General features: G+C 37.1%; 1 long non-coding RNA gene across 1 annotated transcript; it reads left to right on the top strand.

Annotated features, from left to right (window-relative positions):
- The first annotated feature begins 48,624 nt into the window (after positions 1-48,624).
- LOC134478025 (uncharacterized) lies at positions 48,625-110,237 on the top strand. The gene is made up of 2 exons (XR_010050367.1): positions 48,625-48,706; positions 109,891-110,237. It is a non-coding gene; the product is annotated as an uncharacterized LOC134478025 (long non-coding RNA).
- The last annotated feature ends 33,942 nt before the right edge of the window (positions 110,238-144,179 follow it).

The following is a 144,179-nucleotide window of genomic DNA, read 5'->3' as shown; positions in this document are numbered from 1 at the left end:
TATAGTCAGCTATTCAACATCCCTATACACACTTGCTGTTATATCCGTTAGAGCTCTTTTTTCCCCTTCCTCTCTTTTTACAACAAAATTTACACATTTTAGATTTTATTACTCCTTAGTTCTTATTACTTTTTTGGGGGGGGGAGAATAAAGTCAAATATGGCAGTGTTCTGTCAAATTTTAATATGTCTGAAAGTATCTGCAGCTATTTTGAAGACAACAAAAGGCATTGTGGTAACTATTGTTGGTTTTGTAAGGTTTTGAAGTCCTGTACCACTTATACTGGTTTATTTTTGATTGGTTTTATTCTGCTTTGTTTTCTTTGGTTTATCTTCTTTAAAATACAATAATATAAAATAAACAGTGCTGGAAAAACTGGCTCTCGGTAGCTGAAGAATAAAATTAAACTCATGTCTATCACTGTGTGTTAAACTAAAGTCAAAATGGATCAATAATCTAAATATTAAAATAGAAAACTAAGTCTACTGGAAGAAAAATTAGATAGAAATCTTGATGACATAGATGTAGGCAGAGACTTCATGAGCAAAATCCAAACTAAATGAGAAGTATTTCAAAGAATCACCAACCAGGACATCATCACTTCAGAAAGATTTTGCACAGGAAAAGAAATCATCAACAAAGTGAAAAGTTACCCACAGACTAGGAAAAATCTTTAAACAATTGTCTCTCAGACAAAGGACTTTTGTCTAGACCATATAAAGAATTTACCCCCAAGTTCAAAGACTCATTCTAAAAATGGGTATGAGATAAATACATGCTTCTCAGATGAAGAAATACAAACATAAAATATATGAAAAAATGTTCAACATCACTGGTTATTTGAGAAATGCAAATTAAAACAACACTGAAATGTCATCTCACCCCAGAAAGAATGGCTGCCATCAAGAAATCAACGAATAACAAATGCTGGAGGGGTTGTGGGGAAAAGGAACCCTTCTCCTCTTTGGGTGGGAGTGTAAACTGGTGCAACTACTGTGGAAATCAATGTGGAGATTCCTAAAAAAATAGAATTAGAGGTTCTATTTTACCCAGACTTTCCCCTTCTAGCTATCTTCCTGGAGAAATTAAAAACATCCTACCACAGCGATATATGTGCACCCTTATTTATAGTAGCACAGTTTGTAAAAATGAAATCTTGGAAAGAGCTCCAATGCTCATCAACTGAGCAATGGATAAAAAAGATGTGGTATTTTTATACAATGTAATACTACTCATTATAAGGAAGGATAAACGTAAGACTTTTACAGGTACATGGATGCAGCTGAGACCATACTTACAAGTGAAATAAATCAGAAACATATGTATAAATGTTACATTGTCTCTCTAGTCTAAGAATTTGGAAGAATTAATAAGATGCAAAATATGCAACAGATATTGTGCAACGGGAAGAAACTACTCATAAATAAAGAGAAAATGGAATGGAAGATTAGAGAAAATAAGGGAAAAGGATATATATACATATATATTTCAAGGTATAGTTATACTACTAATTTATATTAGTTCACTGAAAAGAAAGGTTTGTGTTTACGTTGTTTGATCAGTTTTCATGCCCATATCTTATAGTCTGAACAACCACTTTGAAGATAACAATATTCAGTGTATTAACTACTGTTTACTCCCTTACAGTCTTGTTTTGAAATTTTGTACCATTGTTTTTATTATGCTTTCTTTTTAAAATAAGTTAAAAAGGATAATCTGATAAGGTAACTTTTTGAGGAAGATGTAGTGTAGCTCAGTAACATATGTGCTTAGCATATGTGGGGGTCCTGAGTTCAAGCCCCAGCACCAATAAATAAACAAATTAGGCAAAGTTTGTAAAATCCTTACTCTGATGTCTGACCCTCACAAGCTCGCACTCATAGGGACCCATTAGGCAACTGCTCTACTTCTAGGATAACAGAAGTTCATTCACCCTCTAAGGTGCAAACCTGACATTAAAACACCGCTCCCCTCAGAAAATAAAGGAAGCTCTTTTTTTCCAAAACCAAAAATACTTAGCTATTTACTTTTTGCATGTTATCCAATTTAATAGTTACTAAGCACTATTCTTCGACATCTATAATTAAAATATTTAATAATTTAAATTTAGCTTTGTGTCAAAGTAAATACTGATAATAACAATACAATAAGTAACTACTATACTTTGGTTCACCACTTAGTTTTAAGGGATGTTAGTGTGATAGGACCTTACTATAAATTATTATCACTCCGTGTGCCAGTCTGGCACCTGTCAGAGGAGGCATCGCCTAGAAATGTGAGCAGCGAATGTGGAGAAAGGGTTATTAATCATGGCAGGGCGTTAGAGTAGCGAGAGGCTGACCGATTAAAAGCAAAGAACAGCGATAGTATGGAAGGGAAGAGCGGCTCTAGGAACAGTCGCAGGTTTCCAGGGAAAGGCTGAGAGCCAAACTTCAGGAGGAGGGCACAGCCCCGTCACTGGATGGTTGATGATCAACCGTGATGCCTTCTGGATCTGCTGTGTCTGCGAAGCCACTGAACCTCTGCCGCCAACCTGTCTGAGAGGGACAGCTGGGGAATCTGCTGGGTGCTGTGCAGCCCCGCAGGAGCTGGTCTTTCCTGGAGAAGTTTCCAGCCTCCTTGAAGCCTGGCAGAACATACATTTTGTCACTGAGTACGCAGTAGTCTTTACTGACAAAGTTTAATATCTTCATGTTTGGCAAAGAAAAACTATAAATGGTTCAAACCCATTTTCATAGATTACGGGAAAAAGGCTAGTTTAAAGCTAAGCACCAATAACTGAATAATTTCTAGTAATTAGCTTCTCAGAAAATGCTTTTGTAGAGATCCATGTGGAATGCACATGGCAAGGCATGAGATGGCAGCAGACCAACACCGCAAAGCACAGGAGGCTTCACTGTGGTCCGAACAGGGAGCGCTGGACGCTTTCCAGTTGGCTGTTGGGGGGTGAAGCCTGACCTGAAGGACCCAGTTAAGAAACTACTACATAAACTTCGGTTCATGGCTATAAAAACTCTGATAAATGCGTTCTCATCGTGCTACACAGAGTGCCGAACAGGGCTGGAAAATCTTCTCTATGTCCCACTCCTGGTGAGCAGCAAGTGTAGTTTCTTTTAGGACGAGAAAGGCACCAGGACAGCAGCACTGGTTATTGACTTCTGCAGTTAATGAGATTAAGAGGGCATCTAAAAAGAAAATAATCCAGAGTAAAGGTGTTTTTAAGGAAGGAAAGATAAATGAAATCAGTGCCAACCTTGATGATATAAATACACATTTACAAGCTTGCCTTCTGTTAGCTTTATAAATTGTTTGATTCATTACTAAATTTCAATTAGTAAATAAATTGAATAAATTGAGCAGTAATGTCTACATAACTTGCTCAGAATTAGAGACCAAATTTAGTAAAATCAACTAAAAAAGGCATTAGAGTCACTTCTTTTGTTTTAATAATTGGCTCCTTTAAATAATTGTTATTTATATATCTAAGAAATTGAATCTTCTTTGATCTAATGATGCCTTTAGCTGAAAGCAACAAATGTCACTAAAACTGGAGAAAAAAATAATCTTTGAAAGGTTGTTTTTATGTTTACGTTTCTTTGATTTATCTGAGTCTGAGGAGGAAGCTTTAATACCATACAGACATTTCATATATTGCTTTAAATTGTTTATAGGTATTTCATATTTGTATCTCTTCTCTCTTCATTTAAGATCTGTCTAGTTTCTTACAGGGAGAAACTATATAAAAACATCCTGCAAAATGCTTCTTGAGTAGGTTACGTCTAGTCTGTAGGGAGTACCCGGAGCTCCATACCAATAAATTTAAATGTGATGGAATTCCATTCCTGTCAAACAATTTCATATAGCAGTCAATAAAAAGTAACTTATACCTGTACTGTCATAACAATTCAGTGTTGTTTGACAGTTAAAAATGTTACAAATATTTCCTAGTTTATCTTTTTGGTGATTTTTATCAGTTATTAAGTCAATTTCTTTTTCTAACTTAAATTATCACTTGAGAAATTTGTTTCAAGATACTTCTCAGTAGCCAGATTCCATTCTCTTTATTCAGAGAGTCTGGATAAATTTTCCCCATTCAACTCATGTGTGCTTAGTTGAATTGGAGCCATTATCTGTCAAATAAATATGAATTTCTAATTAGGCAGGAACAAGAGTCCTCACAATAGCTTACCATCGTGACCATCCCCAAAGCTTGCTAGGTTATATTGGGAGGCATTTCCTACCATTTATAATCAACCAGGCAAACACATTCATCCTCTGAGTCTGAGAAATTGCTTTCTGAAAATACCTTCAAATAGTTTTTCTTAAATCAAAATAAAATTCCAATTAATTCTGAAATAGATGATCATTGAAATGGTCTTTTAGAAAAGTGAAACAATACTATTCCTCTCAAACAAGAAGACTGAAACTATAATTAGACAGCATTGAGTTAAAAACCATTTATTCCAACCTTCTGTACAATTATTCTTAATCATGAGTGGGCATTGGACTTATTTTAATGGCTTTCCTGTGTCTATTGGGATAATTACATGATTTTTGTCTTTGGCTCTGTTAATATGATGTATTACATTTATTGATTTCCATATGTTGAACCATCCTGTATCCCTGATTTGAATCCTACTTGGTCATAGCGTATAATCTTCTTGATGATTTGCTGCATTCTGTTTGCCAGTATGTTACTGAGGATTTTTGCATTTATGTTCATTAGGGAGATTGGCCTCGAGTTTTCTTTTTAGATTGGGTTCTTCTCTAGTTTGCTATTAAGGTAATACTTGACTCCAGAAATGTTTCTAGGAGTCTTGTTTCCCTTTCAATTTCATTAAGGAGTTGGAGGAGCAGTGGTACTAGATCTTTAAGTTCTTGTAGAATTCAGTATTGAATCCATCAAGACCTGGACTTCTTTTGTTGATAAGTTTTAAATTTCATTGCCTGATATTGGTATTTAGAATTTTTATTCTTCTTGTTTCAGCTTTGGTGATTTATATGTACCTAATAAACGTCTGCCCATTTCTTGTTTTCTATCCTATGAGAGTAAGATTTTAAAGTAGTTTTTGATGATCTTCTAGATTTCCCCAGGATCTATAGCCGTTTTACCCTTTTCATTTTAATTGTGTGCATTTGAGTCTTTTTCTCCTGTTTTTGATAAGAGTAGCTAACTTTTTATCAATTTTATTTAATATTTCAAAAGACCAAGACTTTGATTCATAGATTCTTTGTGTTGTTTTCTTAGTCTCAATTGTATTAATTTCTGTTCTGATCTTTATAATTTCCTCCCTCATATATATTTGGGTTTGATTTGTTCTTTTTCTAGAAGTTTGAGGTTCAATGTTAAGTTGTTTATTTGAACTCATTCTGTTTTCCAGATGTGAGAATTCACCACTATAAGTTTCCCTTTGGGGGCTGCTTTCATTGTGTCCCGTAAGTTCTAGTACCTTGAATCAGCATTATCATTTAATTGTAGATAATGTTTAATTTCTTACTTAATATCATCTGTAATCCACTTGTTGATCAGAGGGTGTTATTTAAACTCCATGTATATATGGAGGTTTTGTGGTTTCTTTTGTTACTGAATTTCATTTTCACTGCATAGTGGTCAGATATCATCTGTGACAAACCAGCAGCAACATCATACAAAATGGTAAAAAATAGAAAGCTCTCATTCTAAAATCAAGAATAAGACCAGAATGTCCTTATCACCATTCCTATTCAATACAGTTCTGGAAATATTAGCCAGAGAAATAAGAAAAGAAAAAGAAATAAAAAAATAAAGATAGGAAAGTAAGAAGTTAAATTAGCATTATTTGTAGATGAAATAGCACTCTAAATAGAAGACCCCAAAAGCTCCAACAAAACACTTGTAGATTTAATAGCGAAGTTCAGTAGCATGGCTGGATACAAAGTCAACACTCAAAAATCAACAGTATTCCTGTTCACAAACACCAAAGACACTGAAAAAGAAATGTTCACAGTAGAATCAAAAAATGAGATACTCAGGAATCAATATAACAAAGAAAGCAAAAGACCTATACATTAAAAATTGCAGTACTCTGAAAAAGGAAATTGAAGAGGATATCAGAAAATGGAAAGGTATCCCTTAATGATGCATAAGAACAATCAACATAGTGAAAATTATCATACTCCCAAAATTTTTAAATAGATCTAATGCAATACCAATTAAAATGCCATTAACATACCTCACAGTACTCAAGACATTCCTAAACATTCCTAAAGTTCATTTGGAACCAGAAGCGATCTAGAAGAGCAAAGGCAATCCTAACCATTAAAGACAAGGCAAGAGATATCACAATGCCTGATTTGAAATTATGCTACAAAGCTACAGTATAAAAGACAGCAAAGGACCAACACAAACACCAGATCTTAGGATCAGTGGAACAGGTTAGAAGGTGTAGAAACAACTCCAACACATTCAACCTCCTTATCCTTCACAAAGGGTCCAAAAGTTCACTGGAAGAAAAATAGACTATAATAAATGGTGCTGAAGAAATTGGCTTTCCCCATGTCAAAAACTGAAACTAGTCCTTTGTATCTCACCATGCACTAAACTAAATTTTAAATACATTAAAGATCTAAATATTAAAACAGAAACACCAGATTTACTGGGAGAGAGAATAGGCAGAACTCTTGAAGACTTAGGTGTAGGCAAAGCTTTCAAGAACAAAATCCCAATTGCATGGAAAATAGTACAAAGAATCAACAACTGAGATCTCATTTTATTAAAAAGATTTTTCACAATAAAAGAAATCACTACCAAGTGAAAAGAAAATTCATAGGGTGGGAAAAATTTTAGTCAGTTGTTCCTCAAACAAAGAACTAATATCTACAACAGAGCTGAGGATTTACCTCAGTCACATAAGTGCCTGCCTGGCAAGTGTGAAGTCATGAGTGTACCTCACAGAACTAAAGAAAACATTCCTAAAATTCTAGAACATATAAAGAATTGAAAAAAAAAATCAGGACCCCTCCCACAATTTAAAGACCAAGTCCAAAAATGGGCATCTGAGAGGAATATACACCTGTCAGATGAAAAAATACAAACAGAAAATAAATATATGAAAAAATATTCAACTTCACTGGTTATTCAATACAAATTAAAAGAACAGTGAACTATCATCTCATCCCAGAAAGAATGGTTGCTATCAAGAAATCAACCAATAACAAATGTTGGAGGGGCTGCGGGGAAAAGGAACCCTCCTCTTCTTTGGGTGGGAGTGTAAACTGGTGCAACTACTGTAGGAATCAGTGTGGAGATTCCTAAAAAAATATAACTAGAGATTCTATTTGGCCCAGATTTTCCCCTTTAGCTATCTTCCTGGAAGAACTAAAAACATCATACCACAGCAATATATGTGCACCCTTGTTTATAGTAGCACAGTTTGAAAAAACTAGATCTTAGAAAATCAAAAACAAATGTCCATCAACTGAGGAATGGATAAAGATGTGAGGTTTTTTTTTTTTTTTAATTTAAGAGGAAAAAGAGAAAAACACAAAACAAACCAAAGCGGCGTAAGGGTACACGCAATACAGAACTACAAAACAAAACAAAACAAAACAAAACAAAAAACCATAACAGTAAGAAATTACCTGCTAGTACATTACACACTATTTTCTTGAAAATAGTTCCTCAAATCACAGTATCAAAGAACACAAGGTGGACATTCAAACAGGGAGACTGCAAACAGCTGTGTTCAATGTTCCAAAAACATTGATAAAGTCAGCTATTTAACACCCCCAAACACACTTGCTGTTATATCCGTTAGAGCTCCTTTTCTTTTTTTTTTTTCCCCTCTCTTTTTTACAACAAAATTTACACATCTTGGATTTTATTACTCCTTAGTGCTTATTACTTTCTTGGGGGGGGGGGAGAATACAGTCAAATATGGCAAAACAAAGCTGTCAGTCAATACCAAGGATAGACGTAGCACATGGTGTAGAACAGAGTACAAGTTTATCAACAATGGTTATCAACGTTGTCCCTTGTTTCCTTAAAAAGAATTGTCTATCTTATTAGATATTATAAAGTTGGACAAAACAGTAGAGAACAAGACCAATAAAACTTAGGCGTTGTAAACATTACAGGACTTCCAAAGAAGACAATAGTCAAACCAGAATGGGTATCTTAGTGAATCTTATTGTCTTCAAAGTAGTTGCCTATGTCTTCAAACTTGATACTATCATATAGAATGGAACAGAGTCTAATCAGTCAAAACAAGATAGTGGGAGTACTACAGGACTTCAAAACAAGTTAATAGGAAATCGAAAAGAGTTACTATTTATATATCCTAATTTTTTTGAATTTTTTCTTTAATTAAGACAAACATAAGAAATGACTAAATAATTTTTTTTTGAAACAATAAGGGGGAGATTGAGATAAAACAGGACATAACAATATAACAATAGAGGTCACAGCATGACTGTTTCAATAACCTAGTACTTCACCACCTTATAACCTGACTTAATAGTAGTTACCATAGTGTCTTTTTCCTTGAAATATTTGGGTAAAACTTCATATACTCTAGCTTCAAATATTTTCATATCAAGAAGCCCAGAATAAAGCCTTTCTAATTAATGAGTGAAAACTTTATAAGGCTTCAAGGCCACCTAATGGGGAATCATGATTACCACATATTTTTATATATTTGAATCATTACTTACATTAGGGAAACTATTCGGTATTCACACATGCGAGATTGATTTATTTCACTTATGAGTATGGTCTCAAGCTGTGCCCATTTATTGATAAATATCTCAATGTGATCCTTCTTTATAGCTGAATAATACTCCATTGTATAGAAATACCACAACTTTTTTATCCATTCCTCAGTTGATGGGCACTTGGGTTGTTTCCAAGATCTGGCGATTACAAATTGTGCTGCTATAAACATAGGTGCACATATATCACAGTGGTATGATGCTTTCAGTTCTTCTGGGAATATGCCTAGAAGTGGAATAGCTGGAATAAATGGGATTTCCAGTCCCAACTTTTTGAGAAATCTCCAGACAGATCTCCACAAAGGCTGTACCAGTCTACACTCCCACCAGCAGTGCAGGAGAGTTCCTTTTTCCCCACAGCCTCTCCAGCATTTGTTGTCGGTTTTCTTGATCCTGGCCATTCTTTCAGGAGTGAGATGGTATCTCAGTGTGGTTTTAATTTGCATTTCTCTAATGACCAATGATGATGAGCATTTTTTCATGTATTTATTTGCCATTTGCATTTCTTCATCTGAGAATTGCATATTCATCTCAGATGCCCATTTTTGAATTGGATCTTTGAATTTCGGAGGTCTGAGTTTCTTTAATTCTTTATATGTTTTAGACAAGAGGCCCTTGTCTGAGAGAGAGTTCACTAAAATCTTTTCCCAGTGTGGGGGTTTTCTTTTCACTATGCTGGAGATTTCTTTTGACATGCAGAAACTTTTTAATAAGAAGTGGTCCCAGTTATTGATTCTGGGAAGTATTTCCCGTGCGGTTTGAGTCCTGTTCATGAATTCTTTACCTACTCCTAATGTCTCCAAGGTTTCTACCCACTTTGTCTTCCAATAGATTTAGTGTTTCTGTTTTAATATTCAGATCTTTGACCCATTTACATTTTAATTTAGTACATGGTGATAGACATGGGTCTAGCTTTAGTTTTCGGCAAATGGAGAGCCAGTTTTTCCAGCACCATTTATTAAAGAGACTGTCGTTCTTCCAGTGAACCTGCTTGGCTCCTTTATCAAAAATAAGGTGGTTGAGTGTGTTCGTAGTTGTGGTTGTATCTTCTAATCTATTCCACTGATCTTCAGCTCTGTTTTTATTCCAATACCATGTTGATTTTACTACTGTTGCTTTGTAGTATAACCTCAAGTCAGGGATTGTGATGCCTCCTGCTTTGTCTTTGCTGCTTAGAATTGCCTTTGCGATTCTAGGTCTCTTCTGGTTCCAGATAAAATTTAGGAGTGATTTCTCTAGATCTATAAGGTATGTTGATGGTATTTCTATTGGGATTGCATTGAATCTGTATAACAGTTTTGGGAGAATGGCCATTTTCACAATGTTTGTTCTTCCTATCCATGAGCAAGGGATGTCTTTCCATTTTCTGAGATCATCTTCAATTTCCTTTTTCAGTGTATTATAATTTTCACTGTATAAGTCTTTCACTTCTTTCGTAAGAGTAATTCCTAAATATTTCATTTTTTTGCTTGCTAATGTGAATAGTCCAGTTTCTCTTATTTCCCTCTCTGTAATTTTGTTGTTCGTGTATAGGAATGCTATTGATTTCTGAGTATTGATTTTGTATCCAGCCACATTACTGAATTTATTTATTGTATCTAAGAGTATTTCAATGGAGTTTAGGGGGTCTTCTATGTAGAGTATCATGTCATCTGCAAACAATGATAATTTAACTTCTTCTTTTCCTATCTTTACCCCTTTTATTTCTCTTTCTTGCCTAATTGCTCTGGCTAGTACTTCCAGTACTATATTAAATAGGAGTGGTGATAAAGGACATCCTTGTCTTGTACCCGATTTTAAAGTAAAGGCTTTCAATTTTTGACCATTTAGTATGATGCTGGCTGTTGGTTTGTCATAAATGGCCTTTATTATATTGAGGTAAAGACCATTTATTCCAATTTTCTGTAAAGTTCTTATCATGAATAAGTGTTGGACCTTATCGAAGGCTTTTTCTGCATCTATAGAGATGATCATGTGATTCTTATTTTTGGCTTTATTGATATGGTGGATTACATTTATTGATTTGCGTATGTTGAACCATCCTTGCATTCCTGGGATGAATCCCACCTGGTCATGGTGTATAATCTTCTTGATGATTTGCTGGATCCTATTTGCCAATATTTTATTGAGGATTTTTGCATCTGTGTTCATTAGGGAGATCGGTCTATAGTTCTCTTTTATAGTTGGGTCTTTCTCAGGTTTTGGTACTAGAGTAATATTTGCTTCCAGGAATGACTTAGGAAGGATTGCTTCCCTTTCAATTTCATTGAATAGTTTGAGGAGTGTCGGCATTAGGTCTTCTTTATATTTCTTGTAGAATTCTGCAGTGAATCCATCTGGGCCTGGGCTCTTCTTGGTGGGCAAGGACCCAATTACATTCTCAATTTCATTAGCAGAGATTGGGTTATTCAACAGTTTTATATCCTCTTGATCTAGCTTTGGTACTTCATATGCTTCTAAGAATCTGTCTATTTCTTCTGTGTTATCAAACTTTTGAGAGTAGAGGTTTTCGAAATAGGTGTTGATGATCCTCTGTATTTCTATTGGGTCTGTAGTGATTTCTCCTTTTTCATTTCTTATTGCATGAATTTGAGCTTTTTCTTTCCTTTTTTTAATAAGGTTGGCTAGGGGCTTATCGATTTTATTTATTCTTTCAAAGAACCAACTCTTTGATTCGTTGATTCTTTGGATTGTTTTCTTAGTCTCTATTGCATTGATTTCTGCTCTGATTCTTATAATTTCCTCTCTTCTTTTGGCTTTGGGCTTGACTTGCTCTTCTTTTTCTAGCTGTTTGAGGTGTAGCATCAAGTTATTTACTTGTATTCGTTCTGTTTTCCTGATGTGGGAACTCAGTGCAATAAATTTTCCTCTCAGAACGGCTTTCATTGCATCCCACAGATTCCGGTAAGTTGTATCTGCATTTTCATTTTCTTTTAGGTATTGTTTTATTTCTTCTTTAATTTCTTCTGTGACCCACTGATTACTCAAGAGTGTGTTATTTAGTTTCCATGTGTTTGCGGAATTTTTGCAGTATCCTTTGTCATTAATTTCTAATTTCAGAGCGCTATGATCCGATAATATGCAAGGGATGATTTCAACTCTTTTGCATTTGCTTAAATATGTTCTGTGAGCTAATATATGGTCTATTTTAGAAAATGATCCATGTACTGCTGAGAAGAATGTGTATTCTGATGTTGTTGGGTGGAACATTCTGTATATGTCTATCAAACCCATTTGTTCACAGGTGTGATTCAGTTCTGTTATTTCTTTGCTCATTTTCTGTCTGGTTGATCTGTCCCTTGGTGTCAGTGGTGTATTAAGGTCTCCTGTTACAATTGTGTTACTGATAATTTGAGTTTTCATTTCTGTTAATAATTGTTTTATATAACTGGGTGCTCTGGAGTTTGGTGCGTATATATTTAAGATAGTTATCTCTTCCTCTTGGAGTTTTCCCCTTACGAGTATGTAGTGACCTTCTTTGTCCTTTATGGTCATTGTTGGTTTAAAGTTCACATTGTCTGCAAACAGAATGGCTACTCCTGCCCTTTTTTGGATTCCTGCTGCATGAAGAATTGTTTTCCATCCTTTGACTTTCAGTCTGTGAGTATCTTTCTGGGTTAGATGGGCTTCCTGTAAACAGCATATGGTTGGATTTTGTTTCTTGATCCATTCTGCTAGTCTGTTTCTTTTGATTGGTGCATTGAGACCATTTACATTAATGGTTATTACTGTTAAATGCTGGTTAATTGTAGGAATGTTATCTATCTGCTGTTGCATCTTTATCTTTCTGTTCTGTTTAATTATTTGCTTTGCTTAGTGGTTTTTTCCTTTGTGTATCTAAACTGTCTTTCAATATTTTTTGCAGGGTTGGTTTGGTGTTCATGAAGTTCTTCAGCTGTTCTTTGTCATGGAAGTATCGTATTGCACCATCTATTTTGAATGATAGTTTTGCAGGATATATCAGTCTTGGTTGGAAATCATTTTGCTTTAGGATCTGGAATACTTCACTCCATGCTCTTCTTGACTTTATCGTTTGTGCTGAGAAGTCTGCTGTGATTCTGATAGGTTTTCCTTTATAAGTGATTTGTCTTTTCTCTCTGACAGCTTTTAATAATCTATTCTTGTTTGGATTTCTGGGATGGTGACTATTATATGTCTGGGTGTAGTTTTATTTTGGTTATGACTGTTTGGAGTTCTATATGCTTCACTGATCCTGATGTCAGTTTCTGATCTCATGCTTGGGAAATTTTCAGCTATTACTTCTCTAAATATCCTCCTGACATCCTTCATGTTGTCTCCCTCTCTTTCATTAATCCCTATCATTCTTATGTTATTCTTCTTTGCATCGTCTTGCAGTTGTTGAATTGTTGTTTCCTGGTTCCTTGTTATTTTCAAAAGATCTTTCCTTTCCTGTTCACTAGCTGCAATCCTGTCTTCAAGGTCTGAAATTCTATCTTCACTTTCATTAAGGCGGTTTTTACAACTTTCAGTGGAGTTTTTTATTTCCTGTATATCTCTGTGCATCTGCATTATGTATTCTGTTTGTTTCTTATATTGCTCGTCTAGGGATTCTATCTTTTTGTTTAGTTCCTCCAATTTTTTATCTGTGTTTTCTTTAGATATATTTAGAATCTCTTTCATTTCTTTTATCATTTCTTCTTTTATCTGGGAGATTATTTCGAGTTTGAATTTCTTTAAAGCTTCCTGGAGTTGCTTGTCAATTTCAGTGGCTATTGTGTCCGATATATGAGGTGGATGGGATATATTTTCTTCTATATACATCGCTCCTAGGGTTTCTTGAGATGGGCTGGAGGTTTGAGGTTGTAATTTGGTCTTTCGTTTTGTCATTTTCCTATATTTCTGTGTTTCAAGTGTTACTTGAAAGCTTCCTCAGGATCTGTTGAAAATCCCCTTCTATGTTTGGAGCTACTGGGACTCTGGCGCCGCGCTACTCCAAGCCATTAGGCCTACAGAACCAGTGGCCCTCCTCTGCCTGCTCAGAACTCCGCAGTTCCAGACAAGCTGGGCCTCAGGGACACTGTGCGCCCACCTGCCCCTTGGAAGCTCCACAGTTCTTCAATCGCAGCCGGGTTAGGGTACTCACCACAGGCCGCAGTGCTTCAGGAACCTGTGGACTCTCCCTGTTTGCAGAGATATCCACAGTCCTCCAGACACGCAGAGAGGCCAGTGAGGGCACCCCAGATCTGCCTAGCTCCTCCTCTGCAGACCTGTGGCCAGGCGCGGCAGCTAAACAGGCTGGGCTAGGCTGGTAGTGTGGGCCAGCCCACCTATTGGGAGCTCAGCAGGTCTCTAAATGAAGCCGGGAATGGGGAGGCTGATGTGGAAGCCTTAAACCCACTTCTCTCCTTCACTGCACCTGGAAGCCTGAGGGAACTCCAGCAGTCTGGGCGCAGAAATCCAGAGTCCTCCAGACACGCAGAGAGGCCAGTGAGGGCACCCCAGATCTGCCCAGCTCCTCCTCTGCAGACCTGTGGCCAGGCGCGGCAGCTAAACAGGCTGGGCTAGGCTGGTAGTGTGGGCCAGCCCACCTATCGGGAGCTCAGCAGGTCTCTAAATGAAGCCGGGAATGGGGAGGCTGATGTGGAAGCCTTAAACCCACCTCTCTCCTTCACTGCACCTGGAAGCCTGAGGGAACTCCAGCAGTCTGGGTGCAGAAATCCAGAGTCCTCCAGACACGCAGAGAGGCCAGTGAGGGCACCCCAGATCTGCCCAGCTCCTCCTCTGCAGACCTATCAAGATGTGAGTTTTTTATACAGTAGATTATTACCCAAGGATAAAAAAGGATAAAATTGAGACATTTATAGCTAAATAGACGGACTTCTATGGTTTCAGGTCTTGCTTTTAAAATCTTTAATCTGTTTTTTGGGGTGTGTATAATACAAGATAAGTTCCTACATGTGGCTCACTAGTTTCCCTGCAACTATTTACTGAGGAGGCCATTCTTTTCCCCTTGTATACTCATGGCATCTTTCTTATCCGGAGCATTTTGTCTAAAAACATGCACAAATTGGAATGGCTTACTCTAGCACAGTTCACATGACACTAGAGAAGCTGTGAAACGTGCATACTCCAGAGAAGTAAAGAAGAGCAAATATATTGCTTGTCCAAAGGAAAACCCATCATGAGCTGTTGATTGAGAGTTCAACTAGGGCAACTTCATCAACTCTGAAAGGAGCAATCAGGGAGAACCTAGAAGAGCAAGAACTGATTTTGGGGAGTCAGCACAGTTTTCTCAGGAAAAGACTCTTCAGAACGAATTTATTTTTGAATATATAGTTTTGTACCACATCATGACATTTTGATTAATGACCACATACACAACAGGTCCATAAGATTAATCATCTAATGATGCCTGTGTAATTATATTCTACGATGTTCTCACAATGACAAAATGGCATGCTTTTCAGCACATATTCTCACTGTCAAGTGAAGTGTTTCTGTAATTGTGTACCAGTTTAGGTGAGGGCTTCATGTCCCTTTTAATGCTTTGTGAATAAAGTGATAAACATGGGTAATGTAATCACACAGGTAGGCCAGCTAAATGAGTGGTCAAAAATTCCTTGTGTGGGATGCTGAATAGTGGTGATGACAGCATAAAAAGAGGAGCTCCCAGCGCCTTGGGTGGTGGTGAACCAGGTTATATTTAATGCTGAACAAATCTGCAGAGGCAACGGAAAAGTTATTCTGTGGGCCTATGACATTAATGTTTTGACACTTTCATACAATTCGTGATTCTTTTTGGAGAATTTGTCAACTTAATTTAACAAATGTCATTTAGTAAATGTTAAAAGTCACTAGAAGAAAGGAAAATGATAAATCTCTAATATTCAGTGATGAAAACTTTAAGGCAAATATCACATACTTAGAATTATCTCCAAAGTAAGAATAAAACTCTCTTAACCTTTTACTAAAATTTTAACTATTCAGGGCCAACATTTTATCAATATTTTATACTTTGATCCCATTCTGCTTCACTGCAGGTCCCTGTTTAAGGAATTGAATTGCTAAAAACAAAATTATAATTGTATTTCTGAGAAATTAACCATAATTTTTGATTGCTTGACAGCTGTCATCTGAAAAACCCAAATCTCCCTTTTGAATAGTGGAAGGTGACCTGGTACTGATGAATTAGCGGAAATAAGAACTCTGTTGGGGATTCGGGGGGGGGGTGTTATTTCTCACCTATAGAGAGAAAGTGGGGCAAGGAGGCTCCTTTTGCCTTCATCCTTCCTTCCTTTGAATATGATTGTGTAAGCACATGATGATAACAAAGAAACAGCCCTGTGGGTTAAGGGCCAAATGCTGGGAATCCGGGGTGAAAGATAGACAGTATTCAGCTCTTCCTGGCATTGTTGGCCAACTTGATCAAACTTAGGACTGTCAGCCTCTGAATGCAGCTATTATGTTTAAAGCCTTGTTATGTGCAGTTTCTGTTACTTTCTGAAGAAGAGAGTCTAAGTGATGAATGATTACTATAAGTTTTGGTAGACTAGAACTAGAATAGTTCCTTCTACTAATTTTAGTATACATTTGCATTAAAGATCAGAAAGTTCTGAGATAGGGCATTGATTCTCCAAAGAAATTTGTGTAGCAGAATTGTGGACAGGAATATCTGCAGAGGTTCCTCTGAGAAATAAAAAATACAGTTGAGCTGCTGAGAGCATATTTTGTTGCTTTGTTCAGTGCATTCTTGATAGGGAAATTAAATTAATTTGAAAGTTCTCATTTGAATGGATGAGTTGAAAATTATATTTAAACATAAAAAAGATATATGTGTGCTGAACAAGTAAAATTAGAAATAAATGAGATTTGATATTCTCTTTTAGTACATTTTTCACTTCCAGTCTCTGTACCAGTTGATTTATTAAGGTTTGGGGCTGTGAGCTTATCACTTTGCAGTCTTCTCCAGGAAAAAGCAATTGGAAGGTGGCTATGACTGACGGTGCATTATGATAGTAGGAAATCAAATAGAACACTGACTTTCATTTAAGATCCTCAGTGTGGTGAATAGAATGATGTTGCTTGATAAAGATGCGTTATTCCCAACGGGCAGGAAGCGTGTGAAATGAGAGCTAAAGAGACCATAATTTACCACTGTCTCCTGCAAGTTAGTCATTTTGCTGCTTTTTTGCAGCATGGAGAAATAAAGCAAATTAAGGCCTACAATCTTCCAAATCAAATGATCTTTAAGTAATGTCTGTTTTGAATAATTTCAAGATTGCATACATATTTATACTTTTTTTGGTTGAAATTTTAATTCTTTACTTTTTTACTGGTTATCAAAAAACAATATGCCTCTTTTGTTAACCAATTTCATATTCTAATTTAGAATAAAAGCCCAATCTTTAATCTTTACTCTGATATATGTATATATGTATATATATATATATATATATATATATAAATACCATATTTATACATACATGTATACATTCATCTGTCGTGAGCATTTGGGATGTTTCTATGCTTTGGCTATTGTGAATAGCATTGCTTTAAATGTGAGTGTCACAGCTGTGTGTGATGGCATATGTCTGTAATCCCAGTACTCAGGAGGCTGAGGCAGAAAGATTGCTGGGAGTTCAAGGCCAGACTGGGCTACATAAACAAGTTCAAGGCCAGTATCCTTTGCTCAGCAAGACCCTGTCTCAAAACAAACAAAAACAAAACAAAACAGAAAAAGAAGATGTCACGGGCTAAATTATATGTTAAAGTTCAAATTCAAATTTATATGCTGAAATTCACATCTGAATGAGGATGTATTCTTGAGATAGTGTTTTTAAAGAGGTAATGAAATTGGAATTAGGTCATTGCTCTGAGCTCCAACCCAGTGAATCACACAGAAAGAGAGTAAAACAGACAGATTATACAGGGAAGGCTGCGTGGAGACTCAGGGAGAAACCGTCCAGCCACAAGATGAGCACAGAGTGATTTCAGGATAAATCAACCCTTGTAGCACTTTAGCTAGGAAATCTAAGATCCAGAATTATGAGAAACACACTTGTTATTTATGCTACTTGGTTATAACACTCATAGAAAACTAATAATTTCACGTTTTTATTTACTTTTACTCAAAAATTGGAATGCTTGATCATATAGTAATTCTGTATTTGTTTTGAGGAATTGCCATATTATTTTCTGCCAAAGCTGCACTATTTTACATTCCCAGCAATAAAACACAAAGGCTCCACTTCCCTCCACTTATTTCTACTCTTAAATTAATTATTTAGTTAATTAATTAGTTTTTTGTTTGTCTTGGTACCGTGGTTCAAACTTACGACTCTGTGCTTTCCAGGCAGGCACTTGTGCCACTGAGCTAAATCCCCAGCCCTCAAAATTTTACTAGGATGATAAACATCTTAATGAAAACTGGGCTTGTTTTCCTAATGAGTAATGATATGCAGCATCTTTTTGTTTACTTATTTGCATATTTTCTTCGGTGAAATGACTTCACATATTTCGCTCAGAGCTGAGGAGATAGCTTCGGAAGGGAGCACTTGCTTCAGACGTGTGAGACTTTAGGTCCTATTTCCAATACAGCAAAAAGCAACAACAACAACAAACAAAAACAAAACAGCCAATAAAGTCCGCTTATTTTTAAGTTGCATTGTTTATTTTATTCTTGAGTTGTACAGGTTCTTTATAGGTCCTGAATATCAACCCTTACCAGATGATTTGTGAATACTGTTTTACAGTCTGTACATTGTTTTTCCTTTGGCTGATGATGTCTTTGAGACATAAAAGTTTAAATGTTAAACTCTAATTTCTATAGATTTTCTCTTTTTGCTATTGCTTTTATTGTTATATCCAGAAATCAATGGCAAATCAATAGTCTTTGATTTTTTTGAGTTAGTTTTTCCAAGTGGTACAGGTAAAGGTCTCTTATGATTTATATCTAGACTTCCCTCCAAAGCCTCATGTGCTCAGAGGTGGGTATTCGGGGACCTGATTGGATCATGGGAGCAGCAATCATTGGCAGATTAGCCCACTAATGGGTTTATAGCTAAGTGTGGTGGTGAGAGCTGAAGTCTGTTCCAAGCGTTAGATCCCTAAGAGCATGGACCAGGCTGCGTCTCTATTCTTCCTCCCTTGATGTCTCTCTGTGTTCACTACCACATCATGAGCTGTTTCTCTTAGTCATCACATGTGATGCCCCTTAGAGCCAGCAACCATGAATGGGAACCCCTACAAATTGTAAGTGAAACTTTTCTCCTTAAGAGTTATGGGTATCAGGGATTGTGTCTTAGTGCTGGGAATGTAACTCAAGCAATGTTCAACTTCAGCTGTTTGCATGGGTCTTTACATTATTAAGGAGAGTATTATATCAGTGTTTTGTTCCCCTTATGAGTTGCCATTTCTTTATCTGCAACGGTTTTTTATCTTTTCTCTTTTCAATTCCATTAAAAGTAATATTTAGTAGTTATTTGTTACTTTTAATAGACTGCTTCACAGATGAACTTCATACAATTTATTTCTCTTCTGTTTACATCAACATATTGTCAGAGGGCTTTTCTTTTACTACTTAGAAAGTCCCCCTATATTGATTATGTCTGTCAATAACAGGTAATTTTACCCACTTAGTCATCAAATATTCATAGACAGAAGTATCAAATCAGCAGAACAAGGTGGTCTGAATGAAAATGAAACTCTAAAGATCTCTCAAAGCCAAACTGCATGCCAATGACTATTGGTTTTCTTTTCAAAACAGCTTCCTTTTAGACAAAGGTCATATTCAAGATAGTCATTTGCACCACGTTCTCAGAAGAGGCCACCTTTGTTTCCTCTTTTCACTTCGTGAACTCCCCATGATAAAGTTTATCTAGACCGTGAGCTTAGACTTGGGGCCTGGTAGGCTTTATTTCCAGCACATCCTGCTCTCTGAGTGCCAGCTGCTTTTTAGCTGCTTCCACATGACTTTTCCACGTGAACTCAACCATTGCCTTTTTAGCATTCCTATCTGAAACAATGGCTCCATAATTCAGGTGGCAAAGCATCCAGGAGCTCTGGAGACTTCACATCTTTAGCCTTCTATTGCAATCATTTGCAGGTCTGTTGATGCCACATCCCAAATGTTGCCTGTTCTTGTCCTTTATCCTCTGTCCTCAAAACCTAGACATAGCTAGCTGTACTGCAGGATCATGTTACCTCATTACCGTGGCAGTTTCACTTTCTCATAGGACCATCTGCCATCCCCCCAGTTATCTATGTCATTTTTTGTTTATCTGTTTACATTTATTTTCACTCATTTACAAGTTATAATTGAAACTGTACCACACTGCATGTTTTATGATCCAGATTTTCAATAGCTGCCAAGACACACACACACACACACACACACACACACACACACACACACGCGCGCGCGCTCGCGTACTTTATTGAAACATTATCTGTATTTAGAGGAATATATGTGCCCTATGGAGCCTCTCCAAGTAATTGTGTGGATCTCTACAGGCAGGATACCTATGCTGGCCACTGGAAGTTGTTTAGGTTATAACTCTTTTTTTTTTTTTTTTTGTCTTTTTCTTTCTTTTCTTTTCTTTTTTCTTTTTTTTTTTAATCGGTACCAGGGATCGAACTCACGACTGCCTGCTTGCAAGGCAGGCACTTATGCCGCTGAGCTAAATCCCCAGCCCCTAGGTTATAACTCTTAATGGTACAATATTTTCTTTTAAATTCAGCCTGGCCTCCATGCTCTTATTGTCTCTCCTTTCACAGCACTTGGCATACACATTCACTGAGATTATAGCTCAAAAAAATTATAATGGTTCTTTATTTGTTGAGTTCTTCCTTGGCTGTAAGCTCTCTTAAAACAGGGACCATGCCTTTTATCTCTGTATCCACGTGCTTAGCACAAGTCTTGGTTAAGTGACAAACTTTAATAAATGCTTGCTAAGCAAGCAAGAATATTATCCTTCTCATTTTCTTACAAATTCCATATTTCAATCTTCTGTTTTCATTTTTTGAATCTTGTTTTCTTTTTATGGATGTCTTCTGCCTTCTTTTAGGCCTATTTCTTCTGCATAGTGAAAAATCGCAGCCTCCTTCTCTGTATTATAGCACAGTGTTTAATAGTTAGGCACCCAAAGGTGCACAAATTTCTAATGGCACCCTAGGATTATATTTTATTGCAAGAACCACTACCTTGTTGTTAGATAGCAGTAAATGCAACATTTCCTTGGGCTGAAGTTTCCGTAAAATCTATGAGTTACTTAAGGTTTCTGACTATTTTCATTTCTGATGCCTAGATCAAGGCATAGAAAAATAATTGTTCTCACAATTAAAAATGTTAATTATGTCTCTCACTGCAAGGAGATCACTTGTAGGTGCCAGCTTTGAATTTTTAAAAATCTGGATGTAAGTGTGCTGGGGCAGGAGAAAGTCTTATTTCAGTTACGCTATGTAACTAATTTGAAAAGTATTTAGTGAGTTCTGGGCACCGGGAGGAGCTAGGAGTAAAGTAGAAGCATAGTGGGGCAGCCCACTTCACTAATGAGGAAGCCGATATTATCACCATCGGTCAGAGAAGCGTGAAAAATGGAAGCGTGTGCTGCGAAGGAAGGAATACTTCTGAAGTGGAGCACAGAGGCACATTCCCTGGACCCCAGGTAAGTTCCAGGTCACTTAAACTTTTTGTTGCTTGTTTGAGACAGGGTCTTGCTGCATTCTCCAGGCTGGCCTTACACTCCTAGAGCCCAGACTGGCCTTGAACTCATGGCAATTCTTCTGCTTCAGATTCTGAAGTGCTAGAGTTAAGGACATCAGCTACCACGCCTGGAAAGCTCACTTGAATTTGGACTTGACTCATGACAGTTCAGTCGTTGCCCCACAATTCTGGGAAACTTCACAGGGTGAAAGCGTAGTCTTCCACAAGACTGATCTGAAGTGATGCCAGCCACAAACTCAGATGTTCCTGCATGTTGGATTATCTGGCTATAACTCAAGAGTTGCCATTTCCATTTTCCCCTTTAAAATTTTCTAGACTCAGAATTTAGGAAAACATAATTTGATGATTAAAATTTTATCACAGTAAAAATGAATATGAATCAGTGGCAGCTAAAATAAGAGACACATTGGATGAGGTCTTGAAAGATTTCAGATAGGAGGCCATGGTGTCCTCTCTGAGGTCAGTGCACTGCATCGCCCTGGCACATCTGTATGTAACAATACTTACAGAATAGTTAATCAAAGAAGCATACCTGAGCGTAGAGTTCAGAGTTTTTGTCTATATTTCATTGTATAGCCATCATCAGTGGACTCATTGGCCATCAGTTTATACTTAATCTCCAGCCTTCTGTCATGGCTTATGTCAGTGGCCCCCAAGCCTCATGCATTTGCATTGTGCATTTGTGATTGGTGCATTGTGTAGTGCTTGGATTGGGGGTGTCAGTGCTACACCAGCCTAAGGGTGGAGCCAGGATGTGATATAATGGCAGGAAGAAGGTGTGGCTCGCTCTCTTTTGCCTGTTTCCTCCTTGCTGTTTGCAGCTGACATAAACTGAAGTCCTGCCATGCCACCCTGCCTTGGAGCCAACTGAGTATGGACCAAAACCTACAAAATCTGTAAGAAATAAACTTTTCCTTCCCAATTTTGGTCATCAGGTATTTTGTCTCAGGGATGAGTGAAAAGTAACTAAGACACCTTCTTTCTCTCTTTGCATTTGCTTGGTCTTGCCTTCATCCTGAGTCATCTTATTTGCATAAATGCAAGTGTTATCTGACCATGAATACCAGAGACTCCCCTTTCACTTGAGACAGATCAAGAATTTAGCTGCTTTGGTAAGGGAAGGGGCAAAGGCCAGACAACAGTACTTTATTTCCTCAACATCAGCCATAGATAATATCTAGATGATAGATAAATAAATAGAGATAGACAGGTGATACATAGATAGATAGATAGATAGATAGATAGATAGATAGATAGATAATGGACATATCAGCTCTAGTCACATGCAGGATGAGAGTCATGTTTTAAGACTGAGGAAATTTTGTGGTTGGAAAGCCAGCAGTCTACAAGTGTATGATAAGAGGCAAAGACATTTTCACAACACTTTCTCAAAACCAGGTGGAATCCTTAGTCCACTGCAAATATTAGCTCTCTGAGGATCTCTCATTAGCATCCCTATCTAACAGTTGATGAAAGCACAGGTGTGTCCTCAAATGATCACCCCTGAATGATTCCTAGCTGATGTACTTGGGATCCAGTCAGTCAGGCAGGGGCCAGAGACACACACAGACCACTGCATTTGGATAGCAAGTGCTGAGCCAAGTTTATCAATTTGTGCTCTCTTTGATTGTTTGAGCATTGTTATGCCTAAATCTTATAACCTGAACAAATACATCTAAGATAACAATATGCAATACATTAACTAGTGCTAATTTCTTTTTTTTTTTTTTTGAAATTCTATATCATTTCTATTTTTTATTTTGCTTTGTTTTTAAAATTAAAAAAGAATCAGATGGACTGGGTAAAGGCTTTGAATTGTGGTCAAAACAGCAACTACAGAAACATGTTCAGTTGTATTAGGATAGTGGAAATGAGATAGTATTTTATCCATTAATTCCCTCACCAACCCCCATGAAAATAGTCTTGCTAGAATGAATTGCCTCTAGCCATAAGCCCATAGAATAAGTTCCCATTTCTTTTAAAAACTCTACACATAGTTTATCTTTGCTGTGAATCAAAAGATGTCTGGAAAACTTTAGTTAATGCTACATGTTTGACTCCTTGGCTGCTCCTCTGCAAATAAGATCCTTGTCCTTCTTTCTTTTCCATTGCTAGTTGTGCTTTGTCCGAAAAAACAGAAATTGACTCTATCTATCTGTTTAATTTAAAAATTAGCTTCTCAGGAGCTCTATTTCTGATGTGAACTATTTTCATTTAGCGGTAAGAACAAAAATCATCAAGGCAACTTTTCCAATATGCATATGCATAGGAAACCTTAAATAGCTGGCATCCATTGAGTTCCTAAGATCATAATTTGCACATATAGGTGCTGTTTGATGATCTGTTGACTAATGTATTGATCTTTAAACAATTGTTTATTAAATATTATACTAAGAAATCTCTGGAGAATTAATTTTGAGGGAGTTAAGGTGATGTAGTTGGTGAGAGAAAACATTCAACAACTTAAAAGTTTACTAAAAATATGGGCTCAGATATACAGGTTTAAGTATTGCATTGTTTATTTTATGTTTCCAAGCTTTGTCAATTAACAACAAAATCACTATAAACACATGTGCAAGTTTCTATATGGATGTATTTTTCGATACCCTTGTGTAACCACCACAGAACATGATTGCCAGGCTGAACAATGAGAGTGTACTTACTATTCTAAGAAACTGTCAAACTGTGCTCCAGAATGGATAGAATGAGTGAGAGATCCTGTTGGCTCCCATCTTCACATTTGTTTGCTGGTATTCTGGATTTTGACCATTTTAATATGCGTCAGGTGGTACCTCACTGATGTTTTAATTTGCAGTTCCATAATGACATACGATACTTTTCCAAATGTTTGCTGTCACTTTATCTGCCTTCCTGAGATGGTAAGTCGTTTGACACATCTTTTTTAAAATTTTATTTAAAGAAAGACTAAACAAAACAGAAAATGGGTAGAAATAATACATACTTTCAAAGAAAAAAATAAACAGTAAAAAATCACTAGTTAATAAATACAGATTGTCCTCTTACAAATAGTTATTCAAGATACTAAAGTGTAACATATAAAGTGAGGATTCAAACAGTGAGACTGCAACCAGTTCTGTTCAACTATCTAACAAAAACTTAGAAATATGGTTATCAATCCTATACACTTAAACATACATGCAACTATCCATATCTTCAATTATGTTGAGATTGAATAAACGCAAGCAGGCTAATATCACTCTGAACAAAGAAAAATACTATTGCTGGGTTTCACCTTATGACACTCTGGGAACAGCACTGGGCACTTTAATGACTCTTTTTCTTCAAAGTATTTGTTCATTTCTTCATGTGTCATTAGATCAGTTCTTGTAAACTGTTTATAGGTTCTACACGTGCATGAGTCTTAACATGTATTTCTATCCTTTTTATATTAGAGGGAGAAACAAAAACAAAGAAGGACAAAACAGAACATATTCCTATAAACACATAAAATGAAAAATACATATAAAACCACTGTACAAGGAGTTCTAGCATGGTTACTGTGTTGTCTCTTGTTATCTTCAATAGAATTGGCTATATCATCAGATATAGTATAATTGAATATATCAGTACATAACCCTCTGGATTAGTCAAGTTGCTGAGTCATTCACTGTATTACTGTGCGCCACTTCCCCTCTGGGTCAGTCAAACTTCTGAGGCCTTCTCTAAATTAGTGTGTGATGCCACCATAAGGAATTGATTTCGGATAACCTATTGGGTCTCAACCAGGCCACATGACCCAGGCCAAGCTCACTCCACCAACCCCATTCAGGAAGGGAACAACTGACTGAAGTCACTGCTATACCTTGTACCTGCCAGTTCTGCCCGGTCCCAGAACATCGTCCGCCGGAGCCCCCCTTTCTGTGGAATGGCTCCACTCCTGCCACTCATCACAGGTTGATGCAGGCTCCCCGACAGCTCAGCTCTGTTTGGCTGGCTGACCCCCGACCTCAGTGTGACTGCGCCTCCAGTGAGTTGAAGCGGCGGGACCTTGGATGGCTCGGCAAGTTACCCACTGTGGCAGGATCACTGAACCTTTAGCTGTTCCAATAATAGCGCGAGGACTGTGTGCTTGCTTGGTTCTTCTCACCAAGTTTCTTCTTGGAATGAGAGAATCTATCTCCCTCTGTTTGGGACTCCCCATGCTGTATTATGTTGAATTCTAACTTGACTATCTCAGGGAGCCTCTGTAGCCAGCTATTATCTATCCACCATCTTTGCTCAAATGTCCTCTGTTTGGCAAATCTTAAAATCTGTTTTCTAATTTTGTAGTTTTCAATATTCTTTACATATATTTTATCTTATTTTCATGCCTTAATGAGATATACTTGACAAAAATTTTGTACATTTACGATATATAAGTATTATTATGTGTTTATATACAAGGATACCTTGAATAATAGTCCCACAGACAAAATAATTAAAATATCTATCACCTGGTATAGTTAGGTTTGTGTATGCATCTGATGAGAACACTATAGATCCATTCTCTTAGCAAGTTTAAAGTACATAATATGTTATTAAATGTAGTTGCCATGACGTACATTACAGCTCTTAGTCATCTAGCATTTAAAGCTTTGTACCCTTTGACCAACATTTCCTCATTTTCCCAATCCCCTGTAACCCCAAATCCACCATTCAACAGGTTTGACTTGTTTTTCATCCCACAAAAGTATATGCCTTTCCATCTTTGTATATCTTGGATGATAGTCCTATATCAGATACGTCTTTTACAAATATTTTTCCCAGACTCCTCTCATAAAATTTCCTTTTTCAGAGCAGAAGTTTTTAGTTTTAATGAATTTACCACTTATTTCTTTTACAATTATACCTTTGGTATTGTAGCTAGAAGACTGTCATCCTGTCCAAGATCATATAGACTGTCTCCCATGGTATCATATAGGAATTTTATTGCTTGTGTTTTAAATTTAGATCAATGTTGAATTAGTTGTCATGAAAGGAATAAGGACTATGGTCAGATTCATTTTTCACTGGCTGTGATGTCAGTGGTTGCAGTACCATTTGTTGAAGAAACTACACTCTCTCTACGGAATTGCCTTTGCCCCTTGGTAGAAGATGAGTTGAAAATACTTACTTAATTCCCACAGCCAGGCTCTCTATTCTGTTCCACTGATTTATTTGCTTATTCTTTTTTCCAAAAGTCACTGTTTTGATGACTTTAACTTTAGTATGTCTTGAAATTGAGTATTAATCTTCCAACTTTCTCTTCTCAATATTGTGGTGACATATTAGGTATTTTGTCTATCTATGCAATTTAGAGCTGAACTATTGATATGCCCAAATGAACTTGCTGGGATAATATTGAATCTACAGACTAAACCAGGAAAACCCGAAAACTTGAGTAGAATGAGTTTCGCTATTCAGACATAAACTACCTCTCCATTTATTTTGTCCTTTACAATTTTGCAGCTTTCCTTATATGGATTTTGTATAATTTGTTAAGATTATATGTATTTCACTTCTGGGAGAACATGGCGGACAAATAACAGCAGCCACAGAGGCTCTCTGAGACAACCAGCTTAGAATCCAGGAATGCTGCGGTATGAGGAGTCCTAAGCAAGGGGAGATATACCCTGGTGATCCAAGAATGAACTAAGCTGAGAGAAACCAACTGGAAATGCAATCCTGGTGCTATAACATGAACAGATAAAATCTCAACGCTGAAGCTGGAACTCGCGCCTCTGGAAGCTGCAATTTGAATTTCCTGCTGCCGCTGCTGTGTCCAAATCGGCACAGCAGGGAGGTGCGTGAAACCTCTGAGAGCGGGAATCAGTGAACCAAACAGAGTTGAGAGCGGGACTGACAGGGAGTCTTGCATCGACCTGTGGTGAGAGAAACGGGACCTTTTCATAGACTAGGAGGCTCCAACAGAGGACATTCTGGGAGCAGGCAGACTAGCTGGAATAGGATGCTGCAGTGACTTTAGTTGCATATTCCCCTCTCAAGCGGGATTGGTGGGGAGCACTTGGCCTGGGTGATGCCACGGACTAAGATCCAGTAGGCTAGCCCAAACCAGGTCCCAGCACCTGGTGGTGCACCCTAGCAGTGAAGCCTTCAGTAGGTTGACCTGGAGGGGCGGGCCCAGCAGATGCTACCCAGGTCTGTTTCTACCTAGTACACTGCAGTGGGTGGGAATACCTAGCCAGCGGATTCAAACAAACTGTAACAACAGGCAAAGAGAAAAAAAACTGGGCCTCCTATATACACTTGTATGGAAGGAACAAAAAGTATGGGAAGAGGTCCTCAGTCCCAGTCCTGAGAACGCTGATCCAGGAAAGGTAAATGCAAAGGAGAATGAGGACAGAAAACATGGCATCAGACATGGTATCAGACATGGCACCAATAGACATAAAGCGATATCTCTGGAGCCTCGTAGATGAGTTCAAAAATGAAGTCTTTAATGAAATAAAGCAAGATATAAGTAGAATAGTTAGAGAAATGCTAAGCACTGCCCAAGAAAAAACAGATGATGGAATGGAAGAACAGAAAAAAAAGGGAGAATTATTTGATGGAGAAAATAGAGAAAACATAGAATATGTGAAGCAGGTTCAAAGAGATTACCAGAAAACTAAAAACTCTGTTGAAAGCTGGCGTAACAGTTTGAAAGAAACTAAGGATAGATTATCTGAGCTGGAGGACAGATTTGTAAGGTGGGGGCATGAAATGAAAAACTTCTTAAAAATAACAGGAAAACAAACAGCAATAATACAAAGGCTAGAAGATGATAAGAGGATCTATAACTTAAGAATTAAGAACATAAAAGAAGAAGTAGGGACACAAACAAATGACCTACAAAAGCTATTCACAGAAATAACCCAGGAGAATTTCCCTAATTTAGCAAAAGGTAAAGATACTCAGATGTATGAGGTATACAGGACCCCAGCCACCTACAACCCAAACAGAGCTACACTCAGGCATATAATAATCAAAATTCCAGAAATACAATATAAGAACAGAACATTAAAAGCCACCAGAGACAAGAAACAGATCACTTACAAGGGAACACCTATCCGAATTACAGCAGACTTCTCAGCACAAACCATCAAATCATGAAGAGCGTGGGGGGAAATAATTCAAGCTTTGAAAGATAATAACCGTAAGCTTCTGCAATGCGGGCCAGGAGGAGAACGGAGCTCCAGAGCTCCTGCCATGGAGGGATTCAGGCAGTATATTCACCCACCCTCTTGGTAAGTGTCTGCAATGTGGGCCAGGAGGAGAACAGAGCTCCAGAGTTCTGGCCATGGAGGGATTCAGGCAGCTTATTCACCCGCCCTCTTGATAAGCATCTGCAATGCGGGCTAGGAGGAGAACAGAGTTCCAGAGTTCCAGCCATGAAGGGACTTAGGCAGCTTATTCACCTGCCCTCTTGATAAGCACCTGCAGCTTGGGCCTAGAGAAGAACCATTACCTGTGAGCCAACTTCCACGTGAGGTAAAAATCAAGCACCCTCTCCCACCTGCCCCCTCTCCCCTTATCTACTTGGGATAGATATTTCAACATCTCTTGAGAGGATGACCATATGCAGTATAGCAAATATGGGGGATTTCCTTCTATCTTCTGTTTGAAGGCATAGGTTGTTTTCACTTTTTGTTACATTTCTTTTGCTCTATTCAGTATTCTCAATTGGTTTTACAATGTTCTATTTTTGGCTTGATTTTATAATACGTAATTGACTGGTTAGCTATTGTGAAATTAAAGAGATATACCATAGTACTTAGTACTACTATCCCAGTATCCTGCTGTGAAATCCTGTATCAATTTCACTGCATTGTCTCAATTGGCTTTGTTCTGTCTTGCGCTGTTGCATATTTGCTACTTTCAAAATTTTTTAAAAAATACATGTTAAGACCCATGCATTTGTAGAATCTATAAACAGTTTATGAGAACTGATCTTATGACAATTGATGAAATGAACAGATACTTTGAAGAAAAGGTGACACTAAAATACCCTGTGCTGATCCTGGAGTGTCATAATGTGAAACCCAGCAACAGTGTTATTCTTTGTTCAGAGTGATATTAGCCTGCTTGGGTTTATTGAAAGTCAACATAATTGAGGATATGGGTAACTGCATATATGTTTAAGTGTAGAGGATTGATAACCATATTTCTAAGTTTTTTTGGATAGTTGAACAGTACTGGTTGCAATCTCACTGTTTGAATCCCCACTTTATGTGCTCCAATTTATATCTTGAATAACTATTTGTAAGAAGACAATCTGTAATCATCAACTAATGATTTCTTACTATTTATTTTTCTTTGAAATTATGTATTATTTCTACCCGTTTTCTGTTTTTTAATCTTTCTTTAAATTCAGTTTTAAAAAGAAAACACTACAGTACCCAGTGCTGATCATGGAGTGTCATGAAGTGAAATCCAGCAATACTATTTTTCTTTGTTCAAATGATTTTAACCTGCTTTAGTTTGTTTAATCTAAACATAAATGAAGATATAGATAACTGCATGTATGTTTAAATGTATAGGATTGACAACCATGTTATGAAGTTTTTGTTGGACAGTTGATTAGAACTGTTTGCAGTCTCTCTGTTTGAATTCCCACTTTACATGTTCCATTTTTGTACCTTGAACAACTATTTGTAAAATGACAACATCAACTAATGATTTCTTACTCTTTTTTTTCTCTGAATGTATGTACTATTTCTACCTATTTTCTGTTTTGTTAAATCTTTATTTAAATAAAAAAAAGAAAGATAATAAACTCCAGCCAAGATTGATATATCCTGCATAACTGTCCCTTGAAATTGATGGAAAAACAAGGTGCTTTCAGGATAAAGAGGAACTAGGGGAATCTGCAACCACCAATTCAACTCTACAGAGAATACTTCAGGATAGTCTAAAAAAGAAAAATACCAAAATTCCAGAAACAGTGGCAGAGAGGCCACAATGAATGGAGCAGAAAGCAAAATGAAGACAAACTGACAACTAATGACAGAAAAAGAGCTCAACAGAAATGAGGCAGAGAAGGTTGGATGGTAGGTACAGCTATTTTGGAGAAAAGAAGACATCATAATAGCTAGTGCTGATTTAATATCATCTTGTTTTGAAGTCCCATCAAGCTTTTGCTGTTCTGTCTCCATCGGTCTTAACATGTTGTATCTTATTGGATTTTATTATGTGTGATAATATAAACAAAAACTTTTATAGACAAGGAGATTATACAGAAACCACTGTTCATTTTCTGTTAGTTGATTCTAAATACCCTGTAATACTGTCATTCTCTTGAATGGTTTTACATTATCTTGACATGTTTGATGTTTCAGTATACAAAATTATACTCAAAGATTTCAAGGAAAGAGACACTATGTCAGGATTATCTTGTGGTGAAACACTATTTTGCTTAAATGCCCTCTTTTATTTCAATCTCCTTTTTTATTATTTACTTTTTCATTTTTATCCTTTTAATTAAGGGAAAAATAAAAAATATCAGGATATATTATAGTAATCCACTTTGATTTCCTATTAACTTGATTTGAAACCCTGTATTACTCTCACCATCTGGTTTTGACTGATTTTCCTCTGTTCTGCTTTGCTTAATAGTACCAAGTTCGAAAGTATAGGCAACAACTGTGAAGACAATAAGATTCATTATGACGCCCATTCTGGTTGACTATTATCTTCTTTTAAAGTCCTGTAATGTCTGCAATGTTTTGGTTGTATTCTTTACTGTTTTGCTCAATTTTATTATAACTGATGATATAGGCAATTCTTTTTAAGATAGCAAGAGGCATTATGGTAACCATTGTTGATCATCTTGTATTTTGTTTTTACATTATGTATTATGTCCATCTTATCTTGGCTTATTTATTTTTGTTTATTTAGTGCCACTATTTCCCTTAACTCCCAGCAAAGTTTTAGACCTTTTAATTTGGAACACCAAGCAGTATGATTGGCTAGTGCTTTTTGGCATGCTTAAATCCATTCCACATCATAGATCATAGACTGTGGTGTTAGACACTGAATTTGAATCACAATTCATTGTTCCTTGATGACTTTGGCTGACTTACTTAACTTCTCTGTGTGTCATTTGTCTCATCTATAAAATGGGAATAGTATTTCTTAGGATTTCTATGAAGATTTGAGCTTAGATATGACTGGTGTTATGTAAATGTTTGCTAGTTTTCATCATATTTTTAAAAGAATAGATCACAGCCAGACTAAGACTTGAAAACATAAGGTGAAAACCATGTAAACAACCGGTGAGAACTGAATGAAGGGACTGAATTGGAAGTAAGACTCTGACCTTTGAACTTCACTCATCTTCTTTGAAAGTATAATGATATTTGGTTAAAAAGGAAAGAAATGTTTATAAGCTTAGATTCTGTCCTGTCCCTCAACTTGTATTCAGTAAGATAATAATTGTCTCAAGTTTGTCTGAAATCTAAGAGTGAAGTATTTAGCAAAATGGAAAGAGAACATTTTCTTCCCAATAGCTCTTGTTTTCTTCTGAAAACTTCCCAGATGAACTTGAATACTACCCCTTGTGCCCCAGACAACTCATGAGGACAATGTGAGCCCATCAACCTTGAGCAAGCTCTGGGAAGGCAATGCCAGGTTTGGTCACAGCAACCTCTCAGAGCCCTGCAGCAAGGTATTTTATGTTTGTGATGCATCTGGAGAAGTTTTGTGAATCTAAAACTTGGCCTATGAGTGGTGGTGAAAACTATGAATCTTCTCGTGGTTATGGGGACAGAAGGGGGCATCAACTGTGTAGAGAAAGAGATGACCATGTCTTCCCTTCTGACTCCATTGATACCATAGAGTTAGGGCAAAGCCACTGTTAGTGCCTCATGAGGGCAATTCACTCCTTCATCTTTCAGATAAATGGCTAGTGAACATCTTCCCTGGGAACCCCGGGAAATCTCTGAAGAGTCAACAGGGGAGGACTGTCCTCACAAATATTGTAAAAACAAACTTGATTGTGTTCAGCAGGTTACTGAGGAAACTGACATGCTGGGCAGGATGGGGGAGAAACTGAGGTCCTGGGTACTGGAAGGTAACTGAGGTTGTGTACCCAGGGTCTTGCTAGAGGAGGTGTGGAGAAGCACAGAAAGATCTTATCATATTCAAAGAGGGACAAACTACTCCAAGACTGTCTCTGATCATCAATCTTGATATGGCAGTTTGACTGGAATGAGCATGCCTAGCCTATTAGCAAAACACCCCTTTGCATGCGGTGGGTCTTGGAGACACATCTGAGGTACTGTTTATGGCCCCTGAGCCTTTTTCTCTTTGGAAGATTTCCCTGCTCTGTTTCCGGCTATCATGTGCTGAACTTCTGCCTTTATGTTTTGCCTTACAGCCACAAAACCATGGATTGAATTACCTGAAATGAGGAGTCAAATTAAACCTCTTGTTTAAATTGTGGGTATTCGGTAATGTGTCTCAGCAGCAGGTAATTTGACTGATATAGCCCATTTATGTAAACAGAGGATGTACCATTCTGCCGTCGGAGCTGAGCAGTGATGGTTTTCACCAGGAAAGGGAAACAGAGGAGTAAATTAGAGTGCTGTGGTCAACTGATGAGAGGAAGATAGAGCTGAGGGCAGCGGAATGATCTGTTCCTGCTCTGCTGGGATGGGTACTGTGGTGTAGACAGAGAAAGTCCATGTATATGTGTCCTACAGAAGAATTAAGGAGGAGGCATCAGGGACAACATTTCCGAGGGGTAGATCAGTATTAAAGTACAGGTAGCCACAGGGCTCTGGTTCTACTCGGACCCCTGCAGGGTTGATCCTTGTGTTTTATTTAAGGCTCCTTCTGGTGTCTCTAAGGATCACTGGTTCTAGTGTAAATTGCCTAATTGAAATTGCAGCTCATTCTGATGTTCTTCCTCCTTCACCATCTGAACCAAGAACGCTGAGAGGGGCTGTGAGAAGAGCTGTGGCGGAGCTCCCCATGTGTTATTCAAGGACGGTTTCTAGTTCTTGTTTTAGTCCCTAGAGAAGATCTGAAGATCTTCCCATGTTTGCCCATAGCACACTTGCACAAGGGATGGATTCCTTATACATTCCTGCCTTTCGCTCTGCAGTATTACTCCTGTGACCTGTAATTAGACACCCTCTGTGATCTCATTATAGTTCTTTTGAACTTTATTTGCCAGACAAGGCTGTCTGCCCATGGCTGCTAGGATCCCCCAGGAACTCTTTTTCTATTGAGATCCTTTGTCTTTTGATTTTTGGAGAGAGGCAACTGAAACAGAACTGTTTCTGCCTCTAAAAACTCAGAACAGAAGTTGCAAAAAACATACAATAAAAGATACATGAGTCCTTCAATAAGAAAATATTAAAAATTCTGAAGTTGTTTATTTATTGGTCCTGCCATTATTGTCTTGAATTGGGTATCTTTTTCTATTTTTTCTTTTAAAGATAAAAAAGCAACAGAAATATTAAGAAGCAAACACAAAAGCAAAACGGCAACAACAACAACATGGCAATAGGGGATTTCAAAACAAAATGATAGGAATCTAACAATAGTTGTTATATTGCATATTGTTATCTTCAAAACAGTTGTTCAGGTTACCTGACGGGGTATGCAAATTTGACCACACAATATGATTTTCCTTTGAACAGTTTCTTGTCCTTTCGCTATTGTAATTTTTGGATCTCATCTACTTTTTCAGTTTCTTACATTAATGAGATAATACTGTGTTTACACATGTGATCTGATTTATTTCACTTATGAGTATGGTTTCTAGTTGCATCCATTTACCTATAAAAGCCTCTGGGTTGTCCTTCCTTATAGTTAAGTGGTACCACTTTATATAAAAGTACATTTTTTAATCCATTCTTCAGTTGATGAGTATTTGGCTTGCTTCTGAGATCTGTGACTGTTACAAATTGGGCAGCTTTGGCCATGGGTGCACATATATCACTGTGGCATAATGTTTTCAGTTCTGGGAAAATATCCAGGAGGGGAAGAGCTATGTCAAATGGAACCTCTAATCCTAATTTTTAACAATATCTTTTTTTTTTTTTTTTTTGTCTTTTTCATTTTTATCGGTACCAGGGATCGAACTCACGACTGCCTGCTTGCAAGGCAGGTGCTTATGCCGCTGAGCTAAATCCCCAACTAATCCTAATTTTTAAAAGAGTCTTCACACTGATTTCCACAATGGTTGGACCAGTCTACACTCCCACCAACAATGGAGAAGAGTTCCTTTTCCCCCACAGCCTCATCACCTTTTGTTGTTGGTTGATTTCTTGATATTATCCATTCTTTCTGGAGTGAATTGATATCGCAATGTTGGTTTAATTTGAATCTCTCAAATGATGAATGATGTTGAAATTTTTTTCATATATTTATTTTCCATTTGTATACCATTTCCATTCTTTATACATTCTAGATAAAAGTCCTTTGTCTGGGGAACAGCTTACAGAAATCTTTTTCCAATCTGTGAGTTTTCTTTTCACTTTGTTGGTGATTTCTTTTGACATGCAAACACTTTTTAATAAGACAAGATCCCAGTTGTTGATTGTTTGAAGTACTTCCCATGCAGTTTGGTTTTCATTCATGAATTCTCAGCCTACTCCTGTGTCACTGAGATTTCTACCTACTTTGTCTTCCAGTTAGTTTAGATTTTCTGTCTTAATATTTAGATCTTTGATCAATTTTGACTTCAGTTTAATGCATGGTAGTATGGCTCTAGTTAAAATCTTCAGTATGTAGAAAGCCTGTTTTTTCAATACCACTTTTTAAAGAGGTTGTTTTTCCTCAGTGAACTTGTTTGACCCCTTTGTGTGGCTGAGTCTGTGTGTAGTTGTGTCTATATCATTCTGTTTCATTCATCCTCAGGTCTGTATTTTTGTTAGTACCATGCTGATTTTATTATAGCAGCTTTGTAGTATAATTCCAAGTCTGGGATTATGATGCCTCCTGACTTGCCATTGTTGCCTAGGATTGCCTTTGCTATTTTAGGTCTCATATGGTTCCACATGAATTTTGGGAATATTTTCTCTAGATCTGTGAGGTATGCTAATGGTGTTTTGTTCATGATTATAATAAATCCATATAACAGTTTTGGGAATATGACCATTTTCACAATGTTAGTTCTTCTTATTCATGATGAAGGGATATCTTTCTATTTTCTGAATTCCTCTACTATTTCTTTTTTTAGAGTACTGTAATTTTCCATGTACAAATCTTTTACTTCCTTTATTATACTGATTCTTAAGTATTTCATTTTTTTATCATATTGTGAAGGGTGTGATTTCCCTAATTTCTTTCTCAGTGAGTTTGTTGTTTGTGAACAGGAATGCTATTGAATTTTGAGTATTGACTTTATACTCATGCTGCTGAATTTGCTTATTAGTTGTAGAAGCCTGTTGATGGAAGTTTTCAGGTCTTTTGTGTAGACTATCATGTCATCTGTGAATAATGATAATTTAAATTCTTTCTTTCCTATTTTATTCCTTTTATTCATCTCTCTTGTCTAATTGGTCTAGCTAATGTTTCTGGAACTATATTGAATAGGAGTGGTGAGAGTGGACAACTATGTCTTATTCCTGATTTTAGAGTGAAAAATTTCAGTTTTGACCATTTAGTATGATGTTGGCTATTGGTTTGTCATAGATGGATTCCATCAAATTGAGGTAAATACTATCTATTCTGATTTTTTCTAAGGTTTTTACTGTGAATGCATGTTGAACTTTATCAAAATTTTTTTCTGCATCTATTGAAATGATCAGGTGATTGTTGTCTTTCACTCTGTTAACATGGTATATTACATTAATTGATTAGTATGTGTTGAACCATTCCTGAATTTCTGGGATGAATCCCACTTGGTCATGGTGTATAATTTTGATTTGCTGCATTCTGTTTGCTGGTTTTTAAATTAAAAATGTTTACACCTATGTTCATTAGAGAGATTGGCCTGTATTTTTCTTTTTTGATTGAGTCTTTCTCTGGTTTTAGTATCAGGATAATTTACTCCCTGAATGAATTAGGGAGAACTGCTTCCCTTTCAATTTCATTAGAGTTTGAGGAGTATTGATATGAAATCAACTTTAAATTGCTTGTAGAATTTAGCTGTGAATCCATCAGAACTTGGACTTTTCTTTTTTTCTGTTGGTAAGTTTTTAATTACATTTTCAATTTCATCAGCTGATATTGGGTTTTTCAGAAGTTTTATATCTTCTTGATCCAGCTTTGCTAATTCATATGTTTCTAGGAATCTGTCCATTTCTCCTGTGTTTTGGATCCTATGAGAGCAAAGTTTTTCAAAGTAGGCCTCAGTGAGCTTCTGCATTTCTATAGGCTCTGTAGTGCTTTCAACTTCTTCATTCCTTGTTGCATGAATTTGAGTTTTTTCTTTCTTTTTTTTAAGACTGGCTATGAATTTATTAATTTTATTTATTCTTTCAAAGAACTAAATTTTCCATTCATTAATTCTTTGCATTGTTTTCTTAGTCTGAAGTGCATTAACTGCTGCTCTGATCATTATAATTTGCTCTCTTCTTTGAGCACTGAGTTTTACTTGTTTTTCTTTCTCTAGAAGTTTGAGGTGCAACACTAGGTTGTTTATTTGTACTTGTTCTGTTTTCCCGGTAAGAATTCATCAGTATAAGTTTCTCTCTGAGGACTTCTCCCACTGCATCCTACAGGTTCCAGCAAGTTGTATTTGCATTTTTGTTCAATTGTAGATATTGTTTAACTTCTTCTTTAATTTCCTCTGTGACCCATTGGTTGTTTAGTAGGGTACTATTTAATTTGCATGTGTTTATGGAGCTTTTACAGTTTCTTTTGTCATTAATTTCCAATTTTAGCACACTATGGTCAGACAATAAGCATGGGATAATTTCAGTTATTTTGCATTTACTTACACATGTTCTATGAGTCAGTATATGGTCTCTTTGGGAGAATGTCCCATGTGCATCTGAGAAGAATGTGCATTCTGATGTGGTGTGCAACACTCTATACATCTACTAAGCCAATGTATCCACAGATTTGATTCAGTTCTGTTATTTCTTTGCTGATTGTTTTTGTCTAGATGATCTATCTCTCTGTGTTAATGAAGTGTTAAGGTCCCCTGTTATAAGTGTATTATTGATTATTTGATTTTTCATGTCTATTAATACTGTCTTATGTAGTTGGGAATTCCCATATTTGGTGCATATATATTTGATTGTTATCTTTTCCATTTGAGGTTTTTCCCCGACAAGTATGTAGTGTCCTTCTTTATCTCTTTTGAGTATAGCTACCCTGCTTTTCTTCTGTGTTGCAATCACACAAAGTATTGTTTTCCACCATTTGAAATTCAGTCTATGAATTTCCTTCTGAGTGAAATGTGTTTCTGGTACACAGCACATTGTTGGATTTTGTCCTTGGGGCTAAATGCAGTCATTAACAACAGTACCCGGACCTCACTCTCTGCTTCTTTGTTTCTACTTCTGAGCCCTTTTCATGACCAAACTGGCTCTAGTGAGCTCTGTGCATGTCACCATTGGCTCAGTTTAATGCCTTCCCAGGACGCTAATAAGGTGCATTTAGAAGAGAGAGCAAGGGCATTTTCTGGGTGCACAAAGCCCACATTTGATTGATTAGAAGACTGATGATGAAGTCTCCTATGAGGGGAAGACCTGGAGGCAGCTGGCACCCAGCCAGAGGGGACTGAGCTGGTGAGAATCCAGGCGAAACCTTGCTGCAGGAAAGCAGCTCAGAGGGAAACACTAGCAGGATGGTGAATGAATACAGGCCCTCGAGGTATCCAGGGCTCACCCTAATGGGAAATTTTCATCAGTGAGTTATTTTCAGAGTTCCAAAGGCAAGTTCTTATTTACACTGTACTTCTGGGGTCTTAAAAGACCCTAGGCATACATTTTTCTGTTTCTCATTTTACCGCTATCTAGGAAGCTGAGAGCTACATTGTGAAGACGTAGTACTTCCCTGAGATTGAGAAGTTTATCCCTTCTCTCTGGTGGAAAAAGCTCCCGGGAGAAAGCTTTGGAGCTACTGAGGCATCCAGGATACCAGGGGACTGCTTTGTTTACTTCCCTCTCTGGTTATGTTTGCTGAATTCCAGTCCCCATGGAACTAATGTATCTCCGGGCACAGAAAGTTCATTTATTTCCTTTGATAAGTTTATATATTTGTAGAAAAAATAAACTCCTTTGAGCATTGAAAGAACAGTCATGCAGCTGCTTAAAATGTTTTAATTATGATGAAAACAACTCTTTATTTTAAATCAGGAAAAAAAGTTGGTTGGAAAACTGAAAGCCCATGCCTTACAACTGTGTTTTCCCAGATTAAATCCTGCTAGGTCTCAATGTTCACTAGCGGTTTTAATTCCGAGACTGAGAAAATGCTGATCTTAGTACATATTTTTTTTAGAAGCATAAAATTTTTCCCATTCGGGGACTTCAATAATCAAGAGAGGCTTTTCAAAGTTAAAAATTATTACAAATAAAAATGCAAAATCAGGACCCAAAAGAAATACATTTAATTGAATAATTAAACTTAAATGAACAATCTAATTTATAGTCTTATTCTCATATTAGCTTACATAAAGAATGTTTGCAAGAAAATGCTTGGTACAGTTAGATTGATAGGAAGCATCTTACACTTAAGTTTTGTTTCTCTAGTTAATAGATTTGAAATTAGGCAAAAAAAAAAAAAAAGTTTGAAAGTTTATTTTCTCATTACTCCAAAAAGATTTATTTGTGGTTTCATGTAGTTCTTATTAGGTTCATTTAACTATTTTGAATTCCCAATTTTCTAATTAGAAAATGTTGGTTAGATTTACTTGAAATTTCTCTATATTAATGCCAAAGATTAGTTTTAAGTTCAAAATCCAAATATATTTTAAATTTCAGGGTAGGTAGCTCAAAAAGAAAGGAAAATCAAAAGAAATAAAGAAACAAGAAAGAAGGGAGGGAGAAGAAAGAAACAAAGTAAGTCCCAGGAATCAACTCGATTGAAAAGAAAATAAAGTTTTGAGTTTAATAGCTATACACTGAGAGTCTCTGATCTTTGGTGTTCCTTTCATATTTCTGAGCCTGTTTATACTTTGGTACCCTCGCAACTAAAATTGTTAGAAGAGGGCCTAGACTTTTGTAAATTATTTGAAAAAATTTTAAACAAAAAAGAATAGAGTAGCACTCTTTAAGAAAAAAAAAAAACGAACTTCTGAAATAAAAATTCAAAGAAAATATTTAATCTCAGTATTTATTTATAAATCTTAACTTGCTATTTATAGAGCAGATTTCCCTCACTAAAATATTTTATTATCCTTATAATGAGTCTTGGCCTTATTCCAGGAATCAGAAAACATTTTAGTTGTACTTAGATAAAATTATTTTCTTCCTAACTTTGGAAGAGCACAAGACTGAACACTGAAGGATGTTTCAAAAATTTTAATTCATGGCACTTTGATATGTTATTACATAACATAATTAACATCAGCCAAATGACTATAAATTTTTTTTAATATTGTTGCATCTGCATTATTTCAAATGACAGCCATGAAATGGTTCAGGGCTATAGCCACAACCTTTTTTTTTTTTTTTTTTGGTCTTTTTTTTTCGTTTTTTATCGGTACCAGGGATCGAACTCACGACTGCCTGCTTGCAAGGCAGGCGCTTATGCCGCTGAGCTAAATCCCCAGCCCCGTCAACCTTTAATTGTGATAATACAAAGTGAACTTATTTATATCCACTATGAACAAGCAGGTTGTAAATTGAGCTCACTATTGATTTACTGGGCTCACATGTCTATTACTTATTCATTCATATATTCCACTAAGATTTCTCTAACAACTAGTATTTGTCAAGCATCTGATTCTGTGTTGCCAACAGGTTGCTGAAAAACACGCAAACATTCCCTCAAGGGAGTTTCTGGGGGAGATTTCAGGGTGCCCTCTTCCGGAGAACACCGGGGAGTACAGCCTCCTCTCATCCGCAGGACAGCAATCCTTCTCTGGATTTTAGGCAATTAGGTGGACCCATATCACTTGGTATATAGTTGGAGAACTATAGAATAATTCAAGGGTTTAACCTGTCTATGAGCCACAATGAACCTGGATACTATGAAATTAGAGGTGCCAATGTGGGAAAAGTATGCTTCTGTGGGGAATAAGTGGTACAAAAGCCAGGAACATGTACTTAACCTTCATCCTTCTCTTGAGTCTGGTTGGACATTGGCAGAACAGTAAGTATAGAAACTCTATTGATGAGTTGGAGCAAAGCCTGGGGTTCCTGGTGCCTGTTGAGAAGAAGCCTATGCCATCTGCCTCTAAGTGCAAGATGGGAGCAGCGAGTAAATAGAATCACAGGATGCATATGGCGGAGCTGCGTGCCCCTCTGCCTAGACATTCATAGCCAGAAACTTCTGGGCATTACTAAAGATATGCCTACACTTCTACTCAATCAGGTTTTGCACCTCTAACTGGAATCTAATAGAGGATTAATAAATGAACTGGTAATGAATGAACTGGTACTGAGTTCCTCGGTTTCCACTTTGCTACACATATGATATACTAGTGCAGAAGAATATAAAGTCTTTTCTTAGTCATTACAGATTTCTTGGGATTGTAAATTTCTAGAAATTAAGACAACCTTTTTTTAATGCAAAGCTATTTATTCCTTTTCAGCCACTGTTCTTTCCCTTTGAACTCTGGCTGATATCTGTAACCTGGGATGAGAATATTTTGATCTACACCTCCCTCCTCTCTTTGACCTTTTTCTTCCTCCTTTCTCATCATCTCAAAGTCAAATAATCACAGAGAAAAGAATTCAAAATGGAGTTGTAGAGTCCTATTGTCACTAGCCATCGATTGCAAGAAAATGTGGACTTGCTTTCTATAATGGCCCACGGATTTTGCAGAATAGACACTTTGGGTTCTTTTTCTTTTTTAAACCTGGCTGAGAATTGAAGTCTACATTGTTTTCCATTGGTAAAGCTCTGAAAAATACCTGAGCCTAATTGTAATTCTAATCACGACACTTCTGTTTAATTTAGATAAAATGAAAAACAAAATCTTATTTAGAAATTTCCTCATCATATACAGAAGTGAGGACATGCAAAAACAAGTGTGGAGTACTTCCACACACAACCCATGCTGATTAATTTGAAACAAATCTCTGTGCAATATATAAAAGCATCATAATTATACCTAAAAGTGGATAACAGTTCATTAATATCATCAGACACATTTGGTGTTCACATTTCTCCAATAAGCTTCAAATTATTTCCTACACTGTGTTTGCAAAGGAATGAAATAAATTCCATATGTTAAGATTGGTGAAATCCATCTCTTAATTTCTTTCACTAATCTGTAGGTTTTCCCTTTATCCTTCCTTGCAATTATTTTTATTGTGGTAACAAATTTCTTAACCCTGTGGATTCTTACAGAGTCCATGTGACTGTGGAATTCACTCTTGAAACATGTTTGTCTGCCTTTTGTATTTTCTGTAAATTGGTAGTTAAATCTATTTTGATGAAACTCAGATTTAGTTTTTTCTTTGAACAAGAAAGGGTGTTTTGCTCTTATTAGGAGAATCGAAGCCTCCGGTTTGTGTCTTTTCTAATCAAAGTACAATTCTCTGAAGAGAATCCCCAGATCTATGACTTTCTTAGATGTTGCAAAATGAGAAAATTCAAAGTTTTCATTTATGTTTCATTTAGTAGCTTGAAAACTTATTATTTAAAAACTTCTAAGTAAAGAAACCCTGGCCAAATCTTGAGTTACCCTTGATATAGGGGAAACAAACTCCCAACTTACTAGATAACTGGTATGAGTTTGTAGTCTCTAAAATCAAAGGATGAATTTTAGGAACAATGGAGGTTGAGAGCAGAATATATTGAGAGAAAGCAAGCTTCTGTCTGAGACAGAGACAGAAGGGGTCTTGAGTGGGTTGCCAAAAACTTTGTCTTTTCTAGGCACTTTCATAGAATAAAACCACAAAGTGAGGCAGATCTAAGGTGGGGAAACATGGGAACTCACAAGGTGGGCGTGAGATGTGATAGAACTACAGCCAACCAATCAGAGTAATTGCTCAAGTAAAACTGATTAAATCAGGGACATGGGGAAGTGAGCCTCAGAGAGCGACAGAAGTGTCCCTGAGTGGGTTGCCAAAGATTCTGTCTTTTCTAGGCACTTTTATAGAGTAAAACCACAAAATGGAGCAGGTCAAAGGTGAGGAAAACATGGGAACTCACAAGGTGGGCGTGAGATGGGACAAAACTGTGGTCAATCAATAAGATTAATTGCACAGGTAAAATTGATTAAATTGGGGACAAATGGGGAAGTGAGTCATGTAGCAAGCAGTTATGCACATAGATCAGTGGCTGTCCCCATAGAGGGCTGGGTTGGTGACTCCCGGCTTCCTCAAGGTGACACAGACCTATTTGTTATATTTGTTTTATCTTTTGCTTTGAGGTCTGGCCCTTAGTGGAGGTGTCTGTTTCCCCTACATTTACAAGGTATCTAGTCTTCTGCACTGGCTCCCTCAAGGGCCCAGCCCCGCCTGACTGCCTAGAATATTTTTATCTACTCAACTGCCTGTAACACTAGTACTGTATTGCTTCTAAATCATATTTCTGTACTTAAATGTCATGCTTATTATATTTATTTTATATTAATAGCTTATGTATGTGACCTCTGAATAGCACAATTGAACATAATTATGGTATTATTCTGCATCAAACAATTTTAAAACTAAGAGTCTTGCATACGTAAAGCTGAGCAGTCCTCTTCCCAAATGCTTTAAGTCCTTCTGCCTCATGCTGACAACAGCATAACATTTCAGTAGATTAAAAGTTGCTCTTTAATACTGTTACAGGCAGCTGAGTAAGATAAAAATATTGTAAGCAGTAGATGGGGCTGGGCCCTTGAAGAAGCCAGTGCAGAAGACCTTGGAACTATGGAGGAGACAGACACCTCTGCTGTCGGCCAGACCTCAAGACAAAAGATAAAACGAATTTACTCACATACTTCCTAAGGATAAACATCAGGATTGATGTGCCAAACAGATTTCTGTCACACTGAGGAAGTCAGGAGCCACTAACCCAAACCCCTAGGGAAGTCCCTGCTCTGTAAGCATCACCTCATGACTCACTTTCCCTTTGTCCTCAAATTAATCAATTTTACCTGAGCAATTCATCTTAGTGGTTGACCACAGTTGTGTTCCACCTCATGCCTATCTTGTAAGTTCCCATTTTTTTCCCCATCATGGACCCATCACACTTTGGGGTTATGCTGTATAAAATCCCTAGAAAAGACAAGGTCCTTGGCAAGCCACTCGGGATCCCTTCTGTCTCTCTCTCTCTCTCTCAGACAAAAGCTTTGTTTTTCTCAATGAATGTATTTTACTTTTAATCTCTGTTGTTTCTAAAATTCATTCTTGAAGTTTAGAGAACACAAACTTGTATGAGACATCTGGTAGGTCGAGTGTTTCTTCCTCCTGTATCCATAACATGCTCCTTTGAGTCGCTATTTCCAACATACTTAAGTTTCTCAATATCTACCAAACTGTAGTTTCTGAGGTGCTCTTTACTTTGAGTCCTGTCTCAGAAGGCAGTGGCAATGTACAGTTTTCATGCCCTCACAAATGTCACTCAACACTCAAGCAAAGCTGCCTTTTTTGTAAGATTTGCAGTAATAATTGATGTCGAGGTCAGGCAGCTGTTCTCATGAATATCTTCCTTGGATACGTTCAGCAAGTGTCTAATATCTCTCTCAAATTCAACATGGACCTGGAACATTGTGATCTCATCTATTAATTAAAGGCACACAGAGCTTGGGACCTGCTGCTCTGAGGAATTCCAGACCATCAAGGGCTCTTATGAATAGCTAGCCCACGCAGCAATACTGGCCAAACTTTCCATTCCTAGGGTGCATATTCATCTGATTTTGACTCATTTAAGGAGGACAGAATGCACTAAATTATAGATTTTTCTCTCTCTCCTTTTCATAATATTTCATGTTCATCACAATTGTGTAAGCACAGGAGGCAGAGCACAAACAATGCAAGATATGTTAATTCCACTGTGGGAAGCAGAGATTAATGTGGTGTTCCTAATGTCGTATCTTTTGTTTTGGATCAAGCTGAGATGTTTCTACCTTTTTTCCTGCACTCTTGTTTCAAAGACTCTCAAACTTTTGTTTCCCAAACTTAGGCTCAGAATTTTCATTGCCAGTTCAACATCTGCTATCAGATTTTATGTTTCTTCAAACTGAACATAGCCGAAGTCAGTGTCATCAACTTTTTCCAGAGTCTTAAAAGTCCATCCTTCTCCTAATCACTGCATTTATTCAGTGCCTAAGACTCTCCCTCCCTCAGAGTCATCCTTATCTCTTTTTGTTCCCCTCATGTTCAAAGAGTTTCTCACTTGTGCTTCTGAAATGCCTCTGATTTTTCTCACTTAAAACTTCCCAAGCATTCAATCCTTTGCGCATATTGAAATCCTCCACCAGCATGCTCACTGGATGGGGAGACTTACAAAGACAAGGCCTGCTGTTTTCTTGTTCTTGGCTGGATTTCTAACATAGAAAGCTATATCTTGGACACCCAAAATTGTTTCTTTAATGTCTTGCACACTGTACAAATTTCCCTTTCACGCTGTGGCATGCAGAAGACCTTCCCAGCCCAGTGTTCATGATTTAACTCTGTTCTGCTGCTTAAAGTTCTTCAAGATCCAAGTCTCAGGATGAATAAAAATGCTAAACTAATTGCCGGAACAAGCAATTGGTAACCTGAATTTTTCTTTTTCTTTCATTTATTGCCACAAAAGGCAAGAAATTTCATACTCCATTGCTCAGACATGGCAGAAAAGAAAAAAAGAATGAACATTGTGATGTCATTTGGACTGCTTCACAGAGATGATTCAGTTTTAATTTGGAACTAATCCAGGAGTGGTAAAAGTGCCAACTCTTTTTTCATGGCTTCGAAATAGCAGAAGTGCTAGGATATTGAATGATTTAATGGCTCAAACTTAGCATTTAATCAGAAGAAACCATGGCCAATATTGAGGTTTGCATATTTACAGACAGTAGGCTCAACACATGTATTTATTAAGTTATTTCGGAGTGCCTCTTTCCCTTTTTCTGGAAACAGAGGCCAAGTAAAGGGAGCTGCGGGGAGGAAGATGCTTAGGCACAGGTGCTGATTAATTAGTCGTGCTTTTGATGAGCTAGAAACAGAAACTGAAAATGGGGCAATTTTCTGTGAAGAGCTGGCTTCACAAATGTGCAGAGAAAACAGGTAGCTATTTACTGTGTGGTCAGAAGTGTCAGGAAGGACTCTGTCCACTAAGTGTCAACTAACTAATACATGAACTTTGAAATTCACAACACACCACTTTCTTATAAGAATAAGAAAGTTTCCTTTCTTATTCAAGTGCACTAACAACACATTGTGCCTTTAAAGTCATTTATACCTTCAGGGTGATTGCATTTCCAGGCTTTTTGTTGGAGATGAGCACCCTGAGGAGCACCTTAGGGAGACGGGATACCCCAGTTGGCATCATGGTGAAGTGCAAGACAAGTTCAAAGAGCTACTGACTTTCCACTCATTGATTCAATAAGTAACGAAATGCAGGGTGGTGTTTTTGAGCAATGTTTCTGCATAGACCAGATGTAAATTACTATACTTCATATAAGTATTTCTTACAGTAAAACCCAAGAGCTGTGGAATTTGGAAAGAATGAAGAGCTATATCTGAACCAGGACCCTAGGATAAGTATTCTATTCAATCTGCTTCCCACTGGACACACACCAAAGTTTTCTTTTCAACCAGCAACTAGCAGGGCTCAACCTTGCCTTTTATTTTAATTGACAAAATTGTATATGTATTTATTTAAGAGGGACAAAGTAGAGTTATAATTTTTAATATAATATGGAGTGATTAAATCAAGTTAGTTGACATCCATCACCTCAAATATTTAATTTATTTGAAATTTACTCAATGAAATTCAAACACACTATTCCCACAGGCTCTAATCACTATATTTCTACTCTCTGCTTCTGCAAGTTCAGTTGTTTTAAATTTCACATAAATGGTTGTATCAGCATTTATCTTTTTGTTTGGGCTATTAAAATTGCTTTTAGGGTCCATAGTGTTTGTGTAAGTATGTGTGTGCAAGACAGTGATCATTTCTTCACACATCCATTCACCATACATTTGTACCACAAGTGCTAAGTGTCAATAGGTGCTTAGACATGAGATTTCATTGCTTTCTAAGACTCTTCTGTTCAACTTTTAAACCATCTGTAACCCAGGTGTTATGGATTAAAAACTGGTGGTCAGTTTAATGCCAGCTGGATTATATCAGCATGGTGCTGAGCATAGATATACCACGTTGAGGAAAGTTGCCAGCATATATGGAGATGTGGAGAAGGAGAACACAGGCATTGAGGAATTGAGGCACTGTGGCATTGTGGCATTGTGGGTTCTCCTGCGTGTTGCTGTTTGAGCTGTTGGTTCTCCTGGAGAAGCTCTGGTCCTCACATTGAGCCTTGTTTCCTGGCTCTGGAGGGGAACATGTGTGCTGCTTGCTCCCCAGTATGAACTTCTCACTCTAGTTTCCTGGCATGTGCTCAACTGTGCTTATTGTCGAAGGAGCTCGAGGCCTCCATATTCCTGAGGATGGCTGTGGTGCTTTTCAGGACAGCCCTGGTCTTTGTTGTGAGTGTGCCTTCTCGGATCCAGTGTAGAACCCTCAACCTACCAGCACAGCTCCTTCACCCCACTGGCATAGGCTTTCTGGCTTCCACCACTTACTTTGGGCCTTCCTAGGACGGATCCGTAAAAGAAACTGGTGTGAGTCCTTCTTGTGGGCTCTAGACCTCCAGTTGGACTCGTGGGAGGCATTGTCATGAGCTCTGGGTTTTCATCGGGACTTATGTGGGACATTGCTGTGGGACTCAGGGCTTTAGCTAAATATTCTATATCTTTGGTGTTGCAGATAGATTTCCTGTGTTTTCTTGTGTTACCTCTGGGTGACCACCATAAAACAATATTATGAACTCCATGTCCTGATTCTAATTGTTCTCATCACTGAACAGTACTCTAAAAATGTGTGTGTGTGGTATTGTGAGAATGAAAAAAAATACAGTCAGACAATCAGATCAGCCAGGGTTTTATCACATCACTAAAGAAGTAATCAGATTATTTAGAAACTTCTATGTTACAGATTTTGGATTTTCTCCCCCATGATCAAAGAATACTAATGAAAAGATTTTAAGCAGGAGAATAAGACAGTATTTGGTTTTTACAAAGAACAATTTGGTCGCTGAGCAAAGTCTGAACTGGAAAAGCAAGAGGGGCTTGTTATGGTCTAATTAGGTGGCTACTGAGGATTTCAGGCAGTGATGATGTTAATGGTTCTAGCAGCTTTGGGAAGAGGTGGGTTGATGTGTGAGGCAGCTGGAATTGTGGGCTCCAGACTGGAGCTTGCCTGGAGGCAGCAGTAATGACAAGAGGGAGGGAAGGCCCGCCTCTTGGTTTTTGTAAGTGGGTGAGTGGACCACCTCCCTTTCTACAGAAGGAGGACAAAGCAGGGCTTGAGAGCAGTTCCCATGTACATCTTTCTTTCTCTTTGGATAAGAAAGTATATGTGATGCATAAAGAATATACTTCTCATGGGCTATGGTATGTAATAACACATACATATCATATCTTGATCTTTGTGCTTCCCCCTCCCCACATCGTCCATCTCCTCCATCTGCACCTCCACCTCCTGTCTCCTCCCCCTCTACAGCCTCTTCCCATATCTACAGCATCTATCTCCCTGCTTTTTATCATCTTGCTTTTATCTTACTCTTTAAATTATTTGAACTTTTAAATTATTTATACTTTTGCACATATTACTTAACTTTCTGTGTCAGATTTATATCACTTAGTATTTGGGTCTCAGGTTGCATCCATGTTCCTACAAATGACTCGAGTTTATCCTTCCTTACGGCTGAGCACATCTATCCAGGCATGGAGTCTGAGGCACCAATGGGGCAAATAAACAGCAAATCTGAACGGACCTCCCTCGGCATGAGGGAGCCACCAAGCCACTGAGGGAAGCAGGTCATTCTATTGATTGTTTCTTCTTAGACCTTTTAGAGGCCCATTGTCTCTGTTTGTGGTTAGAACCCATTTGAATGTACTCCCTTAATTTAGTCAGACAGCTTTGAACCTTTTTCTCATTGTTGCAGGTGGAGACCACACCAGACTCCTCTGGGAATCTCTGGAAGCCATGATCTTCTCCCTAGGGAAATGCACGCTGGGCTCACAGGTGAGTGTTGTATACGTTTATTGCACTTGTTAGTGAATGAGTGGGATGTCCAAGGACAGTTTGTCATACCTGGAACTGTGGTGTTATGTGTGCTGGTGCCTTTGCTATTCCTAAACTGCATCTGTATTCTGACAGTATCATGAGGTTACGTGTGAAATTTCCCACTGTGGCCTGAGGTCAGTGCACAAAACGTTCACATTCTTGATCACACTAGATTTCAGATTTTGATTAGGGAAGTTTAACCTACACTTACTTTGGAGAGGTGTTGATAGTATTACATGACAACAATACAGTGTCTGCCACGTAAAATGATTTGTATCATTGTCAACTTTGCGTTATGACCTCACATGCAATCCCAGTGTGAGATTCTATTAGTATGGAAGACTAGTTAGTGAGCATGAGCCACCGCAGCAGGGGACGTTGAACATATTATCTGTGGTTACTAGTGAAACAGAAGCAGTTTTTGTGCACAATGACTGAAAAACATGTTTCCAGAGATCTTTTCATATTAATTATTGGTAATAGCATATTTTTCCTACAATTTAATTTTTACCTACTCTTGTGTATTTACCTTACATAATACGTCTCAAGGAAGGCATATAGAAATGTATGCCTTTTCCTCTTGGGAACTTCATGATAGGTTGAGTGTTTTATTTTCACTTCATTTAAATATTTGATTTTTAAACTAAGTTTATTGCCACACTTTAGATATACATCATGATCAGATTCATTGTAGGGAATTCATACTCGTATGTGACGCATTCTGTCTCCTTTTTTCCCAGTTTCCTCTGCTCCCTTCACCCCTCTTCCCCTCCCTATTTACAAAAGTTTATTTCCATTTTATTCTTTAATCATTTTTTCTCTTCTCTTCCTTTCCCTCTTCCTCTACCCTGTTTTTTTTTTTTTTTTTATTCCTTTTGAACAATTTCTTCCTATTTCATAGTAGCCGTTGTGCATTCTTTTGACCTTTGGACCGAGTTTAGATAATCCATTGTTTAGTCCCAGGAATTATTTTCTTGAATTCTCTACCTTTCTCTACTTTTCTGTAGCTGTTCACAGCTTTTAGTTTCTCAATGATTGTTTTGAGGAGGAATTGAGTTTTCTTTCCTTTTCTCTTTTCTTTCATCTTCCCTTCTTTATATGTTAGTTTTCTAGCACCATAATGAAATACATGAGATAACTAAGTTATAAAAGGAAAACGTTTATTTCTCATTATGGTTATCTATATTCAGGTCCTGGATTGGGCAGATCCATTGCTTTGGGCCTCTAGTGAGGCTGTCCTACAGCAATGGTGGGATCTTTATGACAGAGTAAACTAACCTTGTGACCAACAGCAAAAAGAGTTGGTGGAGGAACTCAGCTCCCAGTCCCTTTGAGTACCCCAGAAGCCTAAGGGCCTCCCCATGGCCCAGTTCCTTAAAATGCCACTGTCTCCCAATAGCGCCACCTTAGGGACAAAGCTTTTAGAGTAATTTCAACTCTCAGGAAGTCAGAGATCTTTGGACACATGTGCATAGTTTAACATACTCATAAAAAATTTGGTTTTAATTTCAATCAATAATTTGCATGCTTTTTGATGGCTGTTTTTCTTTCCAATGTTATTATAAAGAATAAGTTTTCCTTTTGCATAGAGAATCTCCAAATGCTATCAGGAATATCAATTATACTTGGTCAACACTCTGATCCATGAGTATGATCTGAAAAAAATAAAGAGAAATAACACAAAGCCAAGCAATAGGAGCAAAGATGAATATTCCTGCAGCTCATATTGAAAGGCAAACCCAACCAACAGGCTTGTGCATGATGCTCTGTGCCACTGGAGCTCTGGGAGACACTGTACCTCCAAAGTTGGGGTAGGATCCTGGAGTATGGGGCTTCAGCCATGTGTGCTACCATGTCAGTAGACACCACTGATGGGCCAGGGCTTTTGGCATGTTCTTAACACAAGTGGCACACTTTTTCATTATTTCTAATTTGCTTTGATAATTGGATTGAAGAACTAAATACAAAACTTTTGTTCATTAAACTCCAACATTTTTGGAAAGATTTACACATGTGTATGGAGAAACAGAAAGAGAGAGAGAGAGAGAGAGAGAGAGAGAGAGAGAGTGAGAGAGAGAGAGAGAGAGAGAGAGAGAGAGAGAGAGACTGAGAGAGCTTCATTGGCTTAGACCATGTAGTTTGTCAATGTTATAAACTGTGTGCTTTTTTTTTCCTTTCCCATTCTTTTCCTTCTATGATGAGAAATCTGAAGGTCAGAGAGATTTTGTGGGGCTCAAGAAAAGACTCAGCCAGTCAGCTAGAACAAAACTCCATGAGACTCCAGAGCCTTCCAGTATTACCTGGGCGGTCAGGTGCGAGGCAGTGTTACTTGGGAACCTGGACCAATTCTTGATACGTTGTGAGCTAGCCATGGGTACAGAGGTGTCAAACTCACCTTTTTCCCTTGACCTCCATACCCTTTAAGTTCTAACTCTCCTTCTCTGATCAGAACAAACATTTATGCGTACTCAGTACATGCCAGGGATACTGTGAAAGTTCCTTACCTCGTGGTCTTTCAACTTTATCACAAACCTCCAAGCAATGAGCTGTTTTAGCTTTACTCTACACCCAAGGGAGGTAGAGCAGAGTGGGTGAGTGTCCTTCTGCCATGAATGGCCAGTCAAGGTGGGAGCACGAGCTTCTGGCTTCCCAGTTCTAAAGTACTCCAGATACCTTCTCCAGTCTCCTCTTCTCATCCTCTTTTACAATGGTGTTTGTGGCTGTCTCACCCATGACTTTGCCTGCCCTCTCCAGCAGCACTCATGTTCAGTAAATGAGTCTGCCCTGCTGTTTCAGGGTCTTGGGTGCCTTGAGCCAATCTGACTTGCTATTCTACAATGATAGTACAAACAAACAGGAGGAAATCAGGGCTAAGAGAGAATTTGGGGAGGAATAATATACTCATCTGGCACTCAATTTTATTCAGCTTTCACCAGGTACAAACTATTGCTGCAGCCAACTGTTAGAGGGGAATACAAAATGATTCACAAGTCTCACACCTCAAGGAAAATAGAATTTACTAGCAACAATAGAGTACAGAGTTGTTTCATTTTTTTACTTTATTTTTTGGTGCTGGGGATTGAATACAGGCCCCTGAATGTGCTAAGCAAGAATCTTCCACTGAACTACACCCCAGCCCTTAGAATTCTGCTTTTTGATGATAAGAATCAAAAATATTCAAAGCAGATTGATCATTTGCAACTAGCAGAGGAGGTTGGGAAATGCTTGGATGGATTTAATGTTCAAACGGATTATTAAGCATTCACAGGCATCCATACCTAGTGGGGAGCTGAGCAGGCAGCTGGGCAGAGAAGGTCCCAACCAGCTCCTTTGTTTGGTTCTCAGAATACTGCTGAGTTGCTGCAGATACCTCAGACTTACACAGATCATCATCCTCTAGGCTTGGCTTTGGATACCACAATTTATTGTCCAAAGGAGTTGGGAGCATATGCTTCTCAACTGAGACACCCAGAAACAGAATCATATTTGGAGTGAAGTTTGAAACATAGTCTAAAACTTTGGTAAAAGTTTAAGGAATATTCCATGTCTTTCTTTTTACATTTTCAGAGCATTACCCAGAGTATAACATTTGTCATTATAATCTGCAGCATTACGACAGAGATCACGGTTAGTCACCGTTCTGAGGGTACTTGTGAAATAAAACTTAACCCTGGGAGATCACTGAAAAAAATACAGTGAAGAGGCCTTTTATGTGGCCTGATTTTTAAGAGCACTATTGAGAACTTTAAATACTTTTAAAAACCTTTTGTAATTCTGAAAAACTTTACTGCTTTTCATTAAAAAGCAAAAAGGATTAAAACATTCTGTTTATTCTGAACAAGTTATCTTAGAACATTTAAAATATGCTTTCATATCGTTTGGCCAGGCTTCAGAATGCATTTGAGAATGCTCAGAGACTGCCATATATGTTGTGACTTACTGGATTTTTACCATTTTATACCATTAAACAAAATTTGTGGGGGTTTATTGATTTTATCTATGTTTCTGCTTGGGTGCAGTTGACCAAACCTGTATGGAGCTATTTTATGCTCAATGAAACTATTGACTTAGTTATAGCAACTGAGTCTTGGTTAATTGTAGATGGATAACTATTTCATATAGGGCAGATCAATCAAGCTTTGTATCTCAATTCTGTCTCTCTCACTTCTGTTTTCTAACCATAAATTCTCTGTGATATTTTCAGAACCTGTCCTGATTTGGAGGGCTCCTTCATTCAAAGTTATCAATAGAAACTTTGTAAAGTCAATAAGACTTTGTAGTTTTGTCTTTTTGCAATTCAATTATCTTCACTACCTGCATTCTCCATTTAACTTTCTATGCTTTTAATTACCTAAGGTTTACCAAGGTCCAAAATATTATTTGGAAAATTTCAGAAATAAGGAATTTATAAATTTCAAGTGACTTTTATTACAGTATGTTGCTATAATTACCTATTTTATGAGTAGTTACTGTTAATCTCCACTATGGTTTAGATCTGAGATATTCCTCAAAGTCTCATATATTCAGAGGTGTTTGAATTATGGGGGAATGCTAAGCCTCAGCTGATTAATCCATTGAAGAGTTCATAGCTGCATGTTTTGATGGGAGGTAAATCCTGGTCAGAAGAGGTAGGTCTTTGGAGGCATGACCTGGAAAGGCGGATTCTTGTCCCCGGCTCTTCTGCCATTTTCTCTCTCTGTCTGCTTCCTGGTTGCCATGTATTGAACATTTTCCCTCTGCCATGTCTTTCCACTGTGCCATCTCTGCCTAGAAGCCACAGAATGTCTTATGAATTGAACCTTCTAAAAGCATGAACCAAAATAAAACTCTTCTCCCTTAACTCGGGTTATATATTTTGTTTTAGAGGTGGGAAAATGAGTAAAAAAATCTCTGTATCTGATTTATAAAATAAACTTTATCAGATGTATGTGCAGAAAAAAATGTAGTCTATCTTAGTTTCAGGATGATTCAGTTTCTAGCATTGACTGTGGCACTAGAAATGTGTCTTCCACAGAGAAGAAGGAGACTGTAATACTTTGTATGACTCTGTTGGATTAAAATACTATTGCAGCTGGTCACAAGGTTATACATTGAAGAAGAAAACATGTATTCTCCTTCTTGGGCTTTCCGTTGGATGGAAATGCAGTATATGATCCAAATGTACAGCTTCCTCACTTGTGTCTATTTCCATCTCATTGTATTATTTTTGGTTAACAGTTGAAGTGCAACCACACTTTGCTGCTCTGCATTTTGTTCAGACCTCTGAAAAGCAGAAAGCACCAGCTCCTTTCTTAGCTGCTATAGTTTGGATCTGGAGCACCCCACAAGACCTATGTGTCAAAAACTTGGCTAATGTGCTGTGGTACTACTGGAAGGTGGTGAGACCTTTAAAAGATGGGGTCTAGTGACAGGAAGTTACATCACCATCACCAGGGTGCAGTGCTCTCTCTCTCTCTCTCTCTCTCTCTCTCTCTCTCTCTCTCTCTCTCTCTCTCTACTTTCCAGGTAGCATGAAGTGAACAGACCTCCTCAAAAACATCACATGCTTCCACCATGATATACTGACAAGCCCAAAGCAACAGGAACAAGCAACCGTGTACTAAAACCTCCAAAGCTATGAACAACAATAAATCTTTCAGTGTCTCAAGTTTATGTATATCAGCCACTTATCACAGTTATAGAAAGCTTACGCAACTGCCTTGATTCCAGCTCTACAACTTTCATTTTGGATGGATATAAGGGTATTTTACCTAGGCAGTGGATTTCGTTCCTTCTGCTCAGCCCTGTGCACCAGTATCTAGGGACTGAAGCCTGTTTGTATCATGGCATGGAAAAATGTCCTAGTTTCTTTTTCTCATTGCTAAGACAAAATAACCAAGACTCACAAATTAGAAAAGGCAAGGTTTATTTCAGCTCAGTCTGTAGAGGTTTCAGCTCACAGTCAGCTTCAAGGCACTTGGACATGACAGAGGAGAAACAGTCCTCAGCCAGGTGGACAGGAATCAGCAGGCAGCAGGCGGCGGCAGCAGCAGCAAACCTGCTTCCCCATGCTTCCTTTTTGTTCCTTCCAAACCATAAGCATGTGGACCCAACACAGGATGGGGAGTCCATTACGGAAACCCAAAACTCTGCTAACTCATTTAGCTACCCCATGCCTTTAATCCTAGTATCACACATTCTAGAGCTGACCACCACCAAACCACTCACCTGTGAGTGCATGAAGCTTTGGAGGAACATGTAGATGCAACAACAACAGATAGTAGACATATAGAGAGTAACATCTAGATAGTAACAACAACAACAGCAACACTCTGTTTTTGTTTTTGTTTTTTGAAACAGGGTTTCTCTATTAGCCCAGATTGGACTCGAACTTGCAGCAGTCCTCTTGCTTCTGCCTCCCATATGCTAGGATTACAGGGGTGTGTCACAACACCCAACCTTCCCTGTTTTAATAAAAGCACAAGTAGGCAGCTATAAGCTGATATAGCTTGAAATATTTTATTTAACTATTATTAAAATGATTTTATTTGGAGTAAATATTATTCATAAAATTAACAAAATAATAGATAATTTAAAAAGTTCAATGCATGTACTGCTTATATAATCAACATATTCAACAGTGGTTCAGAAAGCACTGGGAATATACCTCAGTGGCATAAGCACTTGCCTGGAAAGTGCAAGGTGGTGAGTTCGATTTCTGCTACCAAAAGAAGAAAACAACAAAACAATAGTTAGGAAAAAAAATTTTAGCATTCACTTGCTTTTAAGAGTGCAACAAAATGTTAGGATCTCTGTGAACTGGGTGGCTATTGTTTTATATATGGTCATTGGAAATAGCTTTTATAAACATAGTGTTTATTAAATTCTACTTTTTAAAGATGAGGTTGCAGCTGAGAGGTAGAGCACTTACCTAGCACATGCAAGGGCCTGAGTTCAATCACCAGCACCACAAAAAAACAAAAAAAATTTTTTGATTGACACTCTTTTGCAGTATTGGGGTAAAACCCATGTCATCAAACATGTCAGGCAAGTATGCTACCACTGAACTACATCCCCAGTTCTTTGTTCTTCCCTGCCTCTGTTCCTCCTGATGTGGAGAGTTGATTAGAAAATTATCAAATGCAGTTATGTAAAAACAAACTGGGCTACTTCTTTTCTTTTTTTCTTGCCTTTGTGTCTTCTTCTTTTGCCCAGGGCAATAATGACTGGCAATAACTGGTGTATTGTGGACGCAAGTTGAAATTGTAGGATGAAACTAGATGCTAACAACAATCATAATTGTGCATGTCTGTAATTCCAGCACTTGAGAGACTGAGGCAGGAAGACCACAAGTTTCAGAACATCCCAGGCTACACAGTGAACTGAAAGCCAGTCTGAACTACAGTGCGGTGTGGTCTCAAAAAACAAAACAGAGCCACAAATTAGATGATAAGAAAAAACAGCTATTTTACTTGGTAAGATATTTAGTAACAAAATAAACTGGGAAGTACAAAGATTTTGTATTAGAATTTCCTGAAAACTTTTTGAGTAAGAAGCAATCTGTGTCTAGTATCAGTGATGTTGCTTATCTTTCTGACAGTCCAATGATGAGCTGCCATGATTACTTTTTTATTTTACTAAATTTTAATGAGAAAGACAAGGAATCGGTCACAGAGATATCTGTACAATTTTATCTCAAAGACTGTAGGAAAATATTATTTCCTTCAAAGCTAACCAGGCTTGGGGAGAAAATGCTTGAGAAAGCAGTGTGTGACGGAGCCATTTCTTGGAGTCCTGTGTCACATCAGTGGTGAAATGTACAAGAGGAAGCTTGAAAGGAAGCACATTATTTGGTCTGAAGGGGGAGTGGCCAGACCAAAGAAAGCCTTCGGTTGTTCATATTTTTTTCCCTTCCATATATGTGAATGTGACTATTCAAATGTAGGAAAAAATTGGCTGGAAGAAAATATTCCCTCACCATGGGTTGAAGGGCGACTTTAAGAGAGTTGTTTTCCCTTTTCTCTAGGTTTATTCAACACAATAATAGCAGTTATCTTAACAATTCTCAGTGTATTTTCCTAGTATCACACATTCACACAAAGAGCACCGGTTTCTTCCCCTGTGCTGCTCCATCAGTTTTGAGATTGGGAAGTCTGGAGGCTGCAGGGAACCAAGTGCTCAAGACCCAATGCCTCAATAACTGGCTTTCAGGAGGAGAGAAAAAGCCTAGAGCAGGTAATTATGGGGGCTGTGAGCCCAGCCTGTTTCCCTACTTTCTCCTTTTATTTTACTGAATAAATATTGATGGTCATTTTGCACCTGCTACACACTTTTAATATACCACGGTAAGCAGGTTATATCTGATGGTCTTCAAAGGCCTCTGGTATGTCAGGGTTAGAGAGAGGAGAAAGGAAGCAATTTCTAGAAGCGAGGGTGCTAAGGATCATGGCAGGCTGGGGCAGTTGAGACCAGGGCACCAAGACCCAGTCCAAAGGACATGTGCAGCCAAGTGCAGCAGGTGGGCAGCCACAGCCTCAGAGCGGCGCATCCTGGCACTTCTGGCTCAACTCCTAAAGCATAGGTCAGTTCAGGGTCTGAGCCTCAGTAGCAGGTGGGCATTCCTTCATTGTGTGGTGAAGGAAATATGTTCAAGGGTTTAGAATCTATGGCTTAGAAAGACACGAAAGACATGAATTTCTGTGATAAAAGCACAGGGTTTAGTCTAGCACAAGTTGGAGAGATGATATAAGACAGCCTGGGAAAGAGACAAACAAGGGCAGAGAGTGACAAATGATTTGTATCATCTTAATTGCAAGAACAAGAAGGCCACTAGGTCAGCTGGTAGAACCCACACAGCATTGCATAATTTACTGTGTTACAAATGTCTGTACTGTTGCTTAATAGTCAATAGGATGAGGCCATTCTGGTCTAGTTAATTTCACTGGGAACAAAGGAGTTTTGGATTGATAGCTGCTGCAGAAGAAAATGAAATCATTAGGTTCAAATATACATTCTTGAGTAAAAGTTTAATTTCAATGCTTAAGACAGTGTCAGGTTCCTGCTGATGAGAGAGTATCTCTGCCAACTTGAGTGAATGCAACCTTTCAGGTCTGCTCCAGTTTAGCTGCTGGCATCAAGGGAACCCCAGAGTTCAGAAAATCAGGCTCTGAAAAGGCCTACAATCTGATGACAGGAGGACCTTCGATTGTCACAGCCTAACAACTTTCATCTGTTGCCCCATAATTGCAAAGACCAGGGAGACTGATGGGACCCATGTATGACATATTTAGGACCCTATGATAGGAAGCAATGCTAAAAATGGCAGCATGGCTGCAGGCAAGATGCTCATTGGTTGGTTTGTTCTCCATGTGGGCCTATCAGTAAGAGAGCAAAGAATTCTAGACATACAGAGATGGTCTTCCTGATCAGAAGCTGACAGATGGATGACAACCTTACAGGGTCAGTGCTGCCAGACATGTGGTTAGATAGTAATGGGCCTGCAGAACAAAAAGGAGGAGTGTGCAAATGGCATGCTATGCCAGTTTTAGTTAAATGAAGAAACAAAAGTCCTTTGTGTGTAATACATTATAACCATTTGTTAGGTTTCAGATCCACAGTGACTCCATAAAACAGTGACGTATTAAAGCTACACATCATGCACATTCGATCCCATACCCATCCACCTTGATGTTTATTTCCAGAAATAAGGCATGCATATTCCTAGGTGCCATGACCTATACCCCGAAGTGGGAGATTGTTTAAAGACCTTCCAACCTTAGGCTGAGACCTGATTTAGATTAGAATTTATCTTTCATAAATTTCTTTACTAAGTTCCTTATTAATGTCCCTGAGAGAACACTGGCAAGCTGAAAAGAACAAGAATGATATTTTGGAGATAACTGACATTCAAAAATAACCTCTGGGATTTAGCTCAGTGGTTCAAAGTCTGCCTGGCAAACTTGAAGTCTGGAATTTGATTCCCAGTACAAAAAAAACGCAGCCTCTAAGGGAAGTGTCAGTGAGCATATAAATGGTATAAATAAAATAATGTTAATCACTATGGTATCCTGAACCCCAGGAGTAACCTCCCTTTTCATGAAAATATATTCCAACTTCCACTGGAAGCAGAATCTTTTATGATTCTGCCAACCTTCCTGCGTAAAATATAGAACTTTGTATCTATATTATAGTAAATTCTATCTATATTCCTACATCGTTACCTGTGTGTCTTGACTGAATTCTTTCATCAAAGGCACACAGAACTGAGTACCACGAAGCAAGGGACCAGTTTCTCAGGGTGTTAGGACCTAGCTTCCTGGTGATTGCGGTGGCTGTGGTGATGGTGCTTTTGTATATGAGTGTTATTCAGATGGAATTCCCTATGCCTCTGAAATGGCTACCATGGTTTCTATCTATTAATTCTGCTCAGATTAGTGGTGAGCATAATTTGAATAAAAGAATTATATAATTTTCCATATATTGAAAAAAAAATCCTGTCAGACCTTCAGTCCTAATGTCTGCTGCATAAAATACAGTGACTGATCTTTTTTTCCCAGAATCAGAGAAGAGAAGGAGTCTTCCTTGGGGCAGTTCCCAGAGGCTAAGGCAGCCCTGGACTCTGACAAAGATGCTTTTGGCTGGAGCTGAGACTGAAGTATACAAACCAGCACACATCCAAACTCAGTAGCTAGCTGTCTTCCAGAGTATGTTCTGACTCCTGATGCCTCCTCTGCAAGTGACACTGTAATTCTTAGGGCTGTCAGCAAAGCAAAATTTTAAGTAGCTCCAGCAGTCACAGGTCTTCCAACTGCCAGCAATCAGCTTCCCCAGCTCTTCAGAAACCCACCGCTGACTTAGCAAGCTAAATTCGGGAGATCTTGTTTCTGAGGCAGGTGGCATGAAAGGTGCTCTGGAGAAATCATGTGTGAACCTGAGATGACTCCTGCATTATGTCAAAGCTGCTGACAAGCCCAGATTGACACACGCTTAGCCCTGGAACTGAAACCCAGTTCTATGCTTATAGTCAGACCCTAGCTAAGAGGTGAGATGCAGACAATGGAAAATAAACCATTTTATTAGTAGAAAGGGAGATGCCTCAGTGGCCCATGAATTAAAAAATGCTTCCTACTTAGTAAATGATCTATCTCTAGGCTTTTGCTATCATGGAGACAGCACTCTAAACAGTCACTGAACCTACTCTTATAGCCCAAAATGATCCCCCAGCTCCCAACTTGAGTTTCAAAATTGGGGCAAAACTTGTTTTTTTTTTTTTTTTTTTTTTTTTTTTTTTTAAGCATCACTGATTTATTCTATCCTGGGCCCAGCAACACAGTGCAATTGGCATTTGCAAAAACTGTGTGTCCCCCTCAAAAGTTTCCCCCTCAAAAGTTTTTGTAAATATCACAGTTTACAAAGTAAGGGGTTATTGGCATGGATCAGGAAATATGCTAAGGAAATGTTTTCCTTAGCAGAGGACAGAGTAGTCTAGCAGTAATTAACAATCCTTTGTCAGCTTATTTTAGCACCACATCTGTTATTTGTAGAGGGCAACAATGATTAACATATCAATTAGGTTAGGTTCCCAGGGATTTACAGTTCTTTACAGAGGGGAGCATTGATTGACATAACAATTAGGTCACCCAGAGGAAAAAAAAATGCATACAAAACAGTATGGTGGTGTTACAGGTACTTAGGCATAACACAAACATAACGAGCTCTTTTTGCTAGTGTACAGCATTCCCCACTGATTTTAGTCAGTGACCAAATCATTGGCTCATGGAGTTTTCAGACATAGGTATCTGTTTTTAACCTTGCATCTTTCTTTATAGTTTGAACCCAATCTTTGACATAGTTTACCAACTTGTTTATAATACAAGGCTCAATAGAAGGATTAACAAAGGTCTTGCAGCTGCCATTATTAAAGCTGTTAACCAAAAGGAGAAAGAAAACCAGCATTTAAATTCACTATGTTCCATCATACAAGTAACAATTTAAAAAAAAACAGACAGAGGCCTCCTTGGGATCTCCATAAAGGAGAACACAAGATTATCAGTTATATTTGGCAATTTTAAGCTTTAAGAGTCCTTGGAGGGAACAACAGTCCTCTTATATGTAGGTTGATCGTCTAAGAAAGCTGGGACCTGCTTGAAGTGGAATGATGAATCCAGGCAGGCTTTCGGGCTACTTTGATAGTGGTTGGAGTGCTGAGGACTACAATGTAGGGACCTTTCTAATTGTGGGCTCAAGAGATATACAGTGATGCCACTTGATAAGGACTGGTGTCCCAGGCTCCACAGCAGGGCATTTGTCCTCACAATGGGCCACAGGCAGAGGATGGAAGTCAGAACTGGCTGAAGAGTCTGGGAGGGACTTACTAAGATCTTGATTAACTAAATAAGCTAATTTTTCCTCAGAAATCTTAGGGTAAGAGGAGGAGGTCTCCCATATAAAGCCTCAAAAGGGGTAATACCTGCAACATATGGGGTACATCATGCATGCAAAAGAGCAAAAAGAAGGAAACTCACCCAGTTTTTGCCAGTTTCCAAGGCCATCTTAGTTATTACTGTCTTTAAAGTCTGATTCATCCTTTCTACTTGTCCTGAACTTTGAGGCTGGTAAGCACAATGGAGTTTCCAATTGATCTGCAAAGCTTGGGTTAGCTTTTAAATTATTTGGGGTATAAAAGCCAGGCTATTGTTGGACATCATGGATAAAGGGAGGCCAAGTTGTGGGACAACCTCATATAAAAGCTTTTTGACTACTATCAGAGCTGACTCAGATTTCGTAGGAAAAGCTTCTATCCAGTGAAAGTATCAACCATTACCAGTAAATACTTATATCTTTGAAGTCCAGGCTTCCCTATTTCTGTAAAGTCGACCTCTCAGTGTTTTCCAGGCATAGTCCCATGATAACGAGTGGTTTCTATGCGTTGCTGTCATTTCACTAATTGGCACTGGGGGCATCTGAGGCTCACAGACTGGGTAAGCTTTGATAACTGAGGAATAAATAAATGTTCCCAAAAAAGGGCAGCTAGTTTTGATCCTCTTAGGTGGGTGGATTGATGGGCTTGTTGGATAAGTTCATGGCCCAATGCCTCAGGGAGGAGGATTCAGTTGTCTGGGAGTTGGTACCAGCCTCCAGGAACATTAGGCTTTGCTTGAAGCTGTGCAGTTAGATGCAAGTCTCTTTGAGTATAGACAGACTCTGACAGAGTAGGGGGAACCAGCAGTAGAGTTAGGACTGCCTCAATTCCCACTGATTTTATAGCTGCCTTTTGGGCAGTGATGTCTGCCAAATTATTTTCTCGTATAACAAGGTCATCTCCTGTCTGATGGGATCTACAATGGATAATAGCCACTTTTCTTGGCATCAAGATGGCAGCCAGGAAATCCAAAATTTGGGCAGCATTTTTAATCTTTTGGCCCCCAGAAGTCAATAATCCCCATTCTTGGTAAATAGCCCCATAAACATGGGCAGTAGCAAACACATATCTGCTATCAGTATAGATATTTATATATTTACCTTCTGACAGCTTGAGGGTCTCAATGAGGGCAATGAGTTCAGCTCCCTGGGCTGATGTCCTTGGCTCCGAGGTTTGTTCCCATGAGACTCCGAAGTAACAGCAGTTGAGACTCCGAAGTAACAGAAGTTACCATGACTCACTTACCTTCATAGATGTAACTGCTTCCATTGGAGAAGTTGGATGAAACTCCAGGTAGTGGCTCATCTGTCAGATCAGGTCTAAGTCCCGTGAGGTGATCATTGACCTTAGTACAATTGTAGTAAGGCAATGAGGGGTTCTCATCAGGCAGCAAAGTGGCTGGATTTAAAGCTGTTGTTTCCTTGAAACTAATAGTAGCCAGATCCAGAAGTAGTGCCTGATAGTGCATGACTCAGGAGTTAGACATCCATCGGTCTGGCGGGGCCTTAATGAGTGTCTCCAGTGAATGGGAGGAGACAATTAAGAGTTTTTGTCCAAAAACCAACTTTTGGGCTTCCTTTACGAGGAGAGCCACTGAGGCAATTACCCATAGGCAAGGTGGCCATCCAGCTGCCACATTATTGAGTCTCTTGGAAAGATAGGCAACAGGCCTTTGCCAGGGTCCTAGGCTCTGAGTCAATACTCCCTTTGCTATTCCTCATTTTTCATCAACATAGAGGGAAAGGGGTTCTTGCAAATCTGGTAGAGCCAAGGCTGGAGCCTCTGCCAGGGATAATTTCAGCTGCTTAAAAGCTTGATCTTGTGAAATTGTCCACTCTAGAAGGTCTTGAGTGGCTCCTATTAACGAGTCATAAAGAGGCTGGGCTATTTCCACAAAAGTAATAATCCAAAGCCAACGATGTCCTACAGCTCCCAAGAATTATCATACTTGCTTCTTAGTCCCAGGGACAGGAATCTGCTGAATAACTTGTATCTGCTGGGAGGAAAGAGTCCGCTTCCCTTCATGGATTTGGTAACCTAAGTAGGTTACCTGTTTTTGGCATAGCTGAGCTTTTTTATCTGAGATCTTATAGCGCAGCTCATCTAAGGTTCCTAGAAAGGCTTGAATGGCGATTGTACAACTCTCATATGAATCTGTCACCACCAGAATGTCATCATCATATTGTAAGAGCAGCACATTTGGGTAGTCCTCTCTAAAGCCTCATCAAAGAGAGTGAGTGCATTTTTAAAGCCCTGTGGCAAGCGTGTCCAGGTCAACTGCTCTGACACTCCTGAAGTGGGGTCTGTCCATTCAAAGGCAAAGATGGATTGACTTACTGGAACAATAGGAAAGGTGAAGAAAGCATCTTTCAAGTCCAACACCAGGTCTACGCAGGGCTCAGCAGGCTCAATAAAGTGTAGGGGTTAGGTATGGTTGGGTGGAGAGTTACAATTCTTTTATTTACTTCTCTGAGATCTTGTACTGGCTGGTAATCCCAGCTTCTGAACAGGTAACAAGGAGGTATTCCATGGAGAGACACAAGATTTTAATATACCATGTTCTTTTAGTCTCAGTATGTGTCTGGCTATGCCTTGGCATGCCTTTAGACTGATAGGATATTGTTTAAGCTGAATAGAAACAGCTTGAGGTATAAGCTTGGTCACCGAAGGGACTTGGTTTACTGCCAGACTGGGAGGATTGTATTCTGCCCAAACCCCAGGGATTTCCTGCATCCAGCAGCGCAATGACTCATTGTCATTTAAAACTTTAGGACTCTCTAATAATAAATGTTCTTCACCTTCAGGATATAGGGCAAGGACCTTGATACCAAGAAATTCAGGTGGGCCATTGTCCATTTGCACTTTTGGGGTGGCTGTTTCAAAATTGAGATGAACTTTTAGTTTATGCAATAGGTCTCAGCCTAGTAAGGGATCTGGGCATTCTGGGACCCAGAGAAATTCATGAGAGATAGTCTTTTGTCCTGGTCGGGCTAGCTGAGCTTGAAACTTTGGATGTATCTTTGTGCCAGTAGCTCCTAATACTTTTAATTTATTTCCTGTAGGGGTTCCTATAGGCTGAGTCAGAACTAAATGAGCAGCTCTGGAGTCCATCAAGAAATCAATTGGTTCGCCCTCCACAGTCAGAGTTAGCCTGGGCTTGGGGGGGGGGGGGAATGAGAGCCCTGATTTCCCTAATCATGGGACAATAGAGCCTTAGCTTCCCTTTCCAATTTGGCCTTCAGCTTGGGGCAATCCTTTTGCCAGTGTCCCATTTCCTTACAGTAGACACATTGATTTTTATCAATGGGTCCACGAAGTTTTGTGTTTGATTTGGTAACTTTTTGAGCCAATACTTCTAATACCTCTGTTAATTTTTGGTCTTTGTGATCTTCACAGTTGTTAAATACCTTTTGAGCCATTTCTAGTAACTGACTAAGAGGCATTCCCTCAAATCTTTCAAGCTTTTGCAATTTTCGTCTAATGTCTGGGGCCAACTGAGTTACAGAGGCAATATTAATGGCGCTTGCATTTTTTGGTGCCACTGGATCTATAGGGGTATAAATGTGATAGGCTTCCTGTAGCCTTTCCAGGAACCCCAAAGGGGACTCATTAGCCAATTGCCTTACCTCTAAGACCTTGGACAAATTGGTGGGTTTCCTAGTGGCACCTTTAAGGCCTTCTAGGAACAACTGGCAATACTGACCAAGAGCCCCCTTACCTCTGGTTGTATTAGGGTTCCAATTGGGTCAGGACAAAGGGAAATCACAATTCAGGCACTCAGGGTTGGAGGATGTATTCCCATCAGGACTACACACCGCTTTTCATCTTAGTGTGTGGATTCGTTCTCTTTCTTCTGCCGTGAACAAGACCTGCAAAATCTGCTGACAATCGTCCTAAGTGGGACAGTGGGTGGAAAAGATTGATGCCAAAAGAGAAATAATACCTTGAGTGTCTTTAAAGCAAGGAGGGTTCTGTTGCCTCCAATTGTAGAGGTCAGAAGTAGCAAATGGGACACAAGTAAATATTTGGGCAGAAGGGTCTTCAGAGTTAGGGATTTCACATAAAGGAAGAAGGGCACGGCTTGGGGTGGAGGAGTCAGGGCACTCTGAATGCTGATAACTTCTGGTTTGGATGGGACTAGGAGGGTGAAAAGGGAGCTCTGGTTCAGGGGGAGTAGGCACTGGTGCTGAGGGTCGGTAAGGAGGTAGAGGTTCTTCTTCCTTGTTGGGGAGAATTTGCCATGGCTCAGACTCAGGTTTCAGTTTTGCTTTCAGAGGTGCCAGGAGAGGAGGAGTTTCCAACTGATGATCAGATGCCTTGAGAAACTTTTTAAGCCAAGAAGGAGAATCACAAATGAGATTAATCCAAACCTGAATGTACACAATCTGGTCCAGATGGGTTGGCGGTCCAAAGATACATTGTTGGATGGCCTGAGCTGTGGATAAATCAAAAATACCCACTGAGGGCCAGTTAGGAACCCCAGTCAGCCACTTGAGATCACAGAAAATATGGAATCTTCCAGAATATACTGGTTCTCCATGTCTTTGGGCTTGATCTTTGAAATCTCTGAAATGATTAAGAACCATGGTCAGGGGAGACAAAGGCTCTGATGATGAGCCTGGCCCATAGTTATCAGTAACTGGTTAATGGCAATAACACAATACAAAGTGCCACAGAAGGTAAGAAAAACATAAGACATGCACACAAAGGCTTCTCAATCCACAGTAGTCTGGTGACCTTTAGGAAAACAAATATCTGAATCCAAGAAGCCACAAGGAATCTGCAATAAAAATGGGCAACAAGCCCCTAAGTTAATGACAAATTCAACAAGTTCAAATGGAAAATAAAAAAACAAAGTTAGTAACATTTAAATAGGCAGACAGCTCTAAAGTACAAAACATTGAACATGGAGACAAATGGGCAAGAAGCCCCAAAGCACAAATGGGCCCCAAAAAGCCCAGAGACTAGCCTAAGCCACTCATGGGCCGTAACTCCACATGGGCCAACACCCCAAATTACAAACAGGCGAAAGCCCCCAGAAGGTGTCCTGGTGCAGAAGGAGCACTTGGCTTGTCTGCAGTCACAAATATGTGCACCCAAATCACAAATGGGTGGGAAAAAAATAATTTGGGAAGGGTCCCTCAGTATCCCCATATGGGCCACCAAATCTTACAGCCCAAAATGCTCCCCCAGGCCCCAACACCGAGGCAAAACTTGTTTTTTTTTTTTTTTTTTTTTGTTTTTTTGTTTTTTTTTTTTAAAGCAGCACTGACTTATTTTATCCTGGGCCCAGCGACACAGTGCAGTTGGAGTTTGCAAAAGCTGTGTGTCCCCCTCAAGACTTTCCAGCCTTTTTGTAGATATCACAGTTTACAAAGTAAGGGGTTATTGGCATGGATCAGGAAATATGCTAAGGAATTGAGGAAAACCTTTGTTTCCCTTTGCAGAGGACAGAGAAGTCTAGCAGTAATTAACAATCCTTTGTCAGCTTATTTTAGCACCATGTCTGTTATTTGTAGAGGGCAACAATGGTTAACATATCAATTAGGTTAGGTTCCCAGGAATTTACAATTCTTTACAGAGGAGAACATTGATTAACATATCAATTAGGTCATCCAGAGGGGAAAACCACATACAAATCAGTATGGTGGGTGGCATTACAGGTGCTTAGGCATAACACAAACATAACGAAGCTCTTTTTGCTAGTGTATAGCACCTACCAAATCCTCTCTCTACCAGGACATCAGGGCACTTCTAATGCGAAAATAAATGTTCCAGTATCTGTAATTGAATATAAATATTTGAGAATACATTTTGAAATTTCACCCTATGAAATCATTTGTTCTCTCATTTCCATCCTGCAGCTTTTCTCTTCTATTAAGTCTAGACCTTGGGGTTAAGGTGTATGACTCCAGGGAAGGGGAAAATTGATGATAAGTTTTGTATTTCAGTCACATCTTTTGAATTTCAAATTAGACTTAAAGAATTTTAGCATGACATAATAGTATTCTTCAAAGTAAATGAAAGGTTTTTTTTTTAGAACTATCAAATCTGACTTTTCAATGAAAAACCATAGAATTATTTCAACCAAGAAAGGACAGAATTAGAGTAACACAATTTTGCAGTGTCTGATGCTGTATTAATAAATCTAGGTCAGATCATCAGTGGAGAAAGACAATCAAGGTCAGATCATCAGTGGCTACCAACTCCATAAAGAAAGACAATCAGACATTGCATTCTTCCTGATGGAGGACCACTTCACTATGCTTGGGAAAAGTGCTCTTGGGAAAAACCAACAATGACTGAATTTGATAAGGCCCCTAAATTCAACCTTCTTAGAAGAAATCAGATCAAAGACCATGCTAAATTATACTTTGAGGATGCAATCAAAAAAATGTGGGTAATTAGAATATCTAGAAGACTCGAAGTCTAATTGCCAGCAAAACACAGCATGGAAAAAAAAGGAACAGAAAGAAATTTTAGAGAAGACTAAGAGACATAACTGTCACAGGCAGCTGATTTAGAAATATTATATGCAGTCAGATAGGGCTGAGCCCTCAAAAGACCCAGCCCAGAATCCCAGACACCTTGCAACTGGGGGGGGGGGACACACACCTCCTCCTGTGGGCCAGGCCTCAAGACAAAAGATCAAACAAATGCATCCACATCCTAGGGCTGATATTCTAGATAGCTCCCTATTACCCTGAGGAAGTCAGGAGTCATCATCCAATCCCCTAGGAAAGAGACCCTGCTCTCTAAGAATGCCAGCTTTTTACATGTCCCTGATTTAATCAATTTTATCTGAACAATTAAATCTCATTGGTTAATCATAGTTAATCATAGTTTTGTCTCATGTGTACCAACCTTGCGAGCTGTAGGTTTTCCTCACCTTAGACCTGTTTCACCCCATGGTTTTGATATAGGGGAATGAAACTTCCAACCTTCTGTGTCTGGTATGAGTTCATGTTCTCTAAAATTGAAGAATGAATTTTAGGAACAATAGAGGTTAGGAACAGAATATATTTATTGAGAGAAAACAAGCTTCTGTCTGAGAGAGAGACAGGGGTCCCAAGTAGGGTGGCAAAGACCCTGTGTTTTCTAGGGACTTTTATAGAGTGAAATCATGGGGTAAGACAGATTTAAGGTGGGAACTCACAAGCAGGTAGGCATAAGGTGGGAAATAACTATGGTTAGCCAATAAGATTAATTGTTCAGGTAAAATTGATTAAATCAGGAACAAATGGGGAAGCGAATCATGTAAAAAGTTGGTATTCTTAGAGAACAGTGACTCTTCCCTAAGAGGCTGGTATGGTGACTTCTGACTTTCTCAGGGTGGTAGGGAGCTATGTAGAATATCAGTCCCTAGGACTTGGATGCATTTGCTTGATCTTTTGTCTTGAGGTCTGGCCCACAGAAGGAGATATCTGTCTGCCCCATAGTTGCAAGGTATCTGGCCTTCTGGGCTAGCTTCTTTGAGGACCTAGCCCTGTCTCACTGCCTATAGTATTCCTAACTAACTCAGCTGCCTGCAAGAGTTTTACTCTATGTAAGTTCCTAAAAAAGACAGTCTTTGGCAACCTGCTCAGGACCCCTTCTGTCTCTCAGAAAGAATTTTTTTTCTCTCAATAAATGTATTCTGCTGTTAACCTCCATAGTTCCTAAAATTCATTCTTTGACTTTAGAGAACATAAACTCATATTGGACATATAGTAGGTCAGGGGTTTCTTTCCCCTATATCAGTATTAAAAATAATTGTCACTTTTGAGATGTTTATATATTAGGGATATTGTAAGGATCAAGTGTCATAGTCAAGACAAAGGATAAAATAGGATCTCATAAGCTTTATTAAAGTAATTAAATAAGAAATCTTACTAAAGGCAGTTTTTTGCCTCTGCAGTTAGATTTCAGCAATTAGAATTACAAAGGTAAAAGGAGAGAGAAACCAGACTTGGGAAGGTATCAAGTAACAATTAGCATAAGGATTTAACAGGAAGAGTTAACAGGAAAAACAGGGCTGCAGTCAGAAAGTTGAAAGGCAGGTTGAAAGCCCTTTTCACCCAGCTCTGATAAAATGCAAAGTCAGTAAGAAGCGGCCACCTAACCACTTTTATTTAATATATAAAACACACATGTCCCTTTACTTAATCATCAGCTCTAAGCTGCCTTACAAGAACAATGATTAACAATGATTAAAGTCACAATGTCCAAATTTACATACATCTCCAAGGGATGAGTGGAAGCTCAAGTGTGTACTGTAACTGTTACCATTCTTTTGGGATTTTCCATAGAAACAGACCCTCCTCTCAGTAGGGATGGGCCATCCTCTCTCAGTAGGGATGAGCACCATCTCAGGATGGTGCATCCTGATTCAACAAAGCAGGGATCTCTAGAGAAAACAAAAATTCCAACATGTTATACTGGTACAACACAGAGGAAGACTAAGACTACTTAAGACTAGAGACAAGACTAAGACCACAGATGATTCAATTCCACATATTTCCACCTCCCAAAACATATAAAAGATTGCCAGTTCCAAACTGTGGGTGCTCACTCCTCTGAGCACCGGTACCTCCCTTGAGTGTGTCCTACGTATGTCTCTCAAAACAAGTTTTTCCGCTCTTAACTACCATCGTTCCTTGGAATTCATTGTTTGATTTTTGGAAACACAAATTTGGCACATTTGACATGTAGCAGGTTGGGAGTTATATTTCTCCTTTATCACACAGATGTTACAGCTCTGAAAGAATTCAACAAAGCAGGGATCTCTAGAGAAAACAAAAATTCCAACATGTGATCAAAATTTATTGACTTTCCTGGAATTTTTGTATCTATTTGAATCCTTGGGAATACTCAATATATAGATATTAAAATTGGTTTAATTAACAACATAAAAATGTATAACTTTTGCAAACAAAACTAAATGTTTTGCAATGACTACTGTGCTATATTATTCACCTATTAATATAAATTATTATTCATGGTATTATTCTAATTTGTACTGCCTGTGGGTTCCTTTATTTACTATACAGAAGAACTGTGGTTTCTTGGTTCTGTTCCTGAACAATGCCATCCTGTAGCATAAGATTCAGCACCAAAATGCTGTGAGACCACAGTAAAGAAACAGACACACCCAGGACTCCATACAGTACAATTTAATGGCGAATTTATGAACAGAAATTAATTCTAAGTGGCAGCGAGACCAGGTGAATTGCTGAAATTTGGGCCAGATGGAATGGTGCATGTACTGGTTAGGACAGAATGACTTCATCCTCACTGGAATAGACGACTTATATTTCCCTGCACACTTGCAGACATCTTGGTAACTATTTACTAGCTTTGTGTGTGACTAGCATGTGGCATCCGACTTTTTGCTCATTCTGAAGGCAATATCATAATATCATTTTCCTGAAGGTAATACCAAACAGTCAGGTACTGGGATATGGTTGTAAAGCTGCACAAAGCACTCTAATGGTTTTGTCTATTTCTATTATAGTGGGAAATATTCAAGAAAAACTAAGTTTACTTAGGGACAATGATGGTGACTATAACTCAAGATGGCTGTGATAATATCAAGCCTTATCAAGACATAAAGTGTTACAAGAAAATGGGTATAAAGGGGCAAGCCTGGCCTCAGTCACCTTCTTTCCTTCTCTTCCTATTCCAGACATGACTGCTTGCTTCCACATTGCATATTATTTATATTTCAAGTTTTCGTCTAGTAATGTTGTGTTAGTTAAGAGCTATATTTATTTCCTATAGAGAAATTATTTTTAGATTTTATTTTCAAGTCCAGGATTTTCTGTCAGTGAATTTATCATATTCAGAATGAACAGAAAAGGATTTTATTTTATTGCTTGATAACAAATTTACTGAGCTGGCCACAGCTAGGTATCTCACTGGCAGCAGGCAGTTAAGAATAGAACAGATTATCAATAGGGTTATGAAATTTCTTTTTCTGGAAGAACTTTCTGAGGAAGAGGACACACCAAAACAGCATTGTAGTTTTTATTACCGGATGGAAGTCCGGTCTGATGTTTGCCTTGCATGTGATCTGTACCCAGGGAAGTGCTGTAAAAAGTTGATCCTGCAGGTACAACATTCAAAGGACAGCCAGGGCACAAGTAGAAAGTAATTACAATGGTCTTGAAGGCCACCATATCCTCCTGCCCAGGGGAGGAATGTCTAATCTCTCTTTTTTTCTTGCTAGGACACCCAGTGGTAAGTGTCTCTGTTATATAAACAGATCAATAAGCATCTGTGAAATAGTTAAGTAAAAGAGCTTAGTACCTAATACTTTTAGGAACAAACAGAATACAGCATCAGAGTATTTCAAATGGTGCTATCTTCTACAACACTTTGTCTGACTCCTTTGGGAAGGACACTGAGACAATCCTATTTAATTGTGATGTTTCATTACATCAACAACTTAAACCATAGGTACGGGCACTGGAAATGTACCAGTGAGCATGGAGGACTGGATTGTGGTCCACAGTCTGTATACCCTTCTCTGTGCATTGTACTGAATCTACATCTTTCCATGGAAGATGAGTGTCAAGTGATCGATAGTTATAGCCCTCACTGAGGGCGAGACCTAGGTAAAGCATATGAATCTTCACTGCATCTTCCCTGTTCCTGCCAACTCTGATCTGGAAGTTGTATTTTCCTGCACACCTGCAGGCATCTTGGTAACTACTTGCTACCTTTGTGTTTGACTGGCATGGGAAATCTAACTTTTTGCTCATTCTGAGCTAGTCGTACTGTTTTGAGACAACTCTGTTTCTGCACGGTAGCATTTGGTTCCCTGTCTGTCCCCTGGAAAGCAAATTCTGTGGTATTGTGTGTCCAACCCTAAATTTTGTAATGAAAATCCATACCAGGATATAAGCAACTTTTAAAAATTACAAACATTATTTTTATATAATTTTGAACGTTGGAGCCGGGGATTTAGCTCAGTGGCATAGACACTTGCCTGGCAAGTGTGAGGTTGTGAGTTCAATCCCTGGTTTAATAATAATAATAATAATAATAATAATAATAATAATTTTGAAGGTTATAGGAAGTTTTTTTTAACAAATTATGCAAACTTTTCATTTGATCTTAACATGTACTACTGAATTACTGGATACAAGATATTTTCTCTTAAGGAAAGCCATTTTCTTTTACTTATCTTTCATTCTTAGTGGCCAGAGGATGGTCGTTATAAAGGAGCATCTTTCATAACTATTGACACTTATACTTCTTATGTTCTATTTAGTAAAACAACCAAATGCTTTAATGAGTGGATTCTTAGATTGGTGTAGCAGAGACTGAGGAGGAAATGTCATTAGTGTTTCTAATAAAATTGAGGAAGTAAGGAAAATCCTTTACTAACATGAAAATTTAATCCTTATCTTCAGGTCAGGAAGGAGGCTTAGGTTTTTAAAAATGCACATGTAGGGAAAATATAGTTAAGATAGCTATATTATTAATTTCTCTTGGTTCATTGAAAAGAAAGTTTTGTGCTAGTATTCTTTGGCAAACTAAATGCCTGTATCTTTTACTATACAATATATTAACCATTGTTACTCTCCTATTATCTTGTTTTGAAATTATATTTTATTTTTTCTTTTTAAAATTAAAAAATAGTTAATAGCAAAATATTAAGATTTTGTATCTGAATAAACTAAAAAGATAAAAATGCATCATAAAGTTTTCAGGTAAGTGGCTTAGTGAGATCGTAACCTTTCAGAAGAAGTGAGCCACTGAAGAAAAGAATGAAAGGTTATTGCTAGAATACTAAAGCGTATTGAAAAGGAGAACATTTGAACTTCCCTGGGGAAGTAAACTCCCGTAGTCAAACACACAAAATTAGATTACCCCAGGAAAAAACCCTAGGCTTTCTTTTTCAGCTTCTAAGATTAAGAAGAAAGAGGATAAATTGTTCTCACAGGATGAAGAAATTGATTCAATGTTTGACAGGACCTTTTTTTATTAACTGTTTTTAATTGAACCATATACTAGATATAAAATACTTATGAGTGTTTACTTCAGTGTCCAATATTGTAGCAACATCTTTACAAACATTATTTTATTTAGCACTCATCAAACTCTTTGAGATAGGCACTATTATTACTGATGTTACAGATAAAAAATCAAAGCTTACATAATTTAATTCACTTGCTCAGGGTGATTCAAGTACAGTCCAGAGCAGGTTTTGCAGTTGAAGCTGGTGTGAGCTCCACCATAGGAGCTGTGAGTCCTTGCATGTGTATCCTGGGCTTGAAGTCCTACTCAGTGTAATGCTGTGTTTCTCCTTAGGAAAGTCCCATCATCAATTCAGTGTTTATATTTACACAGTTCAAAGTGCACACAAATATGTAGGCATTTCTGAAGAGGTTGACACCTCTTTGTGTGGTGATGCTTTTGACTTGAGCTTAAAATGGGTCCCATTGGCTGGAATGACCACTTACATTCACCTTACAATGCTTTTGATGTTCTATGAGGATGTGAATTCACAACTGAGTTGTTATAAGAGGAATGCTTTGGCCAAATGTTCTGTGTCATACTTTACAGCAATCCTAATCAATCTCAGCCTAACTAATGTTTTAAACATCAAATAAATCTGTTTTCAGAATTTTCCTAGTTACTCAACTTCTGATATTGTCTCTATGTGTTAGTTTCGTTGTAGAGAACTTTCATATCTGTACTCATCTGTCCGTGACTTCCACCTAGGTTGATCATGCAGGTGTCAGAGGGGAGTTTCTATAAGTTTTACCCATGTTATGTGAAGACTTCTGTTTACTTGCTTTCTGCAGTCCCAGGGTAATTGGGATGGGCAGATAAGAGGAGAGACTTGAGAGAGAATAAGAAATTTTGTAATCCAGTCATCATCCACACCACGCTACTGCTTAATTTCCTGGAAAGATTAGAAGTTGAACAGAAGGATTGGAGACTCCATCCCAAATCAAAGGGATACCGTATATACTGTGCTTTTACCAGGGGACCTCAGAGACTCTGGGACTACAGCATCCAGAACTGGCACTGGCCAGAGTTGCTCACCTGAATCCGGCCCTTTCAGCTAAGAGTTTTCCTGCATGAACCTCTTGGCTAGAATCACCTGCACTTGCATTTAATCCACTAATTTTGCCCCCAAATCCTTATTTAATACATTCCAGGATTGAATACCTGATGTTGGTCTTTTGGGAATCCTTTTTGACTTCTTAGACATCATCTCTTTTGTGGACTTATTCAAAGTAACATATTGCCAATCTTAGACTCTGCCCATGTGGTTTCCTGTGAGTGACGCTTTTTGGCCAGCCTTGACCCCCTGAAATCCCACGGACTTGGTTTGCTCAGGCTGCTGTAACAAAGTACCATACACTGGATTGCTCAAACAACAGAAAATACTTTCTTCACAATTCGGAAGGCTTCTTGGGAAGTCCAAGATCATGATGCCAACAAGGAAGATTTCACACTGAGACCGCCTTTCTCAGTTTGTAGTTACTGCCTTCTCTGTGTGATCACATACTCTTCTTGGATCCTAAAGAGAGAGCAATCACTTTTCTCCTCATAAGACTGCCCATCCTGTAGGATTAAAGCTTACCCTTACACCCTCATCTAACTTCATTTCCTAAGGGTTCTACCTTTCAAATCTAGTGAGATCTTGATGTTAAGAGTTCAACATACGTTGGGTTGTGCAAACCTGAATCCATAGCACTCACTTGAGAGGTAAATCCTTTTCCTCCAATTAAGAAAAAACTGTGTGATAGATAATATTTCCCTGGTCCTGAATTTTGGTGAAAATAAAAACTTCTCTGGAGATAAATTAGAAGTCAAAAAGTACTCTGCTTGCTTAAGACAGACATTTGGAATAGCTTCCTCTTTCATAGGGCACAAAATATTTTCAGAAAGAGGTTCTCAAAATATCACAGATCTGCTTCCACTGGCCGGTGGGACTCTCAGAGTCTATTTTTCAGTCTCCAATTCCAAGTTCTTTACAAGTGCACATTGAACAAATAGTCTCTTAATCTTTGAAGATTCAGCTCTACACTGCCCTTATTTTCTTCCTTCACTTGGCCTGTATTTATTTTGTGCATGTGTGTGGGGCAATAGGATCACTCATAGTTTTCTGTAAGAAATAAAATACTAGTTTGTTCTAAAATCCTTTACTGAGAATAATTTGTGATTAATACTATTTTCTATTTAAATATTTTCTATTAAAATTATACTTTCTATAAATTATATATTTTCTATTAAAATTATATATTTCCTATAAAAATACAGAAAGAAATAAGTAATGTAGAGTCATTAGAAAATGTGAATTAAAACTATGTCAAGATATCAGAACTACTAAAAAACTAAACCATTTAAGGCCAATAGGAATAGAAAATTTACTTTGCAATAGGTGACTCAAATGATTTCTTATCCATGCAAATTTGAAACAACAACTTAATTGTTGCATAGGATCATTCAGCATTTGAGAATTACAAATTGTGATTGGCAATAAATCCAAAGACCAAAGATGAAAGACCAAAGATCAAGATTTCATCCAAAGATGAAATCTTTAATACTGTGATCTAAAATAAAAATTTCCTTCTTTTAAGTTTATTATGTCAAGTACTTTGTTATAGTGCCAGAAAACTAACAGAGAACTCATCAAATTTAAAAACTGTTTTGTGAAAGAACCCGATAAGATTATCAAAAGATAAATTACAGAATGAGAAAAAGTATCCAATAAATCACTATTCATAAAGAATATTCATAGTTCAATATCAGAAAAGCAAATAATTCAATAAGAAAATAAGAAAAAATATGGATAGATATTTTACCAAAAAATATAGAAAGAAAATAAGTAATGTAGAACCATGAGAAAATGTTATATTCATGCTAGAGACTACTATTCAACCATACAAAAGGAGCAAACTATTAATGGATGAGCCTTAATAATGCTGAATGGAAAAGGCGTGAAAAAGATGCACACTGTAATTCTACTTACACAGCATTCATAAACTAACCTAATTACAGAGACCGAGGAGACGTGAGTACTTGTTAGCAGTGAGGAATGCACTAAGGGGCAGATACGGCTACAAAGAGAATACACGGTTGTGACATGATACTATGCCATGGACCTTGTTTGCGTGGCGGTTATAATTTTCTGCATGATTTTAATTTTTTAAAAAATTCCTTAAAGTTTGTGTCATGTCCCAGGGCTTTGTCTTTCTTAGTAAATATAATATAGGCCCCTCAAAAATATGTTCTATTGTTCACAATAATCCACAAATGTCAGTTAGGTCCTGTCAGTTAGGTCCTGTTAGTTGGCAGTGTGATAGAGGACTTCTGCGTCTTGCAGATTTTTAATCTGCTATCTTGTAGTTCTCTCAATTGCCTAGAGTGGAGTGTTGAGTTTGTAAATAGCTAATTATAGATTTGCCTATTTATTTTTAAAAATATGTTGGTTTGTCCATTTTTTGAGTGGATCTTTTATTTGGAGAAGATCTACATCTTTCAGTTTTTTTTATATATTAATCCCTTAAAAAGTAGCTAAAAACATTTGTTTCTATTCTGTAGGTTATCTCTTCATTCTCTTGGTTGTTTCCTTCACTGTGCTGAAATTTTTAATTTGATATAGTCTTATTTGTTGATTTTTGATGTTTTTTCTTCTGCAATTGGAGCTCAGTTCACAAAGGCTTTTTCTGTCCCTGTGTTTCCAGGCTTCATCTATTTTATCTTTGGCAAATTAACTATGATGTATCATGTAAAGTTTCTTTCCTGATCATGGCTCTTTGGGATTCTATAAGCCTCATTTACCTGTATGCTGAATTCTTTCCCATACTTGGGAAAATTTATTGCCATAATTTCTGTAAACAATTTCAATCATTTTTATCATCTTTTAGTTTTCTGTAATTCATATTATTCTTATGTTAGTCTTCTTTGAGTTACCTAACAGCAATTGAATCTATGTCCTATGTTGTCTAGTTGTTTTTAAGACATCTCAATGAAAAATAGTATATGGTCACCTGTATATACTATTTTGTATATATACAGTCCTATTTCCTAGTTCTGACTCTCCTTCTTCATTTTATTTTTTTCTGTTGGCCACACTTTCAATAGAATTTTTTTATGTCCTGGATTTTTGTCTGGTAACTTTTCATGGACTTTAATTCTTTGCTAATGTGGTCATACATATTTTCTATCATTTTGGTTACCTCAGTTAATTTTTTATTTGTGTCTTCTCTACACTCACTGATCATTCTGTTACTTTGGCCCATTGTCTATTTAGTTATGGCATCTTTGATCTTGCAGGACACATTATTGAATATCTTTTTGTTGATTATTTTCCCAAGTCATGTGATCTTTTTCAGCCATTTGGTTATTATTTTCTCCTCACTGATGCCCATTGAGTTACCTTTGAGTAGGTTAGGACCTTTTGGAGGCATTTGCTAGTTTTCTTATGTTTCTATTGCCTTTTATATTTATATGTGTGCTAAGAACTGGAAATTTATTAAGGTATACTGAATTTTGCTGGCATGGAGATGTCAAATTAGTGTCTGCTTCTCAGGCATGTGACTTTGGCTTTGGGTACTTTTAGGTGTTTATTTCTTATACCTGCTCAATTTAATATGATTAGACTTGGTTGATGTGTTTTAAAAACAGAATATTTACTGGTTGTAACAACATCAACAGATGCAACCGTTCATTACTTATGTACCTTACGACTTTTAAAAATAATTTTACACTTTTATGAATGGCCCATAAAGACTGTCTGTACTCTGGACTGCTGACAGGTAGACTGAGATATGGTTAGCAGGGGAAGGAAAAAACAAGAGAAAGGGAAGGGTTAGATATAAAAGGAGAAATGGAAAAAACAATATTTGAAAGAAAGAGGGAAAAGTGAACACTGTTGAAATAATGTTTATATCCTAAATAGAGGGCTGGTGGAATAGAGGCTTGAGATAATATTTGTGGGAGATAGAAAAGTGATGCAGAGAGAGGAAAGTGTAATATGAGATTTACAGAAGCTATGAGAAGATTCGAAACTTAAAGTGAGCTGATGGCTTGCTTCGGATCCCCAAACTTTCGTCAGTTTCCAGAAACCTCTCCTACTCCCATTCCTTATAAAATCTAACTTTAGCAAAGATCTCGAAAGGCTAAGGTAGAGTCCCCTTCATCAATTTCTGATCATCCTCGATCCAGGTCCCTCATCTTCCTCCACTCATAGGAGAGGTCTGATCACTGGCTGTTCTTTGAAAGAATCCTGTTAGGTCAGCTGGGGCAGCATTCTGCTGCTCCCGGTTTCTTCTCCTTAATTTTCCATCCACTGCCTTATACTCCATTCCGAGTCTATAAATTCTCATATGTCAGGCTCTAATCTGATTTAGGCCCAGCTCTACACTGAAGTCCCCCCCTCCATTGCAAGTAGTTCTGCATATGATCTATTTATTCAGCTTTCACTGCTGGACAACTCTGCTTTAGTTTTTTTTGAAAACTTCATAAAAGAGCTCAAAGTAGCATTAAAAGAGATGTCTTAGTTCAGAATTCTATAACCAAGGACCAGAGATGAGGTGACGTAGAAACAACACAAATTATTTCTCAAATTTCTTCAGGGCAGAAGTTGTAATCAAGCTGCCAGCATGGTGGTGTTCCCCCGGCTTGATCTAATTATCTCCCAAAGGTACTACTTAATTGTTTTGGGCATTAGAATGCATTCAATGAATTTTAGAGAGATGAAAACATTCAATCTCTAAGAGGAAGGAAAAGTCAGAAGCACTATTTAGGACAGCAGTATTCCTCTATGGATTGTTAGGAAGTGGCTTACTCTGCAGTCTGGTGTCAGCCCCACTCTCATATCCCTTCACCTTTCCTCCTCCCACCAACTCCCTTATCACTCACTGGGCTTCTGGGGTGTCCTAGGGCCAAGCCAGGAAAGCGCATTAACTTTTGCATTAAGTTTACTACAAATGATAGTGATCTCATGGATCTAAAGTGAAGAATGATTTGTTTATTCTTATTAAAATCAAATCTTACAATAATCAGTGCTCGTTTTTCATCTGTTAAATGGAAGTTAAATGCTATACCATTTGCACCTCTAAATCATAAACCAACAGACTGTACATTTAGTAGTTTTTCACCTGGGTTTACTATTTCTCTTTTAAAAATATTGTAAAATTGCTACACCACATGACACAGAGACATCACTATACAGAAAGAAACTGAATAATTACCAAAACAGAGCAGCCCCTTTGCAAGACTGTTTTTCTGTATTTGATGGAAAAAATGAGCCCTCAGTGAGAAGCCAATCTGAAAAGGAACCATAAATACCAAATGCCATGCATATACCCTTAACGGTCTCCATGGATAATAACCAGAATTAAAAGAGATTTCATGAATAACGTTGTTTCTTCTCATTAAAATTTCAAATTATGTTAGCAAATTATCTCTGATTTATGTAAATTCCAAGTGAAGTTTTGCATAAACTCTGCATGCAGCATTACCAGCTTACTTAAGCCCCTTGGCACAAGCAAAGTGAAAAGGACATTTGATGTCATAGCTGAATACTACAACAGGTAGGTTCTATCTTTGAATTTTTATGAGATGATGTGATGTTAATCAAAATCACAGATTCACTGACTCCTTAGAGTTCATAAAGGAGCTACAGCTGGGTCTCATCTCACTTTAAGGACTACAATTCAGAGTTAAGGGCTCACTCAGGGTGACTCAGGTTCACCAGCAGATTTAATCCTGGGTTGCAAGAGCCAGTCCCAGACACTTCTTATCATGCATGTACTCCATGCATGTGAAAGAGAGAATTTATACACTTTTTCCTTTTCAATTCTTTTGATTCTGCCATGGCATAAATTATCATCATCTATTGTTAGATATAGTTGATATTCAATCATTTATATTGTGTGGCACCATGCCAACTGCACAGTAAAATATTGTGTTGGTTTGTTAGCAAAAATAAACCAAAAAATGCATTTGCATTTATTCTTTCTAAAAACACAACTAAATTATCTATCATTAAATATGAAGATTCTCAGACTACGGATTTAGCTCAGTGGCATAAACATTTGCCTGGAAAGTGTGAGGTCATGAGTTCAATCCCTGGTACCAAAAAATTAAAAGTAATAAAAAAAATACTAAGATTCCATTTAAGGAAAAAAAATGTACTTAAATAAGCATTTAACAGACATTTGAGGAGATAATGAATAGATACATTTTTTGAAAGAAAGTGAAATGTTTTGTCTGCTTCCTTATTTAAATACATTCTCCTCACAATTTCTAGCTTTCCTTTCAAAATGTGTATCTAGTTATGTCTTTGCCCTCCATGAAAGCATTCTGCCTACTTTCAATCCAGGGAACTCAGCTGTCAGCTGGAGTGAGTTTCTGCACACCATTTCAAGCCCCAGGAGAGTTTAAGATCATCACTCCCAGTGGTCAAGGAACCACCTAGCTTCCAGACACACCAAAGTAGGCTTGGGAGGTTTTGTGGCCCAACTAGATTACACCCAGCCACCTTCTTCAATCAGGGGAGTTGAGGCACGTGAAGTGAGTTCCAGGGCATTGGTCCTTGCCTAAGGAGAGCTTTGGACCATCATCCAAAGAGTGAGGAGCCCACTCAGCTTCCTGGAAAACTGGAGGTAACACAGGAGATCCTGAGGGCCTGACAGGACCACACTCAGCAAGCTCAATTCAGTCCAAGGAGCCAGAGGCATAGGAGATGATTTCTAACACGGCCTCCTCAGGAGAAGCCTTGTATCAACACTTGGAACACAGAAATATAGGAAAATGACAAATTAAAGACCAAGATGCAAATCCAGCCCATCCTAAGAAAGCCTAGGTGCCATGTACATAGAAGAAAATATATGCCATACACCTGACATACCTGAAATAATAGTAACTGAAATAAAGAAGCAACTCTGGGAAGCTTTAAAGGAATTCAAACTAGAAATAATCTCCCAGGTAAAAGAAGAAATGATAAAAGTAATGACACAGATGCTGAACACATCTAAAGAAGACAAAATTAAAACTTAGAGGAACAAAACAAAAAGATAGAATCTCTGGATAAGAAACAAACAGAATATATACAAAGAGAAATCAAAAATTCCATTGAAAGTTGTCAAAAGTGCCTCAGCAAAAGTGAAGATAGAATTTCAGAGCTCGAAGACAAGATGGCAGCTAGTAAACAGGAAAGGAAAGATCTTTTAAAAATAACAAGGAATCAGGAAATAACAATTCAACAGCTGCAAGATGATACAAAGAAAAACAACATAAGATCGATAGGGATAAATGAAAAAGAAGGGACAACACAAATGATATCAAGAGGCTCTTTACAGAAGTAATACCTGAAAATTTCCCAAACATGAGAATGGAAACTGACATTACAATTAGTGAAGCATGTATAACTCCAAATAGCCATAACCAAAATAAAACTACACCCAGACACATAATAATCACCATCCCAGAAGTGTAATATAAGAATAGAATATTAAAAACTGTTGGAGAGAAAAGACAGATCACCTATAAAGGAAAACCTATCAGAATCACAGGAGACTTCTCAACACAAACAGTGAATTCAAGAAGAGCAATGAGTGAAGTATTTCAGATCCTAAAAGAAAACCATTTTCAACATAGACTGATGTATCCTGCAAAACTGTCCTTCAAATTGATGGAGAAATAAGATACTTCCATGACAAAGAACAGCTGAGGAACTTCATGATCACCAAGTCAACTGTGCAAAGAATACTTAAAGACAGTCTAGATACACATAGGAAAAAAATCACTAAGCAAGGAAAACAATTAGACAGAATGAAAAGATAAAGATGCAATGGCAGAAAGATAACATGTCAACAATAAGCCAATATATAACAGTTATAACCATTAATGTAAATGATCTCAATGCACTAATTAAAAGAAACAGACTGGCAGAATGGATCAAGAAACAAAATCCAACCATAAGCTGTCTGCAAGAAACCCGTCTAATCTAAAAGGAAACTCATAGACTGAAAGTCAAAGGATGGAAAACAATACTTCATGCAACAGGAACCAAAAAAAAAAAAAAAAAAAAAAAGCGAGGGTGGCTATTCTATTTGCAGACAATGTGAACTTCAAACCAAGAATGATCCTAAGAGATAAAGAAGGTCACTACATACGGGTTAGGGGGAAACTTCAAGAGGAAGAGATAACTATCTTAAATATATATACACCAAATTCCAGAGCACTTATACAAAGCAAGTATTAATAGAAATGAAAAATCAAACTAGCAATAACACAGTTATAACAAAAAAACCTTAACAAACCATTGACACCAAGGACAGATCAACCAGACAGAAAATCAGCAAAGAAATAATAGAACTGAATCACACCTGTGAACAAATGGACTTGATAGACATGTACAGAGTGTTCCATCGAACAACATCAGAACATACATTCTTCTCAGCAGTATATGGCACATCTAAAAGAGACCACATACTAGCTCACAGAACATATTTAAATAAATGCAAAAGAACTGAAATCATCTCATGCATGTTATCGGATCATAGCACCATGAAACCAGAAATCAATGATAAAAAAAACTGCAAAAATCCCACAAATACATCAAAACTGAATAACACACTCTTGAGCAATCAGTGGGTCACAAGGGAAATTAAGGAAATTAAACAATACTTACAAGCAAATTAAAATACAAATATAACTTACTGGAATCTGTGTGATGCAATGAAAGCAGTCCTCAGAGGAAAATTTACGACACTGATTTCCCACATCAGGAAAACAGAACGAATACAAATAAACAACCTGATGCTACACCTCAAACATCAAGAAAAGGAAAAGCAAGTCAAGCTAACAGCCAAAAGAAGGGAGGAAATTATAAAAATCAGAGCAGAAATTAATGCAATAGAGATTAAGAAAACAATCCAAGGAATCAGTGAATCAAAGAGTTGGTTCTTTGAGAGAATAAACAAAATTGATAAGCCCCTAGTCAACCTTATTTTAAAAAAGAAAGAAAAAGCTCAAATTCATGCAATAACGAATTAAAAAGGAGGAATCACTATGGACTCAGTGGAAATACAGAAGATCATCAACACCTATTTCAGAAACCCGTACTCTCATAGGCTCCATAACACAGAAGAAATGGGCAGATTCCTAGAAACATATGAAGTACCAAAGCTGAGTCAAGAAGATGTAAAACTGCTGAATAACCCAATTTCTAATTAATGAAATTGAAAATGTAATTAAGTCCTTACCTACAAAGAAGAACCCAGGCCAGGACAGATTCACTGTGGAATTCTACAAGAAATACAAAGATGACTTAATGTCGATATTCCTCAAACTCTTCAATGAAATTGAAAGAGAAGCAATTCTTCCTAAGTCATTCCTAGAAGCAAATATTACTCTAGTACCAAAACCTGAGAAAGACCCAACTAAAAAAAGAGAACTACAGGCCAATCTTCCTAATGAACTCAGATGCAAAAATTCTCAATAAAATATTGGCAAATATAATGCAGCAAATCATCAAGAAGATAAAACGCCATGACCAGGCATGCAGGCATGTTTCAACATATGTAAATCAATCAATGTAATCCAACATATCAATAAAGCCAAAAGTAAGAATCACATGATCATTTCTATAGATGCAGAAAAAGCTTTTGATAATGTCCATTACTCATTCATGATTGAGAACCTTACTGAAAATTGGAATAGATGGTCTTTACCTCAATATGATAAAGGCCATCTATGACAAACCAACAGTCAGCATCATACTAAATGGCCAAAACCTGAAGGCCTTTAACTTAAAATCAGGCACAAGACAAGGATGTCCCTTATCACTGCTCCCATTCAACATAGTACTGGAAATACTAGCCAGAGCAATTAGACAAGAGAGAGAAATAAAAGGGGTAAAGATAGGAAAAGAGGAAGTTAAATTATCATTATTTGCTTATGACATGATACTCAGTATAGAAGACCCCCCAAAACTCCATTGAAAGAATCCTAGGTATAATAAATAAATTCAGCAGTGTAGCAGGATATAAAATCAATACTCAAAAATCAATAGTATTTCTATACACTAAGAACAAAATCACTGAGAGAGAAATGAGAAGCCACATCCTTCACACTAGCATCCAAAAAGATGAAATATTTAGGAATTAATCTCACAAAAGAAGTAAAAGAGCTACACAGGGAAAATTACAATACCTTGAAAAAAGAAATTGAAGAGGATCTCAGAAAATGGAAAGACTTTTCTTGTTGATGGATAAGAAGAATAAATATTGTGAAAATGGCCATTCTCCCCAAACTGTCATGCAGATTCAATGCAATCCCAATAAAAATACCATCAACATACCTCATAGATCTAGAGAAATCACTCTTAAAATTCATCTGGAACCAGAAAAGACCTAGAATAGCAAAGGCAATTGTAAGCATCAAAGGCAAGGCGGGAGACTTCACAATCCCTGACTTGAAATTACACTACAAAGCTACTATAATAAAATCAACATGGTACTGGAATAAAAACAGATCTGAAGATCAATGGAATAGATTAGAAGATATAACTGCAACTACAGAAATGCTCAGCCACCTTATCTTTGAAGGGGCCAAATATGTTCACTGGAAGAATGACAGTCTCTTTAATAAATGGTGCTGGAAAAACTAGCTCTCCATATCCCAAAAACTAAAAGTAGATCCATATCTATCACCATGTCCTAAACTAAAATCTAAATGGATCAAAGATCTGAATATTAAAACAGAAACACTAAATCTGTTGGAAGACAACTTAGGTAAAAATCTTGAAGACATAGGAGTAGGTAGAGAATTCATGAATAGGAATCAAACCTTATAGGAAATACTTCCAAGAATCCAAAACTGGGATCACGTCTTATTAAAAAGTGTCTGCATGTCAAAAGAAATCTCCAGCATAGTGAAAAGAAAACCCACAAACTGGGAAAAAGTCTTAGTGAACTGTCCCTCAGACAAAGGAATTCTGTCTAAAACATATAAAGAATTAAAATCAAAGACCCAATCCAAAAATGGGAATCCTGGATGAATACACAGTTCTCAGATGAAAAATACAAATGGCAAATAAATACATTAAAAAATGTTCATCATCATTGGTCATTAGAGAAATTCAAATTAAAGCAACAATGAGATTCTACCTCACTCCAGAAAGAATGGCCAAAATCAAGAAAACTACCAACAACAAATGCTGGAGAGTGCTGTGGGGAAAAAGAACTCTCCTGCACTCTTGTAGACTGGTACAACCACTGTGGAGATCAGTCTGGAGATTCCACAAAGAGCTGGGATTGGAAGTACCATTCAACCAGCTATTCCACTTCTAGACATATTCCCAGAAGAACTGAAAACATCATAGCACAGTGATATATGTACTCCCATGTTTATAGCAGCACAATTTGTAACAGCCAGATCTTGAAAACAACCTAAGTGTCCATCAAGTGAAGAATGGATAAAAAAGTTGTATTTTTTATGCAATGGAGTACTACTCAGCTATAAAGAATGATCACATTGATATATTTATAAATAAATGGAGACAACTTGAGACCATACTCATAAGCGGAATAAATCAAACTCACATATATAAATACCGTTTAGTCTCCCTAGTGTAATAAATGGTAGGAGTACATAAGAGTTTATGGTAATTATGATTTCCCATTATATTGCTTTGAAGCCTTATAACATTTTCATTCATTAGTTGGAATGGTTTTATTCTGTTTTGCTTGATTTTATTACGTGTGATGGTATGAACAACTATTTCAAAGAAAACAAGACATTATGCAGCGATTGCTGATTTAATATCATGTTGCTTTGAAGTCCTGCCATGCTTTTTTTCTTCTGTTTCCATTGGTTCTATCATGTTTTATCTCATTGGATTTTAATATGTGTGATAATATAAATAAATTTTCTACGGAAAATATAATATAGTAGTCATGTTCTTTCTCTGTTATTTGGTTCTGAATGCCCTGTAATCCTATCATTCTCTTGAATGGGTTTATACTATTTTGTTATGTTTGATACTATTATATATGAAGTTATGCTCAACTATTTCAAAGAGACATTATGTTAGTTACTGTTTATTACAGGTTGTCTTATGGTGAAAACTGTGCTGATTACATTGTTCTGTTCTGATCTACTTTGTTCTGTCTTCTTTTGTCTTAATCTCTTTAAAATAAATTAAAAAATAAAAAAAGCATTCTGCCCATCCCACAAAGTCTGAGCAGCCCAGGATACCATAGGTACCAACCCAGGGACTTAGGTTTCCTTTATCTACGCAGCAGTGTAAGATATTGAAATGAAAATGCACTTGGATAGATATTTTTTAAAAATAAATATAAATTTATTTTAAAAAGTAAATATAAAGATAAATACAAAGTTGAGACAATTAAGGAAGTACATATTTATGTATTTTTGTCACTTTTAATTAAGAGCTATAAAATTGTAATGTTAGTACCCCCTTAGAGTCACTTTTTAGTACATTCACAATGTGAAATCATTCTGGTATATTCACAATGTGATACTACACTAAATGCTAACTTGCATTTGCAATTTGTTTTAAGATATAGAATATGGCTGCTTGCAAACTTTCACAGACTATCACTTTATGTCTGCAGAGTATCTATATATGTATGAGAATTAGTTGAAATAATAGTGGCAAACAAAAAGAAGTGAAGCAAAAAACTGATGTTGAAATCAAAACTAGATCTGAGGGATGTTTAGTAGAGATACTTAAAAATACTCCCGTGTGTGTATTGAGGAAACAAAATAATAAACAGAGAGAAAGTTAAGAGAGAACAGTTTGTTTTCCTTTTCTTGGTTGCTCTATTTCTTCCTTCCTTCTTTTTTTCTACTTTTTCTTTCTGTCTCTTTCTTTCTTCCTTCCTCTTTCTTTTCTTCCTTTCTTTCTTGTTATAGTTCTTGAGGCTTTTTTACAGTTCTTGAGTTCTCGAAGTCTAAGATGAAGTTGTGGATGAGACTGGTTTTTCCTAAGCTGTCTTTCTTTGCTTTATAGATGGTAATCCTCTCAATGTGTCCACACATAGCATTTTCTTTGTGTTCACATTTGTGGTATTTCTTCTTGTATACAAATGTTCAGAGTCATCTTCAGTTAGGGTCATCCCTAATGGCCTCATTTGAACTTATTACCTCTTTAAATCCACCTCTAAATCCAGCTACATTCTGAGACTCTGGGAGTTAGGGTTTAATATTTGATTCATAAAAACTGGATAACTGGAAAACATTCTGATCTCTCTGCCAATATCTATTTCTCTTCCAGTTTCTACTGCTTTTAGTTCTATGGTGAATCTGACTATTTAGAGGGTCAAATGTTAATGATCCCTGAGAGGTACATAAGATAACCTGGTCCAGTAATGAGCTAAGTTGTTTCCATTTGAATAGCATTTACTTTTCATGTACCATTTCCTACAGGCTCTGTTTCACCAGAGTTTATAATAGAAGAGTTTAAAACTATTTCCTCCACACTATACCTTTTTGATTGAAAATGAATTGAATGTGATTATCCAAAGCCTTGGAAACTTTGGCTAGTATCCCAAAAATGACCATGAACCTGGACAACAGGTGCATCAATCTTCCAAACTCTGTACAGCATGAGCCTGACCGGGTTGTGGTGATTCATTTGTACATGTTGCTCTGGTTGCACTCTGAATCTGAAAATCGGATCTCCTGGCAGAAATATCTTTTGGTTGGATTTTGAGTTATGCATGCATTAGAAATCATCATTCAATATTGACCAACTATATTTCATTTAATGTGAAATCCAGAAATAACTCAGTTATAGATTAAATAATTTGGTAGGAGACAAGAACAAAGGCCATAAATGTTAAAAAATGCATTGTTTCAGTTCAGTTGGCTGTTTCTGTTCTTAAGCTAATTTGTCTACATTTCTAATACAACATCAGATGGAGGATTCGGGGTTATAAATAATCTAAGTAATTTCAGAAAATTAGAGTTTATTTCAAATATTCTCTATTAAGAAGCAATGTGCTAAAAAACAATGAGAAAACATGTGCTGCTGCTTTGTTTGTAAAACAAATAGAAATTCACGTTCACTCATTCTTCAAAGACACCTGAATTCTCGGCATAAATACAGGACTGTTACTCTTTGATGAAAAGCAATGCAACCTCTTTACTGATTCAAATTATAATTTAGTAAAATGATGAATGTATATTTACTAGAAATTATAACATGCAATGCTTATGTGCTCTTTTTTCAAGCCTAATTCATTCGAGAACAAGCAATTGTTAGTAATGACAATTATGTAAATGGCTAGTAATAGAATTTCATAAGATTCATCTTCCCAAGAAACAAATACAATTTGAATGGCAAAAATAAGTTCATAAAAAGTCTTTCTAAAATCCTATAGTTACTAGCTTAATCAATTGGCTTAAATGGTCATGTTTTCAAATTGAATGATATTGTAGCACATAAAAATGACCTCACAGTTGAATTGAATCTAGATAAATTACAAATGGCAGGCTTTTAATTTGCATTATTTAATTCATTGCATCAAAATTTTGCAAGGGAACAAATGAAAATTACATTTATTTTTTGTTATCAAAATGGTGGCTTCATTGCAAGAATCATTCTTCAAATTTAAAATAAAATTGTGGCATATATATGGGTTACCTTGAAGTCACTGATACAATCTCTGCAGAATTTTATGTTATTAATTAAACATTTTTACACAGGAGAAATAAATATAATAGTGACTTTTCATTTTCAAAATTTTCTAATGTTATGAAGCAGAATGTGGAATTTGGAGCTGAAGAATAATAGTTAAGAATTGCTATTTGAGTCTCTCCATTCCTTGATCTTTATTAACATCACCAACAATTTTTTTGAATTGTTCCTTTTGGACTAGCTTTTCCAGTGTGGCTTAAAGATAGCACATGCGGAATAAATCCTGTTGAATTTACCAGAATCTTATATGCAGAGGATAGGAGTGCATATCTTTACGTACGACTTTTACTATATTTCAACAAAGGGAAAATTTCTTGGCTATAAATAGTATGAGTTTTTCAGTGAAACAACAGACTGAAAATGCTGCTTACTTTCTTGTTCTTTTCTAATTTGTTGATCACGTGAAGGTTCAGGTCTCATCATATGGACGTAATTTTGAGCTTGGGGAACACAGACAGAGTAAAAGAACAGCTGGCATCTCAGAGTCATGAGTGTAATCTGCACAGCAAGGCTGTGAAAGCCAAACTCCGGGCTAGGAATGCAGCTCAGTGACAGAGCCCTGGCTTAGAGCAGCCACCCTGGCTTCAGACTGCAGTGCTGCAAATGAACTAATTCAGTGTCCCAGCGGAGAGAAGCAACGCCTTCCTGCTGCAGTACTGAGTATGCATCTCCACAGCCCTGACTCTGGCACAGAGGGGCAGGGAGGCACTCACAGAAACACTGAATTCTGCAGCCTCCAAAGACAAAAGATAGGCGCAACCTAATGAATGTAGGGTGGTTGAGGCTGTGAACAAAAGCCGCAGCTTCCACTGAATTTGCTGTTAAGAGTTTTCCTCTTAGCATAATAGCTGCCATGATGTTCACATTTGGATTGATGAATGACTTGAAAAACCTTTCCTTATGCCCCTTCTCTGTGCTCCCTGCTGCTCTAAGCCTTGAGTTGCTGTGCCTCCGTGTACGCTTCTCTGAACGCTTTGTAGTTTATCTCAGTCTTTTCCCTCATGTTTGTACCATTTTTGTTTCCTTCACTGTCTCACTCCACACCCTTTTGGCCGCCCTCCTGTCTCTGTTCTTCAGGCAGCTGCTGTCCAGTGCGCCTGCGACGGCGCTGGGCAGCCTGCTGTGGGAGTCCTCAGAACACCTCTTCTTTACCCTCCTTCCTAGGTCACCCCACACTCTGCTTCCTTCGGTTTGGCTCCCCAGCTTACCACAGAGCACGACCGCTTATTACACATCAATCAAGCTAAATAAGCAATCAAGCTAGTGATACGCATCGCTGGACTCCAGCGCTGTCCTCTCCTCAGCTCAGCGTCCTGATGCCTTCTTCCGGTGCCTGCATCCGGAGCTGAGGAGTTCTACTGATAGGAGAGTCAGAAACTAACATTTCAACACCTTAGCTTGAAATATCTAAGTACCTTTTTAAGATGTTACTTTTACTTGTGTTGACTGTGTATGTCTATGCAACTGTGATGTTTAGCTTTGCTGGGCTGAGCAGAGGTGGTAGGTTGTGTAGTCTGAAAAAAAAAAGAAGGAAAAAGAAAAAGAAACAGAGGCAGTAGAAACAAGGAACAAGAAATAGAAGGGTTATTTTGTAGTGACCTTTTTTTGGACTGAGTTAAAACCAGTGGCTTCCTTATTTCACAGAGTAGGCCTCTTTTGACTGGTTGCTATGAATCTCCTGTGTTTTCTTTTTTTAACTGGCTTGTGGTAAATTTAGGTTGATTGGGTGGCACTTAGCATGAGTAACTTTGTGCTAACTTGGTCTGGTATTTTGGGAGCTACTGTAGGAGCTCACTTCAATAATAGATACTGAAAAAAATGTTTTTAGCGATTCCCCACTTTTGATCAAACTTTTAGTCTATACGGAGAGAATTGATAAAAATTTATGGCATGAATCTCACTCTGAGTTCTTTCTGTTGTTCACCTTGTCTTTGTGGCTCTAAAAACAGTGAGATAATATGCAAGTAGTGGCTGTGAACTGTGTAAGACTCCAGAAAGAAAGAAAGTATACCAGACAGATCGCAGTAAAGATTACTGAGAGAATAAGACCAAGGAACGGGAGTACTTGTTGTTAGACAAAACTGCCACAAACCAAACCAGCTAAAGTAAACAAAAGAAAAGTAAAGGTTAATGGCTAGAACAAACCATGAGCTCAGTCCAGAGTCAGTTGGTTGTGATTTTTAGACTTGAGCTTGAAGAGCAATTGAATTTGAATGCTGTAGTTTGAATGCCTTTGACTATATAGTTGGGCCATGCAGAGAACTTGAGTAGCCCACACATCAGAGGAAGGGTGTGGTGTCTCCTGAAATTTACACGAAATAGACCAACATTGGCCTGTAGGTCTTCAGAAAAAGGAGGTTTTTGCTTATGATGATTCCAATTCAGAGCTGTGGAAGAAAACTGTAACTGAGTTTGTAGTGTTACAGGAAGATACTGGTGGGAACACTAGTGTAATCAAAATGTATGGTGGATATTTAAATTAGAAACATTTTGGTATGATATTGGCTGCTGGGTTTTCATAGGTTGCTTTTATCAGGTTGAGATTTAAGATCATGTATTCAAGCTTTTTAGGATTAAAGTGAATTTTGGACTTTGTCAAATGATTTTTCTACATCTATTGAAATGATCATGTGGTTTTGTCCTTGATTCTGTGGATATGGTGTATTACGTTTACTGATTTGCATGTCCTGAACCATCCCTGCATCTTTGGGATGAATCCTACTCGATCATATATTTCTTCTCTTTTCTGTCTTTTTCTTTTCTTTTGATGATTTGCTGCCTTCTTTTTACTAGTATCTTTTTGAGGATTTTTGCATATATGCTCCTTAAGGAGACTGACCTGTAGTTTGCTTTCTTAGCTGAATCCTTCTCTGGTTGTGGTATCAAGGTAACGCTCGCTTCTAGGAATGACTTTGACAGTATTACTTCCTTTCCAATTTCGTTAAAGAGTTTGAATAATAGTGGCATTAGAACCTTTTTAAAGGTCTTATAGACTTCAGCAGTGAATCCTCAGGACCAGGGAATTTGTTGATAATTTTCTTTGTTGTTGGTAACTTTTTAAAATTACTTCTTCAATTTCATTGAGTAATACTGGAATATTTAGAATTTTTATATTTTCTTGATTCAGCTGTGGTAATTCATATGAATCTAGGAATGTGATCATTTCGTCTCAGTTTTTCAATGTAGTAGAGTACAGGTTTGCAAAGTAAGTACCGATCACATTAAATGGTCAAAACTGAAACCTTTTACTCTAAAATTAGGAACAAGCCAAGCAAGTTCACTATCACCACTCCTGTTTAATGTATTTCTAGAAATATTAGCTAGAGCAATTAGACAAGAGAAAGAAATATAAAGGATATGGATTAAAAAAGCAAGAAATTAAGTTATTAAGTTATCATTATTTTTCAGATCAAAACTCTAGGTGGAGTTTTGTGGTCTTGTAAGTAAAGACTCCTAAAACTAACAACCAAATTTGGTAGCAGAGCAGAATATGTAGTCAATACTCAAAATCAATAGCATTCCTGTATGTGAGTAACAGACTCATGGACAGAGAAATCAGGAAAGTAACACCTTTCACAACAGCATTGAGAAAAATGAAATACTGAGGAATCAAACTAATGAGAAAGCGAAAAACTTTACACTGAAAACTATAGCACTTTGTAATAGGAGACTGATGAAGCTATGAGAAAATTAGAAAGACATCTGCTGTTTTGGGATAGGCAGAACCAATTATAGCGAAAATCACGGTACTTCCAAAACCATTATACAGATTTAATGCATCTCCAGCAAAAATATCAATAACATACCTCATAGAACTAGTGAAAACAATCCTGAAATTCACATGGAAGCAAAAGAGACTTAGAATAGCAAAAGCATTACTTGGCAACAAAGAAAACGCAGATGGAATTGTACAATTCCTGACTTAAAATTATATTACAAACCTACTGTGATAAAAACAGCATAGTACCAACAAACAAACAAAAACAGACCAAGGATCAATGAAACAGTTCAGAAGATGCAGAAACAACTCAAAACATACTTAGTCACCTTATCTTTGATAAAGGGACTAAACACAATCACTGGAAGAAAATCTCTTTAATAAATGGCCCTAGGAAGCTTAGTGTTACATATGCTGAAGACTGAACTTAGAGCTATGTCTCTCAGTAGCCACTAAAATAAAATTCAAATGGATCAACAGTCTAAATATAAAGACAGAAATACTCATTCTTTTGAAGACAGGATAGGCAAAACTATCAGAAGGCAGAGGTCAAGGCAAAGACTTTATGAATAAAACCCCAATCTTGAAGGAAATACTATATAACATTATATTACATTATAATATTATATAACATAGGAAATATTATATAACAAAGGAAGTATTATATTCCAATAACCGGAATCACATCAAATTAAAAAGCTTTTGCACAGTGAAAGAAACCACAAACAGAGTGAAGATACAAACCACAGAGTGGGAAAAGTGTTTGGAGAGTTAAGAGGCCACTAAATCCTGTCTGGAAATGCTACTGTCTGGAATTTTATGTCAAAAATTCCCTATTTATTCTTTGGGTATACTTATTAGCTGAAAGTAGCCAGTTTGAGAGTTTAAGAGATAGAGGCAGTGCAAAAAGAACTGGACAGCAGCAACACTTGGGGAGGGGGTGCAAGTGTACACCCACTTCCTTCACATGAGGGAGCAGAGGTGTGTAGACACCAAGAAGGGCACTGTGGCACTCATGCAAGCTTCTTGTGGAGTCTACAGAAAACAGTGACATTTACTAGAAGACATATTTTTTGATTCTCTGTTGAGTTTGTGTTTTCGTTTGGAGGCAATCAGAAAAGAACTGTGTAGGTGGTATTAACCTGTAATCTTGGAATTTGGGACAGTAATTTGCCAAGAGCAGCAAAACATAATTGCATGATAAACCCATAGTTCTGGTTGAATTTATAAAGGTGTATACTACCAACCCATATGTGTAATAATGTCTGAGTAGGTGTTAGATATCATACAACTCACATGGATATTATCTGTATTCATAATTCTTTATAAATCTGCATAGAAACATTGAAAAAATTTTTTTGAGATGGGTTTCACCCTGCAGTTCAGGCTGACTGTGAACCTACTTTTCAGCCCTGGTTCAAACTCACAGTGATTCTCTTGCCTCAGCCTCGTGAGTATTGAGATTATAGGCACGAGCTAGTGTCTAGAAGTTTTCTTTTCTTTTTTTTTTTTTTTTTTTTTTTTGTCTTTTTTCTTTTTGTCGGTACCAGGGATCGAACTCACAACTGCCTGCTTGCAAGGCAGGTGCTTATGTCGCTGAGCTAAATCCCCAGCCCCATGTCTAGAAGTTTTCTAAAAACAGTTGGTCAGTGAGGTAACATGTTTGTAAGGTTGGTGTATATTCACACAATGTACTTTCTATGATGCTCAAAACATATTCACCTGTGTGGGATAATTTCACATGGTTTTGTTTGATCTTAGACAAAGAGAAAGCAATGGTCATGTGGCCTCCATTTTATTTTGGTACTTTTATGCATCTTTACAGATTATAAAGGAGCACATAGTGCCTTTTCAGTCAGGCAAAGACTGAGGCAAATACTTTCATGAGTAATTAATTTCTGAAAGTTAAATGAACTGTGTCATCTATAAATTGATAGAGTACAAAGCTTAACTATGTTTTACCTACACAACTCATAAACTATAAAAAAATCAGAAAAGCAATTGTCATTGGGATCCAGCCTTATTACATATCTGTGATAGGAACCATAGTATTAAAAAAAAAGAGAAGGCCAGAGATAGAGCTCAGCTGCACATCACCTGCCTGGCAAGTGCAAAGTGATGAGTTCAATTCAGGTTCAAAAAAACAAACAAACAAACAAAAAACCCATAATATTTTACTAGGATATATGTTTCTAGGAATTTAATGCAATTTCTAATTATAATATCAATAATACAGGTATATGTATAACTTATAGGAGCACTAATATCAATAATAGCTATAGACATAATTTAAAGGAGATTTAGTATCATTTATTTGACGGTATGTCCCATATAATTTAATCAGCCTATGTTCTTTCACTTTAATATCTCTTTTTTACAAGATGAGAGGCAAAATTCCTTTGAGACTTTTAGGAGATCCTCCAGAATATCCCAAAGTTAATTAAATGGAAAAATATTTAATTTAGTTGATTTTGGGAAGTTTCTCATTCTGATATTAAGGCTTAAATCTTTATGTTCCCAGATGTGCAAAAAGATACATCAGTATCTAGATTCAGATTTTGTAAAAAAAAAAGTTAAGTTTTAATGAATTATTTCCTTTGAAAGAACCTTGCAATTGTAGTAACTACCTGGAATCCTTTGTGATATATAAATAGAAACACTTATCCAAAAATATAGCACTTAATATATAGATAAGTACCAGAGCACATGCTTAGAAGGCACCAAGACCTAGGTGCAAACTCCTGTATCACCAAAAGTTACACATTTGCACATTATATATTTACACTAAATGATATCTTTTTATTAAATATTACTGACTAGTTTTGTAATCTTGATTTTTTTTTTTTTTTTTTTTTTTTTTTTTTTTTTTTTTTTTTTGCTTTTTTCTGGTACCGGGGATCGAACTCACAACCACCTGCTTCCAAGGCAGGTGCTTATGCCGCTGAGCTAAATGCCCAACCCCCAATCTTGGTTATTTTGATTTCTCTGGCTAAATAAAACATGGTGGGTAGAGTAACATGGCATTCTAGATTGATGTTAATTAGGTAAGTAAAAGAAACAGCATTTTTTGCTCATAGTTGAAGTCAAATGAGACAAAACTCACACTCATGATGATGACCTGTGGCAGTCCCAGAAGACCATTAAGTATAAATCCCTTCTGTTGTGTTCTGCCTCAGGGAAGGAATTGACTACTATGTCTTTGGGAAAGACAAACAATAGAATAATCTTTAAAATCTTCACTGTGTGGAATAAAAGGTTAAATATTTTATTTTATTTTTTATTCACAAAGAAGTTTTCTAATTTAGCTGGAAGTTCCTACAGGACACAGATGATACCTTATTCTTACTAAATGCACAGTGAACTTAAATATCTTACAAAGATCCTGGAAATAATTTGCACTTGATTGTGATATCTTTTATCTTGGTCAGAATTAAAACTATCTATAAAATGTGTGAGTTAAAATAAGTAAATGACGGAGTTTAAACAGTCACCACAGAGAAATTTAAGTAATTTTTAAGTGCAAATGATACAGAAGCATGTTAGGCAGACAATTCATTAAGCTCAGGTATCTGTAGATCAGTGTACAAATACACAGAATACAGTATAACAATGTAAGTGTCATAGGGACATAAATATTATGCTGAAATAGAATCTAGAAATATTTATTAAAGAAGAAAATGTGCAGTAGGCCAAAAATTATGTTGGTAGAGCTTTTTATATCAAGCATCTTTTACATATATTTCCATCACATTTTGTCATAATCTCTTGCAGAAATCAAGGGAACATCACAATTTGCATTCTAATGAGGAGGAAAGTGAAGATGGGAGGTGTGTAGGTTATAGAGGTCCACAGCTGCTAGGTGTCAATCTGTAATAAGTCCCAGCTGTTCTTGTATAGAATCAGAAGACACATCTTTGATGGGAAATCCATGCCTTTCAAAGTATAATTGTTGTGCTTATCAGTTTGGTAATCCAAGAGAAAAGCAGGAAACACCAAAGACCATGGAGAAATAGAAATTACATTTGTAAATTCATTGATTCTTACAAGCAGAGTAGATGTGTTTCCTCAATAGCTATTACAGCTTCCAGAGAGAACACAGAGCAGTATGAGCAGATCCATTCAGCAATCATAGTTGTGGAGACCTGGCCATCTTGAAAGGAAACATATCATGGACATCAGATTAATTGGATGGAAATAAACTATGCTGGGGAAGAGGCAAAGTATTTCAGATTCAAAGATGTTTAAAGAAAGAACATAAGACTACATTAGTAACTCTACAAAGTTCTTAGATGAGAGCCTTCAAGTCCAAGCTCACTTAATGTACTGGATTGAATGACTGAGTTGGATTAATTTACTGCTGGACAAAAGCTCCTTTACAAGTTACTGGTTAAAGAAATAAAAGATACACCCTAATTGTCTTATTCTTTACGTAGCTATGCTTTTATGTCATTTAAAGTAATCTTGGATGTTTCTGTACATACCTCTGGTTGAGACAAATTCAAATTGGGTAGTGTATCTCCTACCCTTCAGATTGAAGTGTAGTTTAATTTTTAATGATTTATTCATTTACACGTAAGTGAAATATAGTGGGGCTGTGTAGGTGGGAGAGATACAGTATTAATCAGAGTAGTCAGGTTTTAAGAGATGGAGAAAAAGAGAGGAAAAGAGAAAGAGAGAGAGGGAGGAAGATTTTATGGAACTGGTTCACGCATTTCTGAGGACTGGCAACTACAAATACAAAATCCAGAGTCTGGCTATTTGAGTAAGAGCTGAAGCTGCTCTCTTGAGTGCAAGGGCTATAAACAGGAAGGATTCCTGTGTTACAGTTAATAAGCAGGATTCTTTTCTTTTGTGGGGAGACCTTGGTCTTCAATTTTAAGCCCTCAACTGACAGAATGAGATTCATCCACCTTATGATGGTCAGTCTGTTTAACTCAAAATCTGCTGGTTTGAATATCAGTCAAATCTAAAAATACTTTCGTAACAAGATCTCCGTTTGTGCTAAAACCAAACACCTAGGAACCATAGCTGGCCCAGCTGATATATAGAATTAATCTCTACAACTATAAAAAGAGGGGGTGTGCACTGTAGCTTGGTCTTTATTCCATTTTGTTCTCAACACAGAAGAACTCCCAACCATCTTCCTATGTCTCACAAACATAATGGCAAGAATTTGGTCTTGATAGATTTTGTTTATGCTGATGACTACATAGAACAATTTGTGAAACAGTGCACTGATTATAGGACAAAATTGAGTGATAAAACCTTCTTAAAGCAACCTGATTTTCCTTTCTATTTCTGTCTTTAACAGAAATGGTCTGTCTCCTTAGTTTTATGTTAATAATATACAGCAATCCAAGATGCAGGAAAATCCACTTGAGCAGCAATGGTGTTGCATCTTTGCTTCCCAGTCTAGAATAATAATGTAAAATTGTATTTAATATTATTTCTATGAGTTTATATACACATAACATAGGTTTCCAACCTTTCCTGATCATGATCCAAACTTCTACAATTTTTTGAGCATACACTGAAATGTTACTATATTATTATATTTGTAACATATACACATAATATTATATATGGCATTCATTATAAAATACACAAAAAGAGAATACAAAAAGATGAGAGAAATATAAACATACGGGAGCTTTAATATATTTTTTCCTGCTACCAATACATGGACCTGAGTACATTCAAAAGGAGGCTATTCTTTGGGTATTTGCTGGTCTAGAGAACATACTAGCTAAATTGCACGTACTGTTCTCATTAGAGATAATTGAAATGTACCACACTGGAGAAGCAAACCATTTTTACTTTGAGAATTTTTGTAATGATCCTTCTAAATTGTAAAACTCATTGCATTGTGCATTAAACGAATACAGCAACATAATCTAACCTCTTAGGGTGATTCACAGTTGTCAAGTTTTATGCAGGAATCTCCACAAGGCCATTTGAAGCACGGTTATTTGGTTCTTCATTAAATAGCTCCCAGTGCTTTGTGTTGCTCAATCTCCTCCCTGTGGTTTCATCTCCTCAGCTAAGATCTGTCCTTGGGGTGCCGTTTTTTAGCAACACAGACTCTTTATCTGTTCCATAATATTTCCTCCCTGCTATTAGCAAAGAAAATCATAACAAATAGTTTCAAATGTTATAAATAACATTATCATAGAAAAATAGAAAATGAATTGCACTGCCAAAGCAGAATTGACTTTCATTTTCAACCCACAACTTAAGCCTACAAAGAAATGAAAAGGTACACTAATTAGCAAAACCCAAGCCCGAGAGATAAGTTCCACAGGAAATGGGAGAAGGTAATGGAAATCAATGTGAGTCACTTCTACTGTATAAAGTATACTCTTAAAAATATGAAACCAGTTCTAAAGATCCAGCCATGAGAAAAACCAACCACATTCTGGACACTGAAGTCCTATACCCACAGGTACCATGTTTTCTCAGTCAAGTTTTTTGATTATCTGAGAAAGTCATGATCATGAGGTAGATTTTTCATGCTAGCTTTAATCAGTGGAAATTAAAATCATTTGCATTTAAATATTATTTCTAAATTTTTCCAAAATATTTGTGTGAATGTTGAGGCTTTCTCCAAATTATCAGATTATTCTGAGAATGTTCTTGTTTTGACTTTCATATATAGGGTGAATGAAGAGCCCTCTTTCTATATTATGTCCTGGGATCCATCTATGTGGTCTAGAGATTAGGGAAGGAACAATGACAATTTTTCTTTCTTTCTTTCTTTTTTACTTTAAGGGAAATGAAATGAGTTATTTATGTCTATAAAACCACAAATATTTAACATCTTGCTATATCTATAAAAAGCTACATTGTTTTCAACCTTGACTATTACAGATTTATCTGTTGAATTACTAAACTTTCAAGTAGGGATTGCCAGACTTTCTTTAAATGACTAAATAGTAAATATGTTAGTCTTTTGTGGATAAAGCAAAATTGAGGATTGTGCGTGATGTATTTGTAAAAGATAGAAAAATGATTTTCAAAAATTATTTTCTTGGGTAATTTCAAAATATGATAATACTTGCATATGGAATATTTTACAATATAAATCCTCAGAGAGAGAATGGAATAGCTTTTTTCAGGCTATAATGTTTCACTTATTGGGTTTCAATGTTACTGTTCCCACTCATCAAATTGATTGCAACTGTTTAGCTACGAAACCATGATTTGCTTGTGAATTGAAAAATACTGACAGATCTGCCTCTCTGAAGCAGCAATTCTTGATGTGTTGCTGTCATAGTAACGCAATTGTGAGGAGATTGTCATGAACGATTTCTGCTTCCCAGAGAAGTGATTTTGATTTATTTGTCTGCAGTAGAGCCCAGTGGGCTGCAGCATTACAGAGCTGCCTTGCTGACTCTGATGTCCCGGGTCTCACACCATGGTTGAAGAAACAGAGCAGCAACCCCTTCCTGTGAGCTCCAAATCTGAGGATTCACCAACCTCAGGTTGAAAAGATTTGAAAAAATTTGTGTGGGAGCTGAGCATGAACAGATTTTTCTTCCTGTTATTGTTTCCTAAATGATACAATGAACATTTACATAGCTTTTATATTGCATGGGGTATTTGAAGGAATCTAATGATGATTTAAAGTATAATGAAAGATATACAAATTCTAGATCATTTCACATGGTAGATTTGAGCATATGTGGATTTTGCTACATACTAGGATTTAAGGAAGTACAGTGAAATCTTGGAGCTTCTCCCCAAGGATGGGGATGTATGACCATACATATTTCAAGAAATCAAAATAGGCAAAAATAACCTCTGTTTTACTCTCTAAGATAATAGTAAGTGATGAAGCTTGCTATCCTTGGGACCCTAACAAGAGTCACTATTCCATAATTCATGTAAAAGTAAAAGTATCAGTTACTTGTCACTGGGTTACAATACTTGACATCCACAAGTTAAAGGAATAAGCTCTAATTTGGTTTGCAGAGGTTTCAGTCCTTAGTTGATTGACTCTGTACTGGGACTGGGTGGTAGAGGAGAAAGAGCTTGTGTCATGGCAGTCAGAAAGTACATAGCAATAAAGGCAGGAGAAGGGAAATAGGTTCTACCAGCCCACACTCACAGTGACCCACCACTTACCATCAGGCTTCACATCTCGACCTCATGCCTCATGTAGGACTAATACAGTGATAGGAATCGCATACCCTGATCCAGTCTCTTCTGCACAGCCCTACCTATGAGCACATGAGACTCAAGGGAGTGGGAGAGGATGTAGATTTAAGCTATAGCGGTAAAGATCACCAAATATTATGTGCTCCTTGCCAAGTATCATATTGTAACTATATTTTTATATATCTGTTTTCTCCTTCAGACTATGTAGTTCTTAGGGACATGACCTATGTCTTGTTTCTGGTATTTCTCTGTGCTTAACATCAGAGCGGGTCTAAAACAGAGATATATGAAGGGATCCTTTTCCTCAATCACCCACATGTATGGTATGTGTATGTACATGTCTGTGGTATATTAAATACATACAGATTGGTACATGACTTTGCATCAGAATTCCTTCTTTAATTGCCTTTCATTTCTTTCTGATACGAAGAAGCACCAAAATGAATCATCTTGAAGGGCTGTGGACTATTAATCATGTCTGATAAGAAGGATATGACATCACCTTAATTACCGGAGTCATTACCATACTCCAGCGAATCACTGAAGTCTCTGTTATCTGTTGCCCACAATAGGAACTCAAATGCAGCCTTGTCAGATGCTTTCCTAGGATCCTCTAATTAGACCACATGACATGCAGCTTATCGGAATCTGATCCATGGAAACTGCTGCAGGATAAATTACTTCTTCCTAAACAATATGCATCTCATTTACTTGGGTGGAAACACAATGGTGACAGGAGTTATAGGAGAAATCAGTGATAAAAGTAATCACTGCTTTGGATCTTCTATAATAAACTCAATGTATTTTCTACTTGTTAAATTTACACAGGATGGAAAGACTGAGAGGGAACACAATAAATGAAGGTTTCAATTTTATTTCAATAGGTTGATTTCTGTTTAAATAGAATAATTAAAAATTTAGAAGTATCTAAAACTAAACGAATTAGGTTCAAACATAGGAAAAATTTTAGAAACAGAGAACACTCACCCAACTAGCTCCCACTTGAAAAACTAAAGATTGCAAGCATCGCAAATCCTGCCCTCTGGTTCATTTTTAGTTCATCCTATGGGCACTGTCTTGGCTGTAACTCTATGCATTTATTTTCAGGCTGGGATTATTCTGGAGGAATACATGCAGTGAAAATAAGTATTCATGTCATTCAGGATCAAAACTCTTCCATAAAGCAAAAATAATTTGGCAACTGTAAGCTAGTTATGATTTTGAAGTAGAAGGGAGGAGTTCTCAAAGAGGAAATTAAATCTATAAAAGGAATATAAAAGTGATTTTTCCCTAGTAGACATACTTCAAATGTATAGGTTGGTTATTTTAGAAGTCATTTTACAAGTATACATGTGGTTCTTTTTTTTCTTTTTCTTTTTATTTGGTACTGGGGATCGAACTCAGGACCTTGGCTATGTGGTTCTTTTTATGTAAGTATTTCAAATACAAAGACTGTTAGAATTTGGAAAACTAATGATAAATTTTAGCATTTGTATAGTGTTGGTATTCTATTTAAAATCAAAGTTTTATGTTTTTTGTTGTTTCCTGTTGTTAAGATTAGACCTACAGTCTTGGCTTTTAGGTTATGTACACTTTCAGTGAGCTATGCTTCCAGCCCAATAGAGAGTTTTGTTAAATAAAGCCAAAGAGAAAACATTTAGGGAAAGAGAGACAAAACATGCTACTCAAATGCCAACAGTGACTGCCCTATGGAGAGGGATGCTCTCTGTTCTCACACAGAATAATCCCCAAGCCTTGTGTGTGAATGAAAGGGAGAAAGGTGAGGACTTTTCACAGGAGGCAACAAACAAGAGGTAACTGCATCCTGGAATCTGAGAAATAAGCAGTGGTTAGAAAAGAGTTCAGGATGAGACAATTCAAAGTAGATGTGAACAGCATTGTCTTTGCCAGATGGAATTTCTATGGAGGTTTGGCCAAGAAGGTGCATCCTTAGCAGATGTACAAGAATGACCTGAGCCCGCCTAAAACGCCTAAGAGTGTATCAGGGAACTCACCTGGGTAAAACACAGCAGATGCTCATGTTCTTTAAATGTTCACATAATTATATAGCCCATTGTTTTTTCCTTAGGGAATATACTTGTCATTTGAAAAAAACATATCAGCCAAACAATTGTACTTAGTTAAGTAGCAATTCTTAGGCTGACTTCTGTAGTTAAAAGCTGATTTGAAGTATGTTGGGCTCTATCTTAACAATATAGCTTATTTAAGCCTTCCATAGAAGCAGTGTCAGTTAATGTGGTTCAGAGATACACCTCTGAACTCATCCCCCCGCTGCCAAGCAAACACTTAAGATTATTACCAAAGGAGCTGCTGTTGTGTGGTGATTCCCTGCATTCTGAATCTCAGCATCTGGGCAATAACCTGCCAGAATTCTCTCCTTAACTCTAGCTTGTGTTTTATACACCACTGTTAGGGGGAAAATCAGTGGAGAGAAACACAACAGCATGGTACATGCATGTCAACCAATGGTTTCTGCCAAGTCCACAATCAATTTGTTTTGAAATGGTTTTTGTACTGATTGTGTTCAGAAGCTCTGTAAGTGTATGTGATTTTTCTGCACTGTGGTCTGGGTGGTATGGGATGATGGCAGTTGATTAGCAGCAGGATGTCAATGTGTCTAAGTATAGAAGAAGCGGTGATGATGGCATTTGTATCTGCCAATGGTGCTACCCTGAAACCGTGGGGAGCACAGAGCTCATTGAGATGTGAAGCGTAAAAGATATGGCACCTCAGGGGAACTCATCTTTTAAAATCTACAATTCTAGACAGAAGTGTTTTACCTCATCTGTTAAAACTGCCCAACAAATTGCAAGTGCAAACTACTGAAGATCAAAGTCAAACGGCCAAATTAGCAGTAATGTGGAGCTAGCATCTCACAGAAGCTTTTCTTTGATATCCATTAAACTAAGATATAAACCTTAACTGCTATTAACACACTTCATGATAGCTGACAGGAAAATGAGATAAAAGATACATTTGTGTTAATATCTAAAAATATATTAATATAAAATAACATGATCATAACTATTAAGCTCTCATTTCTATAATTAGTTTTGCAATCATAGGTGGTACTTAAGATTTGACTTCCCATACTACACCTTAATTATCTCCTTTGTCTTCAACTAGCCTTGGATTTGCACATGTGGCGACTTGGAACTTCTTAATGAAGTTCTTTCTGAGTTGGATTGCTGTAGTCTTTTCATGAATTTAAATAAAAGGAGATGGGCATATTAAATGTCATCCTAGGAGATGTCTTATATTTATCAGATCAACGGCTACATAGTAGGTGCCAGAATTTGTGTCAATTTGTTTCATCAAGGAAGTCACATTTGGAAAAAAATCTGAAACCGAAAATATTTAAATATTTAAATATTGAGTAACACTCATGGGAATGTGTTTGTCTTCTATTTATACTTCATAGGTGACTAGAAGGCGAATGAGATAGGAATTACCATTGCTACCTTTTAAGTCCTCATTGGTGGCACTAATCTCTACAAATCCCCTTTGGAATGTGGTATCACTTTTGGTTTACTATTTAGGTAGAAAAGGGAAGTATTCTCTTTTATGTAATCACCCTAACTCTGCAGACAAGAAATCTGGATGTACTTAATGTGGGCTGTTGTGGCTTTGGTCTCTCATGATGTTACAGTTAAGATGTTGGTAAGGATGCTGTCTGAAGTTCTGGAGGAATTGGGCCTAGAGGAATTTACTGTAATCAGTGTATTAATGGTTAAAGTATTGACATATATTAAATGATTTTTGACAAATTTGTCAACTTAGGGTTGTATCTCAATGCCTGACTTACGGGCAAATGTTGCTTAGGACAGAAAAAACATTAAGCATTAAAGAAAAACTGAACAATTAGACCTTATCAAAATCAAATATACTTTTAGGAAAAGGAAAGAAAGACAAGTAATTAGAGAAAATGCTCACAACATGTATCTAACAGGCCCCTGCATATCCACCACTGATACTGGAAGGCTTATATCCTGACAGTAGCCAGCACAGGCAGGGAGATGCAGCCAGATACATCCCATGTGTCCACAGGCTGCCATTGGAGACCCTTGCTTCCTTTGGGGAGCCAGCACCCACTGGGAGAATCAGATAAACCAACCACTGTGTGCCTGCCACCATCAGGGGAGTCCTGGAGTAGACACTCAGCCTGAGAGAAGACCCACCACCATGAGTCGCTGGTCACCGGGAAGCCTCGGTGTAGTTACAAGGATCTGGGGGAGCCCATTCCATGCCCTGTTCCCTCTTTGTGAACATAAGTTCAGAGAAACTCAGGTGCCCAGTCCATTATTCCCCTACACTGTGGAAGGGCAGCCAGTATGGGAAGTGCCTGGGATCCCACAACTGGCTTGTTTGGAGGAACCCAGGAGAATGTCAAGATGAAAACGCAAAAGATAATCTCAGACATTCCAGCCCACACAGAACAAGTCTGGAGATATAGTCATGGAAGAAAATGGAATTACACACCTGAAGTCTCCAAGAGGATAGCGACTAAAGTAAAGAAACAACTTCATAAGACAATAAAAGTAAGCAGATTAAAAATAATGTCTCAGCTAAAAGAAGAAATCACAGCCTAATGAAAAAATTGCTAAGCATATGCAAAGAAGAAATCAATAAAAAAGAGGAGCATAGGAAAATGATGGAAACCTCTAATGGACAATATAGGGAGGAATTACAATGCATGAAAGAGCAAAGAGATATCCAGGAAATTAAAAAGTTAATCAAAAGCTGGCAAAATTGGAGCTGGGGACATAGTGCTCAGTGACCCAGTGCCTGCCTGGCAAGCACAAGGTCTTGACTTTGATCCCCAGTATCAAGTAAAATCTTCTCCATAAAATTACTAAGAACACTAGCAAAAATCAAAAGAATCAATTTAAAAAAGCTGACAAAGTCGCTTAAAAGAGACTGATGATAGACTTTCAGATATTGAAGATAGGATCACAGCTCATGATTGGGAAAGGAAAGATTTCTTAAAAAGAACAAGGAACCAGGAAATAATAATTCAATGATCACAAGACAATGCAAAGAAAAATAATTTAAGAGTTATAGATATTAGCAAAAGTGGGCAGCTATTTTAAAGAAAATGAGAATTTATGGTAGCCATCGTTAATTTCCTATCTTCTTGCTTTGAAGTCCTATAATGCTTTCACTCTTTTGTGTTGGTTGGTTCTATTCTATTTTGTTCTATTCGATTTTTTTATTAAATGTGATTGTATGGACAGGTATTTTGAAGAAAACCATAGAGATTATGGTAACCATTATGCATTTCCTACTTTGTTTTGAAGTCCTATAATGTTTTTATTCTCTTGTTTTGATTGGTTTTAGTCAATTTTGTGTCATGTGCTTTTATTATGTGTGAGGGTATGGGCAGATATTTTGAAGAAAACAGTTATGGTACCCATTATTGATTTCCTGGTGTCTTGTTTAAAAGTCCTGTTTTGCTTGCATTGTTCTGTTCTTATTTGCTTTATTCTGTTTTGCTTTGTTTTATGCTCTTTAAAATAAAAAAATCTATCAAAAATATGTACATAGAACATATGAACTGATAAACTTCAATAAGAAGTAGCTAGGCCATCCTCTAGGGTTTAGCATATTTGTGCAGACCTTTTACAGAAGAAGAAAAATAAGTGGAAAATCAGCTTATTAAAAACCATTGAGCACAAATGAGATATCACAAAATATACATTAGAATGGATAAAATTAAAAAGATAGATAGCATCACGTACTAGTGGTGGTGCAGTGTAACTGGAGCTCTTAGACAATGGGAGAAAAGAAAAACGCCACAGACACTTTAAACAAGTTCAGTAATTTCTTAAAAAGTTACCCACACCTCGGTATGATCCTCCTTGTGTATTCCTGTGTATTTATTCAAGAGAGATAAAATTTAGGTCCCCATAAATATTCTGATATAAATAATCATAGCAACTTTACATTCATAGATAAACACAAGAAATGATTAATTCATTGTCCATCAACCGTGGATTGATAAAGACAGTTGCCATATCCATTCAGGGTGTGTGACTCAGGAATTAAAGGGAATAAATTACTGGTTCAACAACGTGAAAAACCTGTCACCATTCCGAGTGGAAGAAGCAAGTGCAAAATAGCACGCACCGTAGGATTCCATTCATACTATGTTCCAGGAAAGGAAACATTTGTACGGACAATGAGCAAACCATCTGCTCTTTGCTTGGTTCTGAGCCAACAGAACTGCAAGGAGCTGAGGAAGGTGGAGGGTGAGGAATGCTCCATGCTCTGATTTCAGTGGTGCACTCACAGTGGGTGCACTCACGGTGAGTTCACTGCTGACTTCAAGTCACCAAGCTCCACACCCAAGTGAATGCAGCTTACTGTACACAAATCAGACCCCATTGAAGTGGTTTTCAAAAGGAAGTGATGAAAAGAACACTTTCTTCCCAGATATCGACCCAAATCCTCTGAATTCCTGAAGAAGCCTGAGTTGGTGTCACTTTCTTAGAATTTACTTTGGGCCTGAACTTTGATGGTGATGAAGACAAGAACCAGGCCCTCAGCTGCCCCCCACACAGGGAAAACTGACTGAGCCAGCAGACTTCGTTGCCTCCGTCCACGCCGCTGCAAGGTGGACCCTAAGGTCAAGTTAGAGCTGTTCATGTAGGTAGCAACTTGATTTTCTTCTGTGTACCTTGTGCTCATGTTTAGTGTGTTAAAATCAGAAGGGTGTGTGTGTGTGTGTGTGTGTGTGTGTGTGTGTGTGTGTGTGTGTTTGTGTGTGTGTGTGTATGTGTGAGAGAGAGAGACAGAGACAGAGACAGAGACAGACAGAGAGAGAGAGAGAAAGACAGAAAGAGAGACAGAGAGACAGAGACATAGACAGAGACAAAATAAGAGAGACAGGGACCGACCAAAGACTGAGCGTGCTTATGAAACGGTAGCTACTGTCTAGTAAAAATGATCTGACGGATGAAGCTAGGTTACCCTTTAAAACTATCCAGTTCTCTTCAGAGAAAGAGAATTACAATTTGTCAAACTTAGGGACAAACAAAAGTAAATTGACCGCTTACTGTGACTCACAATTTTATAATTTGCAATGAAGCTGAACTTAAATCTTGGAATATTTGAACACTGAATGCTAAAATCAGTCTTCAATAGAATAATACAGAAAATAAGAATAACAGAGGGCAAAAAGAGGGGAAAATCAACGCAGGCACCAAGACCGTGGAACCAGCCAGACGTGGAGTGGGGAGCAAACAGCCCAGGAGGCACTGACAGCGAGCCGTGCGGACTAAGATTCCTGCATGTGAAGAAGACTTTCTCCGAACTTTCTCCTTGTAGCTGTTTTCAGATCGGTCTTCAAGCAGAAACAAGCAGCCTTTGCTATTCCCTGGTGCCTTCCTACTTCTTTACTTCCCAGTCTTTTATTATATTGCATAACGGTTATTTGTTGTGCATCTTCATTAATAAAACTTTCATCTCTGTGGGTCAGAAGTCCCTCCTCCCCTCCCTACTCCTCCCCTCTCTTCCTTCCTTCCAACCTTTTCTTCTATCTTCTGTGTGCCTGACACAGAGGAAACTCAGTAAGTTTCTTTATTTTATGAAGAAAAGTAAACAAAATTTCAAAACCAAACAATAAGAGGGTAATAATAGTCGTCACACGGTGTATTTTTCTAAACAGCAGTAGCCAACTTTCTTCTAGAAAATAAAAATTAAGGGAGAAAGTAACTCTGCAGAGCAAGATTGGGACAAGTAAAAGACAAAAACCCAACACAAGGGGGGCAGCTGCCCAGGAAAAGCAGGCAGGCTGCTGTGACATAAGTGTCACTAGCCTATGTTGTATATTGCTATCTTTAAAGTAATTACTCAGGGTACGAGACATAAATAGAGATTCTCAACTGAATGATTAATGACGTATGTTCCATATTCATAACACACATATATTCATTACATATCGTTCCAGACATATTAAACTGTGCTTTACTGTCAGTTCATCTAACTGCTTTTGTGCAACTAATCATCTTTATGTAATACACAATTTTACAGTAGATGTAAATTTTACTACCTGCTAGCAAGGTTAATTAATCTTACAGTGCTACTTTTTAACTGAAAATTAATGTTTCCTTTTTCTGTAGTCTTACTTCCGAGCTTATTTGAACAACTTTGATAATTTTAATGTATTATTCCTACTTTCTTCGAATATAGCAGGGTCCAGTTTGTCATCACTGAGCTTTCTGATAATTTTGAAGTTAGTATAAAATTAAACTGTCACAAAATCAGGGCATTGGCAAAAGTCAAGACAGAATATATCAGTTGCATTCAGTTTATCTGGCATTGATTCTTGACTTGAAAAATGATCAAAATAAGTTGCTTATTTAATTGTTCAAATTTAAAGTCCAGTCATGGGAAAACTGTAATATGCCAGTTGTCATATGTAATTCTTTCTAAATCAAGAATGCTTTGTAACTTTTTTGAAGTCAAAAGAATCTTCCATAAAAATTAGTAGCTGTCATATATGAATGTTCTTATAAAACAGCTTTTATTTATAACTGTACCAATGAGAGTTGTCTCACTTCTTTCTTGAGTTATTTCAAGAAATCAGGAGTGATAGATAACAGACAGAACGACAGGCGAGGGATATAATTAAAATCTTAACCTGTTCCAGCTGCTTAAATCAGTGAGATGCATCCTTTTCTTTCTTTATCTGCATCTAAAAAACTTCAATTAACTCAAATTACTTTTGTGATTCCTTCATCTCATAAAGATTAAATTATGGATATTACTCATGTTTTAAGTCTTAAGTTAGAATTTATAACCTTGTGTTTCCTATATAAATACATACAAAATGTATAAGGGAACTCAAATCTGTGTAAAAGAAACTACGATGTAAGAAATTATAGGTACCATGCAAAGGTGAGAGATTTTAAAAATCATGTTAATACTTTTTCCAGTACACCTGATTTAGACAAACATAGCCAACTAACTTTTTGACACTGACACTGGAATAATAGAGATATACTAAACTAAATTAATATTTTAAGTTCTTTTTCACGCTCTTTCTGTCAAGTTGGCCACCTTCACATTAACAAATGACCAGTGAAAGTTGCCCAGCAGGAAATCTTGGAGTAGTCTTTCATGCTTCTCTTTCCCCTCTTGTTCTCCCTCTGGCACATCCATAGGTTAACAGAAGCTGCTTGTTCCAGCTGCAAAGAGAATCCCCAGCCCAGACTCCAGTGCCTGCTCTCAGCAGGACACTCCTGACACCTGCAGCCCCTCCCCAGTTCCTGGAAGCTGTCTCTGTAGAGCATCCAATTTCTAAAAGGTAAATCAGCTCATGTTGCTTCTCCACCGAAAAGTTCTGTGACTTTCCATTGTTCTGGAAAAAAGTCCTCCCCGTGGCTGCAGCAAACGTTTTACTGGACTGTGATACTCTGAGTGATGTGACACTCCCTCTCCACATCCTTTCACCTTGTGCTCAAACTGGCTTCCAATCAACTTCTCTAATAGAAGAACTTTTCATTCTCGAGGTCTTTGCATTTGTTATTCCCTGCTCCTATAATATTCTTTCTAGACTCCTTATGACTGTACTGTTTCCCTACCTTTATGTTAGATTAAACCAGACACAAAGGAGAACAGTAGCAGGGGACCAGGAGCAAACTCTATATAAAGTTCAGTCATTCTTCTAGGCGGCAGGAGATACACATTCATGTACATGTGTACACACACACATGCATGCACGCACATTGACACTCCTCACATTGTAGGCTCCATCCTGGTAAATCCACTATAAATTGAAAGCATTGTGGCAAAAATGAATTTAACACCCCCAATCTATAGTCCATCCTACCTTGTACAATACACTGTAAAGTATCAGTTATTCATCTTCATGATCACGTGGCTGACTTGGTTTGTGTCTGGCTGTATCACAAGAATTGTATTATATATTGGTATCTCAAGGTAATATCAAATTTCAAAATTCAAAGTATAGTTTATAGTGAATGCATAACTTTTACACACTACTATAAAGTCAAAAAATCATAAATGAAAATAGGGACTGGTGTGTGCATGCATGCATGTGCATGCGTGTGTGTGTGTACTATATCACATTCTATTCCCCCAAACTAAGTGTAACAGTAAAGATCAACATATTGCTTTACACTAGCAAAAAGAGCTTCATTATGTTCATATGACCAAAGTACCTGTAAGGCTGCCATACGGTTCTGTATGCATTTTTCCCCCTATGGGTGACCTAATTGATAGGTTAATCAATGCTATAAAGAATTGTAAATCCCTAAAAACCTAACCTAATTGATATGTTAACCATTGTTGTCCTCTGCAAATAACAGATGTGGTACTAAAATAAGCTGACAAAAGAGTGTTAATAACTGCCAGACTTTTCTGTTCTCTGCTAAGGGAAACAAAGGTCTTCCTTCATAACCCCTTACTTTATAAACTGTGATATGTACATAAAGGCTGCAAGATTGGAAAGAGAAACACAGCTTTTGCAAATTCCAACTGCACTGTGTCGCTGGGCCCAGGATAAAATAAATCAGCGTTGCTTTTTTAAAATATGTTTTTGCCTCATTTTTGAACTCGAGTTTGGGGGCTCATTTGTGGATTACAAGACATGTGCCCTAAAAAGCTCTTTTAAACCACATTATGAAATAAAGAATATTTTCTTGTTAACTTGAGTCCAACAAGATATTCACTTAAGTAAAAAAAATGAGAGTCTCCTAACTAACTGTAATTTATTGCTGAAAATGTGGAAGACTGTTTTGATGATGTAAGAATCCAAAGACACATTGTGATCATGGATGGATTTGCTGTTCACTCATTCTGCCAACAGAGTTCACACATCTAGACTAATACATATGCTTATAACATACATCCATGTTCACAAAAAATTATCAATAATCTAGCCATGCTTACCTAACTTTCATAATTAGATGGTTTTTAAGGATTTAAAGTGAAATATGCATGCATACTGAATTTATTTGATATGAAGTAAATTACAGACATTTTAAAATAAAACATTGGATACTATGTGGTTCTATGTGCCTAGAAAGTAGTGGTTGATTTTGAATGCAGTTTATGATTCAAAGAGAGACATGTAAATTGTATGTGGCAATTTTTCAACATTTAATAATAGTTTTCAGATGAATTTTATATTAATGATATCAGCATATTATTTTAAAGAATGTTATAAATTTCGGTCAGGTATGCATATATTACTTCAAGAAATCTTAATTTGTTATATTGCTGTGATGGTCTCTGAATGAGATTGTTAAACACTCTGTTTATCATATTATATTCCTTAACCTTAGAAAAAAAGATTTTCCTGAGCTAAATTTCCAAGTGTTAAAAGAGACTTTATTATTTACTTAATGAATGCCAAAATAATTATCATTAAAATTTTAATAAACCACATTTACACACATATCAGAAATAATTTCTTCCCAAACCACAAGTAGCCATCCTACTGGAAATGGTGGAATAAAGATTTTTTATTCCTGTTCTTTGTTAAAATAAAGACAGGGCTGGGCATGGTGGTGCACGCCTGTAATCCCAGCACCTGGGAGGTTGAGGAAGGAGAATTGAAGCAAGTTCAAGACCAGCCTGGGCTACAAAGTGAGCTCATGGCCAGTTTGAACCGCACAGTGTAACCCTGTCTCAAAAAGACAAAAATAAATACATAAACATATCAATAAAAAATAAATGCAGGATGTGGACTACTGAGAGCAGAGTAGAAGTCAGAAGCAGAGCTGGAAGAGAGAAGCGGGTATCCACACTCTGCAGTGAAAATAGCAACAGTGATAAAATTTCCCAGTAAGTGTTAATTCCCAGGAATACTTTCCCTGCCTCGGACCTATTTAAAAACAAACAGCAAGTAAAGAAAATGGTTTACATGTTAGCAGACAATTCTGATAGTGTCTTTCTTAAAGCATGTAGCTTGAAATGTAACTAACACTTGAGTTATAACTAGTTCTTAAAGTTTCTAAGTAACATTATGGGTTTGGAAAGGGGTAGTCAGTTGTGGACAGTCTTTAACTTATTCCTGATGGCACTTTGATATGTCAGTCAATTATAAATATTTTTGGATGAAACTTCTGGCTATTCTGATGGTATCAAGTGAAAACTTAGAGTCATTCAAATATGTCTATGAATCACTGAATCCTGAATACATTGTTAAATTACACCTGTTTTGTAATAGGTGGAATCCTGACTCAGATTTAATGTTTTTGTGCTCCAACATGCACATCTACTATGTGGAGTAATAAGTATTAACCATCTCCAATCCCCAGTAAATCTATGAAGACAAGGGATACTGTACACAGAAATCCCAAAGGAGGGGAACTATGTAACTCAAAATTAACTGAGTAATCTACAAATTCTGAAATTTATCTTCAATCACAAATTTTATTTATTAAGAAAAATGCGAAGACAGATTTTTCTGTTTTACAAAATGTCCATAAAATTTACCCCCCATCCAAAGTGAGCGAAGTCTCTTTATACTTCTTGAAAGATAGTTAGATGCCGATGGAAGGCCCCTTTTCCTTCTAAATGAAGAGGAAAAACAACTTCCTGATTACAGAGAAGCTGCTGTATGCGTCTAGTTCATAGTTATGTAACACATACGCATTATCTATACACCCACAAGTAAGTATGACCTAGGGACTAAAAGGAAAGGTTCTGGTCTTCATAAGAACTGTTTCTTGTAATTTTTCAGTCATGCTACTGGTACAAGGAAGTGTCCTGGACCGATAGGCCAGCTCGTTCTCCAGTCCGCTCTCCTTTGACCATGCTCTGTGTCCCCTTCTTGGACTATGAATTTTTGATAAACGTAATTTACTGATAATAAAGGTGGTCCTAATTATTTCTGTTAGCTCTTGCATTTTGATGCAAGGGAAACATTATACTAAGAAGTATGATGCAACACATAAACTCACATAAACTTAATTTATTGCACATATGTAGAATCATGGACCTGTTAGTATACATGTACGTCAAGAATGCATTGAATATTAGGAAAGATAACTGTATAATGAGTTCATAATGCCAGTTGCACTAGATTTAAAAGAAAAAAAGTAATACTGTGTTGTGTTCTGTGCTCCTACCTCAGAAGCATGAAATATTAATCAAAAGACAAAAGACAAAAACCAGACATAGTTTGAAGTCAAATATCACATACATCATTATGACTGAAAAGAAGAAATTATAATTAAGTTAAAAATACCTATGACTAACTTAAAAGGTGACAATGCATTAAGTTGAGAAATATGGCAAATATGGTAAAGGGAATATTTATAGTTTTAAACTTATTTTAAAGGGAAGAAACAAAGAGAAACAAGGCAGAAAAACCAGCAATTTAAAAAAAAATAGGAACAATACACATCTAAAAGTGAGAAACAGCAATGCTATAAAATTGTACTCTGAGAATGTAAATGAAATATGAGTTCATAAAAATAATAAATATGGTATAAACTAAAATTGAGATGAAAATGGAGACATATAACTATCTGACCAAAGTTTAAAAACCATACATTGCCCACAAATTTAAAACTGTGTTGACTCTCGTAATCCTGGTGGTATTGCTATTTGACTTAAGTATCTCTTGCTTGTAGTGTGTGTGTGTGTGTGTGTGTGTGTGTGTGTGTGTGTGTGTGTGTGTTGGGTGCCAGTGGGGCAAAAGACGTCTGTATATTTTATAGTGTTTAGCAGCAATGTTGACCTTTGCCCACTAATTGACAATAGTATCCCTTCCATGCACACATTTGCCTACAGATGTACCCGAATGTTTCCTAGGGGGAAAAATTCACAGGATATTGATCTCTTGTTCTAGAATTTCTTCCTTAATTTCTGTGATTTGCATGAATATTTTCTGTTTTACTTGTTATTGTGATATCTACAATTCTCTTCTCATGCCTAATCACTATTTTCTCTCGTATAATTCTCAATAGACAGAACAGGCTTTTGGAATTTGTCTTTTAACAATTTAGTAATCCTTAGGATAGGCTTGCAGCTCAGTAGGAGAGTCAGAAGAACAATGGAGTTACAGGATTCTTTTGGAGGTTATATTAGTTAGCATGCAGAGTGCGTGACTCAGAACTTTGGGTACTGGATAGTTAATTAGCTATCCTGCCTCTTATGGCATCTCATGGTTTTGTGTCCAGTCTGAGTCAATCCCAGCCAAAGATGTGAAAAGGGACATTTCTGAGTACATAGCAGACATCCTCATTTTGCATGTCAAGCTAACTAAGAATGCTAAGCACGGTGCCAACTCTTCTCTGCAGAAACAGCCAGGAGGAGGTAGGATTGAGTGGAACCCTAATGTCTGTCTCAGAGTCCCCTGTCTTTGGCCTCGGTGCCTCCCTCTACTACACCAAAAAACCAAATAATTGTATGTGCTTACCTCCTACACATGTGACCTGAGAATTCTGGATGAGTACTTAGTAATTTAAACAGTTCTCAAACAAAATTTTCTGCTATCTTGTCGTTTCATACTCTAGCATGTCACCTGATTTCTGGAGAGTAGTTAGCAATTGCCTTATGGATAGCTTTGCTCTGATAGCTGAGCTCTATCTCTTTTTCTTTACAAAATCCTTCCAGTTTATGGCTTAGCACAGAACTGTATCTTTGGCCCAGCATGATACTATTTCAGTGTCACGTGCAAACTTTTAGATGTATTTTTCATGTAAAGAACCAGTATAGAGCCTAACGATGGTACAGATCATGGTTCAAAAGTCCCCATTGTAGAAGTTAAGCTCCAGTTAAAACACAATTTGAGAATAGTACAAGGTATGCTAAAGAGACTTTGCTATAGAAATATAAAACGTACTAATCTACAACACTATAGGTGCAATTATGTTGTGAACTGTGAGGAACTATGTATTTATTATCTTCTAGTTATGTTGATCAGACAGTATCTTTTAGATAGTATCTCTATGTGTGGACAGCTTCAAAGTAATTCATCTTGTACACGGCATAGGTACATTCTTTCATACATCTCATACAGAAGACTTGTCATGACTATTTTTTTGCAAGCAAAAGTACCGTAAATTTCATTCAAATGTGAGTGGGACTTGAGGGCTGCTTCTCAGGCATTCATTGGAGGATGAAGTCCGGCGTATGTTGGTATCCAGAGCTTGGGTTTCATCTGTGTAGTAACGCAGTGTTACCATGGCACTGGACCATTGGGGACACTGCATGTGAACCTCAGCATTCTGCCATTACCACTTTTATTTATTTATCATTCAAGCAGAAATACAGTCTATTTGTAAATATCAAAATCATCTTGTTTTACTAAAATAAGCTGAGGTTCCAGAAGTTAAACAAAATATACCTATGAAGAAGTGCAGAAATTTCATCTAGTTTAGATACGGAATTTTAGCAACAGAATTAGCAAAATTTCTGAATTTAGCTTAGAAAAGACTATGTCTGAGTCTTAACAATGTTAAAGTTTTGTAAAACATAATCATAAACTTAATTAAAATTTGATTTCATCCTACCTGACTCGCCAGATGTTGATAATTTAAACTAATTCGTATTTAATTGATGATTAATAGCAATAGATCATTGCTATTTATAAAACAGTCAATGTTAAAATATCATACAAAGAAACTAATTTTAATGTTGCTAACTTTTAAAATTATTTCTCAATTTTAGTAAATATTTCTACTAGAATAATATTACTTATATTAATATATTTTTATTGTCTATATGCATTGTTGATTTTTATTTTGTGGGTTTTCAGATTCAGTAAAACACTCACTAATTTGGGGGCAAAAGCGTTCATCTGTCGACCTTGACATGTCCTATGTAGATGTTATCTGGTGCCCGAGAATTAAACCGCTATATTTTTATTTGGAAAACTTGTTTCTTCTCACATGGAATGGTACACACACTGACTTTGCATTCTTAAAATATCATTTTCTCACCCAAACACACTTATTTCCATTCCTGTCTGTTAATAGGCATTTTGTGAGCACAAACATTTCTGGGAATTCCTGGATTCCTCGCACTGCCCTGTAGGACAGGTGGATCTGTGTGGAGAGGTGAGAGGCCATCAGGTGTACACACGGCCACCTCTGCCGCGGTCCAGACAGCCGTACCATCTGCAGGACCCCAGAAGCCTAGTGTGCACGCACTGACCACGGCCATTTAGATGCAGGGCAATGTTTAGTCCGCACAGTATCACTTCCGGGGCACAGAGGTGCCCCTGTACCCCTTACCACCAAGGAACTGGGTGAACTGTGTGATGCTCCAGGTGCGCTTTCCTATTTACCTTATTCACTTATTTTTTTTTTTTTTTCAGTATTTAGGGGGAAAAAAACAGCACCTGCAGAAACTCCAAACTTATTCTTGCATCATTTCACTTTTGTGACTGAAACTATGCAAATAATCTCCCATTTCCAGTTTCTTGTTTTGACATTGTCTCAAGCTCTTGTTGACTCAATATGAATTATCGCAATTTATTAGCAAATTGCTTTATTTCTACTTTTGTCACTGAAATTTTTTTTCTTTTAACACCCTTTGCTCCAAATCCTGATTAGAACTGCCCTCTGGAAGCGCGGAGCTTTTCTGCTACAGAATCACATCCACGTGATTCACGTCACCACAGGTTCTGTTTTAAGGCAGGGTGGGCCAGGCCGGGTAGGGTACGGTTGGGGAAGGCTCTTGGAAGGAATAAAAGAACTCTGGTTGCTAGGTAACTGATGAGCACTCTGGGAGTGCAGAGATGCCATCCCACCTGACATGTGGCCAGAGACTTAGGAGTATAGTGAAGCAAAATGACAATGATTTGCTAGCTTACAAAAACTGAATGCTTTTGGTAAGAAACAGCAGGCTCCTTCCTGTATTTCCTCTCTGAAAGTCACAGAAATCAACAGCGAGAACAAAACTATGAAAGTCAAATTTTCAAATAATAAGGAATTGGCTCACCCTTCAAATTATAGCCTTTGAAGAATGCATCCAGATATGAAGAGGCTTGGGCCAGGTGAAGCAAAAGCACGGCCAGCCAGGGCACAGCTCTAGGTTGTAAGTAGACTGCACCAGCCTCCATCTGCAGAAGGCAGGCTGGGGACGTCCTTACTGAGTAGGCTTAGCTGTGGGGTGCAAAATTCCCTGCTACAGAAAAACAGGGTGGTTCTGCAGGAGGAATGACGTTCTTCTAAACTTTCTGCAAACTAGCCTATTTGTAGCAAGAAATCAACTCTAGCGTAAGGTAGGATGGAGGATGGGAAATAAACATTAATGCTTACTACGTAGATCATACACATAAAGATGTACATTCATACAGCAACACAAAACCACTAGTTTTCTGAGTGATATGTTTATCCCAAAGTGAGCAACAGAACACATCTCTCTGAGCACATAGCAGATACAGTGCACTGAGACACACAGACACACAGACAAACATACACAGGGGAAGAGAAAGAATGAGGGAGGAAAAGAAAGAAGGAAGGGGGAAAAACAATGGAAATTTCACATCCTCTGTTCACCCACCTTTTCCACTAGCCACATCCTGACCCCAGACTCAAGTGAACAGCAGCCCGGGGGGGAAGGTTCATAGTTTAAAATTAAGAAAGGAAAGGATTCATACAAAAGTACTGCATGGTTATTATATGGAAAAATAAGAAAAAGCATTCCAAGGGAAGGATAAGAATATAGTTTAAAGTATTTCAGGAAACAAAATTTAGAAAGCAGATTTTTCTCTATACTGACAAAATATTTTAAAGACACAATTGTAAAACTATCTTTTAAGACAGGACATTGATCAAATAAAGTAAGACAGCTCCTTGTAAAGAACCAATGAAAAGTAAGCTTGTCAACCTTAGCAAGAAACTAAAATTTTGCAAAACGAACCTACCACAGAATGTTGCTTCTTTGACTATACATAAAAGTTAAAGAAGCAAAAACAACAGCTAAAAGATGGCTATTGAAAACCATTAGGGACATAAAGGACAAACTGGAGACTATTTCATAAACACTGTGGAAAAGAACAAAATAAAAAACTTTTCCAAATAAGATTAAATGGAAAACAAAGAATCCACATGAATAGAGTTACATTCTTAAAAATGTGAAGAACAGATGTACCTAACCCATATTCAATGATAGACACGAGGGAAACATTTTAAAGTAAAGAACTCAGATATTCCAAGGAAAGTTATGGTGAATGGAGGTAGGGTGAGGTGAGGGGTATGGCGGATGTCTGTAATTCCAGCACTCGGGAGGCTGAGACAGGAGGATCACTGTGAGTTCAAGGCCAGCCTGAACTACATAGTGAGACTGTGCTTCAAAAATACCAGAGAGAGGGGCTGGGGATTTAGCTCAGTGGCATAAGCACCTGCCTTGCAAGCAGGTGGTCGTGAGTTCGATCCCCGGTACCAATAAAAAAAAAAATACCAGAGAGAGAGAGACAGAGAGAGAGACAGAGAGAGAGACAGAGAGAGAGACAGAGAGAGAGAGAGAGAGACAGAGACAGAGACAGAGACAGAGACAGAGAGAGAGAGAGACAGAGACAGAGACAGAGAGAGAGACAGAGAGTGTTGATTGTTTCCATTCCCCCAAGATATCTCATTGTGTAAGTGCAGATATCCCAAATTAAAAAAGATCTCAAAAACTCTTCTGCTGCTAAGCATTTTGGGTAAGCGGTAGAGTTAGAGGATTTAAACAACAACAGCAGAAGTTTCCGTGGATGCAGCAGTAAAAGGAGGTCACTTCTGTGGGTTTCCACCTGGCAGGCTACTGCGTCTTTCACGGCAACCACTGCTGCAGAAGGAGTAGAACAATATTTTGGGTGTTGGGGGAGGCTGCAGCATGGCCCAGGTATCACACAGTCGACTTCCTGTGCTGTCATCAATAGATTACAGCTACCCATGCTTTCCGTGTAAAGACTGGAGGAGCACAAGGTCTCTGGAAAAGAAGTTTCTTAAAAGTAAGAGAAAATCTAGCCAAATAAGAAGTGATATAAACTTAGAAACAGAAGGCTGAAAAGCAGAGGGAATTGGCAATGAACATGGAGTCCACTGAAAAATTAAGAGAGCCAAAGAATTCTAAAGACTGTTTTTATGCAATATAAATTAACACTATAACCCTACATCATATAAAATAGTTGATGGGAGCATTAGGAGTATTTTTAATTAAAATAGGAAATATAAATGTCCATATGTATTTTCATTTTGTAATTGAGAGTAAATTGGTTCTGTTAAATAAATCATCACAAACAGAAAGTTTCAGTGTTTTGCATCACGGACAGATGCAGCCGGAAGCAGAAAGAGAGTAAAGAAAGGTCACCAGGGCAAGGGGGACACCTTCGATGCCCTGGCCTCTGCCACCCAGCCCCCTCACGAGGCCCAGCCTCCTCTTACCCGGTTGTGAAAGAGTTCATCTGTGGGCTGATGCTTCATGACCAGTTGCATTCTGAAAGCCCCACTCCGGAACACATGAGCCTTTCAGAAGACGTCTCAGATCTAAACCATAGCACCAACATGACCAGAAACAGCCATAAACTTTCCAAGTAATGTGATTAAAATTTCACCCCAAAATCACAAAATGAAAAGCAAAAGAAAAAAAACACAGTGGCAGTAAAATGTGGTAAATAGAGCATTAAAATCAAGAGTTTATGTGCTAAAAGAAATCGATAGTTTGAAAGTCAAATTGCTATACTGCAAATATAAATAAACTATACATTAAAAGAGACAATCATAATAACTTTTCAAAATATAAATCACAGGTTACATGGAAAAGACATGCTTAGAACAAAATAACTCAGATAAAATGGTCAAGAAGAAGTCAGACACAGCCAAAAAAGGTGGAAACTGTGATATTTGAATAGCGATAAAATAAAAAATTAAGTAATCCTAAACAGGAATATTTAAAACAATATGTAAATTCAAAGATCCAGTGTTCAATCACATTGTTATATGAAGGCATTAAAAAATACAAAACTGCAAAAAATATACAAAATCATTCACATGGAATAACAGCCATGAGAGTATTTAAATTCACCCACAAAAGATGGAATAGTGAAAAATAAATAAATGTATGATTCTGAATAATTGTTAAGCTCAATCTCACATATATTTTCAATTTTACACACTAAAATTAAAGAATTAACTTCCCTTTCAAATGCTATTTAACTTCAACAAAATAAACATGTATGGACACCAAAATAATATAAATTACAAAGAAGGGAAAGAATCCAGACAAGAATTTGGAATCTTGACATTAAGTTAAAATTTGAAATGTAAGGTTCACCTTGTCTAGGACTGATTTCTTATGGTCTAACATCCCAGAAAAAGAACTGCCATCTGAAGTGATCCGTGGACCCAGCCTTGGCCCACTGCCTAAACAATTATTTGTGTAAAGTTTGGGTCCCTGATCTTATTTATGCTGGGAAAGAGGCTGATGTGTTCCTAATAACAAATGCCGGTTTTCTGATTCTTGCATCACAGTTCCTAGTCATACAAGACAGTGGGCCACCCTCAAACCTAAATGCTGAGTTCACAGAGCAGGTCTGGAGCCAAGGTTCTATCACTTTGAATTGCTATTATGTTCTGGCCTCTTGCTACCCAAGAGGAAGGTCCAGTGCTTTCCTAATAATGAAGCTCAAACATTCAGATTTTCAGGGTGTGGTGGCACATACTCTACCTCCAATCTCAGCACTGGGAGGCTGGAGGAGAAGGGTCATGAATTCAAACCCAGTCTGGGTGATCCAGCAACTTGGTGAGCTCACATCTCAAAACGAAAAATAATATGTTCTGAGGATATAGGTCAGAGCAAAGGCTCTGGGTTCATCTCTCAGTATTGCAGTAAGAGCAAAACAAAATTTTAAAATCCACAAGAAAAACCCAAACCCCTGCAGGTCCCCAGGCCCACGTTGTTCTCCTGTAGTCACAGTCTGGACCTTCTGAATTCTTGTGTACACTCTGGGAAGCAGCCTGGAGGGGCCTCTGCACCTCTGATTTTGTTCCGTTTCATGTCTCCATTAGGGCCTCGCAGTGAGTGTATGCATTCTTTGGTCACTTGCCTTATTTGAATAATATTAATGAAAGAAAAACAGAGTTTTTATAAAGTTAGAAATTAAAAGGTTAATGGGTTAAAAGGAAAATAAAACTAAAATGAAAGAATAATAATTAAACACTATGAAAACCTAATAGACTATATAGCTAATGTCAAATTCAGAGGAATGAGTAATTTATACTGTATATATGCATAGTATCTTACTATAAAATACTTGTCTGGCCTAAGAAAAAAATATCTATTAATTTGTTTTCCACTGCTAATAACATAATACCAAAACTTGGTAAGTTACAAAGAAAAGTGGTTAATTTTAGATCAGGGTTCTGGTCTATAGTCATCCATCTGGCAACGGATGTTTTGCTGATAGAGTCCACACACAGGTTGTGAGTTAATGTATGATAAAGAACAGGGGCATACACCTGCATGTACATGTGTTTTGCATCTGAATTTACACGTGTGGACTCACATGCATGTGCACGTATGTGTTCATTTTGAATCATGAACACTCCACCCTGATGAATTTATCTAATTCTAATCACCTCTGATTAGCCCTGTCTCAAAACACCGTGGTCAGATTGAGTTTCCTCCTTTTTAACACTTCACAATTGAAATTACACTCCAATGAGTTTCCAGGTGGATAAAGTATATTAAAAATTAATTACTCTGAATAATTAATAAACATAGATCCAAATGCAGAATCAATAAATTAGAACATAAAAAAGAATTCATGGTTACATCAAAAGTTTCTTCTCTGATGTTGTGCTTAGATCTCAAGTGGCTCCTAGATTCATGTGTCTGGAAGCTGATTGGATAACTGACTTGCCAAGAGGAGGTGGGGTTTTGCTTGCAATAGGCAAGTAATTGAAGGCATGACTTGAAAGGTGTATCACCCTACCTGACTCACCCTTGCTCCTTCTACTTCCGTGCTGCCATGGCATGAGCAGCTTTCTTCTGCGAGGTCCTTCCACTGTATCTTTCTGTCCTGACTATGCACTGAAAATGAGTCAGAGTAAACGCCTGCTTTAAATTGCGAGTGTTACACATTGTGTTCCAGCATTAAGAAAGTGACTAGGACAGACTTTGGTAGCAGAAGTTGAGTCATTATTATGACTTGCCTCTTCGTGGCTTAGAAGGTTTGACAATGGCTTGTGGGAACAGTTTGGAAAGGTTTGGAAATATCAGCTCAAGAAGCCCTAGAATAGTGTAGGCCAGGCTTAATGAGAAATTTCTGTCTGAGTTCAGAAGACCAGACATGGGAGCTCAGATTCTGGAGGATTCAGTTGAGCATAAGGACTCCACTGGGAGTTGAACTCAGGACTATGTGTGTTATGGTCTGGAAGAAAATTTGCCTACATTTTACTCAGGTACTGAGACTTTACAGAAGACTGAGATTAAGGGCAGTCAACTAATTTGGCAAAGGAAAGTTCAAGGAAGCCCAGTTTTGAGACTGTAACATTAGTGCTGTTGGAAGCTTTTAGCTATGTTGTATTGAAAATTTGGAGCTCAAACCCATTTGAACAAAATTCAGGTTAACTGGAAAAAAGTGTCTGTGAAGGTGGTGCCTTGGAGAAGGCAGTTACTGAAAAATTTTAAAAAAGAAACCTGGCACTTTGTACAAGGATAATGGGAAAGTTGGTTGGAGAGCAGATCAGAAATCTGTAAAGCTCCACATTTCATAGGCTAAGAGGTATAAAATGAAAAAAACTTGCTTTCAGACATAAGCCCAAGGGTTCCATGGTGAAGAAGGGATGCATAGGGAACTGGTTCCCTGGAATGCAGTTGCTAGTACTCAACATCCAGGCACTCAGAGGTCTCTACAGCCATGATATAAGTAGGGGCTGGCTACTGCTCCAACTGATCATTTGGAGTCATTTATGTTGGGCTGGTTTTACAGCCATGCAGAAATCAAGAGTTGTGGGATCAGGGAAGCTCCCACCCTGATATCAGAAGCCATGAGAGGTCTCTGAGAGGGTAGTACAGGAATCTATGAGAATGAAGACAAAAGTCCAAGGAAGATCCCAGATAGTTGGAGATACCAGGAATGAGAAACACCTGCTAAGGAAAGCTGTAGACAATGAGTGAACCCCAAGAGAGAAGCTATGAGAGCTCCACCTACCTTTAATTTCGTATAGTTTGACTGTGCAAGCTCTTTGGGGTTCACATCTCACTACAAATTGCCCTGGGCACTGGACATGGAAATACAGATTTAATGTTTGTCCTGCTGGTGTCAGTCTCAGTTTGGTTCCATTCCTTTCTATTCCCCTACATCTCCCTTTTAGAATGGAATGTTTGCCCTGTGCCATTTTGTTTGTAATGCTAAACTTTCTTCTTTATTTTTACAGGGGTTTAAGGTATGAGTTTGCCTTGAGTCGTAGAGGAGATTTGGGACTTGGGTGCTAAATCTGTTAAAACTTTTGGCAACTCTTAGAGACAGAGTAAACATGTTTTGCATAAAGAGGTGCCAATTAATCTTTTGGGAGCCAGAAATGGAATGTTATGCTTATTTTAAAATGTTTTAAAATTTTAAAAGTTTCAGGTGTTTGGAAAATGACTGGATTATAGGGGTGTCATAAGTGACTTGCTCTTAGGAGGCAGGTTTGGAAGTGGTAGTTCACTGGGACCCTGATGAGAACGTTGCCTTTCCTGGCTTTTCCCATCTACCCCTGGCCTTCCTGGCTCCTCCTTGTCTCCTCTGCTACGAGATGAGTAGCTTTCCTGCATCAGATCCATGCACCGTACCTTTCTACCCCAGAGCCTGCAGACTATTGACTAAAAATGGGAGTCAAATGTGTCCTTTCAGTTGTGGTCATGAGGTATTATATCTCAGCAATGAGGAAGTTTCTAAAACACTAAGCAAAGAAATCAGACCGTGATTAAACTAGCAGCTATTCTTATCAAAATTTTCAAAACTCCATACCTTGAAATGAAATATAAATTGAAATGGAAAAATACATCTATTCCTTCAACAAGCTTTATTAAATTCCCACTATGTGCCAATGTGTCCAGCATATTTCCAAGTAGGTTCTAAGGATATTGATATCTTCTCCACAAAACAACACAACACAACAAAACAAACAACAAAAACCTGGCCTATGGATCTTGCATTATTATGGGAATAACAGAAATAAATATGACAAATAAATAACATGCATAACTTAAAACTATAAATGGATGTGAGGTAAGAAGCGTGGATTCTTTCATAGGATGTAGAGTTTTCATTTGGCTGGCCAGGAAAATGGCTTGAAAGAACCTGGAGTTGCTGATGGAGAAGCTTCATGTCCATCTGGAGGAAGTGAGACAGCCTAGAAGGAAGCATGTGTCAGATAAGCTGAGGGAAGAAGCAGCTCTGCCCATTAGAAGGCTTTACGACAAAAAGGACATGACCTGATTTAGTTTTTAAAAAGATAGATTTAGTTGTTATCTAGAATAGACCAAATAAGGGAACAGGATAAAAACAAGAAAGTGGAACTATGGAAAAAAGTAACTTTTGAGAAATAAGTAGACTTTATCCATATAAAACAAAAGATCTTCAATTCACAGCACCTTCACGTGAGGCAGGGACTAGGAATCACATTCTTGCAAAAGAAGCAGGGCAATGCCTAACCTAGATTTGTGAACATGATAGTTGCTAATCTCTTGGCAAAATGCTGAGTAGTTTGTACTGGTAGAATCACCTTTAGCTTTGAAGTTCTTTAACCAGTTTCTTGCATTGCTTTGGCTAACAAATCTAGAATTCCCAGATTTATGAGGCACGATCTCCCTAAAATACGTCATGCATATTATTTTTTATTTTCCAAAATCCTTCCATCTTGAAAATCAGGCTACTGGGAACCTGATTCAGAACCTGTTCTCTCTTAGTTTTCTGGAGGTCTTCTGCAAAGAGAAGCAAGGACCAGAGTGGTGCAAGCCTATGGAATATGTGCCTCAGTTCAATTTGTATCTGTGAAAGCTCTAAAAGGTTTGCCACTGGCGGGTAAGGATATTCATGTCTCTGATTCATCTGATGATTCCTTATAGCCTTTAAATTATGATAGCTTGACATTACATGATGTCTTTGATTTTGCTGTCTGATTTGGTAATCCAGTCCTTTGTGTTATCTAAGCAATAATTTCAGTGAAAGATGGTAGTGGCTTGTACCACGGTAGTAACAGAAAAGTGAGCATTTTAGATTTATTAAAAGTATAGGTAACAGTGTTTCAAGAAGAATTGAGTAAGTGCCATAACAGCAAGCAAAGCGTCGGAAGCTGTCCTTTTAGTTTGTCTGTACACTAGTTGAAATATAATGTATTTTAGGGAGATCATGCCCTGTCCAAAATGCTTAACAATAATAGTGTTTTGGACTTCAGATTGTTTGGGAATAAGAGAGAGGTTTAAAAGTAAAATGCCTTTATGCTTCATATACATCTTACATACATAAACTGATGGTCATTTTGACAGTATTTTTAATGTGTCCACCTTGTGGCTGATTCCTCACTTGAGGTCAGGTATGGACTCTTCCACTTGCCCTAGCATGTTGGCGCTCATAAAATTTCAGGTTTTGGAGATTTTTAGATTTTCCAGTTGAGGATGCTCAATCTCTTCTACTTGTTGACATTCACAGATAGAAAAACTAAGAGAGAAGAATTTGGGGAGCAATTAGAAGCTTCAGAGTGGACATGTTAAATTTGAGATGCTCAAAATTTAGCCAAGTATAGTTGTATAAGCTGTGGGCAGAAGAACTTGGGATTCAGGAAGTGCAGAGTTTTTATAGTAATTAGGAAACCTTGGCATGTGGTGGTTTTTAAAATCACACAGTCCCACTGTTCTGGGGTTAGAGAGATAAAGAGGGGCAAACCGAATGCTGAAAAGGGCTGGCAGGTGCTATTGGAAAACCCTAGGAGTCATCAGCTGAGTCAAATGTTCTTGGGTCATATAATATGAGACTGAGACTTCATCATTACTGATTTTAGCTGTAGTTATTTTGCTAAAGGAATGGAATGAAAGCTGCTTGTAATAGGACAAAAATACTAAAGGGCATAAATCAGAGATAGAAAATATAGGTGACTCTTTGGGGGACTTTTATGGTTTCAGAAATGAGTGTCAGGAGGAGAGTAAAATGCAATCAAGAGGATAGTTGTTGATTTGGAGGAAGTAATACCATATTTTTAGTGACAGAAAAAAATGTAGTATTTTTTTTTTTTATAGAGAGGAGGAAGAGGATTGTTAGAGGCATGTCCAGAGAGCAAGAGCAGGAGATAAGACCTGTGAGATGGAGCAAGAAAGCAAAAACAACACGGGTAACTTTTTCTCCTCAGTCAGGCAGGTAGCAAAGTCATTATCTGACTGAGGCTCCCCTGCCAAAGAGAAACAAGATCTGAACTAGAAGAGGGAAAAGTGAAATAAAAGCAGCTTGTGCATTTCCCGGCAGCCACAGGTACCCACAGTCTTGCTAGTCCTAAGGTGAAAAGGCACCCTGACATCACGTTGTATCCTCCTACTCCAAGCCCCAACTCGCTGCAGGGCAGCTGCATGGAGGAGGCAAATCATTGCTTAACTCCATGAGTATGATGGAGGAAACAGGATGGGGGTGAAGGTTCAGTCTAGGGAGTGACTTCCTTGTTTGGTCATGGATGGAACTGAAGGTGGGCAAGGAGAGAGATGAGGACGTGAGAAGACACTGGTACTTTCAGATCGCGTGTTCCATGTCCTCCTAGGGTCTTATCAATGTATACGGACATTCTTCAACTCACTATTGTTCCCCACACAGCATGAGTTGAAAATGCTTTCACTTCACCTAATCTAAACTCTTGGTTACTTTTCTCTCCCTGTTGAGACAAAATACCTGATGCCCAAAATTAAGGAAGGAAAGGTTTATTTTTTAGCTCACAGTTGGTGTAGGTTTTAGCCTATAATCAGCTGGCTTCAATGCAAGGTGGTTATGGCAGAGAGGGAACCTTTCATGGTGGTGGAAGACAGCAAAAGCAATAAGAGCAAAAGGGAGATGGAACACAAAAGAAGACTCTTTCTGTCACTTACATTGTATGTAGACTACACCCCTCAGGGCAGGTGCAGCACTCACACCCATAATCCCAGCCTTGGACCGTGATTCAGTCACAAACTCTAGAAGCCTGTGCTTGTCCTCATGACTGAATGAAGCTTTGTGGGGACGTCTAGACACAAACCGTAACACTTACTGGCTGTTGTTTAGCAACATCAACACACTGCACTGGATGTGGGCTATTTTTTCTTGTAATTCTAAGGCCCACTGAGAGTTGCAGCTAATGCTGCTGCCCAGCACGCAGGAAGAGGATCATGCTGCTTATCTCTAACCCAGGGGAAACTAAAACCCAAAATTCAAATTATGGTGTTTGCTTAGTATGACTTTTATTGAGTATGGCTTTAGGGCCATCACAAAGTCAGAAGATCATAAACCAAAACTTTGTAAGTCAGGGAAAATCTATATTTTCAATCTTTGCCTCCCCTGTGCTTTTCAGATGACAAATAGCTGACAAGATCTTCAGATTTCTGTATCTGGACAGAGCACATAAGTCTGACAAGACCACCTGTAAGACATCCACTGTACTTCAGAATCCACTCTGTGGGAAGGGAGTTTAAAAAAGCAAAGCTCATGACTGGCCCTTGTAGGTGTCCCGTTCTCTACAATAAAACCATAATCACCTTTTATCTGTATAGCTTTTGCTGTCTCTGAAGTAAGCAAAAAATCTTTTATTTTTTCATTCATGTCTGTATAAGCTTTTTCTTTTCCCTGTAATAATGCTGTATTCTTGCTTTGTGAGAAATTAGATAGAGAATTACAAATTTAATAGCCTCTTAAATGAATTAAAATTTTATTGTTAAGTATCATCTCCACCAAAGAGAGAGGCTTGGAAATTGTCATTAGAATTAGCATCTGTTATGAGAAAACTATGTGGGCTGTAATTATCATTTAGCATGTAAAACCTTGATGACAAAATTGTATGACAAATAATTAAGGCTGAAAAAAGACGGTATGTCTAGATTACCATGTTAGTTTTTAAAGTCATTTTATTTAACCAATAAAACACATTGAAATAATAGTTGGCAGATCTGTCTGTAAAACTAGAACAGTGTGTTGCTCGAGGTGGCTCTAAAATGAAAGTAAGCCTATTTTTACTTTCTTTACATCAAACACATTTTTAAAGAAGCCAAAAAGCCTAATCTTACTAAGCTATTTGCATAGAGTGGTATTTTAAGTAAACTAACATTTTCTTTATAAAGGGATGAAAGTTTTCTGCTAAAGCTGAACCATACTCTGGGTGAGTCTCCCATGCAAGATTCATGAGGACAGTCGCTAAACATTAGTTCAAGGAAACAATTTCTATTGTATTCAAACACATCAGATATTTTGAATTTATTATTCGTGAATGTAGATGATTTAGCTAATTAAGGGAGCATATGGCCACAGTCCTTTAACTTATTGCTTTTTTGAGACAAGTTCTTACTATGTAACACAAGCTGGCTTTGAATTTCCCATCCTCCTGCCTCAGCTTCTCAAATGCTGGGATTATAAGTGGGTGGCACAATGTCTGGTTCCGGAGTTCCAATTTATTAACTCACATTTATTTGAGTCCATTGTGACTTGAGTGCTACGCTGCATACAATAAGCGAACCTTTACTTTGAGAGGCACACACACATATCTTTAGCTGTAAACCAGTATCCTGGGTGCCATTACATAGCTTTGAAAAATGTCAGTAGAAGAGCGATGGTCATACTGAAGAACTTCCTACAAATGGGGCATGATATTAATAGAATGTGAAATAAATTTTCTTGTATAATTACCGTTTTTTAATTTAGCAAAGCATTTAGAGAACATATGGTGACAGTACTTTGAAAGCAGTGGGCCTTGCAGATAAAATTACGAGAATAATCTCTCATGGGAGCTGATATACACATGTGAAAAACAGTGTAGTACAATCTACCAGCATACTGCTAAAATAAACGGTGAAGCAGGAGAGTGGGCAGATTAGTCAGGACTTAGTCAGAAAACCAGAGCCTGAATTAGAAGGATGTTATTTAAAAAGGATGAACAAATGTACTCTCAGGACCTAATTCCTTTCCTGATAGTATTCCTCAAACGATTTTGACACTGCTATCATGAACTCTTAAAATCTTACTGGAAAAGATCAATTTTTAAGACATGATTTTATAGTACTCTTTTTTTTCTCTAGTTTCAAAGCTATACTACTTTCATGTCAAAATCTAAAAAGATACAAATTTATGAACTGCAAGAGAATTTTATTTGTAAATATGGAATACTTTTTGACAAAATATTTTCAAATAAAATTCAAGTGTCTTAAAAATTCTACCACAAGTTTTGCTTTAGACATATGAGAAGCTTTTACTATTAAAATTGTCAATAATAATCTTTTTGTTAACAAGTTATAAGTAATATAATATGAAATCTTTGAAACATTTTATCAAGAGAACCACTGATAACATTTCACAAATATTTATTAGATAATTAAACTCTTAAATAAAATGAAAAAAAGATTTTCTTAAACACACGTAAATTTAATATGATGTAATTGCAACCTCAACTAAAAATAAAGAAGCAAGATCTCACAGAATGGCGTCTCATTGTGGACTGTCAACTGTAGGAGAAGTAGGCAAGGAAAGTATTTCCATTTCTGTTGCTGCTCAGGCCTGGTAACAAGGAGAGTTCAGAGGTAATAGAGAGATAGAGACCTGACTGAGGTTTGGTAAGACAGAACACAGAGTAAGAAATGGGCAATTGTGAACAGGTGGCCACCGACCGAATATACATTTTAATATATTTTGAGAACAACAAAATATTTATTAGTCTATAAAAAACCTTTAAGAAAAGCATGAGACTTGCACAATAAAATACAAAATTGATAATTGAGAAATAAAAGAAATCCAGAATGTGTATTATATTTCTATAAAGCCATAATGCCATAAAAATATATATTCTTATCATACTGACACATATATTTAGGGCAACCACAGTCCCCCAATTTTTGCAGATGATATACTGATTCTAAACTTTATGTGGAAAAATAAATGTGGATGCATACTTAAAAATACTCAAAAAATGTGGGTGGAGATTTTCTCTACAAAATATTAAAAGTCAAACAGCACATTGAGCACAGCTAACATCGTATTTTATGACTATTTGAAGACTAAAATCTGTTTTATGGTCAGAAATAAAAGCATAATCGTTCTTTTATGTCAGTTTAGCATTATATTAAGTGTTCTAGCTAGTACACTTAAGGAAGAAGAAGAAGTGAAAAGTACTCATACGAAGAAAAGTTGTTTTGAAGATTACATAACCATGTGCAGTCTGTAGCACACCCTAAGGAAAACACACACATGTACACTATTAGAGCTGATAAATGAGCTGAGCAAGATTTCAGAATAGCTGGGGATTTAGCTCAGTGGCATAAGTGCCTACCTTGCAAGCACTCAGTTGTGAGTTTGATCCCCGGTACTCCCACAAAAAAAGAAAAAGATTTCAGAATAATAGATCACTACAGAAAAATCAATGACATTTCTATACACTGACAAAAGACAACTTAAGGAATAAAATTTTCATAGATTGGAAGACAATATCTTCAGGATGGCAATATAGTACTCTTCAAATTGATGTCCAGTTTAATGGAATATAATTAAAAATCTCAGCTGCATCATTTCAGGAAACTGCAAGTTGATTCTAGCGTTAATATGGAAATTGTAGTCTCAGAACAACTGAATAATCTTTAAAAGAAGAACAGGTTGGAAAATTTACACTTTCTAAATTCTAAGCAATGCAAAGTTGCAATAATCATTTCTACGTGGTGCTAGCATATGGACAGGTATGGATGAATACTCTAAAATTGAGTGTTAAAATAACCCATAAGTTTGTGGAGAATTGGTTTTCAGCAAGGGTCCTAAGACGATTTATTGGAGAAAGCACAATCTTTCTTTGAAATCCTGCTAGGACAGCTCGTTGTACACATGCAATAAGAAGCTGGGTCCTTCAAGTCATGTTCGAAATTAAAATGAAGCAAAGCCCCTAAATTAAGAGCTAACATTAAATTTGCTATAGGCTGATGTCCCTACCAAAATGCATGTTGCAATTTAATATCCTTTCTACAGTTTCGAGAAGTGAGACCATGAGGAAATAAAGGAGATTGGTTTATTAAGGCTCTGCCTTCCTATGTGGGTAGATTCACTTGGGGATTAATGGGTTTTCATGGGAGTGGCTTTGTCATCAAAGTGAACTCTCTCTGGCAGGTTTACTTTGTGTTTCATGGGATGCCTTGCACTATCTTGGGACTCTGCAGAAAGTCTCTACTGATAAGAAGGCACTAGGTGTGATTGCTTATTGGACTTCTCAGTTTTACTGTGAGCCAAATATACTTTTATTCTTTAGGAATTATTCTGTGTGTAGTATGCAGTTATAGCAACAGAAAATAGACGAACTCTTAAGATTTAGGTACAAATCCTATATCTGATTAAGATTTAATGTCCAGAATAAAGAACTCATACCAATCAACAAAATGAAAACAACTCACTCTAAAAAATAAGTTAAAAATTTTTCATATATATTTCTCCAAAGAAGATATACAAATATTTAACACATTAAAAATGTTATTTCAACATTGACATTCAACGTTATTTGTTGTTAAAAATGCAAACCAAAAAACATATTGAATTTTTCCCATGCTTGGGATAGGTATTATAAAAATACGGCAAATAATAAATAATGATAAGGATGTGGAGAAATAGAACCCTTATAGTTTGCTGCTGAGAATGTAAATAAAATATTGCTTTATAAAATAATTTGTAGTTTTTCAAAAGCGATAAAATGTAGTGTATAATCTGTGCTATAGAATATTATTCAGCCATTAAAAAACAACAAAGTACTGGCACATGTGTCTATATGGATAGACTTTGAAAGCATTTTTGTAATGGAAGAAGCCAGATGAAAAAGGCCTTGTATAGTGTGGCTGAATCCAGACACAATGTTCCTAACAGGCAGATTTGGAGACTAAAGTACGGTTTCAGTTGTCTATGACTGGGCATTCAGGAAAGGAGAGCGAATTGGATAAAGTGTTCCTTTTTTGCAATTATAGAAAAATTCTGAAATTAGGTAGCTTGTGATAATTTATATGACTTTATGAATTTACCAAAAAAACTTGACTTGTGTACATAAAAGGTCAGTTGTACAATATGTGTGATATATCTTATTAAGAGGAGAAAAGAAAACAATGCTGAAGGACTTAGAAGACTATGATACCAATAGAACAATATATAAATATGCCAATCCAGAAAAAGACACAAATATATATGGGAACATAATCATTAAAGACTGCATTACACATCCTTGGAAAAAGTATATTCTTTAATGATGCATGTTCAAAAACTGACCGTTTTATGTGGAAGAAGATGAAATTTCAATTTTACTTTTATAATATAAATAAATCCCTATAGGATCACAATATAACAGGTAGAACTATGGTGTATTAGAATACAATTTAGCAAAATATTTGTGTAGCCAGAGTGCAAGGATGACCCTCTCAACTGAAAGAGTTAAAAGCCATAGAGTAAATTTCAATTTCTTAATCCAGCATTTAAAATTGCTGATAACATAATCTATATTATCAAGAGTATAGGGAAAGGAATGATAGATAGGGGTAAGTTAGCAATATAAGACCTCTGAAGGAGCAGAAATGGAACAGACTCTGCATCTCAGCAAGTAGCCACGCTGACAGTCGGTGGTTTTGACACTTGCCTCTGTGCGGCCAACGCTGTCCCTCCTCGTCCCGGTTGCCATGCCTGCCCTAGTTTCCCTGTTAGCTCACAACACCAAACTCCTAACAATAAGCCCAGTATTCAATCAATCAAGTGCTGACTCTCAGGGAGGTGGAGATGGGCCCCTAGCTGATAAAACAGGACTGCAGCCCCAGAATCAGCAGTGTCCCAGCTCTGCAGTGACTCTGTGGTTCCTGTGAACATGCAGAAAACCTTCAAGAAAAAGGAAAATCAGGCACAAATGTCTCTAAAATACTATACCACCATATTTGGAATCACAAACACATGAAATTATTTAGAATATTCATCAACAGGTAGATAGTTAATACACTATTATAAACCCATAGAGATTAGTAGGAAGATGTTAAAATCATTAGGTACATTTATATATGCACTGATCTGAAGGAAAGTCACAATATATGTGACAGTTACGTAACATCAAAATATCTATAGGTACACAGATGTTCCAGGAAAAAGGAAGAGTGGAAGTGAGACACAGGTTGCTATTGATGAAGTAGTGTACCTAGTACATGATGTACCGTCTGAATTTCTATCTATCTATCTATCTATCTATCTATCTTATCTATCTACCAGTCTATCACATATTTGTAGTACAAAATGATTATATGCATTGTGAGGAGCTGCTACACATATATGACATTTCTTAATTCCTTATTTTTAAAGCCCTCTCCCTTCCTCCTGCATGTCTTTAAACATACGTCTACCTTTTGAATTCTCCCAGTGAGCGAATCTTATGTTTGCAATTCAAATGATTGAATTAAAAAGACAGACTTTCTTCATTCAAGGCTGCTATCTTTTTCCTCCTGCAACTAGAGCTCTAGTCTGTAACACAGAACATCACCAAAAGCTGGTTTTCATGTGTTTCAGTCTTTTATTCATCACTTCTTAACTAAGAACCTCAAGAACGTCCATCCAATCTACTCCACCCTGACTTAGGTGAGATTTAAAATATCACTCTCAAGATTGATAGTCTGGGAAAACCCATCATACTGTGTGAAAAATTCATGTACCCGTTGTAAGAGCACGAAATTTGATAGATTTTTGCTTCTGGAAATGGAAGGAAAATTAAGTCGTCTCTAGTTTTGAAAGACTCCTGTCCAAAGACAAAAGTCAAAGGATATACAACATTGGGATAATGATACGGAAAACTGTAGAAATTCATCATCAGCATTCCAAATAGAAACTTCCTTTCATAAGCTCATTTTCCTCTTCCCATCTTGTTGGGCTTAAAAGGGAAAGTAGTGAATTTATGTCTTCAAAATTAGAGAACACTAGCAGCTTCCCAAATATTTTCCCACATATTAATAGATACTGAAAAAGTAATCACCCTCAAAGACTGCATGTCAAATGAAAGGAAGGATTTAATCTTGTTAGATTTGAGAATATCTGCTTCCTTGTGCAAGATTTTGGCACCCTGGTCTAGTCATATTTTCAGGTGACAGCCCTTTCACTGGAGTCGGCTCCATCTGTGCTGCAACCCTACCCTGGCAAGAGTAGGACCTGCACTGCTTCCCATTCCCGGGCAACTCCTGCCCACCCCAGCTTTGGTGTTAAGAGCCTCTTCTCTTAGGGTGGTCCTGTTTTCATCTAAATTCAGTTATAAAATGCAGCTTTTTTCTACCTCTGCATTCCTTTGGGGACCCAGAAAAATAATTTCTCTCTCTCTCTCTCTCTCTCTCTCTCTCTCTCTCTCTCTCTCTCTCAATCTCTCTCTCTCTCTCTCTCTCTCTCTCTCTCTCTCTCTCTCTCTCTCTCTCTCAGTTTCTTTTGAGACAGCCTAAACTACCACTCTGTAGTTCAGGTCTCTGTAGTTCACTCTGAGTTCACTATGTATCCCAGGCTGGGCTCCAATTTATAGCAATCCTCCTGGCTCAGCCTCTCAAGTGCTGGGATAATAGGCATGTGCCACCACGCCAGGCCCGAATCTCCATTTCTATGCACTATAAAACACAGTAAACTTTATCCAACTAATTTAGTGCTACCCATTCTAAGCACAAAATGAAACTGCAGTTTTAGGAACCATTTCAAGTTATTTAAAATTTTCCATTTCCTACACTTACATAATATAAATGCAGAGAATAGTTCAATGTAACCTTGAGGGAAAGAAAAACATGAATATCAAATAACACTCCGCAGAAAGACGTTCGAGACAGTGTCTTTGATGTAACTTGTATGTTCCAGCTTGTAACAAGCCATCAGGAAATCAGTGAAACCTTATCTATTCCTCTCTTGAGCAGCATGCACAAAAATATTGTATAGAGATTTTCTTCCTCTTTCCATATGATATCGTCTGAGTTGCTCTGATTGAGAATTTTTTTATCTAACAAATACCTATCGGTTTGTGGCTATTACTTCTAAACCTTTGAAGGTCATTTTCTGTAATACAGTTTGTAGAAATGACTAGATTTCAGTTATCTTTGATTATATAGCTAGTTATCTACCAAAGTATGAAAAAAATTCCATCAGCTTTCATTTAATGACTTAAGGATGTGCTCAGTATGAAGTTCTTAGCTGGACCCTAAGGATACAGCTGTGAAAATGTTAAACATGGCAGGTGTCTCCATGCAGCAGGAGACATAAAAGAAATATCTGCTAATGCAGTTGCCTTACAGAAATCTGCCATTGTAGAAAGATTCTCTGATTTGCCCAGTTCTCCTGCCCCCAGCCACACTGGGCTATGAGCACTTTAACTTTGTCTCATGTGATGGAGATGTGGATTTTTAATTTAATTTTAATGTAACAAACCCGCAGGTGACTAGAAGATACTACAGTAAGGTAGTACGACAGTAAAAATTCTTGATTAGGTCCCCAAAGGGATGTGGAGATAGAAATATCATGTTAAAAGTTAGACATTCAACACACAAGAGTAGCACAAACTCCAAGAAGTACATTGTGGTGAAACTTATTTTTCCCTATTGATTTTTAAGTAGAACAGACTCAGAAGCTGAGCAGAATTTGGGTCACTTTTTGTCTTCAGAGAAAATAATGAGAGGTCAGAGCTATTCACTCAGGCAGGATTTAAAAGACCAAGGTCCAGAGCACAACTGAACCACAGAGAAATGAGTCCAGCATTTTACACTGATTTCTCCTTGAACCCTCTCCAGCCCCTACACTGCAGGGTGAAGGGGACCCAAAGGACACACAAAACAAGAGTTTTTAGTAGTCTCATGGGAGAAAGGATGTAGAAATTTGAGTATATGCCTGGGTGAGAAATAAGATCCCTACTGATCGTGCCCATCTTTCATTAGATGCCCTTGCAATGAAACACTCTTGAAATAAGAAACACCAAAATGGACAAAACTTGAGAAAGAATGGAAATGTCTTGGAGTCATCTCAATCCATGTATCAGTTCATGCCTCACACCTTCCAGCTGACTGAAAAAAGACAATTACAGTCTTTCTCTGGAAAAAGATCATCATCCAAAGTCCCTGAAACTTTCAACCATAGTATCAAACACTTAGGAAAAAAATTATAACATATGCTAGAAGATAACTGAATGACCAGAAACCACGGGTAGGAAAAATCCACTAGAGTAAATCTATATGTGATCCAGAAACTGAAGTTTAGGTTCCAAATCTGACAAGTAGTGACAATCATATACAATCATAAAAGATGTGAAGGATTTGGCAAAAACAAGAATCTATTAAAAATTTAATGGTATCTGTGCTTTAGAAGTGAACATTAACAAAAACAACTCAGCAGATGAGTTTAAGGACAAACGACTTGACAGGAGAGATACTGTGTGAAACAAAAACCAAGTCACAAAATAGTGTCCAAATAAATGCACATATATAAAAATGTTTTTAAAAAGCAAAATGTAAAAAAAATAGAGGACGTAGGTTTAATTTCTGTAATGGATATTGAACCAAAGAATAGGACAGGAACAATACATGAGAAAATAATAGATAAAATTTCCAAATGTGAAAGATTACATTTACCAGTTAAGTCAGTTTCAAGGATGTTCAAACACATGCAGATGTATCATGATAAACTGCTAAATACTGAAAAGATGAATCTTTCCTTTTATATGCAGACAAAAACCACTAATGTACTATGAAGCTTAGAAGGATTTAAAATTAAAGTACATATTAACGATGGCAAAAATTATAGGTAAATTGATTTGAAAGTTAATATCTTTTTTATAGTAAGAGTATAATTGTAAAAAAGGTATGTGTCTATGTATAAATACTTATAAAGAAAAAATATAAAAACTTGATCAACTGTAGTCAGTAGAGGAGAAAAGGGAGCAAAGTCTTGAGTGAAATGCAAATAGAAGAGGAAAGATTTAATCACAGATATATTTGTAATAACATTAAGTGAAATTTACATGGAGCAAAGTTCCATCTGAAAGAAAAAGCTCAATAACATGATACATTTGGCAAAGTTGACTTCAATGCATATAGAAAATTGTAGTTTAGATATTTCGATGCATTCTATTTCCAAGTACATATGGCACTTTTATGAATAACGGACCACGATAAAAGTTCAATAAATTACATAGAATTAGAATTGTGTTCTTTACCACATTGGCAATATTAGTTAAAATTATACAAAAAATTGCTAGAAAATGCCTAAATATGTACCTTGTAATACGTTTGTTTGTGGTCCATAGATACAGAAAGAAATTACAATTGAAAAAAGAAAGTATGTACAATGGAATGGTGAATAGGTGACATGTAAAATCTTGTGGCAGATTAAAAAAAGCAATTATATTCTTTAATTTATATAGTAGGAAAGAAGACTACTAGGAAAGAAAACAATGATATAATCATCTATCTCTAGAAGTTAGAAAACAATTATTTTTTAACAAACATGGAAACCCCCATAACTTTAAAGGGTAGGAAACAATAGAACAGAAAATTATGTGTCATTGGAAAATTTCACAAAGCTACAAGTTGTATTTTTGAAATATGAGCAAAGTTAATAAATTTCTAGAGTAATACTGAAAAAGAGGTACTAAAGCATGAGTGATCAATATTACAAATGAGAAACAGACATCATCACAGATCCTACAGTAAAAATACAAAGTGAGGAAATTAGGAGAAAATTAGTGTAACATTTATAAGAATTTTAAGAAATAAAATATCTTTCAGTGGGGAGGTCCTGAGTGGGTCATCATGCGAGTTCTTGGATTAGAACTTTTTTATGGATAAAGATGTCAAATGTTCAATAGTTTAGTAGCCATGAAATGACCAATTGGGACCCAAGTGTTCTGAATCAGTTACTCTGCATACAGAGATTAATGAAAACAAAAATTTAAAGAAAAATCAGTAATTCTGCACTTTTTAAGTTCCTGAAACTCAGGAATTTAGTAGGGATGAGCTGCAGTCCTCTTGGTAGGGAGGAGTTATAACTGATGCTTGAAGTCAGGAGGATTCACATTCTATACTGCCTGACAAAGTCCTGTCTTGGTCAGAGTCCTACTCCACTACGACTATTATTTTAATTCTCATCTCTGAGGATGACCACCAAATTGTATCCCAGGCCATTTTTTTAAAAACTGGCTACCTATTTATAAGCTAATTAGAGTAAGTGTTTTACACTTTCAGTTGATTCATTCTATGAAATGTGACATCTGGTTACTGTGAACAGTTTTAGTAACATGGCATCAATACAGGAAACTCAGTGTGCTAATGGGTTATTTAAAAAAGCATATATAAAATTTATTTAATAATTTTAAAACAGCCTCCAAGACCAGGATAAAAGGTAAAACAAGTGAAAGTTATATGAGAAAAGAAAAATAAAATTAATTTTCTTGGAAGGCATGATTATATACATAGAATACACATAAAATTCTGCAGATAATGGATTAAATTAATAACTAAATTTACCTTAGATTGAAAAGCCAATACAAAAAAATCAATAGAATTTCTGGTATTAGATTCTGTGATACAATAAACTCATTTTGTATTCTTTTGAGGTTCTTGGTATCCCAAAGAAAGAACTGAACAAGACACTTGAAAAAGGTAGTAAAATTTCACGTTTCTTAAAGATAGTAAAAGTACGCTGTGCAGAGTGAAAGTGGACAATGAGAAACTTACAGTGGCCACGAGATTAATGGCAGTGTCTTATGTAGACCCCATTCTTCATGCTGACTTCAGAGCTAGGTCATTCCGTTAGAAACTTGCTTGATTTTGTGCTGGAAGAACTAAAGATAGGACTTTCTGATTGGTCCCAGGCACAGGGGCTGGGAACTATGTCTTGTGAGTGGGTCTTAGATCTCTGTGATTGACAGGTCACCCATACTTGCTCAGCCAGTTACCCGTGCTCTAATTTCATGCCTCATTTCTGCATACTGGACATATTTCTAAGCAAATTTTTAGATGTACACTGTTCACCATAATTCATTTCATTTGTTCTTCCATAACAAAACACTAAAATGTGGGTGACTTAAACAACCAACATTTATTTCTCACTGTCCTGAAGCCAACTTTTCTGAGATTAGGGTGTTGGCATAGATGGTTTTGATGACGACTTTCTTTCAAGTGGTACATGTGTGACTCTTTGTGCATGTTTTCTTTTTAAAGGTCACTAGCCTCATTTGTGAAGGCTTCATTCTCACAACTGACTACAAATGCCACTCCACTTGGTGTAAGAATTTTAACAATTAGATTTTGGGCAGGCAAACATTCATTCCAAGACAGTATCAAAATACTAATATTTGCAAGAGATATGATGAGAAACTAAATTGAAATAGTCAGTTTGGAAAACATTTGGCACTGTTTGCTAAAGTTCCCATAGCAAGTATAACCTTAATTTGAAGGTTTCCATTGTTGCACTGTGCAAATATTTCACCAAGATATGTGCAGAAGAATGTATCTAACTTTATTATTTATATTAACCATGGAGCCCCTCTCTCCAACTATTCCAGGCTCAGAGAACAACCTACCATCTTTCAAATATAATGGATTAAAACATCTTTTTATTTAGGCAAATTGAGCTTTGCACCTAGGAGTATTTCATCTCTTCTCAGTCTTCAGAAATGAAAGCTGTTTTTCTAGAAACAAGAAGGATAACCAATTTGACAAAAATAGTTCTATTTTAACACATAGTAATTAAGATTGATTAAAAGTCACTTCTTACCTTTTGTGTTTCATACTTTTTTTAACCTTAAAATGTTCAAATTTCTAAGTCATCTACCGAAGTGACATGCTCTTTTAATTCTTTTAATTGCTTTGTCACTATGAAGCTCACAATTGGATCAAAGATAGCATGGTTCTTGGAAATGCTCTGAATTATAATATATTAAATAACATTACACTCTAAAATACAGTATAATATTAAATAATATTGTGAAAATGTGAAATCAAATAGGCAACAAATACTCTACTAAAATTAACAAGATGTGGATCCCTATAAAAATAATCAGGCACATTTGAAAGAGACAAAGACATATTGACTGTATTTACTGGTAATTTGTGCTACAAATGGAGTATTTGCTAAAGTTTTAGCTTTTCAATTTCCAAAGTCATTTTTCCTCTGTTGTGGCTGGTAAACACAATTTCCTATTAATGCTTTTTAATGAATATTGTATTAATGGGACAAGAGCTGGAAACTTATTGTGAGGATGATATTGTTGTTGTGGTTTCTCCTGCTGTTATTTTATTGTTTTTTTAGAGACAAATTATACTTGTCTTAGTTTTAGAGAGGAGGCTATGGCTGTACCCTGCTCAAATTCTTAGCCAGACAAAGAGCAGGGAGATAATGATTAAGTAAGTGCATTGAGGTCCCATTATCAGATATGATCTTTAATCTTCTCCTGCTGATTTTGGAAAGTAATTTAGGATGCATTCAGATGGGATGAGGAGAAATGATATGCAAGGAATATTCACTCTGTCCCATCTGCTATAGACTCTTGATGGAAATCAACCTTCATATCACTTTAATACAGACAACAAAACTATATTTATCCTGTGATGTTAGCTTATTTATTTAAAATAAAATTTTAATAGTTTATGAATTTCAAGATTATAATGCATTTTTAGTACACATGCTTATTAAAATGTGAGATTCTTGAAGAAACAGATCTTATCTTTCCTTCGCATGGTTGTTTCCTGAATACCCAAGCATCCCTTCTCTTTCTAAACAATAATACTGTTCAAGATTTCTAATGTAGTTTTCCCTGTTGCTGATATTTATATAATTGGAATCATGTGAGTCTAGGCTAGGTAATTCAACATATGCTTAAAATTTTTCCATATTGTTTCACATATTAAGAGTTTTCTCATTTTCATCTGGTGGTGTTCTATCATAGGACTGCATAAACATTTTTTAAACATACTGATGACAGAAGTTTTCATTATTAGATGTTATGATTTGCAAAGCTATGAGTATTTGTATGTATCACTCTGTGTAAACATGGACAAATTTGTACTAGGGATATAGCTAAGAGACAAGGATTGGTGGAACGCACATTATTTTTGTGCTTAAATATTGAAGATGGTGACATAATTCCAAAGATGTTATACATGCCATCAGGGAATTAGAACTACTTTTGCTCTATATCTTTGTTATTAAACTTTTAAACTAGCTATTCTGTTCTAATAGAGTCTAATAGAGCTAATGGCTGGAGGTTTTCCTTGGCATTTCCCTGATGACTAACAAGACTGACAATTTTCTTTTTTTTTTTTTTTTTTTTTTTTTTAAATTTTATTTAAGGAGAAAAGAAAAAAAAGCAGGGAAAGGGTACAAGTTATACAGATTTACAGAAAAAAAATGAACAGTAGGAAATCACTAGTTAATGGATTACATATTGTCATCTTAGAAATAATTGTTCAAGTCACAAAATTAAAGCTTGTAAAGTGGACATTCCATCAATGATACTGCAAACAGTTCTGTTCATTGATCCAATAAAACTCTGTGATATCATTTTCTATCTTATACACTTAAATATACATGCAGTTATATAGTTTAGAGCACTTTCTTTTCCTCTCTTTTGTACCATGACTATTACACATTTTGGGTTTCATTGCTCCCACGGTTCTTATTACTTTTTTGGAAGAGAGTAAAACCAAATGTGACATAACAGAACAGAATCGGTCAAGTCAAAAGGGTGGACATAATAGATAATGTAAAAACATAATACAGGTGATCAACAATGGTTACCATAATGTCTCCCACTATCTCTAATAGAATTGCCTATATCATTAGTTATAATACAATTGAACAAAACAGTAAAGAATAAAACCGACAAAACCAAAACATTGGAGACATTGTAGGTCTTCAAAAGTAGCTAAAAGTCAACAAGAATGGGCGTCATAATGAATCTCATTATCTTCACAGCTGATGCCTAAACTTTTGAACCTGATACTATCCAGCAAAACAGAATAGGGGAACATCAGTTAAAAACCAGATGGTGAGAGTAATACAGGGCTTTAAATCAAGGTAATGAAAAGTCAAAATGGGTTACTATAATATATCCTGCTATTTTTTTCCTTTAATTAAAAGGATAAAGATAAAAAAGTAAATAATGGAGTGGAGATTGAGATAAAAGAGGGCATAACAACGAAACAGTGCAGATCAAAACATAACCATTTAAGCAGAATAGTGTTTCACCACCAGATAATCCTAACCTAAAAGTAGTTACCATATTGTTTCTTTCTTTGAAATCCTTGAGTACAACTTCGTATACTGTAGCATTAAGTATATCAAAACAATGTAAAACCATTCAAGAGAATGACAGCATTACAGAGTATTTAGAATCGACTAACAGAAAATGAACAATGGTTTCTGTATAATCTCCTTGTCTTTAAAAGGTTTTTGCTTATACTATCGTACATAATAAAATCCAATAAGATACAGCCTATTTAGACCATTGGAGACAGAAGGACAAAAGATGAGACTTCAAAACAAGATGATACTAAATCAGTATTACCTATTAAGATGTCATTTTCTCCAAAATAGCTGTTCCTATCATCCAATCTTCTCTGCCTCATTTCTGTTAAGCTCTTTTTCTGTCAGTAGCTGTCAGTTTGTCTTCTTCATTTTGTTCTCTGCTCCATTTGTTGTGGCCTCCCCGCCACTATTTCTGGGTTCTTTGTATTTTTCTTTTTTTAGAATATCCTGCAATACTTTCTGTAGAGTTGAATTGGTGGTTGCAAATTCCCCCAGTTCCTCTTTATCCTGGAAGCACCTTGTTTTTCCATCAATTTCCAGGGACAGTTGTGCAGGATATCTCAATCTTGGCTGGAGATTATTATCTTTCAATGCTTGAATTATTTCCCCCCATGCTCTTCGTGATTTGATGGTTTGTGCAGAGAAATCTGCTGTAATTCTGATGGGTGTTCCCTTGTAAGTGGTCTGTTTCTTGTCTCTTACAGCTTTTAATATTCTGTTCTTGTATTGAATTTCTGGAATTTTTATTATTATATGCCTGGGTGTTGCTCTGTTTGGGTTGTAGGTAGCTGGGGTCCTGTATGCCTCATACATCTGAGTATCTTTACCTTTTGCTAAATTAGGAAAATTCTCCTGGATTATTTCTGTGAGTAGCTTTTGTAGTTCACTTGTTTGCATCCCTACTTCTTCTTTTATGTTCTTAATCCTTAAGTTATGGATCCTCTTATCATCTTCTTGTCTTTGTATTATTGCTGTTTGTTTCTTTGTTATTTTTAAGAAGTTTTTCATTTCATTCTCCCATATTACAAGTCTGCCCTC

Source organism: Cavia porcellus, unplaced genomic scaffold (genome assembly GCF_034190915.1).
Source record: "Cavia porcellus strain 051 isolate PalLab524CR breed Dunkin Hartley unplaced genomic scaffold, mCavPor4.1 scaffold_11, whole genome shotgun sequence".
NCBI classification, from domain to species: Eukaryota; Metazoa; Chordata; class Mammalia; order Rodentia; family Caviidae; genus Cavia; species Cavia porcellus.
Note: the sequence above shows the minus strand (reverse complement) of the source record. Positions and strands in the feature narration are given on the sequence as shown.